Below are 144,179 nucleotides of genomic sequence, written 5' to 3' on the forward strand. Positions count from 1 at the left end.
TAAATTTTCACTGATTTTTAATAAGGTATATTTAAAAATAAATTAGTACAATTAATACAAAGTTAAACTTAAAGAACTGTTTAAAACAATAGACAAAAAAAATATTCAGTACAATATTTTTCAGAGACGTTTTTGTTTAGTTACTTGCTTTTTTTCAAGACTAACAACATATTAGTTTTTCAGTTTAAAAGAAATTAAGAAAAATAATTTTGAATTCCTTCCAACTTTCTATTTTTAAATGCAAAAAAAAAATTACATTAAAAGTGCTTACATATCAGCCTAAAATCTCTTACTAAATATGAAAAAACTAAACTCTTATTATAAAATTCGAAACTTATTATTTAGCGGATATATTAGCATAAAAAAGATGTACCATTGCTCGGTAAACACACTTATTTCAAAAGACAAAAAGAAAGAACGACAAAGTGAGTTTTTATTGTTTATAACATTGGTCGTCACTGTAATTAAAGTTTGTGCACACCAAGCCAGAAATACAAAGCTCTGAGCATCCAAAACTCAAAACTTCCTAAAAGTCTTTTCACTTCTTGCTCTTCATCATAAAAAAGAAAGTTTGTACAACTTCAAAATTAATTTGCTGCGACAAAAAAATTTTGTGAATTTCAAACAAATTTTGTAAACACCAGTGTGCAACGCAATCTATTTCGTGCATACTAGTGTGCATGTTAGCGATAAATCCCCACTAAAAAATACTTTTTAAAATATAGCCTGTACCTTCATGTTTAATAGCACAGTTGTCCCTTACCTATGGTCGGTAAGCGGTTTTCAGATTTGATTAGTTGGGAATTGTGCGCGGAAATGGTGGCTCACAAATCCCTCTTATAAATTTCCCAACTGATCAAATTTCAAAACTTCTTACCGACCGAGGGTAAGGGTTAATAATAACAGTTACGGTAGGAAAAAAATGCGCAAAAAAGAGAGAAAGTAACAAATATTTTGTGGTAGGAAATGATTGCGGGTGGGAATCGATAGCAAACCCACCCATGCACACTAATGTGCACAAACTGAGCGGTTCCCGCATGGGTGCGTACCGTATCTAGGCCGCTTAAACAGAAGCACATAATGAAATAAATCAAAAAAAAAAAAAATACTAGAGAAAAAGGTAATTAACAATGCATAAGTACTTCTAACTACAATGCAATTAAAAAACAAATAAAACATACGCAACAACTTCTAAAACAATTTATGAAAACAAAGAAACAGTATAATCCAATTCTTTATGTTTACACATTTTGGGTTTTCTTATTAAAATACATATAGCATCAAGTTTAGTTAAATCCAAAATTTTAAACAACTTTTAATAGTTTTAAATCTTTTCAAGTTATAATTAATTGCACAATCAAGGTTATTGATTAGGTTTTCTGCAACACAAGATCTTTTTGAAGCATTTACCACTCTTATAGTTTTTTCCTTAACACTCGTTTTACTTTTTCTTTAATAAAAGTGTTGCATCTTTTAAAAAATACCATTATAAAACTTTTACTATAACTTGTTAATAAACAAAACTGTATATTGATTTCGAAAATATATTTTTAAGTAATTTAACTAAAGCATTTTTAGACATTAAGCTTATGAACTATAATGTTAGTATTCACACTACCAATTTTATCTTATAACAGTAACCAGTAAATTTATTGAAACAAAATTAATAAAAAAATATTGAAGGCAATGATACATCAAAGTAAGTTTAAGTAAATTTCTAAAAGCAATAACTGGTTCAAAAGTGTAAAAGGCTATTAAAAAAATTAAGAAAGTTTAATCATACATGTATAAAAGTTTTAACTAACTTTATTGTGTAAATTTGTTGAAATTACTTGTCCAAAGTTTCAAAAATTAATTAAAAATTTAATATAATATAATTATCATTTTACTTTAAATCTAAATTTGAAATTAATTAAAGTTTAAACATTTTTTGACACTATAAAAGATTCTTTGAAACAATATAAATAAGACCCATTTTTTCAGTACAGTATATATTTCATGCTTCTTTTGTCAGTTGTATACTAAGCAATAAAAATAAAATTTTAAATCTAGCTTATATAGTGAAAATGCAATCAACGTAATTACTAATAAAGCAAAGGGTAATTAACAATACATAAGTACAGTAATCTCTCGCTTACTTACTCACATTGTGTCCACAGAAAAAATGCGTAAAGATACAAGAGATCGTAAAGATACGAGAGGTACCAAATATACTTACTATAATAAAATACTTTTTTTGATATATCTAAAAAGCAGACTAAGGACTTTCCCACTTTTAACAATTTGTTAACGTTGTTTATAAATATGAAAACAAAAGATAAAACTATACATATGTTAAATAAGTGAATTTAAATTTATTTAAAATAATAATACTTTTAGAAAACTTTATTAATTTTTATATGAAGTAGATTTTATCTTAATCTCTATTTAAATGTGACTTAGTTAATACTTAACATTTATATTCTATTCTACATAGCAAATTCAATCTATAACTAAGCATTTGTTTACAATTAAGAAATGGTGTGGTGTCTATTTTAAAATTTGTGTTGCTTTATTCATACATAGTGCAAGAGTGCTGTATTATTTATTTGTGTTTTAAACTTTCATAAATAAACACAGTCATATTTCTTTCAGAATTTTAATTTAATCTTTGATTGTTAAAGAATTTTCTGATATACTGATGTATAACTAAATGTTTATCAATTAATCAAAGAACATAAGTTTAAAATGTCTAAAGATATAGAGAGGTGAGATAGCATTTATAAACATACTTTGAAATAAAAACTTACAATAAACTTAACTTGTGCAATATTTAAAAAAGCTGAAATTTTTATTTTTTGAATTTTTTAGAATTCTAAAACGCGTAACTAAACGAGAGTGCGTAACGTCACGAGTGCGTAAAGATGCGAGAGGTCACTGTACTTTTAATTACAATGCAACTAAAATAATTGATAAAACAGAGCAACAACTTATAAAACAATTTAAGAAAACAACCAAACAGTATAATAAAATTTTTTATGTTTACACAACTTAGGTTTTCTAAATATTTTTAAATTAATGGTAACTACATATTATCATTTTTTTTAATACTGCTTAAATTAATTAAGTTTCTAAAAGAAAAAACACAGGTATAAAACAAAAAGTGATTTTTATTTTCTGTTGTATATAATTAGATTATAAGCTTTTATTTATTTTCATAGATTATATCAAACAAAAAACTGAAATTTTTATTTTAAAAGCAACACACTTGTTAATTTTGCACAAACTAAACAAAGTTAATCAACATATTTGTAATGATAAACAACTTCTACAGATTGACTTGCGGTAGCTTTTTTTTACACATACTTTTATAGATGAACAATACTTCGTTTGTTTTATTTACATTTAATCACAATAGACAGTCTTTTTAAAGTATTTCAAAATTATAGCTACAAATAATTACAAGTTTATGTTTGTTCTTAAGTAATTTAAACTTTTCTTCAACTTTTGATACTTTATTTATTAAACAACAGCATGTTTAAAGGGTTGCTGTCAAATTTACACGAGCGTACAAAATTGAACAAGGGTACAAAATTGCTACAGAAGACACTATTGCAAGAGGGGATAAAGTTGCACGAAGATAAAATTACACAAAGACACTTTTGCACGAGCAGAAGTTTTTGCATGTTTTTTTTATAATATTTTAACAAACTTATAAATAAATAAAAAAATTATAACAATCTTTTTTTATTTAGTTTTTTTACTATCACTGTTACCCTTAATCCTTACCCTCCGTCCGGAGCCTTTTTTTAATAATTTGTATTAGCTATTTTTTTTCTTACTTTCACTTTTACATCTAACCCTTACCCTCGGTCAGTAGCTTATTTTTGTTTCTTTATTAATTTATCTTTTAGTTTTTATTTTCTGTTTTTTTTTTACTGTCGTGTAAAAAGGTAACTCGTTTAAAATTGACCCTTGGTGCAAAATTGTCTTCCAAAATTGTTGCAATTTTGTTACCTCGTGCATTTTGGTGCCCTTGTGCAAAAGTATTTTCGTGCACTCGTGCAATTTTGTCTTCGTGCAATTTTGACCCGTTCCCATGTTTGAATGTATCATTTAAAAGGTAAGGCTCTCATCCTTGTTTTAAAGTATTTAATCATTTTCTGCTGCTATAAATAGAAGTTCATTAATTCTTTGTTTGTTTATTTTAATTTTGTCATTGTTTGTCAAAAAGAGCATTTTTTAAATCAGAGACATTCAAATGTGTAAAACTCCAAAAGAGTCTATTTAAATGAAATTTTATTGACAACTAAAGATCTCGTTTGAAAGAAAAAACGTTTTGATAATAAATTAAGAAACTTGAAGTTATATTAATCACCATGGTCATAAGTTGAGAACTATAATTTTATACGTTAAGAGTGAATAGTGCAATGATAAATTTAATTTAAAATTAGAATGAAGCCAAAAAAACTGACAAAGTCATTTTTTGAACTTAAGACCTCCAGCATGGAACAAAATACCTAAAGCATGGTTTGATTAAACTTCTTGTTAAAGGTATATATACTACATTTACTTTCACAAGCAAAATAGTATTTTTTTCTAAGGCGGACATTATCAGCTAAACTTTAAAGTATTTAATTATTTTCTACGGCTAAATAAACGATGATATTATAATGATAACCATTTTTGGTTTGTTTCTTTACTAAATAGGCAATTCTGTAGCCTAAAAGTAAAAAATGTATGTTTTTGGTGGTTGAAATTTGTGCCTACCGACTAAACAGCAACTTTGAACAACTAAACTTAATTTTTAAATAAAAGGAGAGAAAAATAACAGTAATTGCGAAGATTTGGTCCTACAAGGTCTGGATCTCTATCAGACGGGAAAGGGTCAAAATTGCACGAGGGGACTAAATTGCACGAAGGGTCAATTTTGCACGAAGATATTTTTGCATGAAGACAAATTTGCACTAAGACAAATGCACCAAGGATCAATTTTGTTCAAGTTATAATTTTTCACGGATTGTCATTTTTGCATGAGAGTAAAAAATAAACTAAAAGATAAATTAACAAAAAAACAAGAAAAAAAGTTACGGACTGAAAGTAAGGGTTAGGGGCTACAGTGATAGTAAAAAAAAAGTATCTAAAAAAAAGAATAAATAAAATAATTAATTAAAAGAAAAATAGTTACCGACCGACGGTAAGGGCTAGGGATAACAATGATAATAAATTAATAACTAATTAAAAAAATATATATAATACAAAAAAAAGTTACCGACCGAGAGTAAGGGGTAACAGTGTTAGCAAATAAATAAAAAACTAAATAAAAATTAAAAAACAACCAAGCGTGCAAAAGCATCTCCGTGTAAAATTGTCTGCTAGTGCAAAAGTGACCCTTCGTGCAATTTAGTTCCCTAGTGTATTTTTGACTGCTTCGTGCAGATTTGACACCTACCCCTATCAGACACCTTGCTTGCTCGGCCATATGACTTATGCTCTTTTTATTTGTACACAAAAAGTTTCTAACATTTTATTATTAAATTTATAATAAGTTTTAAAAAGGAATTATAATAACTGTTATTTTATATGTTAAAAATATTTTGATTTAAACGATAATAAGAAATTTAAAACAGAACTTTTATCAAAAACTAAGGCTTAAAAGCGCTTAAATATTATAAATACCAAACTCATAGATAAATAAACATACAATATTATAAAATAAAAAGGTTATTAGTGAAGTACTTTATATTTTTTATAAAGTTAGGTATCTTAATATCAATATGCATGTTGCACAACTTTTCTGTTCATTTTTTAAAATTAAAACTTATTATTTCAACACTACTTTAAGTTTTAAAAGTTTTTAAGTACTACTTTCAGGTAAAATAGTTATAGATTTAGAAATAAAATGGCTATTAGATGAAGTTTTATATTTTGTTAATAATAATATGTTTTATTTTTAGTCATTTGAACAAGCCAGCTCAGTTAAGACAAATGCCTAAAGAAAATAAGCAAGTCATTATACCGGATATACTCCGAGATCACGAGTTGAACCAGATATAGTTTGTTAAACTTCAATATTTGTTTACAATATTTCAACGATTTCATAATCTGATATAACTATCACATATTATTATATGACTAAAAATGACTCTTAATTTTATAAAAACTAAAAACATTTATTGTATGAATGGGTAAATATAGTCAGTAAGAATATAAACTGTTGAATAACAAACTCATCATGTAGTATAAATACAATTATAGAAAACTGAATGGCTTTTAAAATTATCACGTGGATTAACAATATTTTAAGATTTGTAAGAACTAGCTCTCCTTATCGGAAACAAGTACAGTTTTTATGAAATGACCAAGGTTCAAATTAAGAAAAAATTAAAGTAATTTCAGCTGATGACAGTAATACAATTTAGCTTTAGAATAATGAATACAAATTAAATTGAAGTCTAAATGGCTATAAAAGTTATTAAATGGTACATTTGAACTTGCTTTTATTTTAGGCCAAAAACTAATACAAAGTGTTTTTAATAATGACAAAGTAAAAATTAACAATATTTTAGACATGGAAATTGAACAGACGACCATAAGAACGAACTAACAAACAAGATTTATTCAAGAAAACCAAAGCAACAGCATAAAACAACAATGTCACTCTGAATTAGTTCCATAAAAATGTTGAACTTGATTTAGAGTATAATATCTGGATTATTTACTATAAATATAAATAACTTGTAGTCAATATCCAGCATATAATACTAAAAACCACGGTACAAAAATACGAAACTTTATGCAGGGTTAGCAAAAATTTTTTTTGAAAATTTCTTCCAGGCTTTTTAAGAACAATTTTTTTTGTTCATTTTTAGATTAAAATCTAATTTAAGCTAAGAAACTGTCTTGACGAGAAAAAACAACTTACTGTAAGCTACTTTAAATACATTTATTATTTTAAACGATATATTCCTTTTTGCTACATGAGTTGTATCTAATCTAATTTACATTACTTAACATGTAAAAACTCCAGATTTTTACCGGTTTTTTAGTAATTTTGGTTCGAAATTTCAGGTTTTTTGAGATAAGTTGTCAAGGTTTTTCCAGGATTGCAACCCTGTTTATATACTACTTTGGTATTTTAAAACAACTTTGGTTATTATACAATTGTAGTACAGTAACCTCTCGGATCTTTACGCACTCGTGACGTTACGCACTCTCGTTTAGTTACGCATTTCAGAATTCTATAAAATTCAGAAAATAAAATTTTTAGTTTTTTTTAATATTGCGCAAACTAGGTTTAATGTATATTTTTTGATTAAAATATGTTTTTGAATGCTAACACACCTCTCTATATCTTTAGACTTTATAAATTTATGTTCCTTGACTAATTGATAAACATTTAGTTATACCTCAGTATATCAGAAATTTTGTTAACAATAAGAGATTAAATCAAAATTCTGAAATAAACATGACTGTGTTTAATAATGAAAGTATAATGAAATAATGAGAGTTTAAAACACAAAGAAATAATACAGCAGTCTTGCCCTATATATTAATAAACACGATTTTATAATTGTAAAGAAATGTTTAATTATAAATTGAATTTGGTAAGTAGAATAGATTATAAATGTCACATACAAATAAAGATAAAGATAATTTCTACTTGTTATTAAAATAGGGAAATTATTTCTACTCGTATCATTATTTTATAGAAATTCAAATCCTTTTTTTAATATATCTATAGTTTTATCTGTTGTTTTCATATTTATAAATAAAGTAAACAAATATTTAAAAGTTGGAAAGTGCCCAGTCTGCTTTTAACTAGAAGCAATATTAAAAAACAACCATTATAGTGAGTTAATTTGGTACCTCTCGTTTCTTTACGATCTCTCATTTCTTTACGCACTTTTTCTGTGGACACAATGTGCGTAAATAAGCGAGAGGTTACTGTAATTAATTTAGTTTTTAATTGTAAAACTACTAAAAAACCTTTGAAAGCAGAAAGAAATGAATTGCTAATTTATCACAGATATGATTTCAATATTTAAACAGAAACTAGATTGAAAAACCAAACAAGCTCAGATATTGTTAAAATTAAACTTGAAAGAAATTAGCATAATAAGTAGGGTGAAAAGGAACATAAAACAATGGACTGGTACAAAAAAGATTATAAAATAGTTTTAAGAACTAATAAAACAAATACAAAGTATTCAAGCTCGATCAATATATCTACATCAACCATCAAGATATAGTTGACAAATGAAAAACTTTCACATTTATATAACAAAGCGAAACCAAAAAAAAATGTAAGACAAAAATGAATGCAGGCAAATCGATATTGTTTTATAAGACTACATAGAGATAAAACAAATTGAAAACATTTTAGATATTAACTGATTATAGAAAGAAAAACGTCTTTTATGTAACTAAAATAAAAACAGGTTACCAAGAAATCTATTGGGCTGTTTGCGAACGAAACCCACATAATAAAATTATGTAAATAACAATCTAGAAGACATAATTATCAAGAATCTGTAAATCAAACTAAGAAAACAAAATAAGTGAATTGACGGGTTTATGCCGACTCCGGACAAAGTTCTTATTACAAATTATAAACTTTTGTACTTTTTTTATTACTGTTGGTGTTTTACAAATTTGGTTTTTTTTTTGAACTTTTTTTTTGATTTTTAGTTTAAAGATTAATTTCAAATATAAACATCAAACAGGTTTTAAGAATTGATTCAGCAACAAAAAATCAAAACGTTATCAAAAAATAAATAATTACTACTTTTCACTAATGATAAGAAAGTTTTAAACTTGAAAATGGCAACACAATGAGGCCTTATTCATTTTGAAAGACAGCTTTATCTCACATAAACTCAAGTTTGAATAAAAACTAGTTTTCTTTAGCATCTTTATTCCAAAAACTATACCTAATTAATATTTCATTCTAAACAAAGAAGTTTGCTTGGCGTGACATGGTGTGATTTAAGCATTATAACTATTTTACTTATAAAATTACTACAAAATTAGCAAATGCAACTTAGTGAAAACACAAAATTTAATGTAAAAAATCTTACTTCACTATTTCAGAAAATTTATTTACCCAATATAAAATAAGCTACTTGAGTAAACTACATAGATGAAACAAGACAACTCATTATAGGATTTGAGTTAAAAGTACACAACAAACGTAAAAAACTTTGTATAATACATTAAGGAATACAGAAAAATAATAATTATAATAAAATGAAAAATTTAAACTGACGGAAAAAATCAGAATAATAACAAATAAACCTTATGATAGAATAAAATGACTTATAGTGGCATATAAAATCTGTAAAATATCAAAAAACGAGTAGAATTTAAACTCAGACAAGAACTCTAAAATTCAACATATAAACCTGCAATAGAACAAGCAAAACTATTATACAAAATGTAAACTTAATGAAAAAACAATAATAAAATTTTAAAGTTTAGCTTTTAAGTTAGTATAACTGATTGCCTAAAAATTTAACCCAGTTATACTAAAACATTCTGTGTTTTTATTCTTAGATAAAACATTTTTTTTCTGTTTACCCGCCAAAAACAATGTTTATACCCAGACAATGATACGATTTTAAAACATAGTCTAGCGACTTCAGAAAAATAAGCAAATAGTTAGGATGATAAAACTGTTAACCATAATTAAAAAGAAACTATCAAACATTTTTATTTAGTTGTATAGTCGAACACACTGTTTGCAATTCGAAAATTAAATAGAAATAGAAAGTTAATAAAGAAGTGATATATTTAATCTCTAGTTAAATTGTATTTAATTAAGTTTAATTTCGTAAAATAAAAAACAATTATTAGTATTTATCATTTAACCGATATGTAGTTAGTTTATTATTACTGCAAAAAGCCAAATCAGAAGTTGAGTAAAATAATCGCTAATCTATGTTATTTAAATATCAGATTATTTCTGCTCTTAAAGAACTTAACTTAAAAAATAACTTAATTTCATAAATGTGAGGTAGTTTTATTTAAATCAAAGTAAGTTTTTGAACTTCTTAATAATGATCACAGTTAATAACAATTTACATTAAACTAAAATGACGACTTGTTGAATCTTATGTTGATGGTAAACATAACATATAGAGCTTAGCATTCAGAAATGCTATGAAAAAATCTGCAATAGCAGTACATCTAAATAACAATTGTGAGAATATATGCAACTTAAACTTATTTTACTATTCAAGAAAATAGTTTGACCAAAGGTGTGAGCTTATAAACATTAATTCGAAAAGTAATTAAAGAATAGGAAAGATACTTAAACTTTGCAGTTGGCTTAAAAAACAGCAAAAAAAAAAACACTTTAACAATAAAATGACATGTTTAGTTCTACCAAAAATAAAACTAGAAAGTTTATTATAAAAACTTATAAAATAACTTTTGCCAATAGTGATACTTTGAAAGCATTTAAAACTAAGTGAACTTCAAAAAACAATTCAAATGATTTTTTCAAATAAATTGATATTATCTAGAACTTTGAACAAAATAAGAAAAAAAAATCATTTAAAAAGCTATAAAAAATTATGTTTAGGTAATTTACATTTTAAAACAAATTGAAGTTATTCAAAAGATTTGAAGAACGGATCTTATACTTATAAATTTAAAAGTAATAGAAAAAGTATGTAAAAGTTATATTTATTTGAAGATAGTAATATTAATGATAAACAAAATAAAAAGGCCAAAATTGCTATGAATAGATCAGGTTCTTTGTAAATTTATTCCAGGATTTCTTAAATAAGTTTTTTGTCCTTTTTAGTATAAAACTAAACTAAAGTAAAACTTATTTGATTAGTATAACAGCATTGAAAAGATACTGCAAAGCTACTCTAAATGTGTTATTTTATAAAATTTTAATAATACCAAAAAAAACATTTTATGATAAACTTTTGGTATCTTATTGAAATTTCGTTGCTTTACGTGTAAAATATTGTTTAGGTTTCCAGGTTTTTTAGAGATTTTGGTTAGAAATTCAAGGTTTTTGGCCAACCTTGTATATATTAAACTTCAAGATTTAGGACATTTTTCAAATCAGTTTGTAAAAAGTAGAAAATTTTGCTCTTTTTAGGGGCAATAAACAGTGAGGAATCGAAAAGTAATTTGGTAATTCAACAGTAAAGGAAGTTTATTTTTTAGGTCGTACCAAGGGGAAAATTTATAAATTAGTTTGGAAACCCTGGATTAAGTAGCTTAACTTAAATAGAATCGCAGCTGCATAATATATTTAAACAAAATTCATAACAACTAACCCGACTTGTTTCAATATCGGAAAAGCGAGTTTAATCTGAAATATAACTTTATTGAAATAGTTAAGAAAGTAATTTGATTGGAAGGATCATGGTTTTGAATAAATAAAGTATAAGAAACATTAACTTAAGTTTTGACATACAACAAACAAGCATATTACAAACGCGAAAGAAATAAAACAAAAATAATACATCATCCCAACATGAAGATGAGATGTTTAATTCAACCGAGAATTAAAAAAGTAAGGAATTAGTAATCAAAGTGTTTACTATGAAAACCAAGTAAGTTCACAAACAAATTAAAATTTATCAAAAATAAAAGAACATCAGTCATCACTTTCCACAAAATAAAAAAATTACTAAAAAATTGTTAAACAAAATATGTTTGTTTAAAGACTAAATTACTATGAAAGGGACCATTGTTTGTATATATTAAATACAACTAACGTAGCTGTAGAAAAAGTAATTATAAACTGTATATAATTAACAATAGTAAATACTATTATGAATTAAACGGTTTAGTTAACAAATTAAAAACAAAAAAAATGCTAAGTAAAAAAAAAATATGACTTAAAACACGATTACGTGTATAGTTAATAGTAAAGTAACTTTGATTAATTTGAATTTATAAAAAAATATTAAATAATTTTGTCAAAACAAGAAAAAAATCTAAAAAACAATTAAATGCTGGATTATGACATAAAAGTCGTAAAAAATACACATGTAGGTGTATACGCAGTTAATAAGTTTTCACAAATATTTCAAACCAAATTATTAGATTGTTGTCTAATTTAAGTATATTGTTTATAGAAATATATAAACATAAAAGTAAGCTATAACTTGTTAAAACTAAATAATTTATATGAAGAAACTTTTGTGTTTACCAGTGTTAGTTAAACATTTTCAGCTACTTGCCGAAGCACGTTTTTTTATTTATTCTTGTCCGCTACCTCAACACTTATAATTCATGCTTATCAATGTAAAACCACTCAGTCAATAATTAAAACTGATACTACCGTGTGGCCTTTAATGGTTTTACATCGATAAGTTATATCATGTAAGCTAAAGGTTGTTTAAAAGATAAAAGATAAAGCCCGAACAAATATAACGCATAAACGTACATTTGTTTCAAAATTACGTTACTCACAGTTGTTTGGCAGAAAAAGGGGCGCCTTCAAGAAATAAAACGGCAAGAATTAAAAAAAAAATTCTAAATAATCCAACCAATACACAAGCCATAAACAAGTCTGTTGTTTTGGACAATTTAACTTTTAGTTAAGTTAAAATCAAGTTTAGTAGCACATTTACATGTACATCCAACTTTGAATTTTATTGAACAGTGCAAGCTAAAAAATTGATCTAATTTGTTACAAAATATAACAAACTTAAATCACTTTAAAATGCTTTTTAAAGCTAGTTGTAGTGTTTCAGAAAGCAATTTTATTAACTATTAGGCTATTCAGGCGATCTTAAAATGAGAAAACATTACATGTATACATACACTTTTGTTATATTTTAATTTTAAAACTTAATCAAACAGCAAAAATTTATTACAAAATAATCAAAATAAAATTAAAAAGATATTGAGTTAATATTTATTGGCTTTTTATTTATTAGTCTACTATATTTATTTATTTAATTTTGATCACTGGCCTAATATCGTTTTTTTACCACAAAACTGAATCCGATCATTAAATAAATATATAAAGTAGTTGGCTATTAAAGTGATACGTAAAACTTTGTAAAGCAGACACAAATTTTAAATAATACTTTTAAATATAAATCACTTTTATTTTTTTTATATGTTTCCTGAGCATTATAGAAAACTGACCTAATCAAACACATCTTTACTTATATAACCTTATTTTATATCTTATATCTAAATTATAGCTTACTAAATATATTTTTATCCTACCAAGACTTTAATGTGCGAACGGAGTTTCGGTCAAAGACCTCGTCAGTGCTTAAATAAAATCTTATTAAACATTATTTTATATATTTATGAATATTTAATTATGAAAAAATTTTTATATAAGCTCTGACACACTCAGTTTGTATAATAACTTGTAAAAATAAAAAAACAGTTTATTACTTATCTAGAAGTTGATATCATTATATTTCTTTTCAAAAAATCGAAACGTATAATATGGCTTAGATAACTATAAATATTTCTTGATTGCTAGTAGTGCGATTTAGAATTTAACGTTTATAAAAACTTCTAAATTTTTTATCACTCTATTTTATTATAACTTGAATCAAATGCAAAACACTAGTTATAAATATATTGATAAAACTATCTGAATTGCTGTAGATACTTCTAAAGAGCTACACATCAAAATTACAAAAACAAATAAAACTAACGATAAGTTTTTAATAAATTTTTTATAGATATTTACCTTTTCTATTTCATACAGTATAAGTAGCCCTACTAGTTTGCATACTTCTGCACCATGAAAACTTCCCTGCGGTATATCAAAACCATCACCCATATCCTTCTTAGACCACGCACAATTGTTGCAAATAAGGACTGATTTGCAGCAGTAAACTACTGTTCTACTGTTTTAGCTAATGCTAGTGCTTCTAGCTGCGTATTTTTAGAAATACTAGGGTAGAAGTCTTTGACAACTAACTTAATAAATCCATGTTTTTGTTAGTTTCTAATATTACTGAACCAGTTTTTAAAAGATTGTGTGTTTTTCCATTGGTTTAATTTCATGACATACCTCATTCTATTAATTAACCTATCTAAAACTTTCTTAGCCATTTGGCCAATATTTGCTTTAGACGGGTTTATTGAACATACAGGGTTGCCACAACTTTTTTTCATTATTTTTTCAAGATTTTTAAAATTTCTCTCAGGTTTTTAAAAGTACACATTTTAGGGTCTTTTTAAAACTTAAAGTTAAGTTTAAGGTAAAAACTGTGTTAAATAGTATAAAAAATTGACAAGATACTGTTAAGCTACTTTAGATTAGTGATGTACCGGACTCACTATCCGGTTCCGGGTCCGGCCGGATATTGCCATTTTTGTCTGATATCCAGGTCCGGCCGGATTCTAATTTGAAAAAAAATCCCGGATCCGGTTCCGGCCGGATTCTAATTTGAAAAAAAAGTCCGGGTCCGGTTCCGGCCGGATTTTAATTTGAAAAAAAAGTCCGGATCCGGGTCTGGCCGGATCCTAACAGAGATCCGGCCGGATCCGGATCTAGTTAGTAAAAAAGAGCATACTGAAAAGTATTTTTTCAAAAACAAGCCCTGTGTAAATTAATAAGAGTCATTTTCGTCAGTTAAAATTAAACACCTACCGTGATTGGCTCATTTTGTACACATGACTAATTTACATTTGTTTACATTAATACTATGAAAAAAACTTTTCATGAAATGCAACTCTTTACATATGTTGTAAAATTGAAAACTTTGGAATGAATACTTGTATTATTTATTGTTTAAAGTTGAGCTCAGAGAATATTTAGAGTTAATACGGTTGAATGTACGAGCCAATGAGAATCATATGACGAAATGTTTTAAACTAAATACTGATGCAACAAAACATCAGAACATGACAGGCAGTTTATATGTAACCAGTTAGTTAGTTTGGTGTGTAGCTTGAAGCAACAAAATATCTTGAACGTTTTTGTGAATGCTTATTGTAAGTAGTGTTTTGTTTTAAAAGTGAATATTTCAAAAGGTGTTTTATTGTATATATATTTAATCAAGGTTTATAGTTTAATAGTTTTTTAAAAATTTTACAGTTTTTTGTTTACTAATAGTTTAATTTAATTTTTAGTCTTTTGTTTTAACTCTTTTGATATAGATTTAAATAACTTCCAGTTTTTAAAGTGTTACCAAAGTAATCAATAATTTTGTATATGCTAGTATTTCTTGTTGTGTTTAATATAAAAGATTCATCACTCAAAACTGTCGTGTCTGATTATAGAAAGTAGTCTCAGTTATAATTTAGTATTTGTTAGATATTAATTAAATAAGGTATGATTTAATTATGATGGGTAGTACTAATAAGTTAAGTGTACCACAATCAGTCCACAACTTTACTACCAAATTGTCAACCTTTGCTAGCTGTTCTACTGATTATTAGAATAAAGTAATTTTTTCAGTTTTTAAAAACCTTATTCTGACTCAAGCTTGTTTATACTCACTCTAGCTAGTATTATTGACTTAAACAATGGCAACCCTGCTAGTTTGAAAATTTTTGGGAATTTTAGAAAATCTTGAACTGCCTCAGGCTAGTTTAGTTTTTTATAAAAACTCAGGCTAGTTTTCTTTAAGATTTTGAATGAGTTTGAGCTGATCAAGTTTTAAATATTTTGTAATTTTCTAGTGTATTTTGTTCAAGAACTTGATTTCAGTTTTTTAATTGTAAATTACACCTAAATTTGTAAACCTTGTGGCTAGCTGTTCTACTTATTATTAAATTAAAGTTCTTTTTTCTTCAGATTTTAAAAACCTCATTCTGACTCAGGCTAGTTTATTCTAGTGATGTACCGGACTCACTATCCGGGTCCGGCCGGATATTGCCATTTTTGTCTGATATCCGGATCCGGCCGGATTCTAATTTGAAAAAAAAAGTCCGGTTCCGGTTCCGGCCGGACTCTAATTTGAAAAAAAAGTCCGGTTCCGGCCGGATCCTAATTTGAAAAAAAAGTCCGGATCCGGTTCCGGCCGGATTCTAATTTGAAAAAAAAGTCCGGATCCGGGTCCGGCCGGACCCGAAATTGTGGGTCCGGTACATCACTACTTTAGATGTGTTTTTAAATAAAATAATTTTTGATGATGACCAAAAAAGAATATCTATATGATAAAGTTTTTTGTATCATATCGAAAACTTTCTACTTAACATGTAATAAATGTTTAGAAACACAATTCCAGGTTTTTTTCAAAATTTTTCAAAATGCTTTTTCTGCCTAAATTGTCAATTTCCAGGTTTTTCCAGGTTTCCAGGTAAAGTATCAACCGTATAAATACATTTTAATACATATATAAACAATATGTTTATATTAACAAAAACTATTTATTTGATATATACACTCCTTAAGAGCTATATATCAAAATTACAAAAACAAAACTCCTTGAAAACTCGACTACATACAACCACAAATAAAACATACACTAAGTTTACACTAATCACAGCTAAAATACCAAGTTTTCTTTTAACTTTTTTTCACAACATTTAAAGCCAGCCCCCATCACTTTTCTTTCCCCTGATCCTGCTATCATAATTTCCTCCGCTGTGGGGCGCCCTATTGTTATAACCACCTGGTTGCTGTTGGTAACCGTATCCTTGTTGCTGGGCAACGTGCTGATGCTGTTGGTAGTTCGCCATGGCAATCTGTTGCTGCTGCTGTGGAGGTCGCAGCATGTACGGTGACGTCATCAACTGCTGGTATGACGTCACGGGAGGTATTGGCTGGTTGTATGACGTCATCTGCTGCTGGTATGATGTCACGGAAGGTACTTGCTGGTTGTATGACGTCATGGGAGGTACTTGCTGCTGGTATGACGTTACGGGAGGTACTTGCTGGTTGTAAGACGTCACAGGGGGTATTTGCTGGTTGTGTGACGTCACAGGGGGTATTGGCTGGTTGTATGACGTCCTTGGATAACGCTCAGGTAGAATGTTAGTGGAGGGGTTCAAATTCGGGAATGTTTGTTGCAGGGGCAAAGGGGGATTCTTCTTCTGCCGTGGGTATGGTGATGGCAGGGGTGACTGTGACGTCAGCAATTCGTGTGACGTCACGTTGAGGCAGTGTTCGGAGTTTGAAAGGGATGGTATGTCATTGTCACTCTATTTACACGGTAGGTACAAAAATGTTTGTTGAAAAAATGTTTTAAAAGTTTACAACAACTTTGTATTGCTTTACAAATATAAACTACAGAACATACTAAGAAACATATTTTTTAAGATACATTACTCTACTACCTATATCTTTTATAATAAAAACAAACACCAATATTATTTATATGAAAACAAACTAAATAATCCATTTTTACAAACTTGCATTTAATTAAGACTTCTAAATATCTTATAACTAAACGAAGACCAACATTGTTTTCCTGCTTCACTTGTGAGCTCCTCCCCGACGACTGTGACGTCACTTTGAGGTTGGATTGTGACGTCATAGCGAGCTCGGTTGAGATATTGTTCAGTGGAATCGACGACTGGTTGATGTAGTTAGACGGGTGGTCTTTGCATCTTTGGTAGCTTGAAGACTAATGGTACAATGTAAAAGGGTTAAAATAATACTTCATTTGTTTAACAATTATTTATAGTTTTGTTTATTATTGTTCATTCGAAACCTTTTTAAAATACAAAATAAAACTTTTTTAAAAGAAACTAAATTTTACTCATAACAGTTCAACTGTTTTTAGCTCATTTGTCATATAGATAAAATCAATACTACAAACTTGAATAAAAAACAAATGAAAATAAAATTACCTCTCCATGTTCATTATCGGCATCACTGTTCGTTCTACCACCGATAGTTTCAATCAGCTTGGAATATTTCTTCATTTGTTGATACTCTTGTAACAGTTTCACATCAGACGCCTCCTGCATATCAGGTTGTTGTATGGCTTCAGCGGGGGTGATGGAAGATATTACCCGTGAAACTTGAGGCTTCTTGCTTGAAGTGGGAGTGGGGTGGACCTTGGAGTTGTAAGAAGTATGCCCCTTGCCAACCTTCGCCTTCTGCGTGGTCTGCACTTTCTGCATCTTGCTGTGAGGTTCTCCCTCCCTATTGGGCGTCTTTGGTCTCTCACGCTTGCCAACATTCGCCTTCTGCGGAGTCTGCATCTTACTGTGAGGTTCTCCCTCCCTCTTGGGCGTCTTTGGTCTTTCACGCTTGCCAACCTGCAATAACTTCTTCATGCCTTCTTCGTCCGGATAAAGGTCTACAACCTGATAGAAAAAGTATATCAGTGATGGTTGCACAGGACAGTCGAGTTACTTCAACTTTTAAGCAAAGTGTAAGTAACTGTTTGTATAGGACACACATTTCAATCACTTTTTTATTTTTTCTTCAACGATTTGTTTGTAGAGTGTTGAGCATATTATTTAAACTAAGTACCGTAAAAATTAATGTTTATCAACATCAGTGTTGTTCGTATAGGAATCTATTTAATTATTGGTCTAACATTTCTATATACATGTTTACTTGTTTACTGTATTAATAAGCTGTGTTTAAGTAAACCAATCAGTCTGAATCAGCATGTATGGGCCTGCTTTAGATGGCTCTGAATACAGATCTCATATCTATATCAGGATTTCCCCCAGACTTGGTAAAAAGCACTGTGTTTAGTGTTAAAAAATACCCGGTGGTAGGATTTTGAATGATCATTTCAAACCCTACTGCTGGGGATTTTTCAACACTAAACACAGTGCTTGTAACCAAGTCTGGTTTTTCACTCTATAAAGCGAAGAAAAAACAGCCTGAGCAGTATCAAACTAGCCAGAATTTTCGGGTTAAGGAAAAAAACTAAAAAAACTTTTAATCGTGCCTAAACATCTAAAAATATCAAAAAAAATAACAATAAGACTTAATAAAACGACAAATTATAACGAAACAAGTCATAAATACCTTGTAAAATTTAGGAAAGAAAACAAATTTAGAATAAGTTTTAAAATAAGTTTATACTGGCCTGACTTTGTTTAAGCTATTTTTTAATTAAATCTATTATTAACCTAATAACAATTTTATAAACAATTAAAAAGAATAACAAATTGAATAAATTACCTTCTTGGAAACTTGATCCAATATATCTTTGTCAACTCCAGGCACGAATTTTTCCCACCAATTTTCATTTCGGTGACTTGTTGACCAATCAGATAATTTGAAGTTGTGGAGTCGGCCTGTGATTAATGTATCATCATGAAATTATGAGACACATATACACATGGCGATATCATGTGCGTAAACAAATTAAATTGTTTTTCTACACACTACTTCTAAGTTTTTAGTTTCATAATAGGTATAAAAAGGTATATAAACTTATTATTTTGTATTAGTTATTATCATATGAATTTAAGGGCATAGAGGGGTCATATATTCTATTAAACAAAAAAACATTGGATCTTACCCCAAAGCTTGAAATACAAACTTCAAGCCAGTTTTTATAGAATAAAAATATCTTGTTTAACTTAAGAGATATTGTTTTTTTTTATAAAAAGTTTCCGATATTAACGTATGTACGGCAAAATTTTTCGGGTCAGTTTTTAAAGAAATTTAAAAATTCACTAAAAATCTATCTTCTCCTTAATTTTTTGAGCTAGAGGTCTCAAACATTCAGGAAACGTTCCTTATACAGTTTAAAAGACTTTAGATGGTGCAATTTTAAAAATATCAAAAAAAACTAAATATAAAAAACAAAAAAAAAAGGTGGCTTTTTTATCAATATTTTAATTAAAAAAAAATCTGCGTTCAATGTTTTTAAATTTAATAAAAGACTTATTGTAAAAACTCAAAGATTGCTTAAAAAATGAAGGAGAAGATAGATTTTTAGCGAAATGGTCTTTTCTCGCGTTTTTAGTTTGCGCCTTCCATTAGGAACCTATTGAGGTCACCGACTTTGATCGCTCATATCTCAAATATTGACTAAAAATTTTTTAAGCGGTTAAAAATGTCTGACAGCTCAGATAAAATTCAATAAAATAAGATCAACTTGTAAAAATATAGGTGGAATCTATTAGATTGATATAATATATATGTTTTCTTTTTAAGTATATGTAAATTTATTTATTTATGAATTTCATAAAAGTATTTAAATAATAAAACAAAATTTTGTAATCATAGTTGTAAGATACGAAACTATCATAGACATTTCTAGTATAGTTTATTTGTTTTAAAATTTCGAAAAAAACTTAGGCTTAAAACAAACCAACAAAAATGTTGGCTGAGATAAGGCCAAGTGGACTACCCATTGCTACTCAATCTATCTGCTTATAGATAAAAGAATAAAAACTGAGTTCAACCTTTTTTACTGCCGCGTTTAAAAGAGTTAGACCAGGGTTTGCCAAACTGGGCAAAATGGCTTCCTCGGGGGCCGCTACAGAATTTTAGGGGGCCACAAGTCATAAATTGAAACTTACACTAGATATTCTGGAGTTGATGATGAAGAGCAAAAAAAGGCCTTAGGTGTTTTGAATAATAACTTACACTAGATTTGTGAAGTTGATGATAAAGAGCAAAAAAAGGCCTTAGGCGTTTTAAATAATAACTTACACTAGATTTGTGAAGTTGATAATGAAGAGCAATATAAAAGGGTCTTGGTAGTTTTAATTGGTAGTTTTTAAACTTACACTAGATTATCTGGATAATTTAAGGGGCTTTATGCCGTAAAAGAGTGCTAAGGACCATAATTTTAAACTTGTATTAATTACTCTGGAGTTGATGATGAGAAAAAAAAAGATCTTAGTTAGTTTTAATAGTAGCATTTGAGAAAGCATGTTAGAGAGGACAAAAGTTTTTTTTTATTTCTCTAAAGGGGCCTTTAGAAAAAAAAAGTCTGAGAAACCCTGAGTTAGACAAATACCATTTGGAATAAAAGGAGCTGTAAGGTCCGAATTATAGAATTTGTTCAAAAATATTTTGATAGTTATTTCTACTGGTATATTGGTAACGAGGCTTAATATGTCAAAAGAGCAAATATTATTTGGTATTAGAGCATTTTTACTTATAACTTTAACAAATGAGAAAAAGTTTTTAATGCAAAAAGTGGTTAAGGATTTTAATCAGCAGCTTTGAAATTTTTAAATTGTACAGAATTGTCAAAAATGGGTCTAGTTGGAATACTGGTTTTGTGAGTTTTAGGTAGACCGTACAATATCGAACTTTAACAACCAGAAGGTATGACATATTCATACAGATCTCTAGAGATATACCCTTTGGCGTACCAATTTATAAATTTTAGTTGACAAACTCGATCAATCTTAACAGTTAAATCAAAACATTCAAAAGGACCTAGTTTAATGAATTTATAATTATCCACTAAAATATTATTCATTTTCTCTAAATAATCTTTTTTAATTAACCGAACAAAAGATGATCCTTATTAGCTTTTGGGTTACTTAATCAGGATTTTAAATTGAGAGAATTATAGGCTTCATTGCAGTCTTTAAAAATTCTTAAATCAGGAGAGTTAAATTTTATATTAGTAAAAGAATGTGACAAGCTATATCATTTTACATTACAACCGTTCAATTGCTTTTGAGACATTGATCTATTATGTCATAATTGTCCTGATATAGAATTTCAAACTCAGAAAAAATGTTTTTACATTGCAAACTATAAAAGGATATAGAAAATCTTAGACCTTTTTCTGTAACAAATTTTCCATTAACATTCGGAACATAACCAGAGATATTGGACACTTAATTCAATGAGTCAAATAATAAAACTTACCGGAAAGACGCAACAAAGCAGCCGCAATGATCTGAGGTTCCCACAACAAACACAGAGTAGTCGAAAAGCTGTCGTTCACAAAACTCCACGCCATTTGCGTCCAGACTTTCATCTCTTTTTTGGGTGCTGTTATGTGATATTGTATTATTTAGAATTATATTATATTATGTAGCTAAATATACATATCTTACTCCTTATTTAATGGTGCTGTTTATTTTATATACATTAATTATCATGTGAAAGTTTTAAATTTTATTTGTACTTTTATCTAGTTAAGGGTGCTTATAACTCATGTATATAATTATGTACAAAACATTGTTTTAATAATCCTGTTTTTAAGCAATAAGAACTTTACTTCAACATATTTTAAATACAGTAAAGATTTAGAAAAAAATATGCCAGTTTTTGATAGAAACTAGTTTTAAATTTAAGTAATCGATTAACAATTCAACAACCCATATTTTTATACTACTCAACAGGTATTTGATACTAACCATGTATATTTAAATTTTTAATTTAAACAAAAACTAATCAAAAAAAAACTAGCGCTTTTATGTATCTCAGTAAGTCTTTACAAGGGTGTGTATAAATAATTATGTATAAAGAAGTAAGTAATAAGTAAAAAACTGGTACCTTGAAAAGTTTTCACGTATTCGAGCAGGTACTCATAAGGATGTTCCACCTCAAAGTCGAACTGAAGAGAGCGCAGAAGAACGTTCTCCAAAGTCATTATTTCATCCCTTGGATTTTGCCCGAAACAAACCCACTGGTCTTTGGCCAAATTAGCTTTTACTGCTCTCAACAGGACACTTAAAATAAATAGTTTTGGTTTAAGGCATTAGATTGATCAATATTACAAATACTCAAAAGGGGTAATTCATTGTGTCCTTGAAAATTTTTGATTCCATATGGTTTTATTGAGTTATTTACAAAACTGGTTGTATCTAAAAAGTTAATTAAAATCTTTTTATTCTATAAAATGTATCTTATACAGGGTTGCCAATGTTTTTTGAAAAATTTTCTTCCAGGTTTTTAAAAGTACAGGTTTTTGGGTCTGTCTTTAGTTTAAAGCAGGTAGGTTAAAAACTGTGCTAAGTAGTATAAAAATATTTAAAAGATACTGAATAGCTACTGTTTTTAAAAAAAAATTTGATGATTGATGACAAAAAACGTTTTTTTAATCTGTAGATTTTTTTAATGTTAAACTAAAACTTTACTATCTAACATGTAAAAGCTATTTAAAATTCCAGGTTCTTTAGTGATTTTTGTTCAAAATTAAGGTTTTTTACCAAAATTTCTATAATTCAAGGTTTTTTGGCAACCCTGCTTAGTATAAACATTTACATACAAGCCAATGTTAATTTTCGTAAAATTCATTTTTGTTTCCCTGTGACCTTAATAAATATTATGATAGTAATAAAAAGATAAATCAGAATAACTTAAAATTTGAATTGTTGTCAACTCACGCTATGCAGTGTACTATATACAGTTCATTAAAAATTACTTTTAACAAATTGTAACAATTTTTAAACTTACTTACACTTTTTAGGCGTTTCTTCAGCTTTACCAGCAACATAGAGACAGCATGTGGCAACAACGTACCTGTAAAATAAAATATTTTAAAACTATTTTATAGCAGTACAACGTGTAACTTGTTTATGACAAGTACATAATATTAATAAACTAACACTTAATGATTTAATAAACTATTAAAGACCAAAATACTTCAATTTATTAAAACGTGACAGCAACGTATATGCAAGATTGTTTGGTAATAATTACATAACTGAAATGTTAGACGATCAACAATGTACCTGTGAAACTTCTTGAATGAGTGCTTCATGTAAAAGCGGTGGAAATAGACTGAAGCTGTTGCTATAGTCATGTAGTTTAAGTCCAACTAAAAACATGATAGCATTTAAGATTATTAGTATGTAAAAGCACTCATAAGGTATGTTATAGTAAAGATTACACTCAAATATTTTTCAAAAACTGAACACCTATTTATTGAAGTTAATTTAATTTAGTTTAACCTACTATGTTTGTATAATCCATCTGAAAACAAGTAAAAGTTAAAATTAATATTCTACATAAGTTATTTAATGAGCTGTTCAATATTAAAACCAAGGATCCAAAAAAAGAAAAACAAGCAATGTCAAATTTTCTATGAACTCTTAGTTTTATTATTAGTATATTCATTTTATAACTAAAATACAAAACTAAGAACAAAATCCAACTAACATAATTTCCAACTTTTTGTATGAATTTCGGTCCCTCACTCCTATATATCAACTCAGTTTCAGAAAGAATCCCATCTTCAGTGAAACTCGGTGTTTTCTTCAGATCAACCTCCTCATAAAACCATACAAGCTTACTCAGTTGGTTCAAGAACTCAAGAGGGTCGTTTAGTGATGACATTTTGTTGGTTTTATTATATTTTCTGTCAGAAGTTTAACAAAATGTTTAACCTTTAATTAAGCTTTTATTTGTATTGGGTATCTTTATAAAAAAAAAGTTTCAAATAATTTTAAACTAATTTGTATGTTTGAATTTTTAAAAAATTATATAAATAGTTGTATGGTATGAATAGCCTAAGGGTTTAAAAGCTTATTTTAACTACTTGTAAAAACTGAACTTTCAAAACATTAAAATATTTTAAACCTTTATAGCTCACAGATAGTTTTGAGTCACTTTAGTGGTGACTAACATGCCAATTAAAAAATGTAAGGTTATATATAAAATGTAATTTACTTCAATATTTAAATGATACGGTTGTAAAGTGTTTACACCAACACTATTTACCATAGTAAAGGTTGCCAGATGTTTTTGGCAAATTTTCTGAAGGTTTTCAAAATTTCATCCAGGTTTTTAAAAGTAAACATTTTAGGGTCTATATTTAGTTTAAAGTTAATTTTAATCTAAAAAACTGTGTTAAATAGTATGAAAACATTGAAAAGATACTGTAAAGCTAATTCAAATGTGTTTTTAATATAAAATATTTTGATGATGACCACATATTTCTACTTGATTTGTAAACTAGTTTTCTAATTCAAGGTTTTTTAATAACTTTTGTTCAAAGTTCCAGGTTTTCAAGTTTTTTGGCAAGTCTGCATAGTAAATATAAAACAATTACCTTAATAACACTTTACTACTCTATACCAAACTACACATAACATAAATATAAATTTGCAAAAACCAACAAATATATAAAGAATATAACATTTTAGAAAACACTTAGTGTGGTCAAAACTTTTACCAGGGTTGCCAAATGTTTAAGGAAAATTTCTTCCAATTTTTCAAAATTTTTTAAAGGTTTTTTAAAAGTACTTATTTTTGGGTTTATTTTTAGTTTTAAGTTAAGTGTAAGGTAAAAACTGTGTTAAACAGTATAACAACATTGAAAAGATACTGTAAAGCTACTTCAAATGTGCCTTTTCATATAAAATATTTGATGATGACAATACGTTTTAATCTATATTGTAGATTTTTTGTGTCATTTTATTCAAAAATATATGTCAAAAATATTCTATTAAACATGTAAAAAAACTTTAAACTCCAGGTTTTTAGTGATTCTTTTCAAAACTCTAGGTTTTTCCATATTTTGTTTCATAATTTCTGAAAATCCAGGTTTTTTAGCCTAAGTTGTCAAACTTCAGGTTTCCAAGTTTTTTGGCAATCCTGTTTTACACATGATTTAAAACTAACAGGAATGTACTTTAAGAATGAAAACTTGATTAAGATTTGACTGCTTTAAATTTGAATCAATAATCATATACGCTATAAAAGTATCTTTAAAACATTTTTATTATAAACAATATAATTAAGTTCAGTACTGGAACTATTTCTGGAAGGTCTTGACTACAATGACTACACACTCTCTGTGGCTTGTTTATATACTACATCATAGAAATGATAACTTTCATTAAATCAACTGGCTTTATGGTTGACTAATTTTTTATTATTCAACATTTTGAATTAATTTAAGTTACCTTTAGTCTGTGAAAACTTTGTATGGTAAGATCTAAAAAACTAGGTAAGTTGTAGCTTTTTCATAAAAATTAAACTATTAAATTTTTTTTATAAAATAAGTAAACTTAACAACAATTTATGACATTTTGAGGTTATGATAACTATATTTATCATATTAAGTAATATTAGGTTATAATAATACCAATTGCCTAGTTTAAAGAATTTTGTGGGTTTAGCTTACTTCTTAAAAATATAAAAAAATAAAACACTTCATGCTTTAAAAATTGAAGTACAAATAAGTGTAAAAACAACACTTATAAAAAAATTTTTTGTGATAAATACCCTCTACAATTATAAAATATCTCACCTCCAAAATAATAAGCTAAAAAATTCTAAAAACTTTCTTTAAAAATTTAGGTTTAATTATATGCTGATAAGAAAGCACAGCCATTTCAGAAAATATTACTATATTAAAAAATAATCTGAAATATACACTAGATATTCTGGAGATGATGGCGAAGAGCAAAAAAAAAGGTCTTAGGTGTATTTAAAGATAATTTTGAAACTTTTTTGTGAGAAACTTACACTAGACCAGAATTTACTAAACTTTTTTACAAGTGGCTCCTTTTACAGAAATTAAAAAAGATATGGTCACCTTGTACCAAGATTACTCAAAAACTACCATAAAAAACACTTAAGACTTTTTTTTTGCTCTTCATCAGCAATTTCAGAATATCTTGTGTAAGGTCCAATTAATGAACTCATGGCCCCACTGTAGCTCCTTTAATGCTCAAAGCTTTAAACCAATTATTTTTCATAAGGCACCTATTAGGAAACTAAATGTGTTTTTTAATGTAACAATTTTTTAAAGATGCCAAATTGTTGTATCCATAAGGTAGATTTTCATGTCAAATTTAAGTTTTACTACTTGACATGGAATTTTTTTTTAATTTCTAGGTATTTTGGTGGTTTTTTTTCAAAATACCAAGCTTTTTAGTGATTTTAGTACAAAATTCCAGGTTTTATTTCCAAAGTATTTCAAATTTAGAGTTTTTCCAGGTTTTTTACAGGGTTGACATTTGGCAAAATTTCTCTGGTTTAATTTATATAATTTCTTCCAGGTTTACAAAAGTACTTTTTTGAACCTATTTTTAGTTAAAAAACTGTATTAAAAAGTATAAAAACATTGAAAAGACACTGTTAAGCTACTTCAAAAGAGTTTTCAATTAAAAAATTTTTGATGATGACAAAATTTTATTATCTATGTGATAGATTTTATCAAAATTTCAAATCAAAATTTTTCTACTTAATATGTAAAAATTGTTTAAAATTCCAGTTTTTTTTGCTTAAGTTGTCAAGTTCAAGGTTTTCAGGTAAATATTATTTATTAACTATTTACCATAGTTAATAAATAACATTTACCTTACTAATACTGAAATCAAATAACACTTAGGTCTACTCTATATAAAATCTAGACAGGTTGATAAATGAACATATAATATTTAAGAACAATTGCAAACACTGACAAATATATAAAGAACATCACAGTTTAGAAAACAATTTAAATGTGGTCAAAAATTTTACACACAAATTAAATCTAACAGAAATATACTTTAAGAATGTATAACTGTAACTAAATTAAGATTTCACTACTTAGAATTCAAACCAATAAATCATATAACAGGGTTGCTAAATGTTTATGGCAAATTTTCAGGTTTTTAAAATTAAGTTTTTGGGTAAATTTTTACTTAAATAATTAAACTTAACTGTGTTAAATAGTATAACAACACTGAAAAGATATCTCAAAGCTTCTTTATAGGTGTTTTTGTAAGAAAAATTGATGATAATTAAAAAAAAAAACTATACTGTAGATTTTTTGTTCCAATTTGAAATTTTCCTACTTAACATCTAAAAGTTGTTTAAAATTACAGGTTTTTTTATTGATTTTTGTTCAAGATTTTTTTTTCAAAGTTTCTCATATTCAAGGTTATTTAGACTAAAATATCAAATTCAAAGTTTTTCCAAAATTTCAGGTTCTTTTTATAAAAGTGATATAAGCAATATAGGTTATTAAAAATATTTTTTTTAATTAACAATATAATAAAATCTAAGTTAAGTTATAGAACTATTTCTGGAATGTCTTGACTGGAATCTCTACACACTCTCTGTGGCTGGCTTATATGCTATATCTTAGAAATGAAAACTTGCATTAAATCAACTTGCTTTATGGTTGACTAATTTTATATTATAAAACATTTTAAAATAAATGGAAACAAGTAAGTTAATTTTTCCAGTACAAAATGATCAACATTTTTTATATTTTATCATCTCACCTTATAACAATGTTCATACTCAACAATGTTCTCTTATATAAAATGGTTTAATATAACATAACTTTATTTTAAAATGTGGTTGAGCTTGCTACAAAAGAGTTATATTGAAGCAGATTATTGCACATATGTCAGCTTGTTATATTTATGTTGATATAAGATACTAAACATTAAACTATATTGAAATCTTAAATTTTACTACAACCAATCTATAATTCTTACTTTTAACAATTTATTAACCACAGGATTATTGTAGTAACATTTATTTATTTTAATAACTAAAAAATTAAGTTGTTACTACAGTAAAACTAACACATATGGACAATACCATAGTTGTTAAAGCTTTTTTTAATTTCTTCAGGGTTTTTTAAAAACAATTTATTGGTTCACTTTTAGTACAAATTAAACTTTAATCAGAAAAAATGCTTTTAATAGTAGAATAAAATTAAAAAGATACTGTAAAGCTACTTAAAGTGTACTTTTAAATTAAAAAATATTTTATGATACAAAAAACTTCTTATTTTTATAACAGATTTTCAGACCTAATCAAAATTTCACTATATTACATTTTAAAATTTAATAAGATTCTAGGTTTTTTTAGGATCACATATTTTTTGGCAACTCTGTAACAAATATGTCAAAGAATAAATAACTTGAAATTTTCTAGTCAAAATGACAAGTTACATAAATTAAGAGTCTTTCAAGCAAAAAAGCTTTAATGTATTAAACATCTTAAAAATTTCAGCCTCTTGCACAGTTAACTTGTACATTGACTAATATAGTGTCATATTTTTATATAAAGTCAAAAGCATTTCTAAACTGTGTTTATATACTTCCATACTTTATTTTTAACAGACACCATAACACATATGTATGTCATTATGTTATGATTGTATTGAAGCCAAATGTTGATATTTTCAAAAATGGTCTAGGAGTAATCAGGCTTATTTTTTATTATACATCAGTGCTAAATAAGATTAAATTGTGAGCATTAACAACTAAAAACAAATATTGAATAACTATGTAATTACTTTTCAACTTAACTAATAAAAATTTACTATATTATAATATACTAAAGTTATTTACTAATATTAACCAAAACTATTTTTATCCAATAACAAGATAATATTAAGATAATAAACTCACATTTTTAAACACTCAAATAAAGTTTTAGAAACAAAAAATATTGAAAAACTTATTTGCTTAATTATAAGATTTAACAGAAAATTAGTCAAATATTTTTAACAGTTCTTTAAAAACCTGAGCTTTTTTTATCCAACTAACCAGAGTAATTGTTTTTTTTAATAAATACTAACTATCTTTGAATTTGTAGAGTTTTTCTGCTAAAGGCACTTTGAACAATTGAATATAAAACTTAATCTATTATAATTGTACTTTAATACTAACATTCTATTTGAATAAGATTTTATTCAAATTATGATCTTGTTTGATTTAAATTAAATGAGTGAAAAATTTAAGAAATATATAATTGAAGATTGTACTTTTAAAATTAAAAACTTGGTTAGTAGATAATCAAAAATAATAATATATAAAAAATAAATGAAAACATTAGATTCTAAAACTATATTACTAGGGTTAAGAAAAATTAATGTTTAGGTTGTAGCCACTTGTTGAGGCTAAAAATCCATCCTTAGTAACCAAAAATTAAGCTTGAGTCCTGCCAAGATATGCAGAACTTATAAGAAAAAATAAAATAATAATAAGTAGACCTAAACTGTAAAATACATTACTATTAATCAATCATGAATACTTAAAGATGTAAAATATTAACAATACAACTTATAAAAACAGTTTCCAAAAAATAATAAAAAAATGAGTTACAAAAATAGCTTGATATTTAGAATAAAATATCCAAACTAACTTGAATTTTGCAACAAAAAAAAGTTAAAAAGCTTGAGTTTATCAAAAAAGTTCAAACCAGTCTGAGCTGGCTTAGCTTTTTAATATTAAACTAGTCTTGAGTTATCTTTAGTGTGTGACAACTTTGTATGACAGAAACTAAAAAACTTAGAAAATTGTAACTTTGTTTTGAAGTTTTTTATAAAATAAGTAAACATTTATGACATTCAGAGGTTAAGATAATTATTTAAAATATAGAAAATACATTTTGTTAATAATGATACTATTTACTTTAAATAATTTAAAGGGTTTAGGTTATAACTAAAAATTTTATAAAACAATTCACACTTTAAAAATTCAAGTACAAATAACTGAATAAACAAAGCTTATTAAAAAAAAAATTGTAATGTAAACCCTATATGATTTAAATGTATTTCAACTCTAAAATGATAAGCTAAAAATACTAAAAACTCTTTTTAATTATTTAGGTTTAATTATATGCTAATAGAAAGCACAGCCATTTCAAAGAATTAAGGGGCCATAAGACCAAAATTTGAAATCTACACTAGATATTCTGGAGTTGATGGTGAAGAGTAAAAACAAGGTCTTAGGTGTATTTAAAGAAACTTTGAAACCTTTTTGTGAGAAACTAGACCAAGGCTTTCTAAAATGGATCATTTTATTAGCTAGGGGATCTTAAGCTGCAAAATGGGGGTGGGGAGAAATAAGGCCATAACTTGAAACTTACACTAGGTATTCTGTATTAAATGATGGAGAGCACAAAAATGTCTTATTTAAGTTTTGTTTTTGAAAAATCTTCCTTGAGGTGGCCATAGCTTTTAAGTTTCATTAAAAGAGGCCTCATGAACAAAGATTTGGGAAATCCTGTTATTGAGTTTCTTAAAATATTTTTATGCAAGCTCATATGATTTTACAGATTTTTTTTGAAATTTTTGCTGTTAAAAGAACCACATTTGTTGTGCATGTAAGTTAAAATTAATCTGCAATAAAAATATACAAAATTAGCCTTAATAGTGTTAAAATTCTTTGATTATATAAGTACAGATAATTTTAAGTTGAGTTGAAAATATAATTACAACAGATGTCAATGTTTAAATAATTTTAAACAATAATGTTAATAATTTTTCTTAAATTTCCTGAAGTTGCTTGATCAGTGTTTAGATCAGGGTTTTCCAACCTTTTTAAAAAGGCCACCTAAACAGAAATTAGAAATATGGCCCCCTCCTAAAAGATTACTCAAAAAACTACCATTAAAAACATATAAGACTTTTTTTTTGCTCTTCATCATCAACTCAAGTTTTAAATTATGACCTCATGGCCCCTAAATTTCAGTCATGGCCCATTTTTGGATACCCTGGTTTGATCATCAGTATAAAAAATTATAATAAAAAAAAAGATCATCAAATTGAGATTAAGGAACTGGAATGTTTTTTTAAACAGAGTTGCCAAATTTTATTTGATAAACTTTTTCCAGGTTTAAAAAACTGCAAATGTTTGGTTTAAAGCTCAGTTTAGACCAAATGGTTTTTTCAAAAACCCCCTTTTAATGAAATTAAATGTGTTTAAAAAAAACAAATTTTTGATGATAACAAAAAACTTTTATCAATATAATAGATTTCTCATGTCAAATCAAAATTTTACTACTTAATATGTATAAATAATATAAAATTCTAGGTTTTTTGGTTATCTTTGTTCTAAAGGTATAAAGTGATTTTGCACAAAACTCCAGGTTTTATTTTCAAAAAATTTCATGTTCAAGATTTTTTAGCCTAAATTAGGTCTTTTTTTAGTTTGAAATTAAGTTTATTAATAAAAACTGTGTTAAGTATCATAACAACATTGTTATATTATTTTGAAAAGATACTGCATAGCTACTTCAAAAGTGCTTTTTAGTAAAAAAAAATTTTGATGATGACTAAACTTGTAATAAATATGATAGATTTTTCATGTCACTTTATTACTTGAAATGGGAAAATATTTTAAAATTCCAGGTTTTTAAGTTTGTGTTCAAAATTTTAGGTTTTTTAATGAATTTGGTGCAAAATTCCAGGTTTTTCAAATAAAAATAATTTAAGAATTTTCCAGCTTTTTTTTAGCTTAAATTGGGTCTTTTTTTAGTTTAAATTAAGTTTAAGGTTACAGACTGTGTTAAGTAGCATAAAAACATTGAAAAAACACTGTATAGCTACTAATTTGTTTTCTAAGAAATCAAGCTTTTGATGATGACAAATTTTTTTTATCAATATGATAGATTTTGAATACAAAATCCACATTCTACTACTTAAAATGTGAAAATACTTTGAAATGCCAGGTTTTTCCAGGTTTAAAGTGATTTTTATTCAAACTTTCAGATTTTTCAAAATTTTTTAAATTCAAGAATTTCCCAGGTTTTTTAGCCTAAATTGGGTCTTTTTTTAGTTGGTACAGTTAGAGTTTTTGACTATGTTAAGGGCATGGGGGGGTAAACACCCATTTTTGTTTTTGATCTTATTTTATATAGTTTTTACCAAGCTATAAAATACTTTTTACGAATTTAAAAAACTCAAAACAATTTTTGAGATATAGCCGGTCAAAGCCGGAGGCAACAATAGGATCCTTATGGGAGGCGCAAACTAAAACGGCATCTAAATATGTTTTTTAAGGAAACAAACCTTTATCAATTTGATAGATTTTTCATGTCAAATCAGCATTTTACTATTTGTAGAAATTGTATAAAATCCAGGTTATTCCAGGTTTTTTAGTAATTTTTGTTCAAAATTCTAGTTTTTTAGTGATTTTTGTTCAAAATTAAAGGACTTTTAGTAATTTATGTTCAAAATTACGGATTTTTTAATGAACTTAGTCCAAAATTCCAGTTTTTTTTTAAATATTTTATCAAATTCAAGGTTTTTCCAGGTTTTTAAGCCTGAATTGTTTTTTATTATTCTAAAGTTAAGTTTAAGGCTGAGTTGCCACACTTGTGTCAAAAAATCTTCCTTTAGTGACCAAAAACTTTCCTGAGTAAACTTAAACTTCCTTGAGTTTTTTTTTTTAATCATTAATATTTTTATGAATTTTTAAAAAATTACAATGTTAATTTTGAGAGTATTGAAGAACTAGCCTCAAGGCTAAAAAAAATTCGGTAATGGTTAAGTTTAGGTGAGCACCAATATCAAGCTGAACTTATGATATATTTGATGTCTTATTTAATCATAGTTTTATGCTAAAAACTTATCTTTTATAGATACATTAATAAAATTAAATTTATATATCATAAACTAATAAACTCAAACATTTAATTGCTTTTATTTTAAAATATAAAGTGATTATATCCTATAGTAATTTATGTTCTTTATGATATTGTAAATTAAAATTGATTAAATATTTTAGTCAATAATATATTAATTTAATTCTTTCTTTGTATTTATATATCTTGTTTATAACAAAGTATCGTTTTTTAGCCTAAAACTATGGTTAAATAAGATATCAAATGTATTCTATTTTCAATTTGATATCGGTGCTCACCTAAAGTTAACCATAACCAAAAATTCTAAATAAGCACTTAGTAAATAAAACCAACCTATTTGATCAAAATATTGAAACTGGATTAACTAAATTTTATACTAGATCTAGAAAAAAACTTCCGTGATATTAAAAAAAAAACTAAACTGCCTTGAGTTTCCCCGAGTTAATAAATAGAATCCAAGTTCCTTGAGTTTCCCTGAGATTTTCTATAACTTGAAATTACCTGAGTTCCCTGAGTGTGTGGCAACCCTGTTAAGGCTTTAAACAACCTGTTAAACCTGTTAAATAGTATAACAACAACATTATAAACATACTGTACAGCTACTTAAAATGTGTTTTTTAATAAAACAAACTTTTGATGATGACATAAAACTTTTATCTATTAGATAGATTTTTTATGTCAAATCAACATTTTACTACTTGAAATGTAAAATTTTCTAAATGATTTAGTGGCTTTTCTTCAAAACTCAAATATTTTAGTAATTTCTGTACAAAAATCTAGGTTTTTAAGTGAATTAAGTACAAATTATAAGTTTTTTAGCTAAATTTCAAGGTTTTTCCATTTTTTTTAGCCTAAATTGAGTCTTTTTTACATTAAATTATTCATAACCTTACTCATATACTCCCTTGCATGACCTTCAGAAAACGTTTATCGTTGTAGAGGGGAGAGTGGGTTTCTTCTGATGTTTTTCTACCTTTAAAAAAAAAATAAAAAATAACCAAGTAGTGTTTAAAAGTTGACATTCTGATTTTATGATTTTTCACAAACAGCATTTATTTAGAGAATTTCTTAAAATTCAATGTTCACAAGTTTAGCCTCATAGATGTTACATTTTGGTTTAATAGCTACGAGTAAAATCTAGACTTTTTAAAATAAAACTTACACATTTGAAAAGCAGCAATTAGATATTGATTTTTTTGGGTAAAAATATTTTAATTTTTATTGATTTTCATACTAAAACTACTAAACAATAAATTTTGACTTAAACTTTTTATGCAGTTCTTGCCTGGACATGACATTAAATTAAACTGTTTTGGCTCAATAACCAAATGGTTTTTTATATTTTGATACTTTAAATAAAAAATTTAACATATTGTAGAAAATGTTTTGCATTGAGATTTTCTACCTTGCTTTCTAAACAGTTATTTTCAAATAATATTTAAGAATTACTTAAACATTTAGGAAAGTAACAGTTTTTTAAGTATTTAATCATACTTTTTTATAACAAAATTTCAATTGCAAAAGTACTTTAAGCTTAAAAAATATTTTTTAAAAGTTTATTATTAAAAATATTGTAAATGGTCGTAAGTCGTATTACCTTAACTTAAATAAAAAAATACAACTATATTATTTATAATTAAAAATATATTGCTTTTAATAAATAAGTACAAAATATGAACGTCATCTCAAATTATCAAATGACTAAATATTTTTATATAAAAGTTTTAAAGCTATAAAAAATCGAATTAAAATACAAAAATAAATAAAAATATTATAAAAATGCTTTCTAGTAACAGTATTATTAATATTTGTTAATGTTCTAAAAACGCCTTTATAACAGAATAGTAGTATAAAACCAAAACTGAATCTTCAAAACTAAGTTTGTCTATTAAATAAAAAATATTTTGAAATGTATTTACTTTCTTGCAATAATCGTTTAAAACTTTCGTTTAAAAATAAAACTTTGTCTGTTTAAAGTTAATTTAGCTGTACTACTCTTGTAAGAGTGCTAACATTGCTAAACTTACTGAACACTGAATAGTTAATAAACGGTTGTTTGTACTAATTAAATATGTAACGCTCGAGAAACTGAGTGGCCATTTTCTGTTTGAAATATATGTTTAAAGACTTGTCTGTTCGTTTTATGTATGCAAATTACAAACAGTAATAAATTTGAGGGCATTTAAATATACCATAAAACAAATTAATTGTATAAATGACTAAATTTACATATTAAAACTAACATTTTTTTGTTTGGAAGCTTCAAGTTACTTGCCGGAGGTTTTTGCGTGGTAGGATCTGACCCGTAGGTTTTACAGTACCCAAACTTAACCCGTAGGTTTGTTTTAGCTGAGTGGTTCACAACATTTTTTATTGAACGATAAAAAAGCGCTCAAAAATTTTGGTCTAAGGACCTGGTGTACGAAAAAACCTTTCGGTCATCAAGTCGTACACTACGTGGTTTTGTTTAAGCTGATCACTTAACAAAACTGAAAAAATTAATCAGTTCACGGTAGACTATAAAAGTTTAAACTGCCAACTTTGAAAAACAAATTTTTTTTTCCAGTCTTGAGTGTCATACATAACGTATAAGACGTATTGTGAAGTGTTAGTTTATGAGGTAGTTAGCTTTTTATATTATAAAGGATGAAAAGAGCTTTTTAACTAAAAAAACTATCTGTGAACAGTTGCGAGCCGTTAAATAATTAAATCTAATAAGAAAAAACTATTGCTGGTTTGTTAAGTATAAGTTATATAAGTTCTGTTATATAATATGGGTGAGACTAGATTCGGCCTGCTAGCCCCAGTTCGCAACAATATTGTACATTGTTAAAAGTGTGTTATGAATAGTTAATTTGTAAATTATATTTAACTAGGAATGTAAAAAAAATGTTACAAACTAAATACAGAGTAAAGTGTTAATTTAAGCTTATTGCTATTTTTAATAATTTTTTGGTTATCAAATTATTTATTTTCAGTAAAGTTTTACTTAAATAAAGCGACCATAAAAGATTATGTCAAGCAAAACAAACATGTAATGTAAAAAATTTTGTCATACCTTAATTTTTACTGAGAAGAATAAAGTTTAAGTGCGAAAGTAGGTTATATGAAAACAAAACTTTATTATACTAAACTTGAGCAAAATTTTGATACTTATATTATCTTTTTAAGAACTTTATAGACACTAGAGATTAAAAACTAGATAAGTAAAAATAGTAATGAACCGAACTCACATGAAAGTTAGTTGCAAAAAAATAAAAACTACTAACAAACTTAAAGTTTTAATTCTTAAAGGTTTTACTTAGATTCTTATAGTGTTGAAGATTAAAGTTATTTTTTTACCTTTTTTATGACGTAACTGCCTGGTTGTTTAAACTGATGTACAAATTGAAACAATTTGTTTTTGCTATAAGTTTATAAACTTTGCAAAAATGTTTAATAAAATAAGGTTTATGTATTTATCAAAACTTATAATTTGAGATGCTATTTTAATGTAAAATAAGTTTCTAGAGGCGAAGTTAATTCCTTATGATTATGAATAACTCAACTTACTTATTAATGATTGATAGTTTAAATTTTAAAGTTTCTGAAAGTGTGGGCAGACTGCAAACAGTTCGTACCTCTTATTAAAATTAATACTTTTGTTAGCATTGGCTACCTCTATTTTTTTCTAAAACAAAAGTCTTGCAGATGTTGTATATGTGTATATTTTATTTTATTTCCCAGATGTTGTGGAGAATGCTTCATTTTATGTCGTAAAAGATTTTGTTGTTTTTCAAATTCCAAATCCTCCAAACACACACAACATCTGCAAGACTTTTGTTTTAGAAAAAATAGAGATAGACAATGCTAAAAGAAATATCAACTTGAATAAGAGGTACTAACTGTTTGCAGTCTGCGCGCATTTTGCATTTAAAGAAAAATTATAACGCAAAAAAGTTACTTCCATTTAACTTTTAAACACTCTTATAGTGGTTATGTTCAAAAAGTTTATAAACAATATTCTTTTTTTAATTAAAACAAACTGAATTAAACTTTGTCTAATTTACAAAGCCAACTAAAGTACTCGTAAGTTAAATATCACTTAAAAATAGTGTTTGATAAGATAACTTAATTAAAATTTTATTAAATTTTTTTATTCTATTTTTTACAGCTACAGAGGCAAGTGAAGACCAATAATCAAAACGAAAATTTAATTTTTTTTTATTTTTTAAAGCATAAGAAAGGGTTTGAAAAAGTAAAAAATACGATTGTGTACTTAATATGCAAATAGATAAACAGTGGAAAAAAAATACATAAAAAAATACAACTTTTTTTGATAAAATAAAGATAAAAATATTGTTTTTACATTAGAATTACCTTTTATTTTAAACTACTTTTTAACAAATTTTTCAAACAAACATCATGTTTACTTTTTATTCATTTTATAAAGCCAGCTTGAAGTTATTGACTTTGTTCTTGGTGATTTTTTGTACCTCTAAATTTCTTTAAATGTCTTGAGTTTTTTCTACATTAGAAATTTAAGCCTATATAATAGGTTTCACATTACAATTAATTTTATTATTTCATTATAAATTTTTAAGTTATATAAGTTAAGCTAATAACTTATTTTTACAACTCACATTAATGATCGTTAAACAATCTAAAGTTTTTGTGTTTTTGGTAACCTGTGAAATAATAAATAATAACCAAAATAAATAAAATAAAAGAATGCATGCAGTCATAACTATCTTTCAGTTTAAATATGGAATTATCTTTCAAACTAAACTAATCTTTACAAAAAATTGAACAACTTTGATTTAAGTTGACTTTTTAAGATACTTTATGTTAGAAACTATGAGTAATTTCCAAATTTTAAACTTATAAACCATTGATTTAATATGAGGATTTTGTGCATTTTATAGTTTGGTTTTATAAGAAGCGCCTTTCCTCTGTAAATAATAATACATTTTTCAATGTTTTCAATAAATATTTACTTAACCTATATTCTTAATGAGCTTTGGACTTTGGGTTTTAAATTTAGTGGTTAGTCAATACACTTAAATTTTTAATTTTGTTTTTAAAACTTTTACAATTTGTATTTTACTTCCAAATAGTATTTAGTTTTATCGATTATGCTTTGGCAAAGCTACAAAAATAATAGATAAACAAATAATGAAATACCAAACTGTTGCACAAATGTGCAGAACCTAACTCTAAAAGTCAGAATGTGCATATCCGGTTGATGTTTGAACAAAAAGAAAGTTTATTCATGATTCTTTGAAGTTTGTTTAAATTCTGACATTCGTGTATGTTCTAAATAAGTTTAATAAAAGTAACCCTGAACTTTATTTTAATGTAAAAGTGCGTGATTCAGACTATTTTGCTGATAGTTGCACTAAAATCATTGAAACAATTTACTTAAATTGTCTCAGTATGTTTTGCTGAATTTCGTAGAAAATGTTTTTTGTTGAAAAGAAATTGAAAGTTAATTCTAAAATGCTAGTATAACAATAGTTTTTCTGTTTTTTTTCAAGTTTACTTTAGTACATTTAAAAAACACAAGTTTTTATTTTTAGCTAATATCAGTTCAGAAAGTAAATATTATTACTGCTGACATTAAGGTTATTTAAAATTTTAGAAGGTTTAAAATAAATACGACAGTAATTGAATCTACGTTTACGCATTGAAAACTTTCTTAATAAACTGCAATAAAACAGTACAAAACCTACTTTTTATAACAAAAAAACAAATAAAGAGTTTCTAGCAAATACAAACAAAAAACACAACAAAAATATTTGTTGACGTTAAACTAAATGAACTGTTTTTCACTAAACTACAGTGCCGTAAAGAAAAACTACAACATTTAATATTTACTTGTCGAAAGACAAATTATTTAATACCTATTACTAGCTCTGTTGTGTTAATTGTCACTTTAATAAACTACTTTGAGTGATAGAAAACTTTAAGTCGTTAGATATGGTTATTGGAGTTTGAATAATTAAAAACAACATGGTCTAAATCTAAAAACAAACCGAGCTGAGTGAAATCAAACTTTATGTTCTACTTTATCACTAACAGAACTGTTTGAACAAAATAGACTTTTAAAAGACACTAAAAAAATCAATTAAAATAGAAAGTAAAAAATAGCTTTTGATAAAAGGGTTTTTTTAACGAGAAGCGGAAATTTACTAAATAATTTATAATTTGTAGAATTTTAGTGAAGTTATAAAACCATCAAAAGATAAGAAATCCTATGTAAAATACGACTAATATAACTAATTAATCTTAAAAATAGATAACATATATTGGAAACTCATACTAAATTCATAATAAAAAAATTACAAAAAGTTCAAAGAATAAATAGTAAACCTTCTAAAATATACTATAGAGTTTATACATGGCTGTAAAGAAGTTTTAAATAAAAAATTATCGAGTTTTATTATCGTCAATATACTTTTTAGTATAGTTTTTTAGTAAGGTATTAGCTAAACATGTGTAGTATTTTTATTTGTTTGTACAGAGCACTGTTAGCAACTACTTTGTCATAACTGTTAACAGACTTCATCACAACTATTTTCTTACGTTTGATAAAAAATTTTGAAGGAATTTTGTTCAACAATTTGTAACTGAAACATAAAGTAAAAAAACTGAGATACCTTTTTCATAACGTTTTATTCTTAAACTTAAAAAATGTCAAAGAATTCTAGTTCATTGTAGTAAATAAGGTTTACTAAATTTTATGTATGCTTTTTAATTTTTGTGTAGCTATTATTTTCTTAAAGCTATTTTTTTTTTTATAAAAATTATTGAAGAAAAATTTAAAATTTTCGTAAATATTACAAGCACAAAATTATTTAATTTTCAATATTCAAGTCACAACAAAAATTAGCTTTATTTAAATGCATCTTAACTTAAGCTCACTTATTACTGTTAACTACATTTTTATTTAAGCAATGTTTATTTGAAAATCAACTAGAATAAAATAGAAAGCTATACACAGATTTTTTTATCATTATTTGTGTTGTTTTTTGATTTTTTAACTTAACTAAAATTTAAACATTGCCACAAATTCAATCTTAGTGTTATAATTTAACTTGTTTTGTTTCTAGGTATAAATACGTTTTAACTATAAGGCTTTATATAAGGCATTTAAGCGGGATTTCAAACTTTCTTAGCGATTACAAGCACAAGATTGTTTAAAATTTCAATAGTTACATCACAATTAAAATAAGCTACATTAAATTCAACTCAATTTTAAGCTCACTTTATTAATTACACTTTTACTTAGGCAATGTTTACTCTGTAAACTAATTAGAAGAAAAAGAAAGCTTCATACAGCTACTATTATTTTTGTTGTTATAAAGATTTTAAAACTTAACTAAATCTAAAATTTACCTTAAACTCAGTCTTAATATTAAAATTTGATTTGTTTAATTTCTTAAGTCAAATTTCTGAGTAAAAATATGGTTTTATTTTAATTCATTTGTTTAAATGCTATTTTCCATGACTGTCATATCTCTTTTTTAGATTTATTTAAGCACTGACGAGGTCTTTGACCGAAACTTAGTTAGTAAAATAAATTTTTGAAAGAATTAACTGTATAAGATGATTAATTATAAGACAATAGTTTTTTAAAGCATTACAAACAAAATACATCTTTACATTATACAATAAAACAGTAAGTTTTTTTCTATTAAAATAAAATGTAGTTTTTCAATATTTTAACAAATTATTTGAAATGTTACATACTTTTGTCAAAAGGTTTTTGTCAGTTTTAAGCCACCACTTGCAACATAAAATATACAACTTTCACATGTTGCTCTCCAAAAGTAACAAAAACTGAACACAGATACAAACTAATTTTTTTTTATTGGAAAAATAGATAAAATTTTAGTGTGATTAGCTTGTTAAGTATTTAGAAAAAAACAAAACAAACCGACTTCCAGTCAGTCTCAAATAACCAATTTAATGGTAACCTAATATAAATATGCACACATGATGTTTTAAGTCTCTTTGGGTTTATACTGTAGCGCGTTTAATTTTCACTGTAAAGTTCTCTTTACGTCACTAAATTCATCAGAACGCACAGTAGTATTGTTGTTATAAGTTAAATTCTCTTATCATTTAAGTCTTGTAGTAACGTCGTACGCAACACACTTTTTTCAAACAACGTGTATTGTTCTCTTGTTGATGTGTTAAATAGTTTTGTAAATTGAAAGTTTGAAAATAGAAAATTGATGTAAATCACAAAACCCCATGAGGACGACCACGCTAGCATATAAGAATGCGATCAGCGGCCAGCACCCCTGTTAGCCCGATGCGCATCAGAAAGCAAATCTCGTAAGGATCTGTCGCCCCCTCAGACGGAGATGGTAATTCCATTGGGACGTTAGCCTGTCACGCACGATCGGCAGCCGAAACTAAATAAGCTGGCAGTCCAGCGCCTACTTGTTTGTATTTAAAAATATATTTCCTAATTATGTCTTTAATATTTTTAAAAACAATGATTGTATAAAGCAATTAAAAATTTTTTTCACAATAAATTTAAAATTTTACAGGAAAAAAAAGTTACTTATGGATTTAGATAATTAAAATAAATAAAAATTTTATAAAAAAAATATAAAAACAAGTTTACATTAATATTACAAATTTAAATACTACAATTTTTTTAGTTCACAAGTAATGTTTTTTGTTATTTTAGAAAGATTAAACTGTTAAAGTTTGAAGAAGATTATGTAGGAGGAGATAGATTTTAAACAAACTAGTCTTTTTTCGCTGTTTTAGTTTTACCTACCATAGGTAACCTATTATGCGGCCCGACTTTGACTGGTCATATCTCAATAAATAATTCAAATTTAAAAAAAATAAAACATCTTAAAGCTTAAAAAAATCTTTAAAATAAAATCAACTTCTAAAAAACACGACTTACCCCCTTATGGCCTTAAACTACAAATAAATAGTTAACTAAGTATAACAATTAATACCTCAAAAAATTTTTCTCTGTGCAATTTATAAATGATGTTCAATATCTATTTTATATCAACAAAAAAGTATTGTATTAAACTCAAAAAAACTCATACTTTTAGTTCGTTGCAGCTTTTAATATACTATCTTTACTTTTTATATAACAATGTTAAATCTTCAGTATTAAAATTGATAGTTTTAAATTTTTTGTAGAAGAAATCTAAAGAGCTATTTTTTAACTTCTTCATTTTTACTTATATTACAAAATAAAACTGTAAAAATAAATTTTAACATATGGAGAAGATCTGAAGTATAAAAGAAATTAAAAATATAAATTTCATACCACTTGAACTGTATTGAGTAATAGCAATATCTGGTGTTGGTCTGCTATTTTTCAATTCAAGCTTTAGAACTTGAGATAATTTTCCTATCCGACATATTTTTAGACTTGTAACATTTCATACAATATTACTTAGCATATTTTTTAAAACATTAATCTAAAAATTAACGAAAACAAATGTTTACTTTTTATATATTATTATAAAAAATATTTTACAAAAAAAAAACAAAAATCAATTAACTTTGAAGATATCAGGATTGCCTTGCCACTGTTTGAGTCAAAACAACTGTCCTGAGTTAGTTTAAAAATGTCATGTATCATCATAAGCATTTTTAATTCTTTTAAATAATTTTCTTATTGTTTTTAAACTAATAGAAACTAGGCTTTATAACAAAGCTTTTAAAACCACTCAAATCTACCCTGAGTTAAAAAAATCAAATCTACCCTTGATCAGCCTGAGTTTAAGAATAATTAAAACATTCTGATTTATCCTGATTTTTACTGAGTAATACTAAGGTTTTCCGAAACTTCATAAAATCCTGAGTTATCCTGAGTGTGTGGAACGATCTTACTAAGTGTTTAAGATACAAAACAAAATGTTTAAAAAAAAAATTTATTTAAGGTCAACTTTTTCAATGCTTTTAAAAATTCACGAGAAATATAACTTTTTACTTATCTTAAAATCAGTTATTCTAAGATTTTTAGGGAATAGCATTTTTTAACTACTAAAAACAGTTGGTAGAAAGATTTTTTTTTAATACTATTTAAAATTTTATTTAAAACTAAAAAAAATTAAAATTAATTATGTCTTTTAGACTAAAAATTGATTGTTAAAACTCTGTTTTACAAGTTGCTATAAATTTATTCATGATGTGACTAAAGAAATTTTAAAATAACTTGCTACAAAAATTGATTAACTTTTAAACTTTATGGCTAATAGAATAACAAAGTTTGATTTGTTTGGTATCTTAATAAAAAAAGAAACTACTTTTAATAAAAATTTTAAGTTTAGATAATTTAAACAATACTTTTTGTATAGTGAGATTAAAACTGTAATCACAGTATGAAATGTTTGTTTATTATTTGTTATGATTATTTTTTTTTTTTTCTGCTTTTTGCTATTTATCTTTTAAATTATGTTGTTAATATTTTTTATTCTTATAATCAAATTATTTTTATTCTATTAGAAGTTGTTTATTGCTATTTTTACTACAATTTGTTTATTCTTGAATTGTTATCACTATAAAACAGGTTTAGCTTTATGGTTTGTTAACAAAATGTTAGGATTTGTCCTTGTAAAAAAATCTGTCATAAGGTTATACTACTGCGGTGCACTAACTAGTTGCGTACTGTTTGAGTCTAAATTCTTATGAAGTTAATGAAGTTATAAAATGTTTCCTTATTGAGTTTTTCATCAACATCGGTGCGCATTTGCAATTACGCATCGAATCAGTATACTGGCTAATTTCCCTAACTTGTCACTAATTTTTATTCGAAATTTCGTTGTATTTTTCGAATACTAGAAAAACATAGTTGAAAAAAGGCAAATTAAGCAAAAAAATAAACAATAAAGGATAAAGGTATTGCATTTTTTTTCTTTTCTTTTTGGTGGCACGCATGCGCCAGCGTCCCTCCCCACGCTACGCCCCTGTTGTGCACTGCTTATTTTTTTATAAATTTAAAACAAATTTAAGATTTTTTTAGTAAGTAACTAATAAGACAAAAAAAAACATAAAGTTTTATTCGAAAGTATCCTTATTAATAAACTAATCATTGTTTATTATATTTCAATAAAAGTTGCTCTAAACTGTCTAATTAGATCCTGTGTTACTTTTATGAAAATAATTAAGTAAAGTAGTTGTATAAAAAACATAACACTTAGTTCTTTGCTACTTTACTTTAACGTTGAATTAAAAAAGAATCAAATAATAAATAAAGTTTGAAACAAGTTTTGTAAACTGACAAAAACATTTAAATCTAGTTTTAAAACTAGTATTTACTAAATTTTTTATGTATATCTACATTAACAACAGTCTTTTAAAAACAACCTGAACACAAATTTGAGTAAGAATTTAATGATTTATTGTAAAACTTTAAATGAGTATAAATATTTTTTGATCAAACTAACTATACAAACATATAAAATAAAGTATCTTAAATATGTAAAGTATGTATTACAGTTATATGGGACTAATAATTAATTTATGGATTTATTTTTAAATATGTTTATTGCAAGGAGGTGTCTAGATTTTTTTTGCACAGTTTGTTTGTTAACCAAAAGAATATTTTTTGTACTAGCTTTTAATAATACACTTCAAAATTACAGAACTGTCTACTACATAAGTGTCTGAAATTTTTCAGGTACTTCAAAATGTTTAAGTTCAAACATTTTAAAAATACAAGTAAAAAAGAATGTAAAGTCTTAATAAGTTATCCAGTTCTATGGTTTTACGTAAAATAGTCAATGTTTAAACCTAATTCCTGTTATTATCGGTAAAGTGAAAACTTTTTCTTCCGAATTGTGCATATAACGATTTATACATAAGAAACTAAAAACGAAGTACTAATCAAATTCAGTGATTTATTTTATTTTAATTTATCAATATTCGGTAGTTACTTAGTAAAAAAGTTCTAGTTATAATAATTTAGCTATATATTAAACCTAATTAAAAACTATTTTTACTTTTAATAACGAATTGTAAGCAGACATAAATATATTTTTTAATTTATGAAAAAAGTAAAACTACGGTTTTTCAATGTTAAAAAATGAAAACAACTTGCAAGTTTGTCAATATTTTTCTATCTAAAAAGAAACCTTTTGAGGTAAAAAAATTTTAATATTTCGAATTTTTTTATATCTCTCAACTATAAATAAAACCAAGATAGTTTTGACTTTTTTGTGATACTTGAAACTAACTTTTCGTTATCTTTTTACATTTTTTATCTCTTAAAGCAAAAAAATATTTATAATTAAAGAAGTTATGATTTAGTGCGCCATAGTTTATATATTTGGTCAAATTAGTATACTAATTTTTTTTTATTATTGGTTTTTTATAACTTTGTGTGTGTTAATGTGACTTTGGTCTTAACGTGACCAACTATAAGTTTTTATTATTATCTGCAAACTAGTAGCAAAATTAAATAACGTAATCTTATTAGTGTCATAGCACCTTAACATTTTTTGATATATAAATCCGATGAGTTATCTTTGAAAAGAAAAACAATTTTTATATGTTTATAACTTATATACTGTCATTCGATAAACAGAACTAAGATCCCCTTTAAGCTTACGATCAACTGATGTGTAGTTTTTAATAGTATTTTTATATTAACTGAACAAGATGTATACAACATAAAAGTTATTATAAAATACCTTATTTTATCATTTGTTATGAAATGCAAATCATATTTTAGACAGGCAGTAATTTATACAGTATATCCTGGTAAATATTCATTAGATGATTTATAAATTAATAATTCTTTTAAGCATAGTTTTCAACAGGGGTTTTCGAATAAATTTAACAAGTCTTCCTTTAATAAAAAAAGAGCTACAAGAAGATTTCTAAACTACTAACTTACTAAAAACCTGCCTAAGACCTTTTATTTTTGTTCTTCATCATTAACTTTATAATACTTAGTTATTTGCTCCCCTTATATTCAAGGTTCCTCTTTAGTTATTTTGAAGCATATGGCCCCTTAAATTTCTGAAATGGCCTATTTAGGGAAACCCTGGTTTTGAACGTTAAAATATGCGACTAAAATCATATAGAAATATACTGATCAAATTATATGATGTTTATTAAGCAAAGGCAACAATAAAATAACTAAAAATCTATAATAATTATAAAACTAAACTGTAAACACACAAAACGAAATTAGACAAAGTTTCACATATTAATCTAAATAGTACTTTACATAAGATAACAAACACAGGTTTTCCAAAACACTACAGTTCTTTTGTGATATTTGTTTACTGCAAACATCATAAATATATATACACGTTTCATTATTCGAACCCCATTCACGAAAAACCACAATTTTACTTCCAATACATACGGCTTTGTATTTTAACCGTCTCCTTTTATATCTGGGTAGAATAAATTCTAATAATGTAAATTTTCTCGAAAAACTATCGAATACCTCGCAGGTTTCAATAAATTGTCCACCGATAACAAACAATTTGTTGCCCATGCTAACTGCTGCGTGATGACTTCTTTGTTCAATCATGTCAGGCAAATAAGTCCATTGGTTACTGTAAAAATCATGCGCTTCTGTTGATTTTAAACCTAAGCCACCAGTAACAACAATTCTACCTTCATAAACTGTACAAGCAGCACAATCTCTATTTTGCTGTGTATTAGTTATTTGACTCCATTTGTCATTTGCCAAGCTGTAAATAAAACATGAGCCGTCGTTTCTAATTACATACAATTTCTTTATAAAAGAATGTATACAGCAATCAAGGTATGTTAATTCTGGCTCAGATTTGTATGTCCAAGTTTTAGTTTCGTTACAAAGCACTCGGAGTGAACGATTAATCTCATAAAGCTCCCCTGTGTTACCTCCATACACAAGCAAATTCGAAAGAATAACAGCTGTTTTGCAATGACAACAAGCTTCTGGCATGTAAGTGTGTTTTTTAAATTTTAATTCAGGTCCGCAAAGTTTGAAAACACTTCTCACAAGGTTGTACTTTTTATTTGTTCCTCCACAAGTTAAAATGCTGAAACCATCTTGGTTGCAATATCTGTTTTGATACAGAAAACTCGGTAGAAAATCTTGAATGTTATTTTCTTCCAATAGTATATTTAGTCTTGAACTTAACAAAGTAGACTCCATCTAACAATTTAATAAAAACTTAACTTTTTTTTTTTGAAATAAAAGGTAAAATTGTAGTATAAACTAATTAACATATATTAGAACATTTATGATTGTATTTTTGAATAAACAAGTAAAAGTTTAAGATTGCAGTAATTATGTTTACTTAACAATTTTTTTATTTATATACATTTTAAATTTTAAATCTTTTTTTAAAGTATGTTAAATTTTAATCATTTGTCTGTTTAAACTTAAATTAATACTAATGAAAGTAAATTAAAATAATTAAGATTAGTTTTTAATTAATTAACCAATTATATTTAAACAATGTTTGTTGAAACAATAGTTTTAATTAGTTTAATCACATAAAACTTACCTTTTAGTAGTTTTATTTCAATAATAGAATAGTTGAAATGTTACCAATAACTTCGATAACTTTAAAAAATTTATGCTTTTTTTCTATATTCATCAACAGCTATTATAAGAAAATTATATATTTATTCAACCGGTTGATTTATTTTTGTTAACAAGTAGAATTTTAGTTAAGAAAATTATCATTTTTTTAATGTTATTTTAAAATAAGGGTTTAGTTATTTTATATCTAATAAATAAAAAACTTAAAATTCTAAATAGTTAAGAGATAGTTTTAATAAAAACTTTGAAACTAAAAACATTATAAAAAACTTTATAGCAATGTTTAACAAATAAAGATTAGTTTTATTCAAAAACAAAATCTTTAAGGTTGTATCTTTAAAACAAAGTTTTGGAAAATTTTTACACTTCTATACTTAATTAAATCTTTTAACTTAAAAATAGTTTCACTAAAATTAAAAGTTAAAATTAGTACTTACAATTAACTTTATTAACGTATTTATTAAAAATTTATTTAGACTTGGGTAGAAAAAATAAACTAAAATGATATACTTAGTATTATTATAACTAAAACAGTTTAAAATATGTAATTAATCTCTAGTTTATCATTTGTATAGTGTTATGAAGTGTTTATAAAATTTTAAAAATTACGTTTTAAAAAAGTACTGGAATGGAAGTACTGTACATTTTACTTTATTCCACAACTTATTAGAAAAACTATTAGTTACATTACTAACGTTGTAATGAAGTCTTTACAATGGTATGATTAAACGAGTTATTATTTAGTCTATTAGGTCAAAAGTAAAACGTGCTTAGAATGAATTCTGGAACAAGTCTTGTTTAATATAAGCTTTTGTAGGTTTAAATAGGCCATAAATTGCTATCCTGACAAGGAAGTAAGTTATGGACCAAGCTACCTTTATGTTAAAAATTATATTTCAAATTGCAAAGTTGATATAGTTATTTCATTAGTTTATAGTTATAAAAACAAGTTATTGATAATTTTACTTGGTATAACTTTATTTCAATAATTGTTAATTAAATATCTGTAGGTGTAAGAATGACAAATGGCATATGGCTAAAAGCACATTTATAGCTCCTAGATTTGAAAGAAAATCGCTTCACAATTACTAGGGCAGGACATTTTATTTCAACTTAAAAACACCTTTATTAAGTATTTTGCACTCTTTTTAACTACACAGTTCTGGCAATTTTAGAGTATAATTTTAGTGAAGGTAAGTAAACTACAGATAGTAAATTAAATAAAAATATTTTACTATTTATTATTATATTATAAACCATTTATAATGTAAAAAGAAAAAAAAAATTCAAGCATCTTTGATTAGCGTAACATTGTTTAAAACTAACTTCCTGCGGTTCAACGGTTAAAGATGCATTAGACTTAAACAACTTTTTAAATTTTAACTTTTTTGAACATTAGTATATACAAATTTTTAAAAAGTAAATTGCAATAATATAATAAATTACAAAAAAAATCTGAAAAAAGTTTACGTTTAGTATAAAAGTTAGTTACTTTATCAATACATTGTTACCTTAAGCTTTTAAATTAATTCTGATTTTTGTTTAAATAAAAAAAGTTCAAAATGCCAAAAAAATTTCTGCTTATATTTTTCAACATTAAGTTTTTTTAAATAGTGATTTACATCAATTTTTCTCTTTAAAACTTTCAATTTACAAAACTATTTAACATCTCAACAAGTTAACAACAAACATAAAATTTAAAAAAAGTTTTTATATCCAATTTTCCTGATGACAATTCATTGTAATGGGAAATTACCACTAAATATAAACATAGTTGTGTGTTCTCATGAACATAGTGACGTGACGATTATTTTAAAGTGATAATATAAATGCGCTGCAGTATATTTACAAAAAAGTAAATACTATTTTATCGTGGAAATTTAAACAAATAACTCGAGGACGTTTTTACACTGGCTTTAAGTCAGTTCACTATATTTGAAACAATTTTTCAGGCAATATTTAATTGAAATTTTAAATATGCTACAGTATAAATCCAGTATATAGTGAACTTGATTTATGTCCCTCGATACAGGATCGATTACTACTGTACTAAATTGACACTGACATAATTTGTTAGATTAGTTTATTTAACTTTTTTCATAAAGTAAATAATACTGTAACACACTTTATACATAATTCAAAGCAAAAAAAAAGTTTATGTTTGCAGCTTTTCTAATATAGTAACAGCAATATGTAAAAAACTTGTAAATAATGATTAGAATTTTAGGTCAAAGCTTAAATATAACTTCTATAAATTATTAATTCTAAAACTCAACTAGACAAAATACTGATTCTATACAACGATTTTGTTAAATATATGTAGTGTAAATGTTAAACCTTCTGTAAACTATACCTTAAGCCGTTTATCTCTAATTTTTAGTATTTATTTAAACTTTAAAGTTTTAAAATTTTGCCTAGATATACATGTTTGCGAACCAAAGTATTAACTTAAAACTTAACTATTAAAACATTAGTAGGATTGTTTATTAAACTCTACGGACTTAGCTCGCTTGAATTAAATTGTACTTTAAAGTTTTTCAAAGTTAATAAATCAAATTTTGCCATGATGATTAAAAAGTATAAGGTTTATTTAACAAAATAATAACTGAGTCGGTTTAATGAAAACAACTACTAAGATAAAAAGCAGAAAATAAAATGAGAAAACATATTAAACAAGTTAAAATGGTACACAGCTTATTTTCTTTAAGATTTATCTTTAAGGTTGCCAGTACTGTGTAGTTAAAAAGAGTGTCAAATACTTAAAAAAGTGTGTTTATTTTAAAATAAATGTCATGCTCAAGTAGTTTTCAAGCGATTTTTTCTTAAAATAATAGGTCTTATAACTAAGCACTAGGCAAAACCTAACATTTGTCATTATTAAAATAGAGTTTTACTAACTTTTCACAAAAAATGTAGCTTGACAATTTTTTTTTAAACTTTTAAAGTTTTTTTATTAAAGCAGTTTAGAAATCTACGGTTTTAATTTTTTTTCTAAGGCTACAAGCCTTACCTTTTTGTACCTTAGTTTGTATATACTAACTTTTTGACTTAAAACTTTTTTTTTTGTAAATCCAGTTAAGAAACAAATCCTAAATAACTTTAAATAATGTTGTTAAAAATTTATTAAAACTTATTAAATAAGTGTACTAAATTTTACTTTTTATTTATAAGTAAAGTGATGAACTAAAATGTTTATTTTATTTTTAACGCTTACGCAATATTACATTATTATTAATACTAATAACAAAAAATATTAGAAGATTTAGAAGACCAGTTTTAAGATGGATAAAAAATCTTCTAGGTAGTTTTAATTTATAAATATATTTTAATTTCATGAAGTACATTTACATTTATTAGTTATTCTAGATTTTAATTTGTAGACTGTTTTTTTTTTATACAACTTATATTTTGTTAATTTATCTATTACTTTAAACTTTTATGTTCTAAATTGTCTCTAAAATGTTATCTGTAATAAAGTTTTTTTTCTTTTAGCTTCATATTTTTCTTATCAAACATCAATAAAAAATCTATGGGAAATAACAATCAACGATAAAAAGTATGCGGTAAGCTTCTTTAACATAACTAAATCGGGAACGGGTCTAAATTGCGGGAAGACAAAATTGCACGAGGTTATTAAATTGCACGTGGGGACTAAATTGCACGAGAACAAAATTGCACGAGTGTACAAAATTGCACGAAGATTCTTTTGCATGAAGACTAGTTTGCACGCAGGCACAAAATTGCACGAGGGGACAAAATTGCACAAAGAATAATTTGCACAGAAGCTCAATTTTGCACGACAGACAGTTTTGCACGGAGGGTCAATTTTGCACATAATAGTACTAACTTAAAATAAAAAATAAAAAAATATGTTAAAACCTTTATATTTTATAAAAAAAATAAAATAAGCATGTATTAGTGTAGTTAATTTTAAGTTATTTAGGTTTATATTAAATTATTTATTTTTTAATTTATTTAGTTTTTTTTAAATTGAAACTAAATTATTGTGTTTAAAAAGTAATAAAGAATTTAAAAAGTTTTTAATATAAATAAAAATAGGGTTTTATTTTAATAAAAGTATCCCTTATTAAAGAATAAACATGTATTAATGTTAACTTAAATTAAATCAAAATTATACTAAACTTCAATATGAAACATATTCTTCAACATAATTAAATTATAATCAAATATAGTTTTTAAAATAAAAATAATTCTCTGCACAATTAAAAATTTATGTTTCCAAGTAAACTGATGTAATCTAAAAATGCATTTTGTAATATTAAAGTTTAAGTATCTAGATTAAAAATATTGCATAACCATTAGTCATTAAGTTGCTGTTCAATTTAGTGATAGGTTTAAATGATAATAAAGAATAAATGAAGTATCTTCAAATACTAAAATACTTTTTTTAAGTTTTAGAAATATACATTTTCTTTATATTGTTTATCACTTAATGCTCATTACAATAATACAAGTGCATTTTATGAAACAACTGACTAAAATGATAATAGTAAGTATTTTTTATTAATTTCTACAATAATAAAAACATATTTAGTTGCACATAGCCGCTAAATTTACAAAATGATGTTTCACAAAATTATAATTTAGAAATTTCACTGCTTTTTATTTTCAACAAATTATAAAAATGAAGTGTAACTAAACCAGAAAATACTTTTATTTATTTTTAATGGGCATTTAAAAAAATTGTTATAAACTTTAAAATTTGTATATATATATTTTGTGAGAACGAAAGAAAAAAAAAAAATTATTTTTTAAAATCAAATAACTGAGAGACTATTCCAAAACTAACTACATTATATTTTAGTATAAAGTATTTTTTTTAATATTGAAAGTTTTTTTTTGTGTAAAATATTAAGTAGCTAACTGCTAAATAAAACTTTAAAAAAATTGATTCAACTAAGTATGACAACACAAAGAAAAGTACTATTAATTGTGAAATTAATTCAAAAAACAACAGAAACAAAAGCATGTAATCTGAGTATTCTTTGTTAGTAAACATAATTTTTGGTTCTTCACTTTTTAGCCAAAATTTGTAAATGTGGAATTTGTTTTACAGACTTTTTACTAACAGGGTTTTCAAAAACTATCAAGTCACAATTCTTTAGTTCTTCACATTCTGATATCCAATTTATGTTTTTCATTATTTGAAGCATCTTTGTTTTCATACCACAAAACATAGTTTGTCACATCTTCTTCGTAAAAATATGGAAACTTGTTCAAAGTTAGTTTCCATGTTTTTGCTGAAAAATATAATTTACAAGCTAACATTAGTTTTGCATCGTACTTATACTACATTAGTTTATATTAAAAGTACACAAATTAAATACTATGTTAAAAAAAAATTATAAACGTTTGGTATTAATTAGTTTAATAATACAATTTTTTTATAGATTAAAAAATTTTATAAATACACGTTTTAAATAAAGAAATCTTTTTTAAACTGTAAAAAACAACTAATAAACCTTTAATTTGTCTTTAAACTGTACAAACAACCTTGAATTCATCATCTAGTTGTAACACTTTGTAGGGCATATCAAAAACATAATGTTTTATATGAGACTCTATTGAGTCCAAGTGTCTAGCTATTTCTTTTTTGCTTTTCTCATAATCTGTTTCTACACAATATTTTCTATGTATCATAAAATTAAATTTGTTTTTTTCAGTATTTTTAAGTGCTAATTTCCAAGTAACCGGTTTTTTTAAAAGCTTCTTTAACAAAATTTGAGATAGTTCAAATGTATCTTCCATATTTTTTTCTTCTTCTAAATAAAAAGGTACTTGCTTATGTAATATATAAAATATATAACAAATTTAGTATAGTTCTGATTAAACTAACTACGAATATAACGAAGACTTAAAAATATTTTAATACATTAACAAAAAAAAGTCTTTTGAACTTAGAAGTTTGGAAATTAGTGGAAAAAAGTCAATATTTTAACATGTCTTTTAAATAAAAATACTGAATAATTTTTGACAATGTCAGCAGTTTAATAGTTTATTTTTTTTATGTTTGTATTTTTAGTTGTATTAAAAAACTACTTAAACTGGTTAAATTTAAATTTACAATGTTTTTTTAAGTGAAAATAGACAATTAAACTGAAGTTTAATATTGATATCTAGTTTTAGAAAAGGTTTACTTTATCAAAATACCACAGTAAGCTTTGGCTAGTTACTTAAAATATTAAAACATACTCAACGTGTGCTTTTTAAAGGTATAATAATTATTAGTATGATAATAAAACAACAAAAAATCCTATGTAACCTATTTATATTTAATTACGTGATTTAAGTAGAATTTTTTCTTAAGTCAACCTTGAAGTTTGTAAAATGTCTCAATGTTTCTAGACGTTATGCTATTTAGTCCAGTGATAACTACACTCCAAAATTACCATAACAAGTATAGTGATATTAGTTTTGTATACGCAAAAATTTAAATTTTATTATATATATATACATTTATAGAGTGTGAAGTTCTTTACACTTCAGTTTAAATATCAATTGAATTAATAACAATTGTAAATACACTCAGTAAGTAAAACGGTGAAAAATAGTATGTTAAAGTTGAACATTTAAAAATTCTAAGCTTAAACGATTTTGGGAAACTGGTTTAAAGTATATAACTTTTAATTTAAAAAAGTTTTAATATAAAAAATGGATGTTGGTATACTTTATTTGTTAGGATTAACAGTCATAATTAATTTCTAACTTACTTATTAATTTTCTTATAAACACTAGCTGATCCTTAAGTCTATTTTATATAATTCTGACAAAAAAAATTATATAAATTGTAATGAGTCTATTATATATAAAAAATGTTTTCATAAGTTTCAATAAAATAAAACAAACATTTATTTCACATGTACAAATTACTTTTATAACTTTATAAACTTTTGGTTGTAGTTAAAACTTAGTAATTACTTAGTTTTAGTCAGCAGTAAAGTATAAAATCCTTTAAGAACTATAAGTTACTGAAATATAACTCAAAAAATTTAAAACTGTTAATTGTGATCTAAATAATAACTTTATATGTTAATAAAATAAAATAAAATCAACGTACAAATAACTTAGTTTTCATTTAAGTCTATCCGTAGGTACTCCACACAACACTCATATAAATGAAACTAAAAACAATATTTCAAGAATATGCTTCACTGCACAAGACTCTACTCATGGTTAGTTTTCAACTCTAGATATTCAACATTTAAAACAATAAAACAACAAGTTAACAACGGTAGTTTCATTTCAAAGTATACCAATTTTTTGTCAAAATAAAAAATAATTAAAGATAATGCATTTTAACATGAACACAATTAAACTACAGTTAAAAGATAAGTTTTCAGTACTTAGTCTAGAATTACAGCATTTTACAAGTATATAATGCTAATTAAAACTTTCAATGGAAAATCTAATCTAACTTGTGCAGGATACTTTTTAATAAAAAGGGCTATATAATAAATATAGTTCTATGTTAAAATCTTGTGAATTTGTAAATAAAAACTAAATAGAGTTGTTTTAAAAGTTTAAGAACAGTCTTTTATTATTTTCTTTCTAATATTTTTTTATAAAGCTAAAAATTCATAATCAAAAAATAATGTAAAAAAGATTAATATAAATCTAAATAAAGATTTTCTAATTCTACTAATTTATCTAGAGTTAGTTTACATGTGTTGCAAAGTCTCCAATGAGCAAGTTTAGACTCACATCTCGTATGTATTAATGATTAATATTTAGTTTAACCATACATTTACTACTCTTTATTTGTATTACATTAGCAGTTTTGTATAATAGCTGAATTTAAACTTTGTTTAATCGTTTTTAACAATCTTAGGTTTCGTTTTCGAAATAAACTTTATGCATTACTTATCATGTATTATAGTATACATTTAATCAATACAATAACTTTTTTTTCTCTTGTAAAAAAGTAGATAAAAATTGAAAGTTAAAATAACTAAGTTGTAAAAAAATTAAATCATAAAAGTTTTTGTTTATGCTTAAAATGTATTTTATAAACATCAAATAAAAAAAAATTCTAAACTCATTAGTATTAAAAAAAAACTTTGTAAACTAATGAAAAAATTTTTAATCTTTAATAATATTTATAACTTACTTAGCTTCATAGTTAAAAACTGTAGAAAAAATACAAAGCAAATGACTCAATATGATTATATATGTAAAACATATGTCCGCATTTTTAGAAACTATAGGTTTTCCCTTGTTAATTGTTAAGTTTTAAGATTTTGTCACACATTTAGTTTTCAAAAATTTATTCTACTTTACTACATTATCAACACCCGGAACTCAATTAAAATAGCAATCATGATATTTTTAAAATAGTAATCAATACCTGACTAATAGTAAGTAAAAAGTAACTAAAAACTGCCCAACACTTCAATCTATTTTGTTTCTAATATATTCAAAAACTTTAGCAACCTTAACTTAAAGTTGAAAAAAGAATAAAAAATTAAATTATTATGTGACGTAGTATTATACTTGACACATTATCATACATTATACAAGTGTTATACATGATGTAATGAGTTTTACTTAAAAGCATTGAACTAAAAAGAGGAGTCTTGTGTGGACATTTAAGACATTTTATATTATAATGACAAAAACACGACATTCATTCTAAAATAAGGGAAGATTTGAATCATTTTCTTAACTAAAAAGTTTAAAACAAAATAACTCATTTGTTCTTTGGTTTAAAATAAATTTTTTACAGAACTTAGCAACTAAATAATAGAGCTAAAATTATAGTTTATTTTGATTGTAGATTTATTGTTTTGTTGCTAGAGTACTTCGAAAAAGTGGGACATTTTGTTTTTTTTTAATTCTCGGAACATGTTTTGTATATACATATAATTTTTAGATTTTTTTAAATATTACTTATTGATTTAACATTATTGGAAACCTTATTTATACAACTTAAAAATCGATATATAGTCAATTTCGTTTTTTTTACAGTTTTGGTCTTTAACTATGGTCTTACTGCTAAGTATAGAAAATAAAATCTTTAAGATCTTAAAAATTAACTGTGTATTATGATATTTTGACCATTTAATTAAAACTTTCTAAAGTAATTTTATATATTATTATTCGTGTTTGCATGGTTCTTTAAGACAATATGTTTATCTAATGTCATGCCTAGTTTTATACAGAGTAGCATAAGTATTGTTTAATATTTAATACAAGTATTAGTTAGGTTAATAAATATTATTAACTCATAATGGCCTTAATTTAGTTTGGAAATAATTACAATCATGCTGCTTAATATTTAAATAGCCTATATCCATGGTTTTAAACTTTTTTAAATCTCGGACTATATTTAACAATTTATTTTTAATTTCATTTGTCGTGTAAGTTACTTGAATTTTTTCAATTCTTTTTAATAATTTTAGAAATTTAATACTTTGTAATGAACTGCTTTAAAATTCCTCAAAAGAGTGTTTAGAGCATGTTGCATGCACGAGCCAGAAAAAAAACGGCCATATTCGAACTTTGATGCAACATTACAGTTAAAATACTGATGCAACATTTTATCAACTAACAGTTTATTTTGGATGTGAGCAGTCAGTTGCAGATGGTGAAAGACCTCCAGAACATAAATCTTTTCTTAAACTGTTGTATATGTTGTTGTAGGTATTGTTTTGTTATAAAGTTAATATTTTAACTAGTGTTTAATTGCATAAATATTTTTGTCAGATTTAAACAAGATAGTTCTATTAAATCTTTTACAGTCTTTTGCTTACTTAAAGTTTTATTTTGTCTTTAGCTTTTGTCTTAAGTCTTTTTATATAGGTTTAAATAGCTACCAGTTTTCTAAGTGTTTAAATAATAATTTATATTTTAAATATTTTCTTGAACTTTTTTTTTTTGGTTCTTTATATAATAGATTTATCACTCCAAACTGTTTTGTCTAATTTTATAAAGTAGTCTCAATTAGAATATAGAACTTTTAAGATAGTAATTAAAAAAGGTAGGATTTAGTTAGGTAAGTAGTACTAATAGATTAAGTGTAGCACAATCAATACCGCATAATATCATAGCAATAATTTTTTAAGTTTTTGATTCATTTTATTTAAGTTTATAAACTCAGTCTAGCTTAATGGCACCTGAGCTAGTTTACAGAAACTCAGGCTAGAATTATTTCCCTTATAGATGCAATCCCTGATACCTAGAACTTTTAATAAAAAATGTTTACTTTTGACTGTTATTACTTTGATTGATTTTTTTAATTTTTTGATAAGATTTCAATATTATTTTTTTTTGTTAAAAATTCCAACTTGACCTTTGCTTAACGTTTTCATGATAATAGGTCACTTAGTTTTTATGAAAGTTCAGGCTTGATTTTGTTAGGTTAAAAAGTTGCAACCCTGAAAACTTTTTACCTTGTGTAAAGATAGTTTTGTTTCATATGTTTTCTTAATTAACTTTTTTAGTTTTGTTCTAATAAACTTAAAACAAAAAATATTTGAAAACTTGAATTAAAAATTTTTTATTCCCAGTTTTAGCAGAGGTTCTTTACAACTTAAAGCTTGTAGTTTTATTATTTCAAAACTCTTGCCTAATTTTAAATAAGTTTATAAATTGATTTATTAGTTTACTGGTACAATTTCGGATTGTTTAAAAATTCTCAATGTTTGTCATATTTTAAAACTACTTTTTATAATAAAAATAAGACTTACAATATTAGCACTCAATTCTGTGATAAAGTAATAGAGAGGTCCACTTTGATTTTAAAAAGTCGCGCAGTGAGCTGGCAATCAGTAATTAACATTTTTACAGTTATAAAACTAATCTTAAGTTAAACATCGTTGAAAGGTAGACTTTTTCAAAACTAATTTTGTTTCTTTTTTGCTACAAATGATGCAGCCATATTTGTTAGTTCTATGTTTAAAATTTACCTAAACATTTACTAGTTTTACATAAAAACTAAAGGTTACAAAAATTACTCAAAAACACTTAAAATAATAATATCTATTATTCTTAACTTTTTATGTGAAATCTTACATTTACTTTAGAAAAATAAAGAGGATTTATTTCTAAAACTGAAAGTTTTTTATTTATTTTTTAGGTTTCAAATTTCTTAATTCATTGTATCAGGGTGTTTTATAGCGATATTAGAAAGTCCTGATGGTCTATGAATCTAAAAATCTTCAAAAAACATTTTTTTCTAACAAAATAACATATAATAAAGACGCAACATTGTAAACTTCACAAATTCAAATACTAGGCAAAAGACTTCTTTCAAGTTTTTTGTGAGTAACATTTGACTAATTTTATTCTTCTCAAGTGTTAAATGAAAAGGATGTAGAGTTCTGAGTGCTCAAAAATATTATCTTGTGGCTTGATCAACTTTATTCCTGGCTTAAGAAAATAGTAGACACTTTAGTTCTAAATATAATTTTTAAATTTTTTATGCGGAATTTTGAAGTTATTTTTGACAAAGATTTATAGTTTTTCTCGCAATTTTTGAATTAAAAAAATTAAAAACTTGTTGCATTCGAGCTTACAAAACTTCTGAATTATTTTAAACAAAAACAGTTAAAATTAACTTTGTATAATACTTTGTTTTGTCTTTTTTTTTTAGTTAATTACCGCTAGCTCAATCTTTTCAGCCAACGGTGAGCTCAATAGATCTGCACTTTTAAGCGCAAACTAGTCGACAAAGAATTTACTGTTTGTCTATATTCTTTTTATTTTCAACCAGTTTAATCATACTTATAAATTTTTAATTTAAATAAAACTATTAAAAAACTGATCGTATTATTTTTTGTTTTGCATAATTAGCTTGTATTTTAATTTAATAAATCCAAAAAATTGTTTTACATACGTAATAAACAATTTATCTGAGTTGAAAAATTTTAATAGTTGTTATCTAAATTAAGCACTAAAGCATAAATAAATTTGTTTGTTTTCAATTTAATATTTTACTTTAGAGAATAGAAAGCAGTTTTTTTTTCACAAGTGTTGTATTTTAAGTTTATAAAAAAATGAGAAATACTTCTTAAAGAAAATAGGTCTCAAGTTCAAAAATGAAACTAGCTTTAAGAAATATTTTAGCACCTTTATTTTTTATTGTTTAGATTTTTTAACATTCTATATCACCATGTTAAGCCTTTTGAACTAATAAAATAGAAACATTATTTCTATGTTTGAATACAAAAAGTAATTGGATTGTTGATACATTAGTATATATTAAAAAGTTCTAATTTTTTTATTAAGACGACAAATAACATTTTATTAAAATAAACTTAATAAACACAGTCTTAGTTAATTCCTAAACTATTCTGTATGTCTCATATTATAAAACATTATAATAGTAGTAATAATTCTACACCTCTAACGATATTTTAGTATTAAACAAATAACTCTTTTTACTATAAAATATTTGAAATAAATTTAAATCAAGTGTTTAAACAGTTCTACACTGATTTTGTTTTACAGATAAATTTTAAATTTACAAAATTCTCAATGGAAATTTTTACTGACAAAAATTGGAAGTACAATCTCAAATTATTAGAAACAGATGCAGATGAATTTAAACTTGTTAAAAGTTTCTTTAGAGAATTAAACGAAATAGATTTTCTAGGCAGGATAAACAACTTTCGTTTGTACAAAATTGTTGAACAAACCAGTAAAAGTGAAACTAATGAAGACAAAAGTAACAATTTGATGTTGTTTCATGGTACAAATAAGGAAGGTGTACAAGGAATTTTACAAGAAGGTTTTAGAAATTCAAAAAAGGGTTGGTTTGGCGAAGGCGTCTATATGACGGAATCCGTAAGTGTTGCCATTCAATACCCTTCATCAATTTTCGATCTTTACAAAAAGAAATATTTCATTTTTATTAATGAAATTCTTGGATCGGAAAAATTGAAGCTAGAGTTTTATGAAAATTATGGGGAACTTAAAGATGTATCAACTCCCATTAAAAACCCGTTTACAAAATACATGGATAAATCCAGTGTGAAAAAGTCTGAAGTTAACTACACCACAGATTTCAAAGGAAGAAGATATAGAAATACCCAAGTTGATAAACCCAGTCTTAGAGATGAATTTGTTGCAGACTGTAATGTCGTAGTACCAAGATATTTAGTAGCTTACAAAACCGATAAGACCAAGTTTTACCTATGTATTTCAACAATTCTTTTTGTAATATCCTTAGTTGTACTTATAGCACTTATTACAAAACATTATTCTATCAAAGTTTTTAGCTGGGTGAAAAGTTTTTTTAAGGGTAAAAACTAAAACAATATGAAATTGAACTAAAATCATCACTTTAAATAGTTCATTGTGTAGCATGATGACTAAAAGGTCTTTTGTACATCAAGTCCTTTGGGTGAAATATTTGAGCGTTGATTTTTTATCGTGTTCAATAAACCATAATAATTAATGTATCTTATCATTAAGATATTCTTATTTTCGTCTCAAGTTCAAAATTAAAATATATTAGCATAGAACTAGACCAACTATTCCTTAAACAAGTAGTTTACTTAGTTTTTTAAGATTAGCATACGCTCTAATAAGACAGTCTAAAGCAGCGGTTCTTAATATTTTTTCGTTTTTTACCCATCTTTGAAGATTATCACTAAGTTTACCCCCAATGTACAAAATAGTAATAATATTAAGGAAAAATAATAACTTTTTAGAATTTTAAGCTTATAAAATCTAAAAAATACTAAAATCTATAGAGTTTATTTAACTTAAAAAAAAATTCAGTATAGTATCAACTTATAAGTTAATGCAAAAATTAACAACTTTTATTTACATAGCTTGTTTTTTAATTATAATAAATAATATTTTTAAAGTTTTTAAATTGTCTTTATTTTGATATTTTTTGAGAAAAAGTTAAAAAAAATTTTTTGAAGTTTTGTAAAACTTGGCTATTTTGCAAAAAAATATTTTCTTATTTAAACAGTTATGTTATTTCAAATACCTGTTTAAGTGTACATGACTTATAGAAATAAGTTCTAAAACTTCTTATTAAAACTTTTTTTTAAATTAATAATTATGCAGATCTTTTAGGTTATACTAAGTTTTCTTAAATAAACTTCTTTAAGGTTTAAAAATAAAAAAGTTGTTGACGATTATTTACAACATAAGCACTTATTTTATTGTCCATTAACAGAAATCTTTTTCTCGTGAGGACTTTTATCATATAATTATCTTATGAAGATCGAATGAATTTATTATTTATATAAACTGTATTCATAAAACAAGCTTGTAAAAACTTACATACTTGAGCGTAAAACTATTGACTTCAAACAAACAAAATTTATACGTCCTGTTCGCAATTTGCATAAAAACTGTTAGTGTTTTCTGTTAGAAATGCAATTGTAATTTTGTTTAGTGGGTCCTTAGACAAAACTTCTTGAGCTCATTTTTGTCGATCAATAAGCAATAAAAGAATTATAAACTTTTATTATACTAAGTCAGGGTTTTCTAATTTTTTTTTGAAATTTTTTTTTAAGTTTAAAAGCTATGCCCCCTCCCACAATAAAATTCTAAAAACTAATATTAAAACTGCCTAAGACCTTTCATTCTTCTTTATCACCAACTTTAGAATATCTAGTGCAAGTTACAAAGTATGGCCTTGTGCCCCCCCCCCTTTTACGGCTTGTTACTCTTTATGTTTTTTAAGTTTTTCATGTCTCGTGTAAATTTTAATTTATGACTTCATGGCCCCTTTTTAGTTCCTTTACTGCTCAGGGTCTCCTAAATTTCTGACACATTGCCACCGAGGGGTCACATGGCCCAGTTTTTGAAACCCTGTACTAAGTAGTTATTGGAAAAATAAAAATTAAATGATTATTTTCATTCTTGTTTACACGATTTTATAAACAATTTTTTATACTGGTTTCTTTACAATTTAAACTAAATTAAATTCTCTATTAAACATATTTAATAAAAAATGATAATGTCTTTTCAATTATAAACACTTAATAGAAGACAAAATATTACTATCATAATGAATTGCCTATTAATTTCTGAATATATTATCAATAATTATTGTTGTTCTATAAGCAATTTAAAAACTACTGTAAACAAATTTAGAAAATAAAATAAAATAAAAATCTACCTATGACATCAATTAAAAAGGGTTGAAACTTTAAGAAGTGTTTGAAATATCACTTAAATAAGTCAATGTAAAGAAACATTGTTAGCTTAATTGAAATCAGCGGTTTGCAAATAAACAATTCTAATAAACGGGACAAACGACAAGTTATGAAAAGAACTTACTTAGTGTATGCTTTTTTTTAAGTTATTTCTATTGAGCATGATGAAATAGGTACACTATCAAAATCCAACCGCGTTCAAAATCCACCCGCATTTAAAATCCACCGGATTTTATCCCCTTTTTTATTGATACGTTACATATATTTTTTATTTATTTTTTATTTTTCACTATCACTGTTACCCCTAACCCCTCTCGATCGATAAGCGGTTCTCAAATTTAACCGGGCAGATTTTGATTGGGTGGATTTTGAACGTGTCTCAAAAAATAAACTTAAAACTATTTACTAATAATATATTATTCTAACTAAAACAACGATCAATTTAAAAATAATATTATAGTTTAAGACCAATAAAGCAAAATAAAAAGAAAAAAAGTCAATTGTAAACAAGTTTTTTTTTCCTTTTCTAGCTTACCAAACGCTTTGAAATAATATTTTACCTTTTAGTATACTACAACAGCAATTTTTTTTTTTGATATATTAACTTTTGTTTTAAGACTCTATAAAAAAAACTTTAATTAATAAACTGAATTAATGAATTAAATGTGAATTAATAAATATTTACAACACAATTAAAATAAACAACCTGTTAAGAAAAACTATTTACTTGAAGTAGACGGTGGTTTAGTGAAATAAGAGAAAAATATTGTTTACCTTTTTTAAATCTTCTGTAAGAAATAACTACCAGTGAAATTCTTTAAAACTATTGAAAAATATGTTCAACTAGATATACTTCTTAACTTTATTTAAGGAGATTATTACTGTGTAATGAAGTTAAAAATATTGGAAATAAATACTAAAACATATCTAGCACTTAATAAGAATTATAGTTAAGTACCAAAGTAAGATTAAAGTTTACTAAAGTTTTACTGATGCAGTTTTTTTTTCTAATAACGATCGTTACCAGCAAACTTTTAAAATTAAACATTAAGGTTATCGCTTTCAAATTAAGAAAATTTAAAAATATATAAGTTAACTGTTTGGTTGAGAAAATTTCAAAACTAGTTGTCTGTCAGTAAATAAGTTTTCATTAACACTAATTTAAAACTGAATAAATTATTAATTAATTACAAAGGAAATATCAGAGAAATTCGAAGTTGTCAATCAAAGAATGTAGTGGGATTCAGCAAAACGTTACTGCCAGGAGAGAAGTTGAGAATTAATACAAAAAGACCCAAAACTATATGATCGAAAAGGTAGAACGTAAGTTGATTAAAATCTAGAATTAGTTGAATTATGTTACTTTCAAAGTTTTGATAAACATTTAAGTTTATAAAAAAATTCGGTGTAGTTTACTTTTTTCTGTCAGTTAAAATATTTTTCATGTGTTGTTATGTTTAGTACTGTATTATTAACATGAAACATTTTATTTTGTGATAGTTTTTTAAATAGTTAAGTAGTTTTATTTTTATATAAATTAATTATTAATTTTTTCATCCAGTCTAATAAGAAAAGAAAATCTCGCACTAACTTTTACTTAAAAGTACAGTTTGGAAATAAATACAGTTTTAGTATGAATAAACATTTTTAGTCAGCTTAGTTAGACTATAACACAAAACGATAAGAATATAATAAAAACTCATCCTATGTAAATTATTTACCTAAAATTATTCAGCCAACTTTCCAAAGAATTAAGATTGACGTACAATTATTACGGGAATCAGAAGAGATCAGACGAATACCAACATCTTCAGAAGGAGCAATGATAGAGTGCAGCTTAGTTTATAGGACTGGTGTTCTCTTGATGGTTATGATTTTTGTACTGGTATTTATGGAATAACTCAGACAAAACACTATTTATAACGAACATGACAACTCATATTAATTTATTTTTGAATACTAACTTTATTTGATCTGAACTTGTTATTTTTCAAACAAATCAAAGCATTTATTAAACAGGATATTAAGTTTTATAAAAATGTAAAAAATGACGATAATAGAAACTAATTCTATTTATAAATTCTAATTTTAATAACTTAAATTTTTTTCTGCTTACTGCAATAAACAGCTGAATAATTTTATCAACGTTGTTTGCCACTTACAATATAAAATGTTAGCTTTAATTATTTTTTTAGTTTAGATAATGTAGTTTATACATACTAAATCAAAATGTTTCATTTTTTCTAAATTGAATAAACAATACATTGTAATCGTCCTGCTAATATTAACGACAAACAAAAATCTTCTTTTAGAGTTCAAGTTATTTGCCTCTTACAATAAACGATGTAAATTTTATCTGTACTTTTATATACTACTTAAAGAGTTTTTTTTTTGTATTACACCAAATCAAAGTATTTTATACTCTTTGAAAATTAAATAAACACTATATTGTTAAATTGCATTTTATCTAATTAATAACCTAACTAAAGAACGTTTAACGAAATAATTTTTATTTTTCTAAGACCCATGGTATGTTTGTGACTTCAAAATCATATATGAAGTAACGATAAAAACAATTAAATAAAACCTGATCACAGAGACTATCTAATTATTATTGAAGGTTTACTAACATTTCTAACTCGCTATCATTTCTAACCCGATCATTTCTAACCCGATCACTTCTAAACCGATAATTACTAACCCGATCACTTCTAACCCGATCATTTCTAACCCAATCACTTCTAACCCGATCACTTCTAACCTGATCACTTCTAACCCGATCATTTCTAACCCGATCATTTCTAACCCAATCACTTCTTACCCGATCGTTTCTAACAAAATCATTTCTAACCCGATTTAACCCAATCATTTCTAACCCGATCATCACTAACCCGATCACTTGTAACCTGATCATATATAACCCGATCTTTTCTAACCCGATAATTATTAACCCGATGTGTATTAATGTATTTGTTTATTATTGTTCTAAAATAAGGATTTGTTTTAAAAACAAACTTATCTCTACAAAGTTGTTTTTTTATATGAAATTTACTTAGTTTTTTTTAAACTCAAACTTAATGTTCATGTAGCTTTTGTTAAAGTTTAATTTTGATATTCATTACTATTGGAAGTTTATTACTCTACGCTAAATCATCAAAATCTGGACCACTAAAACTGAATGACACACAGTGGGCTGAAAACGGGGATAAAGCGGCCATTGACATAAAACTGTCATAAAAAGCAGTATAATACAATTTAAAGCTACACTTAGTGTTACAATATGAATAATGTTTGTTTTTATTTAAAAAATAGTTAAAATTTTAATTTCTAATAAAACTTTTAAGAAAGAAACTTAAAAAAATAAAAATAATAGATGGCTACTTTAAGCGAGTCACATTTACTTCCATTTTAGTTAAAATATGAATGAATTTTCAATATCAAGCCGGGTGAAACTATACTCTAAATACAATTTATTTTTAATTTAAGGCTGTTCTGTGTATATCAAAGTTTTTATTATTAATAACGTTACATTTGCACTAGTTTATCAAAAGAAAAAGACCGTAAACATTTTGAACAATAAAAACTTTTAATCGTTGCAAAACAGTGCAAAAAACAAAATAATTTAGCCTGTGATTAAAAAAAAGTACTTTAAATTTACAAAAAAAATTTGACAAACAGTAAGTTCTTAAAACTTCTTCGAAATTAAGTTTCTAAAATAAATAAAACACTCTATTCAGTAGCACAAAGCATATGTAACAACGTTTCCCATTCTGAAGTACATGATGAAATTTTTTCATCTAGCTGCAAACAACTTCGCGCAGTTTGTCTAAATTCTTTACAATAAGTGGTATTCAGTCTGTCTAAAGTGTTGTTAACATAATAGTCACTCTTGTCCCATAATCGATTTAAGCAATCTATTAAATTTTCATACTGAAAAGTTTTCCTTGAAAAGTTCATTCTGTATTGTCTTAGAAACTTCTTGTTAGCTTCCACTCAACTTTCGGTGTAATTTAGCAAACCTCTACCGTTGTTTTGGTCAATTAGTTCAGCACTATGTGCAAGAACAGTACGCGCAGTTGGTGTAAAGCAAATCCATTTAATGACCGACATGACCAGCATCATTGTTTTTGACATAAAACTGAATATTTCTCTACATTAATTTTTCTGTTAGAATTAATGAGGCATAAAATAATGGAAACATACAAAATAATTTTGTCAATGTTTTCTTTTAAACTAACATCAGAAATATGCTTCGTCAGCAGAGTCCTATTATTTGTGTTTAGCAAAATTTTGATTACTTACCTGTTGTAGAAGTTCCACCATGGCCTGTGGGATCCGGTTTTTTAAAAGCAACATTAATTTCTTCTTCTACACATTTCTGAATTTTTCTTTTTGACTCAATAAAATTATTTACACCTTGATCTTCTTAAACTTTAGATTTGCAAGATTTTGAAAGTTCAAGCTTGTCTATCACTTCATCAGCAACAGCGTCAAAGTTAGGCTTAGTTTGAAATTGTGGTTTGTGGTTTTTGCACAGTTCGTATATTTCGATGTTAGTTAAACTATCCATATTACTGCTAGGTTTAAATAAGTTATAGTAATAAGTCTACAAAAAATATATTAGTTTTAATCAGATGCAATACTCTGGCTATCTTGTATCATAAATAAAAACACTACTTTTACAAAAACTACTATTATAACTTCAGTACTACAAAACCTTAAAGTTTCTAAAAAAGTAAAAAAAACTATTTCAATAACTTAAACATATGCTAAGCTACCATGTTTCGACCAATACTAATTGTTCTCATCATTCTTGGAGCTTAAATGATCTGTAAACAAAAGTAAGTGAATCTTTACACATCAAGAACCTTCTATAACATACAAAATGGTCTTTTTTGTCACAGTGAAAAACCAGAGATATGATATTATATCAATTTTTTTAACATAAATATCGCTTGGAAAAACCTAATAAAATAGTTATATTCCACATGATAGATTTGTCTGTATATTTGTATAGAGAATCCTTGTCATTTTTACTAAATTATAAAAAAAAATATGTTGGTTGTACGGTGGCGAATTGAGAAAATTAACCCTAAAGAATACCCTAAATTGCCAGAAAATCATCAATGAATTTTCGATGAGTATAGAAGATTTTTTAAATGAGAAATAATATACTTTTACATGTAAATATTCAAAGAATTTTGGCTTTTTTAAATTAACACTAAACCAAAGAAATGAAAAAAAATTTAAAAAAAGTATTTGTATAAAAGCTTTTAAGGTGTTTTTTAACAGTAGATGTAGACTTTAATTTTGACAAAAATTTAAGCATTTTTCGAGGCTTTTTTAAACTTAAAAAAAGCAAACTTTGGCTACATTTAAGCTTACATAACTTTTAGTATACTTTAAGCAGAACAGAAATAAACCCAGTTTTTAAAAGACGAGACCCCGCTCTAAACAATTAAATAAAAATCTTGCTTTAACTGTTTAGTCGCGAAAATAGTCAATGGCCACTTGCCAGCCCACTGTGTGACACTTAACAAAGAGACGCAAATTTATATACCTAAAAATCAAAAACTATAGTTTTATCTAATATTTATAGATTAACAGCAAAAAAATTTCACTTTTTAGTATAGTACTAATTGACTTATTAATGATTTGAAGGAGAAGGTTTTTAACAAATTTGGTTTTTCATCCAAGGAGAAGGTTTTTGATAATAAGCAAGTTTAACATCAATTCTTTCATCGATCAGTGAGTTCCAATAAAACCAAAAACAGTTGCAAAATCTTTAAATTTAGAAATTATGTCCGATTTCTTTTCAACAAAAAGAAAATCTTTTAAAATTTTAGCAACACATATTGAGACGATTTAGTAAATTATTTCAATGATATCAGTGCAGCAATCAGTAAAATAGTCTGAAATACGCACTTCTTCTTTAAAAGAAGGTTCATGTTTACTTTTATAAAATTCTTTTAGAACATACTAGAATGCCAGAATTGATGATCAGGTTAGAAATGATTGGGTTAAATCGGGTTAGAAACAATCGAGTTAGAAAAGATCTTGTTAGAATTGATCGGGTTAGAAGTGGCCGGGTTAAATATGATCGGGTTAGAAATAATCGGGTTAGAAATGAACAGGTTAGAAGTGAACGGGTTAGAAACGATCGGGTTAGAAGTGATCGGGTTAGAAGTGATCGAGTTAAAAATGATCGGGTTAGAAGTGATCGGGTTAGAAATGATCGGGTTAAAAATCATCGGGTTAGAAGTAATTGGGTTAGAAGTGATCGTATTAGAAGTGATCGGGTTAGAAGTGAATGGGTTAGAAATAATAGCGGGTTACAAATGATCGGCTACCATTATTGATCTAGGCGATTGAAATACTCTTTACATTTTAACAATCTTGATTTTTAGTTAAATAAAATAAGTAAGTTACAATGATTTAGTTATATTCTTAAAAAAACATTTAAAAAACATAACGAGTTTTTAATAAAAATTCAAGTTTGAAAAAAAAAAAAAATAATAAAAATATTTTAAAATCAACGTGAAACATAAAAAAAAACTGATTTGTATGTAGGTGACTGCTTTAATATAACTAGAAAATACAATACTTTTTCCAAATGCTTTTGAAGTCTTAAAAGTTTTATTTACTTTCCACAAGATTTAATAAAGCTATTTGTATTTAAAAATCGTTTTTAGTCACATGAAATAAATCTCTAGAATTGAATATTCACAATGTTAGCATTCTAATTAAGTTTATTTATTACCAAAACAAGTAACTATTTTAAATTATACAGTATAAAAATTACAATTAAAACGTTAATACAGTACTTAAAAGTTACTTACGTAAATAACTCAATTTAAACCCGTTATTTCAACATACATAATAAATTTCATGAGAAAAGTCATTAAAATAAAAAAGTCTCTATTTTTTTGTTATTCTACATTTGAAGAAAATAAACAATGACTATTATATAATAAAGAAGACTTATTGTGGTTTACATAAAACATTAACCCACAAAAATTGTTTACTTATTTGATGTTCATAAAGCACATTTGTATATTTTTTATTGTAAAGTTTTTTTACATGCTAAAACATAGAGATTAGTAAATTCTAGTAGAAATTTTAATTACAGTTTAAGTTAGTAAATAAAAACTAAGTATTCTATTTTAAAACATTTATTTTTATTCGAGTCTATAATTAATGTGTGAAAAAACGGTCTAAATATGTGAATTAGTTAAATTAAGTATAAAAATGTAAAATATGCTTGCAATAACCTTGTTTTAAAGTTATAGTCCTGTAGTTTCTATGTTGAAAAAAAAATTCTTATTAAACATTGCTATAAGGTTTTGAATAACATTTTTAGTTTCAAAGTTTTTATGAAAATTATCTTTAAACTGTTTTGATATTAAGTTTAATATTTATCAGATATTAAATAACTAAGCTCTGACATTCAAATCACAGTCAAGTAATTATTATTTTTGAAATAAAGTTTCAATTATAAAAAAAAATATTTTTTTAGTACAACCTTTAATTATATTTCAATAGCTTTTGATAAAAAAGTATTATTTTAAAAAGTAAACAATGTACTTTTAATTTATCTAAGTTATCAGTAGTATTTTAATATTTCAGCTTCGAAACAAATCCTTTTAAAACTGAGGTCTACATTATTATTAAAACTATTATGTCAACAAACAATGTTTAAATATAAGATAAAAAAAATTTGTTTTATAACTTGTTTTAATTATTTTAATATAACTTTATTATTAAATTAAGTTTAAATAAACAATTGATTAAAATTTGAATTCTCATCAAAATACATTTAAGTTTTTTTATGTTCATAGTTTTGATAAACAGTTTAGTAAGCAATCTTGAACTTCTATATGTTTATTAAATATTATAACTTAAAGTTTTCATATATTTATATAATACATAGATGATTTAATACTATAACTTTACCTTTTGTTGTCAAAATAAGTTTTGAATAATTGTAAGATGAAGTCAAATTTGCCAAGTTCAAGACTAACTACAATATTGGAAGTAAATAACACACAAGATTTTCCACCAAGTTTTCTCTACCAAAACAGATATTGCAACCAAGATGGTTTCAGCATTTTAACATGTGGAGGAATGAACAAAAATTATAAACTTGTGAAAAGTGTTTTCAAATTTTGCGGACCTGAATTAAAATCTAAAATAGTTACTAACATGCCAGAAGCTTGTTACCTTTGCAAAACAGCTGTAATTCATTCTGATATATTTGTTTATGCAGGTTGTGCAACGGAATTTCTCAAGATTAATCGTTCACTCCGAGTACTTTGTAACGAAACTAAAACTTGGACATCCAAACCTGAGCCGGAATTCAGATACCTTGATTGCTGTATACATTCTTTTATGAAGAAATTGTATGTAGTTAGAAACGACGGCTCATGTTTTATTTACAACTTGGCAAATGACAAATGGAGTCAAATAACTAATACACAGCAGAGTAGAGATTGTGCTGCTTGTACAGTTTATGAAGGTAGAATTGTTGTTACTGGTGGCTTAGGTTTAAAATCAGCAGAAACGCATGATTTTTATAGTAACCAATGGACTTATTTACCTGACATGATTGAACAAAGAAGTCATCACGCAGCAGTTAGCATGGGCAACAAGTTGTTTGTTATTGGTGGACTTACTGGAACCTGCGAGGTATTCGATAGTTTTTCAAGACAATTTACTTTAATAGAACTAAAGTTACCAAGATATGAAATAGCACTTTCTTTCAAATACAAAGCCATATGTATTGGAAGTAAAATTGTGGTGTTCTGTGAAATGCCTTTCCGTACAGAAACGTGTATATACATTTATGATGTTGGCAAAAAACAAACATCAAAAAAAAGCTGTAGTGTATTGGAAAACTTATGTTCGTTATCCTATGTAAAGTACTATGTAGATTAGTATCTGGAATATCGTAGAATCTCCTTTTGTTTATTAGCAGTTCAGTTTTATAAATGTTATGTAATTTCAGTTATCGTATTGTAGCCTTTGTTTAATAAACACCATGTTAACTGTTCAGTTTATATATTAACTCAGTCGTATTTTTAAAGGTTCTAAACAAGGGTTTATCTAAGTTAGCTGTTTCAAAAATTCATAGGGCCGTAAGCTGCAAAATAGCTTAAGAGGTACCTTTAATGTTAATAGAGCCATTTGAGACCATTCAATAACTAGAGAATTTGGAGTTAATGATAAAGAGCAAAACAAAGATCTTAGGAAGCCTTAATAAATGTTTTTATCAATAACAGGTTTCATATAATTTTTATTGTTAGACCTTGTAAAATTGTTTCGAGAAATATAATTAAGAACATTTCGTTCTAATTTAATTAATTTATTTAATTAATTTCCTAACGAATGTTTAGCAGGACATGCTGTATAAACTACAGCTGGTCTAAAAACTAGTATTGTATAAAATAAATAAATAGTAAAAAAAATGGTGTTTTTGTAATTAACTTTTATGTTGTATGTTTGATGCACAGTAGAAATATACTAACAATAACTACTCATCAATTGATCGTAATCTTAAAAAAGGAATCTTAAGTCATTTTTGTTGAATGACAGCATCTAAGTTTTAAACAGGTAAAAATATTTTCACTTTGAAAAATACTCCATCGAGTTTATATATCAAAAAACGTGTTTTGAAACTAATAAGATTACATCATTTATTTTGAAACTAGCTTGCAACAGTAAGTCAAAAACTTATGATCAGTCTCGTCAATGTAATTTCAAATGGCTCTTATCTTAAGTTATAAAAATCTAGTGACTGAAAAAGTTATTGTACTAATTTTAACAGAGAATGCCAACTGCGGCAAACAATCTAGTTTTATAAGTCTTTTTGGTAGAAAAAGATTATGTACTAATAAAAAAAATTAAAAAGAAATTATTATATTTAAGAAAGGTAAATTTTGATTTAAAATTAGCTAATTAAAGTCTATCAATTAACTATTATTGACTTATTTTTTTCACCTCAAAGGGTTTCCTTTTAGATTAGTAAACATTGACAAACTTGCAAACTGTTTTTACTTCTACAAAATTAAATAACCGTCGTTTATTTTTTTCTTTTTTCATAAACTAAAAATAAAATTTTGTCTGCTTACAATCTGTTTTTAAAAATATAAAAAGTCTTTGAAATGATTTTATATCTAGCTGAATTATTTTAACTAGAACAGTTTTGCTAAGTACTTGCCGACTAAGTACTTGAACTGTTTAAATACTTGATTGAAGATGATTTTTTATTATAAAGATAAATCACTAACTTTGATTAGTAATTCGTGTTTAGATTTTAACGTCAAAAAAAATTGTTAGCTGCATAATTTAGGGCCAAATTTTCACTTTGTCAGTAATAAGAGAACTTAGGTTAATATATAAACATTTTTAGTAAAATTAAAGAACTGCATATCTTATTTAAGACTTTAATTTGTTTTTTACTGATATATTCAATTGTTTGTAGTTTAAAAGTTTTTAAGGAACCGAAAAATTTCAGACAGTCATGCAGTTGACGGTCATGTAATTTTAAAAAGTGTTGTTAAATTCTAGTGCAAAAAATACTCTTTTGGTGAACAAACAAGTTTTGCAAAACAAAAGTCTAGACAAGCCCTGCAAAAAACACACTTGAAATAATTACATAAACTTATTAAAGTCTAAAATGTACATTTATACGATTTAATATTATACCTTATAGATTTAAAATATTTTATCTCATATGTTTGTATTGTAATTTTTTTAAAAATCTTATATCCGTTTTTAAGATTTACAATAAATCATTAAATTCTTATTAGAACTAGTGCTAGGAATTTCTAAAAAAGGCTGTTGATAAGTGCAAACATATGAATATATATTAATAAACATTAAATTTAGATGTTATTATAGAGATAGTGTCACTTTTGAACGAGGGGACACATTCGCACGGCGTCACTTTTGGACGGCGTCACTTTTGCACGCAGGGTCACTTTTTCGCTAGTGGACATTTCTGCACGGCGAAATTTTTGAACAAGGCGTTATTTTGTAACATGTTAAAAAAAGTTAAAGTTTTTTTTTTATCATTTTTTTTTTGCTTCCACTGTTACTCCTAACCTTTGTCTCGGTTGATTTTTTTTTTGGTTTTTATAATTTATCATTATTATCACTGTTCCCTTTAACCCTTACCCTTGGTCAGTTACTTTTTTTTTTACTTTTTTATATTTTTTGTACTAGTTTATTTTATAATATTACTAGTTTACTATTACTTATTTTTTACTTTCACTGTTGTTACCACTAACCCCTACCCCCGGTCGGTATTTTTTTTATAGTTTGTATATTTTTATTACTCTCGTGAAAAAAATGACTCCTAGTGTTAAGTTGTCCGCTCGTGCTAATGTGATGCTCGTGCAAAAGAGTCGCCGTGCAAAATTGTCCACTCGTGCAAAAATGACCCTGCGTACAAAAGTAACGCCCGTGCAAAAGTGACCTGTTCCCGTTTTAATGAGTTTACAAAATTTCTTAAAAACTTTAATTATTTTTTGCTATTTTTTATACTCAATATTAAAATATAATACTATAGAACTAGACCAAGTATTCCTTAAACAAGTAGTTTACTTAGTTATTTTTTAAGATTAGCACAGGCTCTAATAAGACAGTCTAAAGCAGCGGTTCTTAATATTTTTATTTGTTTTTTACCCTTTTTTGGAGATTATTACAAAGTTTACCTTCAATGTACAAAATAGTAACTAAATTGAGGAAAAACTAAAACATTTATCTTTTAAGATTATAAAATCTATAAAATACTAAAACTTAAAGAAAATAAGAAGTTAAACTATTAACATATAAATTAAAAAAATATAAACAACTTTGATTTACATAACTTGTAATAAAGAAAAATTACTAACTAAAAGATAGAAATTTACCCCGAGGGGTAAATTTACTTTAATTTAAGAATAGCTGGTCTAGAACAACTTTTGTCAAAACATAATGAATAATGATTAATTTAGTAATAAAAATGTTTTTGGATAAAACTATAGTTATTGTTATTGTCTGTTTAATACTAACTTAATAGATTTTAAATTCTGTTTTAAATGTTTTATAAAACAAAGGCGCATTAATTTAAATCCAGTTCCGACAAAAGAAATTTAATACTCTTTAGTTTTTGTGAATCTTCTCTTTAAACAAAATTGTTTTATTTTTACCCATCATGTCGTAATTAATTATATATACCAAAGTTATTAAATTGTTTTTAATTCGATAATTCTTGAGATATAGGTAAAAAAAACTTATGAATTTTATTAAAAAAACTTCTTTAAGGTTTAAAAAGATAAAAGTTGTTGGCAATTGATTAAAACAAAAGAACTGATTTTATTTTTAGTTAACAGAAACCTTTTGCTCGAAAGTATTTTTATCGTAAAACTATCTTATGAAGATAAAATAAATTTATTATATATATAAACTGTATCCATGTAGCAAGCTTGTAAAAACTTACTTACTTGAGTGTAAAACTATTGACTTTAAACAAACAAAATTTATACGTTCTGTGCGCAACTTGCATAAAAACTGTTAGTGTTTTCTGTTAAAAATCCAAAATTTATTTTTTATATTAGGTACTTAGACAAAACTTCATGAGCTCATTTTTGTCGTTGAATAAACAATAACAGAAATATAAGCTTTTATTATATTAAGTCAGGGTTTCCTAAACTTTTTTTCGAAAAGGCTTTCTTTAAAAAAATTTAAAAGCTATGCCCCTGCCACAATATTTTTCTAAAAACTACTATTAAAACTGCCTAAGACCTTGTATTCTTCTCATCACCAACTATAGAAAATCTAAAGTAAGTTTACAAGTATGGCCTTGTGACTCCCCCTTTTACGGCTTGTTAATTTTTATAATTCTTAAATTTTTCATACTTTGTGTAAATTTCAATTTATGACTTCATGAACCCTCTTAAGTTCCTTTACCTCTCATGGTATCCTAAATTTCTGTGATTGCCACCAAGGGGTCACTTGTTCCAGTTTTGTAAACCCTGTACTAAGTAGTTATTAAAACATTAAAAACTAAATGATTAGTTTCATTGTTGTTTGAACGATTTTATAATCCATTTTTTATTTAATTACTTCTTTCTTTATAATTTAAACTGAATTCAGTTCTCTTTTAAACGTATTTACTAAAAAGTGGTAATTTCAATTCAATTATAAACATTTGATAAATTACAAAATATCACTGTTACAACAAATTGAAAAAATTTTAAAACTACTGTAAACAAATTTGGAATATAAAACAAAATCAAAATTTACCTATGACATTAATTTTTAAGAAAGGGTTGAAATATCACTTTATCGAGTCAAGATAAACAAACATTTTTAGCTGAAATGAAATCACCGGTAACCAAATAAAACATTAACAATATTATGGACAAACGACAAGTTATGATCAGGATCTTCCAAATATGTGTGTATGTTTAAAATGTTTTTGATACTCAACAAATATCAAAAAGTATATGCTTTTTATTAAGTATTTTCTATTAAACATAAAAAATAGGTTTACTATCAGCATCTAGCCGCGTTCGTTTTATTGATACATTATACAAATTTTTTTTTTTGTTTTTCACTATAACTGTTACCTTTAACCCCTCTCGATCGGTAAGCGATTCTTGAGTTTTACCGGGTAGATTTTGACTGGTTGGATTTTGAACATGTCCCAAAAAAATATTTACAAATAATATATTATTCTAACTAAAACAATGATCAATTTAAAAATAATATTAAAGTTTAAGACCAATGAAACAAAATAAAAAGAAAAAAGTCAATTGTAGACAAGTTTTTTTTTTCCTTTTTCTAACTTACCAAGCGCTTTGAAATAATTTATTACCTATTAGTATACTTCAACAGCAACTTTTTTATTGGATATATTAGCTTTTGTTATAAGACTTTATAAAAAAAAAGGGTTCTTTTATTTTAATTTATTTTCAATATTATTTAAACTTTTAACTACACTCAATTTACATTGTTTTATTATTTATATTGATATCTATTATCTGTAAAACTTGAAAGATAAAAAAACATTAAACAGATTTTTTATTTAACACAATTTTCCATACAGGTTTTAGTCTGGAGATAAAAAATTCTTTTATAATTTTTTGATGGACTAAGTTTCTTAGTTTACATAAACAAACAACAAATTTATTAACAAACTCACACATAAAATACTTAAACAGTTTAAAACGTTTAATGTTTATTAAAAAAAGGAAGTTTATATCTTTAAAAAGTGTTTTTATAAGTTTAAGAATTTTAAACTAAATTGTTAAACTTAAGGTTTTGATTAAACAGTAATTTAGTTAACTGGTATCATTAATAAAAAAATTAAACTGAATTTTAGAGTCATCTTCTGAAAATAAAATTTTAAACTTTGCTATAACATTTTATACAAAAAATAAAGTACATTATTTTTAATAAGATAAGTTTAAAATTAAATTTGTGTGTCAAAATAATTTTGATACACTTAGAGAATTTTTTAGAAACTTAATAACAAAAAATGAGTATACATGGTAAATCTAAGTCATTATTAAAAATAAAGTAAATCTTAATGCTAAAACCTTTAAAAACACAAAACTAAAAACGCAGTGTTGGAGACTACATTAATATAACCTAATTCATGATTACCAATGTTTAAAAATTCTCTTTCAACTATAAACTTTAGACTAGCTTTTAAGAAAACCGCATGAAAATATTCCTAATCAGAGCCTTTTAGCCATAGTGATATGATTTAAAATAAACAATTTTATAGAAGTTTTTATAATGCAAATAAAATTTGCTATTAAAAATGTACTAAGATATCTAAATCAACAGTGACAAATTGTTATAATTTTTTTGAGTTATTTCATTATGATGGACTATTTTCCAGTCAGTTTTATAACCATTGTTGTTATTTTAAGGTTTTTAGATGTATTTCAATATTTCTCTGCCATCTTCTATGTAGTTGTTAGAATAACTGATATGGCTGTACCATTGTTTTCGAAAGTCCCACCCGTTGAGCCCGAACTGTTTTTTGCTTCGTTTTTTGATCTGATTGTTGTTTTTTATATGAACTTTTCAACTAAGCATTTGTTATTAAGGGCACGTTTATTATTTTTTGACAGTTGCGAAATGTTTTGTTATCTTCATTGTTTGTTGTTATTAAATATTTTAGATTATACTTTTGGATTAATTTCTTAATATTGTTCATGTAGCTATATGAAATTTTACAATTATTTCTACTTCTTAATTTGTTTAGCTTGTGGTCTTCTTTAAAATGTTTATCTCTTAATTGCAGAAAAGCTTACCTGTACAAATTCTTAATGACTGGCAGTAGGGTGGCTTGATATAGATTGTTTTTACTATTCGTGTTGGTTTTTTTTTGTTTTAATTATTTTGATGATTTGAGTATTAAAGTTTGTGTGTATAAAATTGGAGTTAACTAATGCATTTTCGTACCCAGTAATTGATTTTTTTTTAATTTTTTAGGTTTTTGATAGTCTGCTGCGTCTTTTTTTAATCACTTTAGAAGATTCTTTTAAATATTAGACGGATGTTTCGAATACCTGTCAATATAATTGATGCTAGAGTTTTCTTTTTGGTAATGGTTTAATGTGTTATTAGTAGAGTCTAGGAATATATTTAAAAATTACATTTAAACGCGCCTATATCAATCGTTATTTTAAAACCAAGTTCGTTAAAAGTTTCAACTGTGTACTTTTAAGTTTTATAGCCCGTGCTTGTTTTTTTGTTTAGTGTTGCGTGGTTGTTATCCCTATAAAGTCAGACATCTTTGTAGCTATCTAAGAGCCTGAGTTTGCTTAAAGCTATTATACCTGTCACGTCGCAAAGTTCCGCGCTGAAGAATGAACCAATCGGTGAATCAAATTGTCAGTTAATATCTTTTTTACCGATTTTTATTGTCAAGTGACAATCGTTTTACATGTATGCTGTAATAACTTAATATCTTCGTTTTTTACTTCTGTGTGGGTTTTTGAAAATTATATGGTTTTAAATAAGTTTTAATGAATGGTAGTAGGATAAAACTTGATAATAATAAAAGTTACAAAACATTTATTTTTATAATATCAATTTGTTTAACCATTCTTAGTATGAGTTCTGCATTGGGTTAAGTCCGAATTACTTATGTCATTATTAATTCGTTCTAGTATTACTTTGCTTAACATGCCGAGTTAGTTTTTCCTGGATTTACTGTTCTGTATTCAGGTTCAAACTGGAGTTTAGGTTTATGATCTCTGACCAAAAATAACTAGATTTAGTGTATTTTGGTATTTTCTAATATTTATTTTTTTTTTAAATATGATCTTTCTTGAATCAGAGTTTATTGTTTATAAATCGGTCAATCACATGTTATTTGTAAAATTATTAAGCTTAGAGTATACACTATAAGATATTTTTTATAGAATAAAAAAAAAGTTAACAATATGAGATGCCAAGTTTAAAGTAATCACAAGACATAAGCAAACTATTAATTAAAATTATAAAAAAAAAATTAAATAAACAAAATTAAATAAATGATAAGTATTATAAGAGCTAATAAAAATGTTCAAATAATATAGAACTACTTAACTAAATGTAAAAATAATTTTCTTTGTGGAAAAAATAAATTAGTTTCCATTGTAAAGTACAAGAATATTTTAACATTAATAGTTAATATTTTCTGAAAAAATAGCTTGTTTTCAAAGAAGTCCATAGTTTTATTATGTTCAGAATTCAAAACACAATGAAAAACTATAAGCTAAATAGATTTTTGACCAAGTCTCTCACTAATCTCTATAGGAGTATAAAATAGGACTATTAAAATTAAAAATAAAAATGTTGTTTATTAATTCATTTCAAGGGAACAAAAATTTGGGCAACTTTGTATTCAAAATGCAACTTTCCTTTCATTCATTTTCAGTTACACCATTTTATCCTTTTGTTAACAAAGGAAAAATTATTCTTTTAGAATTATAAACTAGTCAATGTATAAAATTATAATGAAAAGAAAGCAAGATTATATAACATTAAGTCTAAATAGATTCATTTTAAATGTTAGTATATAATAAACATATTATTCTCTAATTCAGATAAGTAGTCTTATTATTTTACAATTGGTATTTACTCCTAACTTTGAAAGTTTAACACATTGTGGTAAGCTTAAACTCAAACAAACTTCTTGGAACTTCGCGATGAAAATAGCCGAAAAAAAGCGCTCAAATTTTCTACTCAATATTTATTTTGTAGTTAAAGTTGTTTTAAAATACTAACTTGTGATAACTAAAAGATTTAAACATTTAACAATTTAATAATATGTGATACAGTTATAACATTTAAGCACTTAAAGCAAATATTAAAGAAAGTAAACAATGTAAAACTGCTGTACTAATTAACGGTCGGCTTGGCGTTTAGCCAACAGATCCTTCGCTCTATTGAGCACAAAAGATAGCTTCTTTTAAGAGAGTGTTCAACGTTTAAAAACACCTTACTGTTATCTATTATGAAAGTTCATTATTCTAAGTTCTATTTACAAAGCATTTAGTTATATTACAAAAAAATATATTTACAATTTAACAAATTATATTTCCATATAATAAATAATATTTTTAAAGTTTTTAAATTCTGTTTATTGTGATATTTTTTGAGAAATAGTTAAAAAAACTTATGAAGTTTAGTAAAACTTGGCAATTTTGCAAAAAAATGTTTTTTCATTTTAACAGTTATGTTTTTACAATTAACTGTTTAAGTGTACATGACTTATAGAAGTAAGTTCTAAAACTTCTTATTAAAACTTTTTTTTTAATTAAAAAATGCAGATCATTAAGTTATACTAAGTTTTTTTAAATAAAATTCTTTAAGGTTTAAAAATAAAAAAGTTGTTGACGATTATTTACACCAAAAGCACTTATTTTATTGTCCATTAACAGAAATCTTTTGCTCGAAAGTACTTTTATTATATAATTATCTTATGAAGATCGAATGAATTTATTATATATATAAACTGTATTCATATAGCAAGCTTGTAAAAACTTACATACTTTAGCGTAAAACTATTGACTTCGAACAAACAAAATTATACGTCCTGCGCGCAATTTGCATAAAAACTGTTAGTGTTTTCTGTTAGAAATCCAATTGTAATTTTGTTTATTAGGTCCTTAGACGAAACTTCTTGAGCTCATTTTTGTCGATATATACGCAATAACATAAATAGAGACTTTTATTATACCAAGTCAGGGTTTCTAAACTTTTTTTTGAAAATTCTATTTTAAGTTTAAATGATATGCCCCCTCCAACAATATTTTTCTAAAAACTGCTATTAAAACTGCCTAAGACCTTTTATTATTCTTCATCACCAACTTTAGAATATCTAGTGTAAGTTTCAAAGTATGGCCTTGTGGCTACCCCCTTTACGGCTTGTTACTTTCTATGTTTTTTAAATTTTTCATGTCTTGTGTAAATTTCAATATATGACTTTATGGCCTTATCTTTAGTTCCTTTACTGCTCATTGTGATTGCCACCAAGGGGTCACATGGCCCAGTATTTGAAACCGTGGACTAAGTAGTTATTAGAACAATAAAAATTAAATGATTAGTTTCATTGTTGTTTACACGATTTTATTATCAATTTCTTATTGAACTACTTCTTTCTTTATAATTTAAACTGAATTAAGTTCTCTTTCAAACATATTTACTAAAAAGCGATATCTTTTTTTAATTATAAACATTTAATAAATCACAAAATGTTACTATTACAATGCAATGCTTATTCTTACTTTATGTTATCAACAGTTATTTTTGTTCAATAAGAAATTTAAAAACTACTGTAAACAAATTTCGAAAATAAGACCAAATAAAAATCTACCTATGTCATCAATTTTTAAGAAAGGGTTATAATATCACTTCATTAATTCAAGGTAAAGAAACATTGTTAGCTTAATTGAAATCAGCGGTTAGCAAATAAAACAATTATGATAAAGTGAACAAACGACAAGTTATGATAAGGATCTACCAATTATGTTTGATTGTTTAAAAAGTTTTTGATTTTTAAAAATATCAAATAAGTGTATGCTTTTTATTAAGTTATTTCTACTATCAACATCCATCCGCGTTCAAAATCCACCCGTATTTAAAATGCACCGGATTTTTTTTTCCTTTTTTTATTAATACGTTATATAAATATATTTCATTTGTTTAATGTTTTTCACTATCACTGTTACCCCTAACATCTCTCAAACGGTAAGCGGTTCTCGAATTTAACCGGGTAGATTTTGATTTGGTGGAATTAAACGTGTCCCAAAAATATATTTAAAAAAAATATAACATCTTAAATAAAACAATGATCAATTTAAAAATGATATTAAAGTTTAAGACCAATAAAACAAAATTAAAAAGAAAAAAGTCGATTGTAGACAAGTTATATATATTTTTTTCCTTTTTTAATTTACCAAGCGTACTGAAATAATTTGTAACCTATTAGTATACTGCAACAGCAACTTTTTTGTTTGATATATTAACTTTTGTTGTAAAACTTTTTAAAGAATAAAGGGTTATTTTACTAAAATTCATTTCAACTATTATTTATCTAATTTTCAATTTACATTGTTTTATTATTTATGTTAATATCTAGTATCTGTGAAATTCGAAAGATAAACAAAACATAAAAGAGTTTTTTATTTAACACAATTTTTCATACATGTTTTGGTCTAAAGATAGAAATTTCTCTAATAGTTTTTTAAGGACTAAGTTTCATAGTTTACATAAAAAAACAACAAATTTCTTAACAACTTACACATAAAGTACTTAAACAGTTTAAAATTTTTAATGTTTACTAAAAACAAAAAAAAAATTATAGCTTTAGGAAATGTTTTTAAATGTTCAAAAATTTTAAACTAAATTGTTAAAATTAAGTTTTTTATTCAACAGTAATTTATTTAAATCATATAATTGATAAAATAATTTAATTAAATTTAAGAGTCAAATCTGAAATAAATTTTTTAACTTTGTTATAACATTTTATAAAAAAATTAAATATTTTTTTTTTTAAGATAGGTTGAATTTTAAATTGGTGTGTCAAAAAATTTTTGACATACTTAAAGATTTTTTAGAAACTTAATAATATAAAATGAATATACATGACAAATTTAAGTCATTATTAAAGATAAAGTAAATTATAATGCTAAAAACTTAAAAAGCACAAAACTTAAAACACATTATTGGACACCACATTAATGTAATCTAATTCATGATAACCAATTTCTTAGAATTGCTCTTTCAATCTAAAATTTTAGACTTGTTTTTGAGAAAATCGCATGAAATTATTCTTAATTAAAGCTTTTTAGCCATAGAGATATGATATAAAATATAAAATTTAATATAAGTTTGATCAATGCAAGTAAAAGTTTACATTAAAAAATGTACTAAGATATCTAAGTCAACTGTAACAAATTGTTATAACTTATCTAAGTTATTCCAATTTGATGGACTATTTCCCAGTCTGTTTTATAATAATTGTTGTTATTTTTAGGTTTTTAGATGTATTTCAATATTTCTGTGCCATTTTCTATGTAGTTGTTAGAATAACTGAAATGGCTGTACCATTGTTTTCGAAAGTCCCACCCGTTGAGCCCGAACTGTTTTTGCTTCGTTTTTTGATCTGACAGTCGTTTTTATATGAACTTTTCTACTAAGCATTTGTTATTTAGGGGACATTTATTATTTTTTGAAGGTTGCAAAGTCTTTAGTTATCTTCATCGTTAGTTGTTATTAAATATTTTAGATTATACTTTTCGATTTATTTCTTAATATTGTTCATGCAGCTATATGAAATTTTATAATTATTTTTATTTCATATTTTTTTAGCTTGTGGTCTTTTTTAAAATGTTTATCTATTAATTGCAGAAAGGCTTACCTATACAAATTCTTAATGACTGGCAGTAGGGTGGCTTGATATAGATTGTTTTTTTCTATTCGTGTTGGTTTATTTTTGTTTTGATTATTTTTGTGGTTTGAGTATTTAAGTTTGTGTGTATAAAATCGGAGTTAATTAATGCATTTAAGTACCCAGTTATTGATTTTTTTAAAATTTCTGATAGTCTCTTGAGTCTGCTTTTTGATAGTCTGTTGAGTCTTTTACAATTACTTTAAAAGACTTTTTAATAATAGATGGATGGTTCGAATAACTGTTAATACAGAGTCTAAGGATGTATCTCAAAAGTTACATTGAATGGCGCCTATATCAATCGTAATTATAAAACCAAGTTAGTTTAAAGTTTCTACTGTGTACTGTTAAGTTTTATACCTAGTGGTTGTTTTTTTTTTTTGTTTAGTGTTGCGAGGTTGTTATCCCTATACAGTCAGACATCTTTGTAGCTATCTAAGAGCCTGAGTTTGCTTAATGCTAACAGACCTGTCACGTCGCAAAATTCCGCGCTGAAGAATGAACCAATCGGTGAATCAAATTGCCTGTTAATATTTTTTTACCGAGGTTTATTGTCAGTGACAATCGTTTTACATGAATGCTATATTAACTTAATATCTTCGTTTTTTACTTCTGTGTAGTTTTTTGAAATTATATGGCTTTAAATAAGTGTTTATGAATTATAGTAGGATAAAACTTTATAATACTAAAAGTTACAAAACGTTTCTTTTATATATCATCAATTTGTTTAACCATTATAGCTCTTAGTATGAGTTCTGCCATTGGGTTTAGTCCGATTTACTTATGTCATTAATAATTCGTTCTAAAATACTTTGCTTAACATTCCGAGTTAGTTTCTTCTTGGATTTACTGTTCTGCATTCAGGTTCAAACTGGAGTTTCGGTTTATGATCTCTGACCAGAAATAACTAGATTTAGTGTATTTTGGTATTTTCTAGTTTTTATTTTTTTTTTAAATATGGTCTTTCTTGAATCAGAGTTTATTGTTTATAAATCGGTCAAAACTATGGAAATTAAATATTTTTTATAGAATAAAAAAAAAATTAACAATATGAGTTGCCAAGTTTAAAGTAATCACAAAACATAAGCAAAATATTAATTGAAATTAAAAAAAAAAAAAATATAAACAAAATAAAATGAATGATAGGTATTATAAGAGGTAATAAAAATGTTCAAAAAATATAGAACTACTTAACTAAATGTAAAAGTAATTTTTTTATGGAAAAATATAAATTAGTTTCCATTGTAAAGTACAATAATATTTTAAATTTAATAGTTAGTATTTTCTAAAAAATAAGCTTGTTTTCGAAGAAGTCCCTATTTTTATTATGTTCAGAATTCAAAACACAATGAAAAACTATAAGCTAAATAGATTTTTGACCAAGTCTCTCACTAATCTCTATAGGAGTATAAAATAGGACTATTAAAATTTAAAATAAAAATGTTGTATATTAATTCATTTCAAGGGAACAAAAGTTTGGGCAACTTTGTATTCAAATGCAACTTTCCTTTCATTAATTTTCAGTTACACCATTTTATCCTTTTGTTAACAAAGGAAAAATTATTCTTTTAGAATTATAAAACTAGTCAATGTATAAAATTATAATGAAATGAAAACAAGATTATATAACATTAAGTCTAACTAGATTCATTTTAAAAGTTAGTCTATTATAAACAAATTATTTTCTACCTCAGAAAGAGCAGTATTATAATTTTACAAATGGGATTTACTCTTAACTTCGTTGAAAGTTTAACACCTTGTGGTAAGCTTGAACTCAAACCAACATCTTGGAACTTGGCGGTAAAAATGGCCAAAAAAAGCGCTAAAATTTTCTGCTCAATATTTAATTTGTAGTTAAAGTTGGTTTGTAATACTAACTTGTAATAACTAAAAGATTAAAACAATTAACAATTTTATAATATGTGATATAGTTATAACATTTAAGCACTTAAAGCAAATATTAAAGAAAATAAACAATGTAAGACTGCTGTACTAATTAAGGGTCAGCTTAGCGTTTCGCCAACAGATCCTTCGCTCTATTGAGCACAAAAGATAGCTTCTTTTAAGAGAGTGTTCAACATTTGAAAACAGCTTACTTTTATCTAATATGAAAATTCATTATCGTAAATAGTTAAATAGCGATGAAACAATAGCGAGTTGGATAAATCAAATTTAAATATCAGTTATAAACGGGCATATTTTCAAGTGTTTTTTACTATATTCTTACAGTATACTTTATTTAATTTTCTCTAATTGTACAAATTAGTTATGTTGTTTTATGGTTAAAATATCTAAATAAAAATTATCTTATTTGAAAATTACATGTAAAAATCAACCTTACCTATTCAAAAACTGTTTTATATAAAATATATTATAAAAAATTGTATTTATTTTATATATAAATAAAATATTAAAACAAAATGAATGTTGTTTAATAAAACTTATGATAAAGATTTAAAAGTTTTAAACAAAATATTTTATAGTTTTTCTTCAATTAACGTAACATTAAATTACACAATTTTAAAATATTTCAATAAAAACTAAATTAAAGTTTTTATTGATATAAAATAACTTTCCTTACACAAAGGGATATTTTTAAAAATTATTAAGTTATTAATTGTTTCTATTTTTAATACAAACTAATAAAAAGTAGCATTTACTTACTTATAATAAAATAATAAATTGCATATTGAAAAGAATTTAGACTTTAAGAAATAAAAAGAGGTGTGGAAATTAAATATTTTGTTCGTGAACCGGTTTCAATGGCAAAAAATTGTGACCTGTAAAAATTTAATTTGCATACCTCTGTTTAAATAACCTCTTCACATCTCAGTAAATTGAGCATTCCATTTTAGTTAAGGCAAATAACTTATGACTTTTAGACATAAAAATGATTGAAACTGGTAAACCACTAAACTTTTTCTCTTAAAACAAAATAAAGAAACTGTTGAAACGTAATAAAACAAATTTATAGATCAGGGTTTCCCAAAGTGGGCCAAGTGGCCCCCTTGGGGGCTATTTGAGGAAGTCAGGGGGCCATAAACCGTAAAGGGGCCAAAGGGGGGGGCATGACTAGAAAAGGGGCCATAAGGGAGCATTTTAAATTTTTGGCCGTCTTTGAAAATTACGTAAATTTTTGCAACAGCAATTTTAGAATTTTAGTTTTTGGCCCTGGGTTTAGATTTAAAATCCACTTTGTGTAAGTTTATTCTAGAAATAGCTTTAGTGCTTAGGTCAGATAACTTAATGTATCAAAGTTCAATCTTTTGCCAATTTTATTTACAGTATATGTTTACTTTACAGTTTAAACCAATTAAATTATGAAATTTGCAGTCTAAAGATGTTGCTTAAAATAAAGTTAAACATCAGCTGCTCAGTTTTTAAGTAATTTAAAACAGTTCAATTTTATAAGGTAATGTGAATTGTTAGATTATTAACTTATCTTATATAGAGAGATAGTTATTTGTGTATCAAAACTGCAACTCCTACTTGATTCAACATGCCAACCACGCAATCTCATCAAAAGTATTTCAAGTATGTTTTCATATATTTATACTCATGTTTTAGCAAACAATATTTTATTAAAACTAGTTGTATTTAAAGTTATTCTAAATTTACAATATGATTAATCAGCAAAAAAAAAAGTTGTTTTTCATTTTATTTTTTATTTTATTTATTAAAGCTTTATTCTTTGATTAATTTCTAATATGTATGGGTAAAGTGGGATAGGGATAAGGGTATAAAAAAAATAAAGCTTTAAAAAAATGTATCGATTCTGTAAATATGCATATCAGACTGACCTTTAAGTATACTATTCATTAAATTTTAAATTATAAGTTATTAAAATTTTTAATAACTAACATAAAACATAACTTTTCAAAATTCAATAATGTAAACAACTTTTTTTTTAAATGTAGATTCTTACTTAAATAAATATAGAAGTTTTTTTTTATGGTTGCCCCTATAAGTTATAAAATTGTAACTTTCTAGCATATTGCTAATAAAACTATTATATTTTTATAAATAAATTTTGTGTACACTGGTTTAACTTTTATTTTAAACCAAACCACATTTAACAAATAATTTTTAGTTACCTTAAAAATTAAGTAGTAGGGTACCATTCTTAACTACCACTCTTATTTAATATTTCCAATAAACTCTGACTAACTCTTTTTTTGGTTAGTATGAACCATTTATTATTCTTACACATGATGCCTTGAGCTTATTTTTTGTACAATTTTAACTTAAGATAATTAAGACTTAAAAAAATAGTCAAAAGTTGTTTACAAAATTAATGGTGTGAAGTTCATTACCAAAATGTTTTTCTCCACACTAATCCATTGACCTTAGTTGTAAGTGTTTACATTTTTCTTTCTTACTAATCTTCATCTATTTTTTAAATCTTTACAATAAACTTTGTATATACTTGTTAGTAATGATAAAAGTGCTAATAACCTATTTTATCTATTACCAGTTATAAATGAGATTTTTTTCAAATTATTTTAAGTATATATGAAATAATATAATAAAAAAAAAACTTAATAATATTTGAAAAGGTTTAAATTTTTTAACACTGAAACCTTGTAAAAAATATAAAAGTTTATTTTCACCTTTTTTTTATTTAATTTATCTCTTTACTTTACAGTAAATTTGAGCAATATTTTAAAGTTTAGTCAAATAAGTATATACATTTTTTTAAAACAAGTCATATGGTGAAATTGAATGTTTTTTAATTACTTTTCCGTTTACTTTACATTACACTTAACATTTTACATACAGGGTTGCTAAATACTTGGTACACACAGAATAAATCAGGATATTTTGAAACTTTTGAAAATCTAAAAATGACTCAGGACAGCTTCGGATAACTCAGGGTTTTTTTCTAACTCAGACTGACTTAGGATAAGTTTAAATAGAATAATAGACTAAACTATTATTTTGAATTATTTAAAAAAATTTAAGATGCCATTTTCAAATTATAATATTTTTTGGAAAAGTAAAGTTGCTCTTGTAAACTTATAAATTACCCATATATCGCTCTTTTTATTCTTCATACAAAATTGTTTAAAACTTTTCAAGATTCTTAAAATAAATAAATTTTAAATTATAGTATTTTTTGAAAATAGTTAAAAAAAAAGAACCAGACCCAAATAACAAGTATGTTCAAAAGAAGTACACAAAACATTGATGACGGTGTATTAACTTCATATTACCTGTCTTTAATAATTGCAAAACAGGGTTACCTCACACCATTGGGGAAAAAGCATTTATTCCAGCCATAAGAACAGTACTTGAAAAAGTTCTACTTATCAAAAACATCAGCAATGTTCTACGCATAATCCCATTGAGTAACAACACAGTTAAACGACGCATTGATGAAATGGGAGAATGTGTAGAAAAAAAACTAATTACATTGATGTGTAACAACTTATTTTCCATACAAGTTGACGAGTCTACTTTGCCTGGAAATAAGTGTCTACTTCTTTTATGTGTACGAATGGTATGGTGACAAAACCTATGAAGAATTAGCTATATCTCAGCTAATGGAAACCCACAGCACAGGCCAACTTGTTTTTAATAAGATCAAAAACTATTTTGAATCTAATAAAATACCTTTAGAAAACATCATAGGTATTGCAACAGATGGTGCTCCCTCCATGGTTGGTAGGCATGTTGGATTAATCACGTTTTTTAAAAAGGTTAATCCTAATTTATTTACAATTCACTGTGTAATCCATAGGCAACATTTAGTTGCTAAAAAACTAAGTAATCATCTACACACCTCATTGAATTTAGTTATTAAAGCTGTGAACAAAATTAAAAGACATGGTTTGCAAACTCGTTTGTTTAAAGAGCTTTGCAATGTCAATGAGGAGGAGTTTGACAACTTAATCATACACACTGAAGTGCGATGGTTATCAAAAGGAAACTGCTTGGAATGGTTCTTAGCAGTTTTTGATACAGTAATTGAATTTTTTTCTACAAAAAACAGTGAATTATCAATTAAACTGCAAGAAAGAAAAATTTACATAGCATACTTGTCTGACCTCTATGGAAAATTTAATGTTCTGAACAAACAAACTCCTACAAGGAAAAAATTTAAATATCATAAAAGTCAAGGCTAGTCTAACCAGCTTTACAAACAAACTGGAACTGTTTGAAAGAAACTTTAAAAAAGATCAATTCTGCCAGTTTTCAAGCTTAGAAAACTTAAATTATCAGCTAAGTAAAGATGAGGTAGAAATTTATACATCCCACTTAAAAGAGCTAAAACTTGATATAGTTCACAGATTTAAAGATATATTTCAATTAAATGTTCCAAATTGGATAGTAAGCCCCTTTGAAGCAAGTCTTGATGAAGTAAAAGTTGAATTACAAGAAAAGTTCATCGAACTAGTTGCTGATCCTGAGTTTAAAGTAAAGTTTTTGCGATTTGGGTATGAAAGTTTTTGGTTGCAAGAAAAAGTTAGACAACAATATCCAGATATTTGGGACGAAATAAGTCTTTTATTCATTGCATTTCCTTCTAGCTATGTAGTTGAAAAAGCTTTTAGCTCAGTTATAAATGTCTTAAATAAAAGATCAAACTTAGACATATCCAAAGGAGGAGACTTGAAGTTGTATCTAACTGAATTAAAACCAAACATAGAGAAGCTAGCCAGTAGTCATCAAGCTCATCCTTCACATTGAATTGTAGGAGCAGACCAAACTTACTGTAAGTTTTTCTTTAATACAAGAATTAGTAAATGTTTTTATTCGAAATAGATGTTTCTAGTGTACATTTATAAAAAAGTTTTACATATAATTTTGCAGTTTGATATTGTTATGTTTATAGTATTTAAAATAAGCTTTTCCAATATACCTATGAACAAAAAGAATTAACTATATGAGTTCCTTTTTTTTTATTAGCTTAAAATATTTCAATCTGGTTTAAAAAAGTTAGAAAAAAGTTACAGCATAGTTGTCTAAAAATTTAAAAAATGTTATTATATACAGAGAGATTTGTCATTATATATATAACATTGACTAAAGTATTCTAATCAAGCAAACATTTTTTTTGATTTTATAACACATTACTTAGTTTACTGGTTGAAATGTCAAGAGTTTTTTTTTTTTTTGATTATTTATTTTCAAGTACAAATTAAATCAGATTTTAATTGTTTTTTGACTTATTCTAAAAATAATTTTTATATTGATTTTATATAATTATAGTACTATTCATATATAAGACCACATAGAATGTTTACTTATGAATTTAAAAAGAATTGTTTTTTACAGTTTTAGTTCAGCTTTTATTTAACTAGTATGGTTGCCACACAATCAGACCACCTCAAATGTTTTGAAATTAAAAAATTAACTCAAGCTGGTTTAAACTTGAAAGTTTTATTTTGAATTTTATTATTTGTCACATTTTTTCTTATTTTTATACTTTTAAGCATTTCTTTTTCAAATTTTGGCAGTTAGTTTTTTTTTCAAATAATGACCAGGTCAGTTTTTAATCAGTCGTGATGATTTTACTTTATTTTCAAGAGTGGCAACCCTCACTTATTTAAGACCAGTTTTTTCTTGTTAAGTTATCTTAAATAGGTATTTAAAATAGCTAGAATTATAAACTAAGTACAAATTCAACAGTCTTTAACAAGCAAACTAGCCACATCAACTAGTCTACAGCAACGTAACTAGACAATCCAGCAATCAACACCCTAACAAGCAGTTTGCCTATCCAGAGAAAAGTGTCATCTAACTTTATAACTCGATTATGTTTTATGTTTGTTAAATAAACTAATAATTTCATTGTCCTGGACAAGACGTTAAACTGTATCCAAGTAGTGTACAACGCGATTACCGAAAGGTTTTTTCAAATACTAGTACATTGGACTAAGTATTTTTGAGTTCTTTTTTTTTTCATTCCACAGAATATTAATTTCTTTGCAATTTTTTTTGTTACAATCATTAAAAATATCAAAATGTTTTTGATTAACGTTTAATTTTCTAAATTTGATATATAAGGTACGAATTAAATTATTTAATGTGTTGCAACTAACATTTACAAAGACATTTCAAATTAATAAATTGTATTTATTCCAAGTTTTTATTGTGATAGAGTGGCTTTTATTTAAACAACATTTTTGTTACAATGAAAATTATTTATTACAACCAGATGTAATGTCAGCGTTAGAAGCGAATAAGGAATTTGAATGAGTCACCTTAAAAATTCAAAAATAGAGTCTTTTAGTAACAGTTTCAGCGTAATACCACTGTGTAGAGTTTTGTGTTTATTAAGGGCATAGGAGGTCCATTACTTTTAACCAAAATTAACATTAGCTCTTATTAAGTTTAGTGTATCTACTACAAGATATTTTGTAGAATAAAAAAAAATAAATAAAATATGAGTTGTCAAGTTTTAAAAGTCAAAAACATAAACAAAAAATAATTAAATTGCATAAGGGAATAAATGTAGAAACAGATAAAAATTTGATTTGTACTTTGAGTTGAACAATCAGGATAGAACAATTTAATAAAGTTGTTCAAACAATTCAGAAATCCTTAGTTACATATAAAAGCTTACTGAACTAGCTTCAATTGTAAGATATAACAATATTATAACATAGATAGTAAATATATTATGTGTATAATACTTAATTTTAAAGAATTTCTTAGTTTTAAAAAGTTCAGAATTCAAAATATAATAAAGAAATACAAGCAAAACTAGTTTTTTTGCTAAGTCTCTACTAATCTCCATAGAAGTATAAACTATAAGTATAAAAATTAAATTGATATTTTGGTTTATTAAATTGTTTCAAAGGAACTACATTTAGGCAACTTTGTATTCAAAATGCATCATTCTTTTGATTTGTTTTCAGATACACCATTTTATCTTTTTGTATTCAAAAGAAAAACTACTTTTTTGTATTATAAAACTAGTTAATAAATAAAATTAACAATAATATCAAGATAAGGTTAAGTCTAACTAAATTCATTTAAATGGTTAACCTATCATAAATGAATCCTTTTCTACTTCAAAAAAAGCAGATTAATATTTTACAAATGGTATTTACTCCCAACTACGTTGAAAGTTCAACACCTTGTGGTATGCCTGAACTCAAACCAATTTCTTGGAACTTGGCGGTGAAAATGGCCGAGAAAAAAGCGCTGACCCTCATCAACCGCAGAGAACTGAGTGTGTAAGAAGATTATAAGCAAAGTAAGAAAGAAATCTCTAAACACTGGGAATCGGTAGAATCGCACATAAAACATTATGTTTTCGGTATGCCTTACAAGGTGTTACAATTAGATGATGATTTAAAGTATGTTCGCACTGTTCAAGAACCACTTAAAGGTATGTTGAAGTAAAAATATATTATTTAATTACTTAAACTATTTGATAATATTTATTTTTTTAATGCTCTTGTAACTAACTTGTTTAATTAAAAAAAATACTAGCTGTTTTCAAAGAACTACACTTTGATTGTTTAACTTTTTTAATATCTTTCAGCAAAAACATGGAAACCTACTAAAAACAAGTTTCCATATTTTTACGAAGATGATGTGACAAACTATGTCTTGTGGTATGAAAAATGAAAATAAAGAGGCTTTAAAAACTGAAAAGGAAAATTGGATGTCTCAATGTGAATAGCTGAAAAATTGTGATTTACTCATTTTTGAAAACTCCGAATGTATAAAATCCGTAAAACTAATTCCGCATTTGCATATTTTAGCCAGAAAATGTGAAAGTGAAACACCTAAAACTATATTTGGATACAAGCATGACTCAGAAACCAGTCATTTCCAACCAACGATCATTTCCGAACCGCCACCAAATCCCAACCAGTCAAATCCTAGAACCGTTTACCGACCAAGGGTAAGGGTTAGGGCTAACAGTGGATAGTAATAGTAAAAAGTAGATTTTAAATGAAAATAAAAATAAATAAATAAAAATAAAACAAAAATGATACTAAAAATATAGTAATAGATTTAAAAATTGAGTGGGAATTGTGCACGAGCTTTAAGATGGCTAAATGGCTTTTTTTTTATAATTTATTCTTTAACAAAACTTTAAAACCAATTGCTTTCAATTTGTTCAATGCTAACCCGAACTTTTTATTTTATTTTAAAGTACGTTAATTTGCTTAGCTTTTCACAATAATTTCCAATAAATTGTGGTTATAGTTTTGTAGTGGGGCCCCTTTAAAAATTTAATGTATTTTAGCATTTTTTACTTTGCAACGTTTTTCTCCAAAAATTTTTTTTTTAATTTTTTTTATTAGTAACATACTTGTAATATTGAGTTTTGAGACGTTATTAGAAATTGGAGAAAAACGTCGCAAAGTGAAAAATGTTAAAAAATATTAAATTTCAAAAGGGGCCCCACTATAAAACTAAAACCAAAATTCGATGAAAATTATTGTGAATGGCTAAGCAAAAGAACGTTCTTTAGCATGCTAGAAATTGAAAATAATTTGTTTTGAAGTTTGATTAAAAATAAAGTTACAAAAAAAAGCTCGTGAACTGTGCACAGTTTGGATTTGATTAGATGGGAAATGATCGCAAGTAGTAATTTTAAGTATACCATTCGTCTGACTCAGACGATAATTTTAAATATGGGTTAATATTTTGAATTTTACTTTATTTATGTTTGTCTCAGTTCTTTTGATAAATATATATTTTGAATTAATTAACCTACTTAACTTAAAAACTTAGAAAAATACATTGTCGATTTTAAATTTCTTAGTAATATTACATAACTTAATAGATACAGTCGTTAATTTTTCAATTATTTTTCTAGTTTTTAATGAAACTTTTGTGTTTATTTGAATTCTGGTTAAGTAACTATTTGTTCTTATATTTTTAGTTACACTTCTATATGTAAGTTCTTATTGAACTAGCTATACAATTAGTCATTTTGAATAAAAAATAATTTTCAAAAATAAGTAATTGTTAAATTCTGATTAATATTATAAAAAACAAGTTGAAAATTATTCTCATTGCTTTTTAAATAACCGTTTTTTGCAAAATATTCATTTATGCACAATAATGAGCATATAGTTTCTTGATATAACAAAAAAATTGAAAATATTTGTGTATAACGTCAGTTGTACTATTAAAACTATTTTAATTGTTAATTATCAGTTTTTTTAGTTCTATTAAACTAAATAGGGTAATGGCTTACTCATTATATTTCTTGCTATCTTTCTGAAGCTAACACCTTACTAGTACCTTATTACTAGATCCATTACAGACTATGTTCATTAGTGAACTCAATAAAACATACTTACTAAATTAATATTTTTTTTGATTCATGACTAATTATAAACTTTTACAAATTTTTTGCATTGTTTGAAATTAATTTTATTTACATTAATGAATTAACGCTATAAAAAATTTCAAAATCAACTAAATAATAAAAAAAAACATCAGAATATAGCTGCGCATAATGCGCAAACTAAACGCTTATGATCAATTTATTATCTTGAAAAAAGTACACAATTTTGGCGAACTATAGCGTCAACTCGCGGAAAATGATAAAATAACAAATCGTTACAAGATACTATAGTTGTTTAGATATCTTTAGATATCGTTACAAGATACGAAAAAAAAACGAAAGTATTATATAAGTTATTTTTAAACACTTGAAATGGTCTGTCCTAGAGAACACGTTCAAAAAGGTGTGCGACTCGATAATTAAAAGACTCCCTTTATTAGTTTAAGAACTAAATATTTTGATCGTATTTTTTTCGTTTAATAAACTAACATATAATCTTATGTTATTTGAATATAAACAACTAAAAAGAAGTTATTTTCGTCCACGCTCAGCAGTATTTAATTCGTGAGCAATTGATATTTTAAAAATTAAGACTCTCATTTTACATGCATTCAGATATATAACGTAAACCCTTCATATATCATAGGAGTGTGTAAATTACAACCACTGACAGGGTCACGAGACTTTTAAGTCTTGCACCCCAAATAAAATCTATAAGTTTAGACTAAATAATATTGGATTTGTAATAAAGAGCAAAATAAAAAATATTAGGTTTGGGAAAAATTAAAATTTACACTAAATAGTGCATAACAATGTGAAATAAAAACTGATTGTATTGTCAAATAGGTTTAAAATAAATACCTATCTTGTTACAAATTGTTATTATTTGAGGTATTATACTTGTTAGTTCTGTTTAAGCCGTTTTAATGTAACTAGTTTTAAAATTTTTATTAAAAATAAAGATTTAACTATTAATTTAATGCTACTATGATAAAAAAAAATCTTATTTTTCAAAATTAATCTGATAGATTTTTATTTAGAAAACTTTTTCTGGTTTTTTTTATAACTTTTAATAATACTGTACATTATACATTTTTTAGTATGAGTTTTATTTTGTAGCCACATAAATTAAAAATGGTTGATAGTTTTTTAAGTAAACACAAAAATTATTAAGAACTGTTTTTAAATCAACTTAAAAAAATCCTTTGAGGAAACGATTAACAAAAAATTATAATCAAATTAATATAAGAATACAATAATAAGATTTAGGATAAGTTTAGATTAATAGTTATTTATTGTAAGCTAATAAAAATAGACCTGTTTTTACAATAAGTTTTTAGTTTCTATTTTTCTATCGACATCTGTATCTTTATAGTAACGTTTTTCATTGAACAACAACAAAAACGCTTCAAAAATTTTTGTCCAAAGACTTGTTGCTTAAAAAACCTTTCGCTTATCGAGTCGCACCCCACTTTTGTACCCTTTAACGTTTGTCCAGGACATATGTAGTTTTTGTTCAAACAATTATTTAAACTTTAAGTTTTAAAATTTTAAAAACAAAAAGTTTTTGAAATTGAAACGTGGGATTTTTATAAAATATTATAACTTACCTTACTATTCAAACTAATTCTGACTTAGTCAATTATGTATTTGCTATTAACACTTTGTTGAAAACAAAAATTAAATGGTGGTAATTATTTTTTTCTAACCAACTTAAGCTTATAATCTATTGGTTCAATCATTTTAAGTGGCTTTTTTATTTGGCCTTTCTTCAGGCCCTGTTCTAAAGACTAAAAAACATCAATAAAAATTAGAGGCCACTATCGTATAAAAAGAAAAACTAAATCAAGTAATTTCAAACGAGAAACAAACATAAATAAATTTGATTTTGTTTAACTTTGCATATATAAATTCGCATATATTAATTTTAATTTTATATACTTTGTACTTTAGTCTTTATAGTTTACGATAACTTAAAGTCTTTGAAACTTAAAAATTTGAATTTTTTCTAAGTGATAAAAAAAAATCATTAATAAATTTCTAATGTATCTGTTTAACTTTAAAAAAGTCCACAAATTAAACTAAGTAAAAAAATGAAAAACCTCATACAGTTGCATTGGAATTATTTAATTATTACTTCATATACGCAGTAAAAAGTTTTAAAAATTAAAAATGTAAACGATGCTTAGCAAACAAACGAAGAACAAACGTCCACTTACTGCTTAATTGGAACTATTACCTATAAAGCAACAGTAATCGCAGCGAACGAACACTTCATACATATTACTACATAGTAAGTGGAGAATAGCAAAATTAAATTTCATAAGTTTAAAAGTTATATTCAAACATAAAATATGATCATAATCATTGAATAGTACCAATAAATTTAAAACAGCGATCTTAACCTATAATACACCACAATGGATATACTAATAACCTTCATTGAGTTTGTAGCACCTTTAAGACTTAAATATACGATAACTGAATTATTATAAAATATATTTGAACTAGTTTTCAGATTAAAACACGCATGAGTTGTCCTAAGAACGGGAAACACTTAACTCAATTTAACTTAATTTACTGGTAGTGTGTACGGCCATTAAAGTATGTTTTTTTTTTTTAATTTTTGCACCAGTATATTTTTTAAAGTATACTTAAAAGCGATTGTTTTTGATTTGAAGCATCAACTAAAGAGTGATTTGTGAAACATATTTGGTTAAAAGCGTTGCATTAAAGAGTTAAAAAAAGTGATAAATCTTCGAGTTGGATAAATGGAAGTGTTTTTTCTGGCTTGCGGGCTTTAAACTTAAATCACTTAGTAAAACCTCAATAGTGTCTTTTGAGTATAAATACTAATTTACAAGAAATCAAAAAACATAACTTATAATTACTTTAACGTAAAAATGGACATTAGTATCAAAAATTTTTAAGACTTTTAAAGATGATAAATTAAACATCAAACTATTCTAAACTATGATTGGTTTAGTATATACATTCTTCATAATAGTTTGTTTATAACTTTATTACATTTCTTAGCGCATTTGTTCAGTTCAGGGATTCCTAAAACTTTTTCAAAATACCCCATTAAAAAAAAAAAATAAAAAGCAATGACCGATCTTATAGAATATATCAAAAAACTGCCCTATGTCCTTTTTTTTTTAATTTACTTCTCAATACTAACCCAATAATATTTAGTGTAAGCTTGAATATTGCAGCTCTTAGATACTTAATCCTATTAAATAGCTAACTCTTGGAAGCCTTGATCTAGTGTAGGTTTCAAATTTTTCCTGAAACGTCTAGTGAGAGCTTTAAATTGTATCCTAAAAAGTAGTATAAATTTGAAACTAATTTCATTATGCCTAAGACCGTTTTTTATGTTCTTCTTCATATAATCCATAACGTCTTAAGTAACTTTCAAATTATATACGGTCAGTAAAGCCCTCAAGGGAACTACATGACCCATTTTAGGAAGCCCTTGTTTAGTTGTTGTTAAAGTTAGCAAGTGATTTTTTTTAATTGCGCTTATATTTATAATTTAGTTTTAGTTCTAGATAATATTCTTTTAAACCAAAGGACGGCAGATGTTAATTACACAGAGAAAAAGTTTTAGGTGTAGAAGTAAAAAACTCTTTTTGGATAAACATAGTATTTAAGGTACAGTTTTTTTAGTTGCTTTATATACTAATAAAAAATATTAGTCCTTCTTTTTAATTTTCTTATAGTTATTCTGGGTTAAGCTTTAGCATTACTTTAGTTTTTACTCTTCTGGTTTAAAAATATTATATGCTATGGTTACAAGTAAAAACCTTATATTTTAAAACTACCCTCTGATAAAATAAATTAAAACTATTTCAATAGTGAGAGTACTTACTAAGTTATTAATAAAATTAAGTACTGCTATAGTAGAATAAATGTTATAAAATTCAAATTAGTTTTGAAAGTAGATAAGTTTAGGGTAAAACAACTGTAAAACATTTATATATGAATAACGTTTATTCGACACAAAAAGAAAGTTATTGAACTTGAAAGAAGAATTATTAACTAATAACTTGAAACACTAGTAACTAATAAAATCAAAGTTTTTATATGAAGTACAAGTTTGTTATCTAATTGTCAGGAAAGGAAAAGTTTATACATCTCGTTACAAGAACAGCTATGTATCTTCTAATCTGTGAAAAATATAAGCGTTATAACAACTTTAATTGTCATGACAGTATCGATGTATATACTTTATATTACTGAAAGCTGAAAAAAAAAATGTTTAAATAATTTATACAATAACAATAAAATAAGTTTCATTCAAGTACATAAAAATTTTAAAAAGTTTGAAAAATGTTATTTTTTGATCATCAAACATTCAATTCAAAAATTAAAATTAAAAAAAAACAAGTCTTTAAACCTTTCTTTTAAGATTATTTTATGATTTTTAGAAACTTTTTTCTTCTTTTATTTTACTTAAAAGAAATAGATAGTAATTAAAAAAAACCGTACAAATATTTTCTTATTTTTAAGAAAAAAAAAGCTTTTTTAAAAAAGTTATAAAACTATTAAAAAAATTTTTATTGAATACAACACAATTAACCGTTTAGAAGTTTGCATATTTTTCCAAAAAATGTCGTTTTTTCTATTGTTCAGTACATTTGTTGTTAATACAAATCTGTTCAAAGTAGTACATTTTACTTTTCTAACTTTTTTTATTACATAAACTAGTCATTGATTATAAAACATATATTAACAACGTGTAGGAATGTCAATTATGCTTACTTGACAAATTTCACAAAATACTATTATTAAGAAAACAAGTACAACTAAATGCTGCAACTGTTTACCGAGTTTTCTCCGCACTTGGTGCCCTGCAGAACGTCAAAGACGTAATACCAGCCTGCTTTTGTCCAATTCGTCCGATCTTCGGGAAAATATATTTCCTTGTACATAGATTCATAAAACGACTTGGTTCCATCTCCGCATACCAAGTATGAACAATAACTGTCCTGTTAATAAATTCAAACATAAAATTAGATGAAAAATAATAGCATTGCGCTAACTATAAAAAAGTTAGGGTTGAAAAACATAAATATTTTGAAAATATTTGAAATTTTGAAATTAATGCCTCTTTATTAAAAAACGATTACAAACATTTTAGCATATAATTTAAACATGTGTTTGTCTTACAATATTATACACTTTGTTTAAGAGTTATAAAACATTAATGCAATCAATTTCTTACATCCTCAAAACTTTTTAATGAAGGAGATTTTAGTTTACACTGATCATCAACACTGTAGTGCGTTCCAGGGTATTTAGTTGGTGGAGTCAAATAATGCGTTTCGTTGTCGGTTTTCAGATAGTTGTTTTCGATATATTTTCTGTTTTTTAAAAGCTGAGTTATATGATAAACTCTTCAGTAAAACAGAAATTTAATTGGTTAACTATTTTACAAATTGTTTATTTAAATAATTCGATTTATAACACACGCTTAAGGTTTTGTGACAAAATTATACCAAGTTTATTTATATTTTGGAAGTTTAAGAAAAAATAAAGTGATTGACTGTTTATATTAATCAGTCAGTTTTTTTAAATTGTATATAAAAATACTTATTTTAGTATTAATATAGGGATAAAGTTTCAAACTTTTATATACTTATTTAAGAATAATACTTAACTGAATTAAAAACAAATAATCCAACTAACTTGAGGTAGAAATCAAAAATTTTTCTGTTACACTCAGACCAATCAACCTTTTTATAGGTCCCAGTTCCTAAGCCATAGTCCATAATATACCCAGTTGAAAATTGTGGTAAATCGCATTTCACAAAAGTATGATGTAGTCCTAGTCTGTTTTATTTTCAAAAGCTCTAAATAGTATTTTCTAAGAGATAAGGTTGACTACTTTTTAATTAATTTATTAGTCTTTTCTTGTATTCGAACTCAGATACTTTTCGACCAACTGAAGCTTTTATACTTTAATAATAACGAACGAAGTTATATACTTATCATTATTTAATAAAATAGCAATTCAGATTTCTAAATTTTAAGACTTTCCATTATTTTTATTCATATAAGTATCTATTTCACAAAAGTAAAAGTTTTAAACAATCAAACAAAATGCAAGCTAAAGAGTATTTTATGTTGAACTCTGAATCATTTACAAACTATTAATAAAAATAACAATTTTCCATAATGAATAAAAAGTTCCTTATGGGACCAAGTTTTGGCTATTTTAAAAGTGACTATCAAAAGGGTGAGAGAGGGGAGTTGTGGATTTCGAGTCACTTAAAATTATTAATTTTTTATTTAGCAAATTTAAATAACTCTTGCTTAGTTTTTAAAATTTTATCCTGAGGTAAAACTTATAACGAGTCTAATCAACTTAAGTGATCTCAGCAGGTAATAAATGTTTAAAGGAAAAGTAAGTTGGTAACAAACTAGTAAGTAGAGGGATCATGTCTTAAACTGCTTCCAAAGGAGCGAAACTTAATTTCTTTTTTTTGTTCAATTTATGAACTTAATCAGTCGCAATAGAATTTAAACTTTGTAACTTAGATTATCATAAAGTAAACAGTATCACCGATGATGGACAATTTTGCTTTCCTGAAGAAATAAATATAAAGGGAACGAAAAGTTAAATTGTAATTACCTAATAAATGGTAATATCTAAAGAAAGGGGGAGGGGGGAACTAGTTATAAGTTTAGGAAACCCCATGTAAATCAAATTCAAATCTAAGTAGATGATATTTTTCATTAGCTTAAAACTAACTAAAAACTTTTAAATAAAATTTGCATAGTTTAAAAAGATCGTTCATAGTACAACTCTTACTGAATAGCAATAAACTTTAAGAACATTGAGAGTATTTAGAACATTATGTCATTATGGTATTATTGATTTTTATTTAAATATAACGTAAGAATAAAAACTATTTGTAGGATTATAAGATATAAAATCTCTAATAAACTTTGTATATCATACTTTAGTTTAAACCTTAGAATTTGTATAACCTTTCTTACTTAAATTTAACTTTTAACTTAAGTATTTTATTAAGTATTGGCAAAATTTAAGTTAACAAACAAACTTTGGCACAATATTATTTGTAAATATTGTAACTAATTTTGCACCCGAATATATTTTACCATAGTCGTAATCTAGTACATACAATTTTAAAATGTACTCAACTAACACATGGCCAAGTTCGTGAGCTAAAATCTTAGAAAATTCTGATAACTGCATATTTTCTCCATCAGTTCCAAACACTATAGCCGAATAACTTGAGCCAACAGAAGCTATCATATTTGCCCTTGCTGGTTAAAAGTAAAGAATTGTTAAGTAATTTTGACGTCAAAAACGATAATTTACATCGATAAAACATCACGGTCGTAAAAATAAATTAACTTAAATTGAATAAACGAGGTAGATCAGACTTTGTTAAAATATTTGATTAGGCACTTTACCAGTACGATCAGTTAACACAAAAATCAAGGAGTTATTAAATACATGAAAACTTAAACTTTTTTTAAATTAAGAATTTGTAATTTGTTAAATAATTTACCATTTGCGCTGCGAAGTGCCTCCGTCAAGTAAACTGTAACCTGTCCTTCTTCGTGATACTTTCTTAAACCAGTATTGGCCAAATAGTTACCGGCTTTAACCATTTCATTCGAATGCATTAGCTCCTCAAGGTCCTCGATCGGTAGCAAAGTTGGTTTTTGTACTGCTATTTCGACTGACTGCATCATTATAAAACACTCATTACTAACTATATTATTCATTACAAAAAATATGTAAACCTCAACGAAATTGTGAATGATAGTTCTTAAACTTAATTGAGATTAAACTTTGAAACACTTTGATAAGTATCAATGAGAAAATTTATCAAACTTCTTAAATAACCTCTTTTTCATCAAGACACTGAATTTCTTTCATCGACACTTTAAATGGACGTCCAAATTTTTGATGATAGTAAGCCGCCTGTTTCAATCAATATTTGTATTTCTACATACTGAAGGTAAAACTTTAGTTGTGATTTTTTTACTATACAAAACAGTTTTAACAAAAAAAATGGTTATCATAACTGCGACTAACTTTTTAGTACAATATTATTCTATTTATGTAATATCATTCAGTTTAATTTATTGATATTCTTTTAAATTTCTTACATAAAAACAGTCTACCTATTTTTTTTACTTTTAAAACCTTAAGTTAACTACCATTTTCAAAATATTTAGACTACAATTTTTCATTTAAGGCAAGATATTTTTATAAATTTAAACGTTAAAAATTTTTTCAAATTTTTTTTTTGGAGTAATTTGTTACTTTAAAATCTTTATCGTTAAAATATTTAGAGCCTCAAATGATCTTATAGTTTTTTTTAGAATAGAAATAAAAAAAGTTTTACATAATAAGTTTTTATAGTTATTTTTTAACATAATTAGACTACCTTGAGCGTAGAGATCTATATTTATAAGTTACATAAATCTTCTTTTGAGTTTGAAAATGAGTAAATTGAGAGATTTGAATTTCTAATTGTTTATTTTGTTCTAGACTAGTTTGTGTTTTAAATAAATTTTCGTCACAGCCTTAATATTAAAATTTGATTTTATAAATTTATAGTTAAGAAAAAGAATTAAATAATAGCTAAAAATTGTTTATTATATTCTGAAACCAAAATTCCAGCTTATTTTTATTAAAAACTATAACCTGTCCATGCAGTGCCCATAACCATTTTTCCATGTCTTCTAACGATTCAAACTTTTGCTGAGTTTTGTAATCGACCACGTATTTAACGGGTAACACCACAGTTTCTAGGTTAGGGTGGTTGTTGAAATAATCAACAGCGTCTTCCACGTCTGATTCATCTGCCGCGTAGCCCTTGGTGACTGTTTGTTTGTTTTAAATTCAATTAGATACAAGTTAATCATTTTATTAATTTTTAAAGTTTTATAGATACTTTTGATCGGTAACAACGTTTGTTCGAATGACCAACCTGAGTGATCGCCGAAGTCAGTCCATCTTTTAGTCCTTTGCGGATTTTCAGGCGAAAACTTGTAAATAACTCCATTGTTCATAGTAATTTTCTAAAAAATGTTTAGAGTTATCAACTCCAATATTACTTATTGGAAAATAATTTTATAGTTTTTGAGCCATAAGTAAACCAGTACTGTAAGTATACTTTAAAATACATCTTCAGTGCAAAAAAAAAGCTTTTAGTTTGTATTACTATTTCAACTGATTATTTTTATTCATTTCTATATGTCTAGTTATCAATTTTTTAATATATAAAAGTTTGTTAAATAATTTATAAAAATAAAGTTAGCATTACCACTTGAGGGCACAATTGAACTTGAGCAGTTATTGAGGAATCATAAACACCAGTTCCATGGTAAAGACAAATATTATTTTTCTTATTTTGTACTTCTACCCTCAGTACAAATGGCAATGAATCTCTTGCTCTGACGAAAAGATGAAATCGGCTCACCTAAAAAATAAATCAAACTTTTTGTTTAGTCAAATTTGTTGTGAAGCGAAAAAACTTGAAATTAAGATGCTAAAGTTTTTTTAGTATCTATAGGCTAAAACTTTAGATACATAAAGAAATTAAAACCAAAAAAAAAACTTTAAGCTATACTGTTTTCCGAAAACAAATTTACATATAAAAGGTAAAAAATGTCATGAATAACACAAATAAAGTAAGTATTCCAATTTCAAAATTATAGTAAAAATAAAACGAAAATTATATAATTTAAGTGTTAACTTTTAAATGTAGGGAATTAAAAAAGTTTATTAACTATTAGTATACAATTATTCCTCAAAGAAATACAATGTTCACCAAATACTTATTTATAACAGCCAAGTGGTGTTTTTAAGATGAATAAAGTCAAAATTGCATAAATAGTCGATAATTTACTTTTATAACAACTAACAAGATTAAATTAACTACTACACATATATTTTCTCAAAATAAATTTTTCAATAAAAGCTAGGTTTACCGTCATGTTTGCGCCGTATTTTTCATTAAAAAAATCTTGAGTCGACTTCAATGGGTTCTGTAACTCGTTGCTGATAAAGTACCCATTAGATTCACAAACGAATATTTCTGAAATTTCTTTAAAGTCTATTGGTGCACTTCTAGTATTCTGTCAATAATTGTGAAATGAAATTAAAATACTTTTTTTGTTTTATTTTGCACTTAAAATAACGACTTTTTTTTAATTATAATTATTAAAATTAAAACTATTTTTATCATAAATAGACGCTTAGTAATGTCTATATTTTCATTAAAACATTAGTTATTACATGTAAACTTATTTTTTCAAAAAGATTCAACTTAAAACTTACCAAAATACAAAGTGTAGCCAATATGGCAACAACTGCTGAGAGTTTCATTATTATTTTCAACTATTTATAATGCTGTTGAAAACTAGTTATAAGTAAACCCATATCACATTTATGAAAATAGTTTAAATGGAAAATTAGAAAAAAAAGAATCTTATTCAAAAACTTGTTTTTATTTAGAACTAAGTATTTTGTATGTTAACTTGAAAAACTAAATTTCAAGTCATAAAAATACAAAACTTCAAATTTTATTAGATATATGAAAGTTTTAATATAACTTGGATTTTAAAATTTTTTTCCAGGTTTTCATAAATTTAAACATTTGGGTTTAGTTTTAATATAAAGTAAAATTTTAGGTAAAAAATAATCTTAAATAATATAAAAATTTTAAAAATATAACTAAAAAATTTATTTAAATGTGTTTTAAGCAAAATCCTTATGACAGATATTTTATGACAAGTAAAAAATTAATTTCTTAAAATAGATAAATTGTTTAAATTCTTGGTTTTTCATGTTCTGTTTGTTATATTTGTTCAAAATTTCAGTATTTTTTTTAACTTTTGAAGTTCCAGGTTTTCCAGGTATTTTATACCTAAACTGTCAAATTCCAGTTTTATAATGATTCCAGCTATTTGGCAACCCTGAACATTCTAGTAGATAAATATAAAAGTCAAGATACTGTAAGAGACATTTTAAACAGTTTTTAAAAGGCATAATCTAAATTCTAACAAGTTAAAATTGTCAAATAATTGTCTCTTTTTAATATCAATACAGTTGATAAGTACTTCAAAACTTTGAGTCAATAAAAAACTATCTTGAGTACTGAATTACCTCCCTTAAACATCTTGATTTTTTTTATATACTCTTCAAAATTGATAAAAATTTATTTAACAAATTAGGTTTTAAAATAATTAAAACTTCAGTAAAATCAGTTAAATTTCATTCAAATCTAGAAAAAAAAATGTCGTGAATTTATAAAAATTCTTTTTAACTGTCCTACCTTATAAAAAATAAAAAATTATCTTGAGTCAGCCTGATATAAAATTATCTGACTTATACTAATTTCTCTTCAAATACTTCAAAATATCCTAAATTATTATGAGTATGGGCAACCCTACCAGTTGAAGAAATAAAACCTAAAATTCATAAAACCTAAATTTTAAAAATGAATCAGTAAACAATTTCTCTGGATATGATATTCTGACTCACAATGACATGTAATATATAAATTGTATTAAAAAAGCAGTTATACTATTTATTTTTCGAAGGTTTATTAAGTATAAAGAACAAACTATATAAATACTAAAAAGTGTATTCATTCTCATTTTAAAAGCAAAGATCTTTAGTTTTTTTCAAGCAACCAAACTTATAATTTAATCACTATTATAAAAACATTTAGCATATCACACTTATAATTTAAAAAACACAATAACAACTGTTCAGTGTCTAGGAATTTTTATTAAACACTTAAATCAGAATTGCCAAAGGTTAAAAAAAGTCTTTCCAGGTATTTTAAAAACAAGTTTTTTGGTCTCTTTTTAGTGTAGAATAAAGTTTAGGCAAAAAACTGTTTTAAATAGTATAATAATTTTGGAAAGATACTGTAAAGCCACTTTAATTGAGTTTTTGATTATAAATGTTATAATAATATTACTTTTCAATATGACTGTTTATTGTATCTAATCAAAATTAAATATTTAATTATAAGTGTTACGGTATTTTATTTCATACTTGATTTTTTGTGAAATTACAGCTTTTTTTATCTTAAATTCAATTATCAAGTTTTTACAGGATTCCAACCCAGGTAACTCTAAACAACAAGACTTGATTTAAGATAAAATATGAATAAAAAAATATTAAAGATGTGAAGCTAGCCTCATATTTTAAACAAATGTACAAACTACCCTGTGTTTTCAAAAATAAAATCATACTAGCCTGAGTTGTCCACACATTTTTTCATTTGAAAATAAACTGACTAAAGAATAAAGCTGAATGAGTTGCAACCCTGCCTTAATGTTACTTATGGAATTCTTAAATGTAAATTTAGAATTTTGAAAATTTTAAATCGATTAGATTATGTTAAAATATATTAAAATTTGTTTAGGTTATGATCTTAATTTATTTTTAGCATTGGTAAAGTTCAACTGCCTTAAAACAGATTTTATAAGGAGATAGTAAGCAGCTTGAATATTTGAATATAAAGTCAATAAAAGTACCAATATTAAAAGAGGTAATGCCACAAAAAACTTACTTACAAAAATTATAAAATCTATTGTGAATTTTCTGAACATATCAAGCTAGTTTAATAAACTTGAGCAGCCTTGGTAAGTCACGATTCTGCTTTGATTTTTAAATTAACTTAGTTGTATCCTGTGGATGTAAGTACCTTTAATAATAAACTTAATCTAAGCTAAATAATGATATTGGATAATAATTAGGGATACTCTATATAAAACTAGGCATGACAATGAATGAACATGTTGTACTAAAAAACAATTGCGAACACTAAGATATACATTAATAATATCATACTTTAAAAACTACTTTAAACGTATTCAAAACTAAACACACGATATATCTAACAGGAATATACTAGAATACACTGCTTTCTATGGCTGGTTTTTATAGCAGCATTTTTAACTTTTTGCAACATTACATCAGTAATTTCTTGTCTACACTTCATTTTCTCATTTTGTAAAATGTGTTAAACTTACATCAGTATATAACTTGACCTTGCGAGCTTTCTCTTAATCGCTTGAATGAACAATTATTTTAGCTCAAAACTTTCAATCGAATTTTGCAACTTGATATCTTGTTGCAAAATTACATAAAAACAGTTAAAACTGATTCTTAACTAGATTCTTAACATTCTTAACTAAATTAACAATACTGCTTTGGTAATTTGTAGTAAATAATTTAACTTGCACTGCTGTACGGGAATTTATAGATTATAATGAATGTAATTTAAATTTGAGCTCACAAAAAAAGTTAAACAGTGTATAAACGTTTTTTTTTAAGTGGTTGGGCTTTACATCAAGCTAGATTTTAAACAAAACGGTCATAATATATAATGAAGTTTTTTAAGGAGGTTACATCTCAAACTTATGCGTTTTAGACACTTTGTATTAATTTAAGTTATTTAGCGGGCAACGGTGCCAAAACGGGTGGCCCTGTACTTTTTTATGTTTTATATTAAGTAGGTGAACATAAAAAAATATTTTAAACTGTTAATATAAATAATACTAACTGTTATTTTGTTTTGTAAGTGGTTTAGGGTTTTCGATTACATCTAAAAACGACAAGCAAACCTTTTTTTTTATTTATAATGTTTAAGTAAAACAATTCATTATACATTTTTTAATACCATGTACCTAGCTTGAATAAATAATATTGATTAAAACTGTTGCTATCTAATAAAATTCTAATTTTGAATTGTAATTTAAAGCGTGACTAAAAGTAGTACATTAGCTATTTGATATAATCAGTCATTTGTTTTACAATAAACTTAATTAACTACACTTAATTGAAATTAACTATTTAAAAACTAAATAAAGTTCATATAATATAAAATTCGGAACTAAGTTCCATGTATCTTCGTGATTTACTTATGGAAATTGAGATCATGAAATAATAAAAACTTAATTTATAATTAACTTTAAAAGGACATGTACGTTTTAGCTCTAACTTATAAAAAATAAAAAAGCTGTTCAACAATGGAAAGTAAACTTTAAGCGCAGTGGATTTTAGATTAAATAAAATCTTCTGTTTATACTGTTTACATAATTTGGATATTGATATCCTTACTTACAAATTCATATTTAAATTATTTCTATACTAGGGCTTAAATGTTAAAAAAAATAAAATAATCTAGGTTATTAACGAAAAAAAAAACTTTCAAAATATTTTATCTTAAGACCTGGTGCACGATATGAAGAACCTTTCTTTTATTGGGTCGTATACCACAGATACCTTTTAGAAACATAATTATTACTATATAAGTATAGATATTAAAAATTATAAAAAATATATACAAGTTTTACTTATAATATTAAATATAAAATTGCATATGTTTTTTATAACATATAGCAATTAAACACTTTATATAACAAAAATTAAATATAACTAATCAAAAATATAAATTTAAGCGTTAGTCTGCAAAGATCCGAGCGAAACAAGTTGACTGGAGTATAAAATTATAACAAAATAAAGATTGGTCTTTATTTATTACACTAACACATGTTTCTGTGTGCTAACGGGTATAAACACTTCAACGGATTTTTTAGTAGTTTACCTAATTTTTTTAGATCCGTTGAAGTGTGTTAACACGTTAACATACACAAACATTTGTTAGTGTAAAAAAGGAAGTATACTGTACAATTTTAAAGTTTTAAATATAAATTAAATTACATATATGAAAACGTTAGGTTAATAAAACATTAACACGTTAGCTTAAATTAAATTATTGCAATTTAGTATAAAAATATTATAATATTAACATATATAAGAAATAAACAATTTTATGTAACTAAAATAAATATTTAATAAATAAATATAATTAACAATTTTTTTGATCTATAAACTTTCTGCTTTTCTGAATATTAATTAAAATATTTCGTTGTAATTCAACTTCCTCTATTCAGAGGTTTTCTGTTTGCGGTTGCAGCACTGGTCGCGTAAGTTTCTCAAACATTTCTCGTATATGAGTTACGTAAAAATAATTTTAGGTTAATGAGATTTCTGTGCTCAATTCTAGCTGAACTAAAACAACTACACATATCTCTTTAGAGAGTAATACATTAGACAATATAATTAATTTTTTTTTTTTTCTTTGGAAAAGCTCGTCGATATAAATTTAAAAACTTCTTTACAAATAACATTAGATATTATTCAAGAATAGCTAAAAACAAAAAAACTTGATTTAAATCCAGAAAAATGATAAGTTCTAACCATCAATAAAAATTAACTCTTCCCTATTAACCTTTTAATTAATAAAACTAAAATACCAGCAGTAAAATCTTTTTAAGACTTAGGAATACATATATCTGAAAATCTAAAATGGAACGAACATATAAGTTATTTATATAAAATTGCTCAAAACTCATCATATCAACTACTTAAAAGTTTTAAGACAAATTCTGCTAGTATTCTTACTAAATTATTTAAAATCTACGTTCGCCCTAAACTCGAATACAATATCCCAATATGGTCACCCTATTTAAAAAAGACATTATTAGGATTGAGTCTGCGCAGAGAAATTTTACCCGTTTTGTTTGTATTGGATGCAACATTTCAAATACCTCATACAAAGATAGAATGGTAAAACTCAGATTGTAGTCTCTATAGTATAGAAGATGGCAGTTTGACTTGATAACACTTTTTGAAATTGTTAATGGTAAATATTAAGAATTTTTCAATCAGTTTTTTGTTTTTTCTCGACGAATTATAATTTGAGAGGAAATGATAAAAAAATAAAATGTAAATATAATTTAAATAACAGTCAGTGGCAAAATTATTTTTTCTGCAGAACAATAAGTATGTGGAATAAATTACCGCAGGATGTGGTTTTGTGTGGGAGGAAGGAACAATTTCGAATAAAATTTAAAAATCGATAAAAATAATATAAACACAAGTAAAATACAGTGATTAGCGAATAAAAATTCATTGTAAAATATTAGTATCACTAAGATTAATTTTTCTTTTTACGCCTTCACCCTACAGATTATAAGTTTTTATATATAATTTTTGTAAATGTGTAATCTTTTTTAGTCTATGCATAAGTTTTTATATGAGAATTTATTTAGTTTTGTTCTATGTGCATACTAAGTTGAAATTTATCATACAAAACTATTTGTGTGTATTTTTTTTATTATATATTTTTAGATTTTAATTTTCATTGACTGTAATTTTTTTGTATCTTTTTTCGTGTGTATTGTTTTAGCGGCTCAGGTTTTAATGCCCGAGTCCATCTTAGCACAATAAACTCCAATAATAATCATCAATCAATAATAACATCGTTGACCAAAGTTTTCGAATAACTTAATTACGACTTCAATATTCGATATCTTTTTTACCATGTCTAATGAAGAGAGAAATTATAAAACATTTTGTGTTGTATCTAACTCTCTAAAGGTTTCCCTTATTACGACTTGGTACTTTATGTTGCTAAAACCTTTATATTCGAACCACACTTTTTTTTTGTTCTGCGTTATGTCAAGTATATTGCGCTTACTTTGTCTTTTGCGAATCGCAGCTCTTAACAAATCAATTTTTAGGTTAAAATCTATAAATTTGTTACAGGCTGTTGTTTGCGGGCTGCTTCGATTACTTCGATGCGCCTATATCCACCCCATTGGTTATATACATTGACTGCTAAGTAGACCAGGCTACGTCCCCACTGAATAAATTTTAAGTAGCGTGCTACACGCTCATCCGATAAAATAAGTTAGTAGAGGTTGTATCTAAACTTTACATAAACCAATTAATTGATGTTCTTTTTAACAAGTTAATTGTACTTACAACTTGCATTTTTGCAGGCTACCTTGTTCGGAGGAACTACACAAAGGAAAAACAGAAACTAATTTCTTTTATGTATCTTTTTTAGAATAATTCCAGTCCCTAGCCAGTTGGCTACTACTAGGCCTAGAATAAACTATGTCCATAATAACTAGTAGACTTTGTTTGTGTGCTAAACTTAAGGTCTTAATTGCATTTTAAAGTAAGTTTGGTTCACCATCTACTTAACGTAGAAATGTTAACGAAGGTTGCGGTAAAAATGAAGGTCTGTGCACAAAGCCTGGGTCACCATAAAACGTCTTAGGATGTATGCCTGATTAGTTTTAAAGCCTGGCGGTTACTGACTAGACACGCTATTATAGTAATATCCTTAGGTAGTTTTACGCTAGTGTAAGTCTGCTCTTGTTAATCGATAAAGTAGGTTTATAAAAATGTGAATTGAACTTATATATAATTCTAATAGGTTATAAGTGTTGATTGAACCTAATAATGTTTATTTAGATAGGTTTACAAGGTTTTCAGAAAACATCAACTACTTGTTTAATTTAAATCGAGTCTATAAGTTTAAAATGTATTTACAATGAATAAATGTGGGAGAAAATACACAAACTGTGCTAGCAAAATAAAACGAAGTAAAATACATTGACTTAAAAATAAAAATTCATTACAATTCAAAATGCTACTGTAGTAAAGGTGATGAACAAAAAAAAACTCAAAAAAGAAAACAAAGCTAAATGCAAAGTCGTAACAAACTAAGCAAAAACCAAATAATCAAACCGACAAAACTAAACCCAAACGAGTTCGTTTCTTTTAAAAGGAATAGTTCGAGAGAAGAGAAAGAAAGGAATTAGATGACTCTCTACCGCTACAGAGCGGTTACAGGATACTTACTAGACATCAAAACTAAATTCATCTTTGGCTTGTTATCCGGATCTAAAAAATCCGGTATATCTTATCTTGGTACATAATTAAAACCAAGCTGTTTAAATTCGTTTAACAAAAGTTGATAGAATACTATACCACAACAGTTTTTTAGGAACAGCGTATTAATGATAAATTTGTAGATTTCATTTCAGTTTCGAATAAAGGTAGTTTTCTTTGTTGTTAATTTAGAGTAATTTATTTACATGCAAACAAACTATTTATATTTAATAAAAACTATTTCAGTTTATGCCTCGGTAACCAAACATACGTGGTTAAAATTAGTAACAAAATTTACTAACACACAACAAAAATATTTGAAAATAGGTTGGCTAACAGTAAAAAGGATATAAGTAAAACGCAGAAAATAAGTGGCAACTAAGCAAAAAGTCAACACTTAATTAACAGATCGAAATATAAACATCACGTAAACATTTTAATTCAAAAATTCTAAAGACAATTTGATTTTAAGTCTGAAACCAGAATTGTGCAAAATAAAAAAATTAAGCAAATTATTTATTTCTTTTTAATTTACACCAACTAATACTATGCTCTATGTAATTAATTAGTACAGTAGTATTACTCTTTATTCCGGTTTAATCTTTGATTTAAGTACTTAAACGCTAAATCTAAATATATATTATTAATTTTTCAAGCATTTAACTTTCTTAGTTATTACTACTTAATTTTTTTTATATTTAGTTTAAACACAAGTTAAATACTGATGAGCGTGGACGAAAACAGTTTATTTTTATTCAATTAAATATTAAAATTTAGTTTATTAAACGACAAAAAAATGCGATCAAAACATTTAGTCCTTGTACGTGATAAAGAATTCTTTTAATTATAAAGTCGCACACCTTTTAGATACCCATTAACGTGTTTTCTAGGACAGACCATTTCAAGTGTTTAAAAATAACAAATATAAAACTTTCTTTTTTGTTAGTATCTTGTAACGATATCTTAAGATATCTAAGTAACTATAGTATCTTGTAATGATTTGTTATTTAATAATTTTCCGCCAGTTGGCGCTATAGTCAGCCGAAATTGTGTACTTATTTCAAGATTACAAATTGATCATAAGCGTTTAGTTTGCGCATTACGCGCAGCTATGCTCTGATATTTTTTTATTTTTCAGTTGATTTTAAAGTTTTTTATAGTGTTAGTTGATTTATGTAAATAAAATTTTAAACCATGCAAACAAATTGTAAAAGTTTATATTTAGTAATTGAGCAAAAAATTAGTTTAATAAGTAAATTTATTGAGTTCATTAATGAACATAGTCTGTAGTGGATCTAGTAATAAGGTACTAGTAAGGTGTTAGCTTTAGAAAGATAGCAAGATATACGTGTAAGCCATTACCCTATTTAGTATAGTCGAACTAAAAAAAAAACTAAAAAATTACCACTAAAATAGTTTTAATAGTACAACTGACGTTATACACAAACATTTTCAATTTTTTTTATCATATCAAGAAACTATATGCTCATTATTAAACATAAATGCATTTATGGCAAAAAATGTTAATTTAAAAATTACTTATTTATCAAAATGGTTTTTTATTCAAAATGACTAATTGTATAGCTAGTTCAATAAGAACTTACATATAGAATTGTATATAAAAAAAAGAACAAATAATTGCTTTACCAGAAATCAAATAAACACAAAAGTTTTATTGAAAACTAGAAAAATAAAAAAAATTAACGACTGTATCAATTAAGTTATGTAATATTACCAGTAAATTTAAAATCCACAATATATGTTTCTTATATTTTTCCACAGTATATAAATAAATTTAAAATTAAGTAGGTTAATCAAATAAAATATAGATTCATCAAAAGTAGTGCGACAAACATTAAATCAAGTAAACTTCAAAATTTAAACCCATATCTAAAATTATCGTCTGAGTCAGACGAACGGTTACCGAAATTTGACGACGTTTGACGAAGTTACAAATTGCGATCATTTCTCACCTGATCAAATACAAACTTTCATAATCAAGTTTCATAACGATTTTATACTTTATTCCAACTTAATATTATTTTTCAAATATATGACCCACTATAGTTTTACCTAATTCTTAGTATTTGATCAAGAAAACCTTCAAATTACGTAGACAAAAAAAATCAGGTAAAACTTGTATGGATCATATATTTTAAAAATACTAATAAGCTTGGAAAAAAAATAATAACGTTATAAAACTTAATTTTATAAGTATGTTAAAAATAAAAACTATTTTAAAATTATTTACTTTTGCTATAAAACCATGTAAAAAAGAACTAAAACCGTGCATGTTTGGAATTTTTCTGAAAAACTTATTTAAGCATATGTTATAAGAAAAAAGTTTTTTGAAAAAAATTACTAATAACGTCTTAAAACTCAATATTATAATCTATCAACAATTAAAAAATTAAAAAAAAAAATTTGGAAAAAAAATGTTGCAAAGAAAAAAATCTAAAAAACATTAACATTTTAAAGGGGCCCCTTTACAAAACTAAAACCCCAATTCAATGGAAATTATTGTGAAAAGCTAAGCAAAAGAACGTTCTTTAAAATAAAATAAAAAGTTCCAAGTTAGCACTAAACAAATTGAAAATAATTGGTTTTAAAGTTTGGTTAAAAAATAAAACTACAAAAAATCCATTTTAGCCATTTCAAAGCTCGTGCACAATTCCCACTCAATTTTTAAATTTATAACTTTATTTTTATTATTATTATTTGTTTCATTTTTTTTCATTATTTTTTTTTTTTATTTAATTTTTAATATCACTATCCACTGTTAGCCCTTACCCTTACCCTCGGTCGGTAAACGGTTCTAGGATTCGACTGTGTGGGATTTGGTCGCGGTTCGGAAATGATCGTTGGTTGGAAATGACTGGATCCGGAGTCAAACTTGTATCCAAATATTGTTTTTGGTGTTTCACTTTCACATTTTCTGGCTAAAATATGCAAATGCGGAATTAGTTTTACGGATTTTATACATTCGGAGTTTTCAAAAACGAGTAAATCACAATTTTTCAGTTCTTCACATTGAGACATCCAATTTTCCTTTTCGTTTTTTAAAGCGTCTTTATCTTCATACCACAAGACATAATTTGTCACATCATCTTCGTAAAAATATGGAAATTTGTTTTTAGTAAGTTTCCATGTTTTTGCTGAAATATATTGAAAAAATTAAACAATAAAAGTGCAGTTCTCTAAACACTGCTAGTATTTTTTTTTATTTATCAAGTTAATCACAAAAGCTTAAAAAAAATAAATATTATCAAACAATTTAATTAATTACCTGATAAAATTCATTCAACATACCTCGAAGTGGTTGTTGAACAGTGCGAACAGACTTTAAATCATCATCTAGTTGTAATAATTTGTAAGGCATACCGAAAACATAATGTTTAATGTGCGATTCTACCGAGTCCCAATATTTAGCAATTTCTTTTTTATTTCGATTATAATCTTCTTCCACACTAAGTTTTCTGCGGTTGATGAGGGTCAGCGCTTTTTTCTCGGCCATTTTCACCGCCAAGTTCCAAGAAATTGGTTTGAGTTTAGGCTTACCACAAGGTGTTGAACTTTCAACGTAGTGAGGAATAAATACCATTTGTAAAATAATAAATCTGCTTTTTCTGAAGTAGAAAATGATTTGTTTATGATTCATTTATCAAACATTTATTAAATGAACTTAGTAAGACTTAATGTTGTACAACTTTGTCTTGATGATATTGTTAATTTTATACATTGACTAGTTTTATAATACTAAAAGTATGGGTTTTCTTTTAAATACAAAAATATAAAATGGTGTATCTAAAAATAATTGGAAGAAATGATCCATTTTGAATACAAAGTTGCCTAAATGTAGTTTCTTTAAAATAATTCAATAATTCAACATTATTAATTTTATTTTTTATACTTATATTTTATACTTCTATGGAGATTAGTAGAGGCTTAGCCAAAAAACTAGTTTTGCTTTTACTTCTTTATTATATTTTGATTTCTGAACTTTAAAAACTAAGAATTTTTTTAAGACAACTATTTTACATATAATATATCAACTATCTATGTTAAAATATTGTTATATTTTACATTTAAAACTAGTTTAAAATATTGTTATATGTAACTAAGAATTTCTATATTGTTTGAACAATTTTATTAAATTGTTAAATAATGATTGTTTAACTTAAAATACTAATCAAAATTTTATTAAATTTATACAATTATTCCCTTATGCAATTTTAATTATTTTTTTATTTATGTTTTTGACTTTTGAAACTTGACAACTCATATTGTTAACTTTATTTTTTATTCTATAAAATATCTTATATTTTATACACTAACTAGCCAATGTTAATTTTGGTTAAAAAAATATTGGACTCCCTATGCCCTTAAATACTGGACTGCAAATAATGTAATAAAAACAAAACTCTACACAACAAAACTAATCACAAAGAAAACGACAATTTCATTTATCTGTTGTTAATCAGTTTATACACAATTTTTTATGTTCATAACAAAAGTTAAATGTAAACTTTTAAACAACAAATAAGAATAATTTAAAATTACTTTATTTTTAAATGTAGTTATTTAAATTTTTTGCCGGAACTTTTGATGATATTCTATTTTTATTTAATACCAGGACTAATTTTGGTGATGCTAAAAAAATAGTATAGACATTCACCTGCTTCTTTACAATTTTAATTTAAACTTCTTATGTCATTTGAATATTTTTAACCTGTCATATGTCCTACTTACCTTTATCATGATCGTCAAATAACTTAGAATCCTGGAAAAATTGGATATTTTACAATTGGGGTAAAAAATCCTGAAAAAAAAAATTAAATTCTAATGGAATATCTGTTACACTGCTGTTCCATCAAAATAAATAATGAACTACTATCTGAATACTGTAGGTAGAACAAAGTTACAGTTTGAAAAATTAGTCTGATGAAATATTTTTTAGGCTATGTTCAGCTATCTGTATAATTAGTTCCGGCAGTGACAATCATTCTAGCCACAGCCTCCTGCTAACATGAACACATTTGGTTGTTGTTTATTGTAATGCACTAAACAGTGTTGTTTTTAATAACCAGTTTTTGTTTTAAATTCTTTCTAGTTAAATGTAACACTATTTTATACATTTTCAAAGTAGATTCTTGTTTGAATTAATTCTTGTGTAAAAGTTTTGGCCAAACTTAAATTAATTTATAAATTTGATGCTTTTTAAATTATTTGTTAGTGTCTCCTATAGTTCTCTTATACAACATATTCATTTACGTCATGCCTAAATGTATAAAGTGTAGCTTAAAATATCATTTTTTAATCTTGTATTAACACTTTATTATTGTTTATGTTAAATTTATTTATGGTATTTTAGTGGGGCTGTACATTACTCTACAACTCCTAATAACATTTGGAATTTTGCACAAAAATCATAGGAAAATCTCGAGTTTTTTAGTTTGAATTTTATAACTATTTTAAACTGTAGCAGTTTAAAACTTCTAAAATACATTTAAAGAACGAAATTCAGTATTAATTATTTGTTCCTTTTGTTTGTGATTGAAAAAGTACAGGACAGAGCAGTAAATACTCTTTTTTTTTTTTGTTTTGTAACTTTTTAATACTATGTAGTCCATAGGTTATAATGTTTTACACCTACACAAGAAACAATAATAAATAATAATAACATTAAACAAATAATATTGATTTTAGATAATACTAAGGGCTACTCTATAAAAAAACTAGATATGATATATGAATGAACATGTTAAATTAAAAAATAATTATAAACACTAACAAATATATATTACCATGTGAATATAAAATACTTTAAATGAGGTCTAAACTTATACACAAGTATTAAATCTAATAGGATTTAAAATAATTTTATAACTACTAGAAATTGTTTAAAATTAAACTAATTTACAACAAACAATTAAAACAACAACTAAATCAAATCTTGAACTACATCTAGAAGGCTCCGCAATCACACTGTGGCTGGTTTATATTTATGTATCTTAAAAGAATTGAAAAAATTTCAGATCAACTTGCTTTCTAGATGACCAATTCAAAACATTTGATGTTCAACTAAATGGAACAGCATTGAAACTGGTAATCCTTTACAAATTTTTAAAAATAAAAATAAAATCCAGAATACACATATGAAGAATGGTAATCCGCTACTTTAAAAAGAATGATAATATATGTATAAATCCTAGTTATGTTGTTATAAGACACATAATTGAACTTGAATAATGTAAACTTATAAAATAAAAAAATCTATAGTAAAACGCAGTAAAGGATAAATTGTAAAAAATAATGACAACTAGTAAAAAAAACTATAGCTGTTTCTACACATGTTATTATAAATATTTAGAAAAAAAAATGTTATTATTTTTTTTTTTACTTAAACTCATAAAATAGAAAAGTTTATAAAAAACCTAATTTTTTCTAAGGGCTCCGACACTAAAAGTTGAACCCCAATCTAATAGATATTTCTTTTTTGAATTAAAGTCAAAAAACCATTCTCTAGAAAAAAAAGGTTTTTGTTTGGCTATTAAGATAAGGAAAATAATTAGGTCCAAAGGTTGGAAATTTTTTTAAATTCTTGAAAAACGCGGTCAAGCTAACTTCACACTTTATTTAGAGTAACTTAAAATCATAGCATAACAGAAAATTTAAAAACTTTGAGCAATAATAAATCAAGGATTTTATTATTTTGATAAAATCATATAAAATTCTAAAGTTCTTAACAAAAATAACAGAATATTTAATTTATTTTATATAAATATTCAATATATCTAGTAAAGTTATTTAATTTGTTTTGAAATTTAGTCTTTTAATTTAAATTTTGGTATATCTTACTGGATAAAAACTTATATTTAGCAAAATAGGAAGTCTCCTAACTTAAAAAACTTGAAAGCTTACAATAAGTATTTCTTTAGTTTAAAATTGAAAATTTACATAGAATTATACAAACAAAATTATACTTTATGAACAACAAACAAACATCGGTGAAAGTCTGCAGAGCAGAAGTCTGACTTTCATATGATGTGATACAAGCTCAAGTTTAACAAAGGGTTGATCATGCCAATTCAATCATCAAACCACAAGCTTTGGTAGACTGAATACCAATCTACTGAAGCTGGTGGTCTGATGATTGAATTGGCATGATCGACCCTTTGTTATACTTTATGGAGTTATAAAACTTCTATCTAATGAGAGAGTTATTATTAAAAACTGTTGACAAAAACAAATTTCAAATAAAATCAAGTAAAATATATTATTAACAACACATAAAACTGCTGATGCAGTATACAACTAAGTAACAGCTTATAAAAAAAAACTTCTGTAAAATATTATACAGCAGTTATTCTTTTTAGTAACCTAGTCTTTTGTGTCAAGATATTAAAAATTTATGTGTTTACGTGGGTATAAATATTTAAAGTCTAATCTAAGCCCATAATATCTAGTGCAAAAGTTTTTTTTTAATTTTTGGGAAAAATTAGAACCTTTTAAGTCGCAGTTTAAAGTTTTGCGGGCCGGATCCAGCGCTGACAACATAATAAATATTTTCGTAGTTTCGTGTTTTACAAGGTTAAGTCTAATTTTTAATTCTCCCGTAACTTCTACTACCAATTTGCTTGCACTTTGTTTTAAACCCCAAAATATCTAGTGCAAGTTAACTAATTTTAAGCTAGATTTACAAGCTTATGAGCAGCAGTTTTAACTTTTGAAGAATCTAGCGCGCAGTCTATACATTGCCCAACTCAACAACAAAAGGCAACCATTATACATTTGCACGCACGTGTTTTAAGTAAAGTTTTATTTAAATAACTATTAGTTGTCCGTTGTTAATATATATATACATATTCTAAATATTTGATTTCCTCTTTTTACTCTTAAAGTTTTTAAATACTTAAAAAACATGTAGTTTCGTATAATTTCAGGTTTTTTAATTATGTAAAAAAATTTTTATCCTATTAGATAAGCAAATCATATTTTAGGCTTTAAGATATCCACTATACATGATAGAGCCTACAATTGCCAAAATAAAATCATATTTGATTTGTTTATATTCGGATCATTAAAAATTCGGTTTGTTGTTTAATTACCACATTTCAAAACTCAGTTGTCCAAAATAGTTTCAAGAAATTGAAAGAGAACTTTTACAGATCAGTTAACTTAAGAGTTAGTATTAATGCTTTAATGATATTTTTATAAATAACAAGTTTTTATGCTTCATTGTTTGTATCGAAATGAGTAGCTTTTCTTTGTTGTTAATTTTGAGTAGTTTATTTACATGTAAAATAATTACAGTACACACGTTATAATGGATTTATATGTTAATTAGTTTGCATGTTTCGATAAACATTCATATGTTGGTTGAACCGGTAACATAATTTATTAACATCTAAAAAAACTAAGAAAAAGATTAGGATACCTAACAGGGATAACGATATTAGTTAAATACATAAAACAAGTAGAAGTTGTGCAAAAAGTAAACATTTAATTTATGATTCAAAATTCTAGCAGCACGTAATGATTTTATTTTAAAAGTTTCTAAAGGAAATTTGCATCTTAAGCCTGAAACCAGAAATGAACAAAATAAATACTTATTTGACCATATTATTTAATTCTTTTAATTTACATTGACTAACTTCGTGCTCTATTTACTTAATTTGTATTGTAGTGTTAAGTTTTTATTTCACAGATTAAACCTTTGCTAGAACTGATGAAGGGTTACAACAGGAACGAATAAAAACTGGAAAAAGGCATAATTTTTCACAAAAATACTTTTGCAAAGAGGGTCACTTTTGCACGAGAAGAAAATTTAATATAAAACTAAAAAAATGAAATCAAATTTACAAAAAAACTAAAATAAGGAAAAACAAAATAATAACCGAGGGTATGGGTTAGGGGTAAAAGTGGTACGAAATATAACAATATTAGTTTTTAAAACTAATTATTCAAATAAATAAATGATAAATTATCAAATTAACAAATAGGAAGAATAAAAAGTTATTGACCGATAGTAAGAGGTAAAAGTGAAAGAAAAAATAAAGTTATCAATTTAACATAAATAGGAAAATAAATAAATAAACCCTCGTACAAAATAGATGCAGTGCAAAAGTGTTTTTCTGTTTGAATTTTCTTTCCAGCAAAAGTTTACATTCGCGTATATTTCATACTTACCCGTTGCAATCGTGTTACAGTTTATTAATTTTCAAAACGTTTTAGTTTCTTAACTTTTGCTGTTCAATCTTTTTAAACCAATCTAAACAACAATTTCAATGCTGATGAGCGTAGACCTAAATATTTCTGTCTCATGGTTTGAAAATAATAAAATTTTGTGAAAACTTATTTTTATGATATTTATAATTTTCTTCTAACTATATAATCTGTTCAATAACAAGTAAAGTAGTTTTAATAAAACAACTAACGTTATACAAACTACTTATTTTTCTAAATAAACTAAATTTTTTGTATACTCATTATTGTACCCAAGCACATTTTCAGAAAAAAACTTTATTTAAAAAGAAAAGAAACAAATTATCAAATTGTCATTTTTTAATAACATTATTCAGAACCCAACAAAAACTTTTACATTAAAACTAATTTAATAAGATTTTACATATTAAAGTTTAAAAAAATTAATAGTATTTGTTTACAGCAAATCAAACAAACACTAAAGTAATAAAAGAAAATAAAATTTGAAGTACATTTAACGGCTAAATTAATTTGCTAATGTAGAATACTAAGAATTGTAAAATCGACTATGTTTTTTTTGTTTATAAGTTTAAAGTTAATTATCTCAAAATAAAATCAAAATGCGAGAAATTTTACGAGAAAAACAAATAGGATTAATAGATAATAAATTTTAAATTTAAACCCAAATTCATAAATTTCATCAGAGTCAAACTTGTATCCGAATATAGTTTTTGGTGTTTCACTCTCACATTTTCTGGCTAAAATATGCAAATGGGGAATTTGTTTTACGGATTTTATACGTTTGGGGTTTTCAAAAACAAGTAGGTCACAATTCTTTAATTCTACACATCGAGATACCCACTTTTGCTTTTCTGTTTTTGTAGCAACTCTATTTTTATACCACAAAACGTAGTTTGTCACATCGTCTTCGTAAAAATATGGAAACTTGTTCAAAGTAAGTTTCCATATTTTTTCTAAAATTTAGTTAAAATAAATCAAAAAATTAATATCAGAAAATTTTTATTAACTTAGATATTTTTTGAGATAAGTTTATATCACCGTTACAGATAAATTAAACAATGCAAAATAAAACTGATTTTATTGTAATAAGTAATCTTGTAACAAATTTTTAGCTAAACATACCTTTTATTGGTTCTTTCAAACAGCTTTCAATTGATCATTTAGGTGTACTACCTTGTAAGGCATACCGAAAACATAATGTTTTGTATGCGATTCTGCCGAGTCCCAGTGTTTAGCAATTTCTTTTTTACTTTGATTATAATCTTCTTCCACACTAAGTTCTCTGCGGTTGATGAGGGTCAGCGCTTTTTTCTCGGCCATTTTCACCGCCAAATTCCACGAAATTGGCTTTGGTTCAGTAGGCTTACCAAAAGGAACTATACTTGTAAAAAATGTTTTTCATTTTGCGAATAAACAAATACGCTTTTTCTGAAATAAGACAATTTTGCTTTATGATTAATATACCTCAAGATGAAGTTAGTTAGATTAATTTATATTACTAATACAATAATTTGATTAGGTTTATAATACTAAAAGACTAGTTATTCTTGTATACAAAATGATAAATTTTGGTTTATAAAATGAGTAAAAGGAAAATTGAATATTGAACATAAATGTTTCCAAAAGTTTGTTCTTTTGAATTGAATAAATAAACATTTTTTTTTATTTTGATACATACATTTAAATTCTATACTTCTATAGAGATAAGAGAGATACTAAGCCAAAAGTTAGTTTAGCTTTTACTTTTCTACCTTGTTTTGAATTCTGAAGTTTTGAAACTAGGGACTTCTTTGAAAACAAGCATTTTTCTGATAACATATTAACTATATATTTTGAAATATTGTTATATATTATAATAGAAACTAGTTAAGCAAATGTTTACATGTTATCGAGAAGTTTTATATTAGTTGAACATTCTATTTAGATCAGGGTTGCCAATTTACCTGGAAACCTGGAAAAACCTTGAAAAACCTGGAATTTGACAATTTAGTTAAAAATAACTTGGAAATACCTGGAATGCGAGAAATTTTGAAAACAACTTTGAGAAATCTGGAATTTTGACCAAAAATCACTAAAAAACCTGGAATTTTTTAAATTTTCACATTTTCAGCAGTAAAAGTTTGATTTAACTAAAAAATCTATCATATAAACAAAAAATTTTGTTATCATCAAAAATTTCCTTGTATTAAAAAACATATTTAAATTATGCATATATGTAGTACTAAGTACAAAGTAATAATGTTTATATACTATTTAAAACAGTTTTTCACCTTAGACTTAACTTTAAACGAAAAATAGAACAAAAATGTGTACTTTTAAAAACCTGAAAAAAATTTGACAAAATAAGAGGCAACCCTGTAAGTTGATATATAGTAGTTGTTCAACTTGAATTACTAATCATTATTTTGTTTTAATTTTATTAATTTTCTCTTTTACAATTTTAATTAATTATTTTTTATGTCTTGTGTCTATTTTAAATTTGCCAACTCACATTGGTATTTTTATTCTATAAAATGTCTCACAACAATACTCTAAAGTTAATAAGATCCAATGCCAATTTTGGTTAAAAAAAATGTTGAACCCAATATGCCCTTGTTACAATATACTTGAATGCATAATAAATAACAATAAATAGTAATAAACACATACTCTACACAACAAAAACTAATCACAGAAGAAACAACTATCTCAATTGTCTATTGTTAATCTACTGGTGATCAGTTTGTACACTATTATTCTATATTTATAAGAATATTTACAATGTAAACTTTTGAACAACTATATGAGAATAACTTATATTTTATATTATTTTTAAAGTGTTATAGTTCTACATATTTTGCAGGAACTATTAATGTTTATTGACTTTCTACTTTTTCTTTACTACCAGATCCTAATTTTCAGAAAGTGCTTAAAAAAAAAAAAAGTTGAGTATGCATTAAATTTTTTATTTCTATTTAATCCAAAATAGTTCAAGCATGCTTATTTGTTAAACTTAAAAGTATTTTTTAGGATTTTTTCAATTACTAGTTATTGTTATTCACAGGTATGTTATTTAACTAAATAAATTAGGGGCATAGTGGGGTCCGACATTTTTTTTCCAGGGTTGCCACTCTTGGGGCCAAAAAATCTTCCCTGAGTGACCAAAAATTTCCCTGAGTAACCTTAAATTTCCCTGAGTTTCCCTGAGTAGTTTTCAAATCTTAAAAAAAAAATTTATCTTCTAACACAATATATTTTTTCCTCATTCTCATTTTTCTTCTTTAATAATAAAAGGAAGGTTGTATGTGTATGCTTCTGCATTAAACTTATGAAAAAAAAACTGTTTTTAAAAACTCAATCTTAGAGGTTTAAACCAACCAAAAATTAAAACTAAATTTTTGCACAACTTTGTGTAAACTTGTTAGTTAACTTTCTACATAAAAGAATAAAGTTTAATTTGTTTGACATTTTAATTGACAAAGTCTAATTATACTATAATAATAATTTCACATGAAGAACTCACTTAAATGCATACATAATAACTTCATTATGACTTGTATGTCTTTCCTAGCAACTGTTCTGAATGCAGTAAATAAAACTTAAAAGCTTAACATTATTGTAAAAAAACCTGCAAAAAGAAAGTTTAAAGAAATAGCTAAAGAAATATCTCATATCAAAGTACAACTTAGTGAATAAAGTGTTATTATTATCGCAAGAGCTTCCTGACCAGTTTTCTTTGGTACACTTGAGAGCCCAATAAATTTCAGCAGCTGTTGAAGAAGTTGCAGCTGATATACTAGTTGAACTATTAGCCCTACCAAAATAAGAAGTAATTGCATTATTTTTACTCTTAGAGGCTTTCAATTTAACATGTTTTTTCGACATACTGTGCGATTTCAAGGCCCTTATACCCATGTTGGATAAGGCCATTGGTGTATTATCACCACACCACTTACATTTAAACTTCTCTTTGTCTACATCCTCAAGTAACCAATCTTTGAAGTCTTCATGGTTAAGCCACCTTTTTTAAACAAGGTTTTAAACTGTACTTTACTCATAATACTTGAAAAAAGCTTTAAAATTAAATCTGCAAAAAAGTTGTAAAGTATATTAAAACATTTACACTAAAAAATTAATTACCATTACTGCTACTACTTTTGAAATTATTATTTATAAACAAAAATTTAACCTCTATTTTTTTAACAAAAGTAATACAACACTAATCTGTATTCATTTTAATTTTTTTGACAGAAAACAAGTAGTTGTAAACAAATAACAAATAACTTTATCATTTAAAAAATAAGAACTAATAGTACAACATAGTGTATTTTAAACTACATAAGAAACTAAACTAAAAAGTTTATTAGAACTTTTCAATGAATAGTTAACAACAACTTTCATTTCTCTAAACTGTCTGATTTTTTTTAAGTAAATATAAATTAAAAACTTAAATAAACTACAATGTTAATACTAAGAATATTGAAGAACTAGCCGCAAGGCTAAAAAATTCTAAATAACCACTTAAATAATAAAATTACTACTTTTGAACAAAATATTGAAACTGGGTTAACTAAACCTCATTCTAGATCTAGAAAAAAATTTCCCTGAGATTTTCAAAAACTTCCCTGAAATTTAGAGAAAAAATCAAAACTTCCCTGAGTTTCCCTGAGTTAAAAGAAAAATGCCAAAATTCCCTGAGTTTCCCTGAGATTTTCTACAGTTTGAAAATTCCCTGAGATTCCCTGAGTGTGTGGCAACCCTGTTTTTCACTAAAAATAACATATGATCTTATATGAAAGCTTTAAGTAAATTCTACAAGCCTGTATTTATACAATAAAGAAAATCTTATTTAACTTTTGAAATATTGTAATTTGTATAAAAAATTTCCAATACAAACAGATGGATCGCAAATTTTTCAAGAGTTAATTTTCTCGGAAATTTAAAAAATCACTAAAAATCTATCTTCTTCATTTTTTAAGCTAGAGACCTTAAACTTTCGTAAACGTTCCTTTTTCATTTTAAATGTTTGAATTTTTAAAATATTGAAATTTAAAAATTTTAGATGAAAAAAAAACAAAAAAAATAGGTGGTTTTTTTAATAAAAATTTTATTTTTCAAAACTAAAAAAATCCTGCATCCAATCTTTTTAAAATTTAATAATATACTATCTGTAAAAATTTGAAGAAGATTGGTTGAAAAATGAAGGAGAAGATAGATTTTTAGTGAAATGGTCTTTTTTTTGCGTTTTTAGTTTGCGCCTTCCATAAGGAACCTATTGAGGTCACCAACTTTGATCGCTCATATCTCGAAATTTTTTCTTGAATTTTTCAAACGGTTAAAAATGTCTGATAGCTCAGATAAAACTCTATAAAATAAGACTAACTTGTAACAACATAACAGTTTTTGAATTGTTAAGCATTGAATTCTCTTTGATTTTAATAATTATAAGCTACTTTGTTTAAGAAGTACAAAAGAACTGGAAATGATTTTTTTTGATACAAATTTTTAGGTGGCCTAAAATACATAACTTAACGTAAAACTTAAAAAAAATATGAAATAATTTTTTTGTTAAGTTAGAGTGTTAGAACATTCACCAGTTTTAGGTAGTTTGATTTAAAAGAATTGACAAGTATTTTGAGGTAAATATTTAATGTTTAATTAATACTTTTTTTAGATTGTTTTTCAAGTAGAATTTGCTTAGGTGTTGAAATGACATCATGTTTTTAAAAATTATAAAGATACTAACCTTATAGGTAAGTAATAAAGTGTATTTAATTAGCCCCAGTAACATATAATAAATGTAACTTTAGTAATAAATAAGGAATATCCATAACTAAATGAATGAAAAACCTAAAATTTACTTGCTTACCAAAAATATATGGTAACCTTAAAAAAAATTAAATGAAACCATTAAGGCCATATTTTATTTAGAATAGCTTGAAATTATAAATATTTTTTTTAAATCGTAAAATTGTAAAAGTTATGTAAAGGAAGGCCATAAGGGATATAATATTTAATGAATATAAACTATTTTTTTTATTATTGATAAAGTAAAATATTATATGTTTTAGTTTTAAGAAAACAAATAAAAAGATCTCAACTACTGGAGGAAAAATAATGAAGTTATTCTTTTAAGAATTTATTTTACAAACTAAGTTTTGGTCAAAGACCTCATCTGTGCTTAAATAAATCTTATTCAAATAGAATTAAGTAACCCATGTTAACTGTTTGCTAATTGTTATAAGATACAATTTAAAAATCTAAAACAAATTTAATTGATTTCGGAGAGGTAGTCAGTTTTGTTAAAAGTCTTTAAAATATATGTAAAAAAGAGAAATTTTTCATTGACCTTAATATTTAAACAAATAAAAAATGTATATCTCTTATATTAAATAAAAATAATTTATATTTTAGGACGGAAATTAAAGGACATGTTTTATTTATTATTACCAAAAGATTTTAGTGAGCAGATCAAAAAATATATTTTTTTGAATAAAAAAAAAAAAACAATTTATTTTTTCATTACTCAGAAAAATACAATAAGAAAATTAAAAAAGTTTTTCAAGTTTTTCATAAAAAAATGCAGATATTACTAAATAAGATTTAATATTTACTTTCAATTAAGTCAAAATGTTTTGTGTACACAAGTTATTTGTTATATACTATAAATTTTACAAATTTATACACAGGCTGGTCATTTTACCTTGAAAAACCTTAAATTTAAAATTTTAGACAAAAAACTAAAAAGACTTGAAATTTTTCAGATTATAGAAATAAACCTCGAATATTTAACAGTTTTATATTAAAAATATAAAATCTATGTAAGATAATAAATGACTAAAATGTACAAAAAAGTTATACATTGTTTTAAGTTTTATTTACTATAAAACACTCTAAAGTATCACTACAGTATCTTTTAAGATAAATTTATACTTTTTAAAATATATTTACCTAATCTCATAAAAAATACAAGAACATAGTGTAATGAAAACCTTTAAAAAGTTTCTTAAAAACAAGTGGCTACCCTGACTGCAAAAGTATTAAAAAAAAAAGTTAACAAGGAGATAGTCTACTCTTACCTTTGAGTTTTCACTCTTTTATAGGTTTTATATTAAATCCTAAAAATTTAACAGTTATTATTTCAAATGTTGCTTTGTTATACAAAATTACTCTAAAAAAAAACTTGTAGCTTAGTTATTAAAAATAAAAAAAAAAATTTTTTGAAAAAAAAACCTTTTATGGCATCAATCATAAGCCTATTTGTAAAACTTTGTTGGTTTTAAATTTAATTTCCTCTCACTTAGCTGCTTGTTACTTTCGTTTTGGTTTTGTACTGTTGAAATTTTAAACACTTCTAAAGTATTCCGTATAGCTTACTCTACGTTGAATCAAAAAATATTTAAATTAAGTTTTCAAGGTTAGCTATTGTTAAGTATATGCTTAACTTCATACAACATTTTTTTCTCAATAACAGTCTATACAATGCTTTAATCTAACTTGTTTTGTTAGAAATATTAAAATTTAGAATAACAGTAGGTTTCAAAATCTACTGTTTCATAATTTAAATGTTTTATTAATTATTTGTTAATGACCTGTACTTATAATTGTCTTAATTTATAAATTATTATATATAACACAGGGTTGCAAAAAAAAACTTGATTTACAGTAATTGTGATAAAAATCTGGAAAAACCTGAAATTTTGAACAAGGTTAACTAAAAAAACAGCAGTAAGTAAACTATTTATATTTTTGGGTTATTTTAATAAAATAAGTTTGAACTTTCTTATTTTTAAACTTTAGTTTGATTTTAAGAAGCATAAAAAAATATTTTTAAGGTCTGTTTTTAGCTCAAATAAAATTAAATCAGAAAAACTAAAAATATTAGCAAATATCTTTGAAAGAATTTCACACTTGTTTCTGTAATACAATTTCAATTTGTCACTTAGCTTTACATAAATTTTTCTTGAAGTTATAATAATAATTTGAACTTGTTAGGTATATTATAGCTGTGAAAATTAAAAAAGCATGCAAATTGTCACTGAAGAAAATTGGAAGTACAAGTTAAAATTACTAGAAACAACGTCAGATGAATTTAAATTCGTTGAAAATCTTTTTAAAACTAACAATGGAAAACCTTTTTTTAGTAGACTAGAAAACTTTCATCTATATGAAGTTGTTGAACAAAATAAAGTCAATACTACAGAAGTTAAAACGAACAATTTAATGATGTTTCATGGTACAAGCAAAAGTGGTGTCAATGGTATATTGAAAAATGGTTTTAGAAATTCCACAAAGGGTTGGTTTGGTCAGGGTGTGTATATGACTGAATATTTTGATGCTGCTTTTTTATACTCTAATGCATATAAATTTTTAGACAACTTTGTTTTTGTTAATGAAGTTGTTGAGTCAGAAAAGCTAAAAACCAAACTTGTTAAAATTTGTTTAATTGATTTTGAAACCCAAATAAAAAATCCTTTTACCAAATACACGTATGATATCAATTGGAAAAATCCTAAAGAAAGTTACTTTAGAGATCTCAAAGGAAGAAGATACAGAAACACCAAAATTGATAAACCATTCCCTATTGATGAATTTGTTGCCGATTCTAAAGTTGTAGTGCCAAGATATCTTATAGTTTACAAAAGAAATAATATCATACCTGACTTAGTAATTTTACCAGTAGTTTGTTTGCTATGTGCGATTCGCTTAGTTATATTCACAATACGAAACATTCCTATTTCATTGTATGGCTGGATAAAAAGTTTTTTTTACACTGATTGAAGAAAATAATACAGTATTTAAATAAAACACATAGCTTAAAACTTTGAGTCTTTTGTATGAACTAGTAGTCCAAAACTTCTAATGACAGAGAGGTATTTTTGTAAACCATATTCTAAGACCAAATTGTCTAACTCATTTTTTTGTTTGTGTTTAATAAACCTGTAAAAAAATAAGCAATGTTTTCATTTATGTTTAAGTTAGATAAAAACTAGAAGTTATATTTATGCTTAAACATATTCGGCTTATATCATTCTAACTAAGAAAAAAAATTAGCAGGAGTAACTTTTGAGTTTTAAATTAACTTATTATTTATAAGATAAAATAAAACATTGTAGCTTACTACTTGCAGTCTGATAGTTTTTTTTTTGAAACTTCTTACTTAGTTTAAAAAATTTATTAGATATATAAGGCATACTTAAAATATAATGCATATATGAGACTCTAATAAGTCTCAGTGCATATCTGTTACTTCTTAACTACTAAGGATAGTTCTAAAACTAAAAATCAGAAATGGTGAACAAATTATAAAAAAAAATTGTTGAAAATGTCTTCAATACTGCCTACTCGATTTTTTTTTGTTATTAAATATTTATTGACCCTAAACGAAGTGATACTATCAACAATTAATAAAGGTAGATATATAATTTGATATGTTATAAAACCTATACTGTAATGTTGAGATTGACAAACGTTTTTGAAATTAAGTTTTCTTAGTTTACTCTAATAAAAAATTTATAAGTTATTTATTTATATTAACAATAAATTCTGTTTTTTCCGTGAATAAACATACGTGGGTAAAACTAGTAACATAATTTAATAACATATACAAAAAAAAAACTATTTAGAAAATATTAAGTCACCAAACAGGAAAAAGGATCTTAGTTAAAAGCAGTAAATAAGTAGAAGATAACCAAAAAATCAACACTTAATAAAAGAATCAAAGTAATAAGAGCACGTAGTTTTAATTTAAAATGTTCTAAAGGCTGTTTGCATCTTAAGTTTGAAACTAGAGTTATGCACAAAAAAAAAAGAATACGTTTATATGACCATATTATTTACTTCTTTTTAATTTGCAATAACTAATATTATGCTATATATTGTTAAATAGTACGTGTTACAGTTTTATTTTGGTTTAATCTTTGCTTTAAGTGGTTAAATGTTATAACTTTAATACATATAATTAACTTGTTAAACGTTTTAAAAATCTCACTTACTACCGTTTAATGTTAATAAATAAGTTTTTACCACAAATTTATTACTGATGTGGTAAGCGTGGACGAAATTAACTTTTTTTTATTTGTTTATATTCAAGTGAAATAAGTTTATATGTTAGTTTATTGAACGAAAAGAAACAATCAAAATATTTAGTCCTAGGACGTGTTTAGGGAACCTTTCAATTATCAAGTCGCACACCTTTTGAATACCTTTTAACGTGTTATCTAAGTTGACCAGTCTAAGTGATTTAAAACCATTTTTATAATATTATCTTGTAACGAGGTAGATTCTCGATTAGTTATTTTATACATTTCCGCCGGTTTGCACTATAGTCAGCCGAAATCGTGTACTTATTTCAAGATAAGAAATTGATCATAAAAGTTTAGTTTGCACATTACGCGCAGCTGTACTCTGATGTTTTTTTTATTTTTTAGTTGATTTTGCAATTTTTTATAGTGTTATTCATTTATGTAATTAAAATTAAAATCAAAACCATGCAAACATGTCATTAAAGTTTATAATTGATTTTTGAGCAAAAAATACATTAGTTTAATAAGTTATTCTTATTAAATTCATTAATAAACATAGTCTGTAGTAGATCTAGTAATAAGTTGTAGTTGTTAGCTTCAAAACGATAGAACTTTATAGTTAGCAAAACCATGCCCATGTTAATATAATGATTAAGCTATTAACCTATTTGTATAATCGAACTAAAAAATTACTACTAAATAACAACTAAATTGTTTTTAACAGAAGAACTGACGTTATAAAAACAACGTTTAAATTTTTTTATTTTTAACAAAACACTCTATGCTCATTATTAAGCACAAATGCAATTTTTGCAAATAAGTTTATTTAAAAAGAATAAAAAATAATTTTAATATTGTGTTCTTTAACATTAAAAAGAATTTAAAAAAATACTTATTTATTAAATAGTTTTTTATTGAAAGTGACTAATTTTATAGCTAGCTCAAAAATAAATTAAATATAGAAGTGTAAACGAAAATAAAAAAACAAATAATTGCTTAATTAGAAGTCGAATAAACACTACAGTTTTATTTAAAACTTGAAAAGTTAAACAAATTTTACGACTACATTAAACAAATTATGTTATATTACTAGGAAATGTAAAATCGACTATTTTTTATTCTGCTTTAAATTTATAGAATTATCAGAAATAGTGTCTCAATTATTAAATAAAGCAAAATTCAAAAATTCATCTGAGTAAAACGAATGGTAACTAAAAGTTACTACTTGTGGTCATTTCCAACCTGCGCACAGTTCCCACTCAATTTTTTAAATTTATTCCTTTACTTTTCAATATTTTTGTTTTATTTTGTTTTTTATTTATTGAGTTTTTACTATCACTATCCACTGTTAGCCCTAATTCTTACCCTTGGTCGGTAAACGGTTCTACGATTTGATTAAGTGGGATTTTATAGCGGTTGGGAAATGATCGTTGGTTGGAAATGATCAGTTCCTGAGTCAAACTTGTATCCAAATATAGTTTTTGGTGTTTCATTTTAACTTTTTCTGACTAAAATAAGCAAATGCGGAATTAGTTTTACGGATTTTATACATTCGGAGTTTTCAAAAACGAGTAAATAACAATTTTTCAGTTCTTCAGATTGAGACATCTAATTTTTCTTTTCGTTTTTTGAAGCGTCTTTTTTTTCATACCACAAGACATAATTTGTCACATCATCTTCGTAAAAATATGGAAGTTTGTTTACTGTTAGTTTCCATGTTTTTACCGAAAAAATATTTTCAAATAATTTAAGTAGTTACATAATATATTTCTACTTTAACATACCTTTAAGTGGTATTTAAACAGTTCGAATTGACTTTAACTCATCATCTAGTTGTAAAAGTTTGTAAAGCATACCGAAAACATAATGTTTTATATGCAATTCTACCGAATCCCAGTATTTAGCGATTTCTTTCTTACTTTGATTATAATCTTCTTCCACACTAAGTTCTCTGCGGTAGATGAGGGTCAGCACTTTTTTCTCGGCCTTTTTCACTGCCAAGTTCCAAGAAATTGGTTTGAGTTCAGGCTTACCACAAGGTGTTGAACTTTCAACGTAGTGAGGAATAAATGGCATTTGTAAAAAAATAAATCTGCTTTTTCTGGAGTAAAAAATTATTCCTTTATTATTGATAAACTTTTTAAATGAACTTATTTAGATTTAATAATATTTAATCATGTACTGATATTTATCATTTATTTAATAAATTTATTAGCTTCTTATACTTACAGAATAATTTTTTTTTATAAAAAGAAATATATAAAATTGCGTATCTAAAAATTACTAAAAGGAAATTTGCTTTTTGAAAACAAAGTTATCAAAAGTTTGTTCTTTGGAAATGAAATGGTATAAAACATTTTATTCTAATATTTTTAATTTAATTCTGTACTCTTCTAGAGATTATATAGAAAATAGACTAAAAAATTTTTAGCTCGTATTTCTTTATTGTAATTTGAATACTGAACTTTTTAAAACTAAGGACTTCTTTTAAGACAAGCATTTTTCTCACAACATATTAACTATCTTGTTGAAATATTGTTATAGTTTAACATACAAGCTAGTTCAACAAATGTTTATATGTTTATAGAAGTTCTATAATATTTCAATATAAACTTATTAAGTTGTTATTTATTAGTTGTTCAATTTAAAATACTAAACATATGTTTATTCTTTTTAAATTAATTATTCTTTTAAAATTTTTCATAATTTTTTGTTTATGTCTTGTGACTATTTTAAACATGACAACTCATATTGTTAGGTTTTTTTTAATTCTATAAAATATATTGCAGTGTATACCAGGGTTTCCAAGACCTTTTATTAATGACCTCTTTAAAAAATCAAAAAAGCTATTGCGCTCTCAACAAGACTACTCAAAAAACAACCATTCAAAAACACTAAAGACATAATTTTTATTCATCAGCAACTCCAGCATATTTAGTGTCAGTTTCAAAATTACAATTAAAAACACCTAAAGTTTTTTGTTGCTCTTCAACTGCAATTTGAGAATGTCTGTGTAAGTTTCAAATTATGACTTTATGACTCCCTGAATATCTGTCATGGCTCCAGAGAGGGCCATCCAGCCCATTTTAGGAAACCCTAATGTATTCTATAAGCTTAATAAGAACCAATTTTAAATTTAAAAAAAAATGTTTGACCCCATATGCTTTTAAATAATTAAATGCAAATAGTGTAGAAAACACAGAAGTCTACACAATAAATACTAACTAAAAAAAACAACAATCTCAGTTATAACCAGTTTATACAATTGTTTTTATGTTTATTAGAAAAGTTAGCTAGATAGTAAGCTTTTTAACAATCAATGAGAAGGAAAATAAATTTAAAATGTTAATAATTTGATATATTTTAGATGAAACATTACTGTTTTTGATTGATATTCTTTTTTTTTTTACTACCAGGTCCAAACTTAAGTTGCAATATAAAACATACTAAAGAAATAATTTTTAAAGAAATAAAAGAAAACAAAGATTGCCCGAGGAAAAGGCTAAGGGTTAATGGTGGTAGTGTATAAAACTAATACTAAATTAAACACTGCCAAAAAATAAAAAATCAACTTATGAAAAATGATCTCCGTGCAAAAGCGTCATCGTGCATATCTGACCCTTTGTACGAAATTGACCCATTGTTCAGTTTAGACTCCTATACAGTTAAAATAGCTTATATTATGTAAATTAAATGATGATAGTTATACATTAATTTATAAAAACTGATTAATACTTATAACTTTGTCACAATTAAGTTTTTTTTATAAAAAATTCGCACACATTTTAAATAATTCAGTTTAGTTCGACAATTTTTAAAAACTAGTTTTTGATTCGTTTTTTTTTTTATTCAAACCTCAAACTGTATTTATTTACTATTTGTTTTCATAATGTTTAATCTTTGATGTTAGACATACATTTAAGGTTGATAATGCTATTCTTTTTAAGTTGTTGTAAATATTATATTGTAGTTTTATTTATAAGTCCTAACTAGCTTGATGTAATTTAAGCTAGCTTTAATCTTTCTGGCTAGAACTTAGGGCTGAAATTTTCGCAATCCTTATGAAATTTAACCTTATTTAAGAATATTTACTTATGGTTTTTGTACTTGGATTTATCTATTAATTTTATTCTTTAAGTTACTTTAAAAAATAGTTTAAAAGTCTTTTGAAAAATACTTTAATGTATTAAATTTTATACTCAAGTTTCAATGATTTCGGTATTATGGATCAATTATTTTTTTATGAAAACTCAGGATGGACTTTTTAGTTGTTAGTAGTTGTTTAAGATTATTTACCAAAATCAGGATTTTTTCTAGGAATTCTTTTGTAAGTATTTTATGAGTCTTTGATTACAGCCTATCATGACTAAATTAAGTCTCTATACTTGCCATATTTTAGTTAATATAATGTTTTATTTACAAAACTAAAGTTTATAGTATTAGTATGAAGTACTTGTTAATAATTTTAAAGATATATTTTGGACAACCTTATTTTAAGCATGCACAGTAACTTGGCATAAAATATATATTTTTTATTATTTATATAACTTACGGATGATCATTATTGAATGAAATAAAAAAATATATATAGTTTTTTTTTTCAGATATTTAGTTAAACAATTTTTTTATCTATTAATGGCTCATCCAAAAATATGATTAATTTTTTTTGAAAGTAAAACTTGCAACAAATACAAAAAACACTTTAAAATATGCTGTCTAAAATTTTGATTTTTTATGTAGTATGGTACTTTTAATTTTGATAATTAACATAATTTTTTTGAAAACTTAAAGTTTTTGATTTTATTTTCGGTTTTAAAACTTTTTTAATGACTTTTAAGAGTCTATTAGTAATTTGATTTAATTAAACCTGTAAAAAATATAATCATCAGCATTTATTAATCTAACATTCATAATTTTAAAGTGTGTATTAGATAAAAATTTGTCACTAGGCTTTTTATTGAGTTTTGAAGTACAATTTAAAAAATAATGTTTAGATATTCTTTAGAAAAATAACAAATTTATAAAATTAACTACCATGGACATTACCAGTGACAAAAACTGGGAGTACAGGCACCAGTTACTAGAAACAACTTCAAATGAGTATAAATTTGTCAACGCTTTCCTAAAGACTAGCACACGGAAACAAGACTCATATTTTTTTTTAAACTTTCGTTTGCACAAATTTATCCAACAAAGCAATGAAAATGAAAGCTGTGACCAAAGTAACAATTTGATGTTGTTTCACGGTAGTAACGAAAAAGGCGTACGTTGAATTTTATAACACGGGTTTAAAAACTCTGAAAAAGGTTGGTTCGGTCAAGGCGTATATTTGACTGAGTATTTTTATATTGCTCTCACGTACCCTCAAACTATTTTCAAAGACAATTTTAAATATTTTGTTTCCGTGAATGAAGTTCTAGAGTCAGAAAAATTACAACCGAGTATGTTGGAGGAATTTTTTCTAGAATTTCTGTACATGACGTACCGACTCCGATTAAAAACCCATTTACCAAATACACGTATGAAACAAATCGGCAAACGTCAGAAGAAACTACATCAAAGATCTTATTGGAAGAAGATATAGAAATACCTCAGTCAATGCACCATATCGTGACGATTAATTTGTTTCCGATTCTAAAGTAGTAATACCAAGGTATTTAATTTCTTATGAAACTGATAAACTTAAGCTTGGTTTGATTATTTCAACAATTTTAATAACCATTGTGATTTCTTTTATATAAAAAGCTACTAATTTTAAGTAAGTCGAAAAGCTTAATAAGGTATTTTTAGAACTGCTGAGTTTACTTATTTTTAAATTTGAAAGTATCAAAGTATTATATAAGAGTATTATTTAGTTAAGAAGTATTATTTGTTGAAAATTCTTTTTTCAAAATTAATGACCAAATGCTTTACGATAAAACTAAAAAATTGATTTATAAAAGATTTATTAAATCTTGTAACATTTTAGAAAATGTTTATTTTATCTATATATACAAAAAGCTATTTTTACAATTTTCTGGAGATTTCAAGTTTTTTCATGGTTTGGTACAATTATTTCAATATAAACAGCTTTCTGTTTATATAAATATTCTCTAAAAATGAAATATTTTAAAGTTGAGTATCAAAAAATTTTAAACAATTCGTAGGATAGTTTTAAAAACACTCAGGTCACTCAATATAACTGGATAAATTGGATAAACGGGATAATTTGCAGTTTTTGAAATTGTCTGTATGACACAATACAACTCAAGATAACCCAGGGTACTTCTTTTTTAATATTCACTCATGAAAGTTTATTTTTGGACTACTGAGCAAGGTAGAACGAACTATTAATAACATGAGTAAATCAGATTTAATCCAATGGCAGAACTCATACGAAGTGTTAAAATGGTGGGAAATTCGGGTGGGGTTTTCAAAAAGAATGATACAACTATGTCAGTTATTTTAGTAACTACATAGCCAGTATTTATTTCGGCCTTCGTAAACAAGGTGAGATGTTTTATGCCATCGAATATAAACAATGAACTTCACCGCTTGATCAACAACAACAGCATCCGAGACAATCCTACGACCGGTTTCGTCCTTATTAGGACTCATCAGGCAGGAATAGTCGCGAGAAATCGCTGTTGTGATCAAAACAAGCGGGCTTAAGTACGAAGTACTGAAGCGACCGTTTGTGGGTAAATTCCGAAAAGTTGACGCAGGCAAATCTTCACAGCCCAACGTCTTAGCCATTGTCAGCTTTACATCATCGGACTTTACCCACAAACGGTCGCTTCAGTTTTTCGTACTTAAGCCTGCTTGGTTTGATCACAACAGCGGTTTCTCGCGACTATTCCTGCCTGATTAGTCCTAATAAGGACGAAACAGGTCGTAGGATTGTCTCGGATGCAGTTGTTGTTGATCGTGCGGTTAAGTTCATTGTTAATATAATAACTACATAGAAAATGGCACAGAAGTATCGAAATGCATCTACAAAAAACAAATAACAACAATGATTATAAAACAGACTGGATAATAGTCCATCATATTTGAATAACTCAAAAAAGTTCTAATTATTTGTCACTGTTGACTTATATATCTTATTACATATTTTAAAGTAAAATTTTATTTGCATTGATCAAACTTGTATTAAATAGTATATTTTACATCAAATCACTACGGCTATAAGACTTTAGTTAGGAATAATTTCATGCGATTTTGTCAAAAGCTAGTCTAAAATTTTAGGTTGAAAGAGCAATTTTAAGAAAGTGGTAATTATTAATTAGGTTATTTAAATGTAGTCTCCAATAATTTATTTTTAGTTTTGTGATTTTATGTTTTTAGCATTATGATTTACTATATCTTTAATAATGGTTTAGATTTCTCATGTATACTCATTTTAAATTATTAAGTTTCTAAAAATTCTTAAAGTATATCAAAATTATTTTACACACCAATTTAGTTTTTACTTATCTTATAAAAAAAGAATATATTTTAATTTTTATATAAAATTTTATAGAAAAGGGTATAATTTCCATTTCAGATTTGACTCTTAAATTCAGTTTATTTATTTTTTGTCAATAACATCAATTAATTAAGTTACTGTTGAATAGAAACTTTAAATTTAACAATTTAGTTTAAAACTCTTGAATTTTTAAAAACATTTTTTAAAATCTATGAACTTCTTTTTTTTTAATAAACATTAAATGTTTTAAATTGTTTAAGTTATATATGTTTAAGTTTGTTAAGAAATTTGTTGTGTGTTAAATAAAAGATTCGTTTAATGTACCATTTATCGTTAAAATTTTAGTGATATTAGATATTAACATAAATAATAAAACAATGTAAATTGAAAACTAGTTAAAATTGTAGTTAATATGAATTTGAATAAAGCAATCCTTTATTTTTTATAAGGTCTTAAAACAAAAGTAAATATATCAAAAAAAAAAGTTGCTGTTGTAGTATACTAAAAGTAATAAATTATTTCAAAGCGCTTGGTAAGTTAGAAAAAGAAAAAAAATAAGTTGTCTATAATTGACTTTTTTATTTTTATTTTGTTTTAATGGTCTCAAATCCTTAATATTATTTTTAAATTGATCAATGTTTCAGTTAGAATAGTATATTATTTGCAATTATACTTTTTTTGGACACGTTCAAAATCCACCCAATCAAAATCTACCTGGTCAAATTCGAGAACCCTTACTGATCGGGGTTACGGGTTAAGGGTAATAGTGATAGTGGAAATTAAATAATAAACAAAAATATGCAAAAAATATGCAAAATATATCAATAAAAAAAAGAAAAAAAATGGTGGATGTTATTAGTAAATTTATTTCATGCTCAGTAAAAATAACTTAATAAAAATCATATACTGTTTTGACCATTGTTGAAAATCGAAAAATTTTAAAACATACCTACATAATTGGTAGATCCGAATCATAACTTGTCGTTTGTCAACTTTATTATAATTGTTTTATTTGCTTACCAGTGATTTCAATTAAACTAACAATGTTTCTTATAAAATATTTTAATCTTTTGTTAAAAATTAATGTCGTAGGTAGATTTAAATTATATTTTATTTTTCAAATTTGATTACAGTAGTTTTTAAGTTGCTTATTGAACAATAATAATTATTGATATTACTTTCAGAATTTAATAAGCAATTCATTGTAATAGTAATATTTTGTAGTTTATGAAATGTTTATAATTGAAATGACATTACCACTTTTTAGAAAACACGTTTAAAAGAGAACTTAATTTAATTTAAACTATAAAGAAAAGAGTAGTTCATTAAAAAATGTATTATAATATCGTGCAAAAAAAAATGAAACTAATCATTTAATTTATACTGTTCTAATAACTACTTTGTACTAGGTTTCAAAAACTTAGCCATGTGACCCCTCGGTGGCAATGTCTCAGAAATTAGGAGACTATGAGCACTAAAGGAACTAAAGAGAGGCCACGAAGTCATAAATCGAAATTTACACAAGACAGGAAAAATTTAAGAAACATAGAGAGTAACATGCCGTAAAGGGGGGGGGGGCACAAGGCCATACTTTGTAACTTACACTAGATATTCTAAAGTTGGTGATAAAGAAGAATAAAAGGTCTTAGGCAGTTTTAATAGTAGTTTTTAGAATAATATTGTTAGAGGGGGCATAGCTTTTAAACTTAAAAAAAAAAAACTTTTCAAAAAAAAATTAGAAAACCCTGACTTAGTATAATAAAAGTTTATAATTCTGTTATTGCTTTTTGGTCGACAAAAATAAGCTCAAGAAGTTTTGTCTAAGGACCTAATAAACAAAAGTAATTTTTAAATTTCTAACAAAAAACACTAACATATTTTATGCAAATTGCGCAGAGAACTTATAAATTTTGTTTGTTTGAAGTCTATAGTTCTACGATCAAGTTTGTAAGTTTTTACAAGCTCGCTACATGGATACAGTTTAAATATATAATAAATTTATTCGGTCTTCATAATATAATTTTATGATAAAAGTACTTTTGAGCAAAAAATTTCTGTTAATGGAAAATAAAATAAGTTCTTTTGGTGTAATTAATCGTCAACAACTTTTATCTTTTTAAACCTTAAAAAGTTTATTTAAGAAAACTTAGTATAACTTAAAAGATTTGCATATTTCTAATTAAAAGAAAGATTTAATAACAAGTTTTAGAACTTATTTCTATAATTCATGTATATTTTAACAAGTAGTTGAAAAACATAACTGTTGAAATAAAAAAAACATTGTTTTGCAAAAAAGCCAAGTTTTACTAAACTTCAAAAGTTTTTTAAACTATATTTCAAGAAATATCAAAATAAAGACAATTTAAAACGTTTAAAAACATTGTTTAGTATTATTAAAAAACAAGTATTGGAAATAAAAGTTGCTAACTTTTGTATTAACTTATAAGTTGATATTTAACTAAAATTGTTTATAAGTTACATAAACTCTTTAAATTTTAGTATTTTTTAGATTTTTTAAGCTTAAAATTCTAAAAAGTTATTATTTTTCCTTAGTATAATTACTATTTTGTACACTTGGGGAAAATTTGGTAATAATCTTCAAAAAGGGGGTAAAAAACGAAAAAATATTAAGAACCGCTGCTTTAGACTGTATTTTTAGAGTCGTGCTAATCTTAAAAAATAAATAAGTAAACTACTTTTTTTAAGGAATAGTTGGTTTAGTTATATGCTAATTTATTTTAATTTTCAACTTAAGACGAAAATAAGAACATTTTAATGATAAGTCAACTTAATTATATTTATTTATTGAACACGATAAAAAATCAACGCTCAAATATTTCACCCAAAGGACTTGGTGTACAAAAGACATTTTAGTCAACATACTAAACACTGAACTATTTAAAGTGATGATTTTAGTTCAATTCCATAACGTTTTAGTTTTTACCCTTAAAAAGACCTTTCACCCAGTTAAAAACTTTGATAGAATATTGTTTTGTTATATATGCTATACGTACAACTAAGCATATTACATAAAGAATTATTGAAATATATAAGTAAAAGTTGGTCTTATCGGTTTTGAAAACTACTAAATATCTTGGTACTACGACATTACAGTCTGCAACAAATTCATCTCCATGACTGGGTTTATCAACTTGGGTATTTCTATATCTTCTTCCTTTGAAATCTGTGATGTAGTATACTTCAGACTTTTTCGCACTAGATTTATCCATGTATTTTGTAAATGGGTTTTTAATGGGAGTTTATACAGCTTTAAGTTCCGCATAATTTTAATAAAACCCTAGCTTCAACTTTTCCGATCCAAGAATTTCATTGACAAAAATGAAATATTCCTTTTTGTAAAGAAAGAAAATTGATGAAGGGTACCAAATGGCATAACTAACGGATTCTGTCATATAAACGCCTTCGCCAAACCAACCTTCTTTTGAATTTCTAAAACCTTCTTGTAAAATTCCTTGTACACCTTCCTTATTTGTACCATGAAACAACATCAAATTGTTACTTTTGTCTTCATTAGTTTCACTTATACTGTTTTGTTCAACCACTTTGTACAAACGAAATGTATTTATCCTGCCTAGAAAATCTATTTCGTTTAATTCTCTAAAGAAGCTTTTAACAAGTTTAAATTCATCTGTATCTGTTTCTAATAAATTGAGATTGTACTTCCAATTTTTGTCAGTGAGAGTTTCCATTGAGATTTTGTAAATTCTAAATTTATCTGTATAATTTTTGATTAAAATCAGTGTAGAACTGTTTAAACACTTGTTTTAATTTTATTTCAAATAATTTATAGTAAAAAGAGTTTTTTGTTTAATATTAAAACATCGTTAGATGTGAAGAATTGTTTTTACTATTAAAATGTTTTACAAAATGAGACATACGGAGAAGTTTAGAAATTAACTAATATCGTTCTAAATTAGTTCTGTGTCTAATATCGCCATAAAACACTAACATACTCAGAATAAAGAAATTTAATATTAAAATATAGTTAAGAAATTTTCAGTTTTCGAAAATTTTATGTTATTTTTCTAAATTAAGTGTAATATTTTACATAAAAAGTTAAGAATAATAGATATTATTTTTTTGAGTGTTTTTGAGTAATTGTTGTAAGCTTTAGTTTTGATGTAAAATTAATAAATGTCTTAGGTAACTTTAAAACATAAAATTACCAAAAATAGCTGCATCACTTGTAGCAAAAATGAGACAAAATTAGTTTTGAAAAAGTGTACATTTTCAACAATGTTTAGCCTTAAATTTAGTTTTATAGCTATAAGAAATGTTAATTACTGATTGCCAGATTACTTATAAAATTTTGAAAATCAAAGTGGACCTCCCTATTACTTTATAACAGAAGTGAGTGCTAATATTGTAAGCCTTAATTTCATCATAAAAAGTAGTTATAAAATATGACAAACATTGAGACTTTATAATCAATCTTAAATTGTACCAGAAAACAAATAAAAAAAATTCAAACTTCATTCAAAATTAGGCAAGAACTTTGAAATAAAAAAAACCACAATCTTATAGTTGTATAGACCCTCTGCTAAGAATGGGAAAATAAAATTTTTAATTTAGAGTTTTTTAGAACAAATCTAAAAAATAACTAAGAAAACGTATGAAACAAAATTATCTTTAACAAACGTAAAAAGTAATCAGGGTTGCAAATCTTTAACCTAAAAAGATCAAGCCTGAACTTTCAGAAAAACTAACTGACCTATTATCGTGGAAACGTTATGCAGAGCTGAAGTTAGAATTTTTAAGTAAA

The 144,179-nt window shown here is 25.4% G+C and overlaps 1 protein-coding gene across 1 annotated transcript; it reads right to left on the reverse strand.

Annotated features, from left to right (window-relative positions):
* Window positions 1–21,665: 21,665 nt before the first annotated feature.
* LOC145841118 (cyclin-K-like) lies at window positions 21,666–24,109 on the reverse strand. Its single transcript, XM_082948488.1, has 5 exons — window positions 23,933–24,109; window positions 23,506–23,591; window positions 23,228–23,293; window positions 22,325–22,500; window positions 21,666–21,817 (listed from the first exon to the last, which is right to left on the reverse strand). Exons 1-5 carry the CDS (start codon window positions 24,107–24,109, stop codon window positions 21,666–21,668), a joined length of 657 nt encoding a protein of 218 aa, XP_082804614.1.
* Window positions 24,110–144,179: the final 120,070 nt, after the last annotated feature.

This window comes from Thalia democratica, chromosome 7 (assembly GCF_965202585.1).
Source record: "Thalia democratica chromosome 7, ktThaDemo2.hap1.1, whole genome shotgun sequence".
NCBI lineage: Eukaryota > Metazoa > Chordata > Thaliacea > Salpida > Salpidae > Thalia > Thalia democratica.

What these genes read in the sequence shown, in the direction of transcription:
- LOC145841118 (XM_082948488.1), bottom strand. Translation starts at nt 24,109, where the DNA reads ATGTCATCACTAAACGACCCTCTTGAGTTCTTGAACCAACTGAGTAAG. An exon ending in TACAAAAAGTTGGAAATTAT is followed by an intron (nt 23,592 to 23,932) that starts GTTAGTTGGATT and finishes TCATGTTTTTAG; the next exon opens with TTGGACTTAAACTACATGAC. An exon ending in GAAACGCCTAAAAAGTGTAA is followed by an intron (nt 22,501 to 23,227) that starts GTAAGTTTAAAA and finishes ATTTATTTTAAG; the next exon opens with TGTCCTGTTGAGAGCAGTAA.